The sequence below is a fragment of the Nesoenas mayeri genome (genome assembly GCF_963082525.1).
Source record: "Nesoenas mayeri genome assembly, chromosome: 9".
NCBI classification, from domain to species: Eukaryota; Metazoa; Chordata; class Aves; order Columbiformes; family Columbidae; genus Nesoenas; species Nesoenas mayeri.
Window position 1 is genome coordinate 23,132,005 of NC_137557.1, and position 144,179 is coordinate 23,276,183.

The following is a 144,179-nucleotide window of genomic DNA, read 5'->3' on the forward strand; positions in this document are numbered from 1 at the left end:
GTATTTCTGACTAAAGGTAGAAGTTTAACTTTTTTTCTTCCAATCTGCCTTTGTGACTTCAAGTAATTCTTCATGTGCTTATATTTTGTTAGGGCTGGAGAAGAAATAGGACAGAAATTAATGTTACTTAAGCTGGGATTAGAAGGAAAACATACCCTTCAATTTCTTGATTGGTTACAAGAATGATTTTTTGTTTGTTTGCCTTCCAATTATGGCTTTAAGAAGCATGCATTCCTATAGAGACAGAGAGGAATGTAAATGTAAATTGTTATTTATACTTCAAGGCAATTACATGTCCTTAAAGTTCAGCTATTTGTGTTTTCTTCCTTATAGAAATTACATCTGAATGGCCATGATAAATTATTCCAATATGTATTCATCTTAGTTTATTTTAGTGTCTCTTTCAAAAGCAAATAGGAATAAGGTTGTTTTTTTCTGGTGTTTGTAAAATATACAACTTATTGTCTCTTTCTGTCAACTGAAAATCACATTCAGGTTTAAACAATTATTTGAAATGCCTTACAGTTCAGTCTGGTGAAATGCTGATTGTCCTCAGGATTGGTCAAATTCTCTAGAATGACGAAGCCCCCAGCAGTCCTGCTCTATGTACAGGATCAGGACCACAAATCTATTTTGTTTCCCAGCTGGATACATGTTAACCTACCATCTTAATAAAAGTGGGTGGGCCCGCCCCACACCTATTCTTGGGAGATCCTATCTGTATGATGAAGAGGCACTGGAAACCCAGACTAACCTTTAGCGTTTTGTTTTCAAGAGAAAAATGAGCACAGTCTCTGCTGAGATGTTTCAAAAAGGTGCTTTATTCAGACTGAAATGTGAAGAAGCTGTGGGTCTCTCAATTAGGTGAGAATTGTCTGGACATTCAGAATCTAAGGAAAAATATGAATCCATTAATCTGATTGAACTGCTCTCATGTTGCCTTTGACAGAGATGCAGATATTGTTGCATTTCTTTTAGAATCAGCACAGTCTGAGGTCTCATGGAACTGCTGATTGTATAAGACAAGGGGTAAGGCACATTAGCGCTTTTGGAAACAAGAGCAAGCTTTGGAACTGTAGCATAAAAAAAAAAAAATATGCAAATTTTAGGTATGGTCAAGACATTTTCATTCGCAAGCCAGCTCTAATGCAGTAAAAGACTCATGCTGAACCTGAAATTTTACCTGCTCTCTGTGTCACTCCATTAAAGTTTGCATGAGCATGAAGGGTAAGCCTTTGTAAAATGGCTTATTAGATGGAAGTCAAGAAGAAAATTAGAAAGACCAGAATTCATGAGAATAGTCAAACACTTTACTACTGAGTTTGGCTGTATCTTCTATCAACTATGCAGTGCCAATCTCAGGAAACCCTAAAATGCCTTCAGGAGAAGAAATACTATGCTAGCTTCTACTTGCTGTTGCTTACACCTGGACGCTAATATGAAATATACGATTAAAAACTGCAATATAACTAAGGCCAGGTCCTAGACTGGCAAGATATGCAGAAGAGTGATGTATGAATCAGTCATAGTCATTGTGTTAGGAAGAGAATGTGCTTCCAAGGCCAAACAGTACTTTCTCCTTTCTTTTTACTGCTTTCTTAAAGACAGGGCTCTGGAGTGGGGTCTGTAGGATGTTTAATACAGCTGCTGTGTTGTGCTAAATGCTTTTATGTGTTAAATGCAAGTTTTCTATCTTTTTGTTCTGTCTTATTTGAAAATAATACAAGAATCCAGAGTAAACAGCTGCATGTCAATTCAGTGTCCTGGTCTTGTGGTTATCCAAACTGGCAAGCCAGTGAAAGCTTCTGATTTGGGTTTTCTTTGTGAATGAGTTAGTTGTGTGATACCTCCAGTCTCCTGATTTAGGCATAGCTTATAATACTTCTGCACCTTAAGAGTTGTAACAGCAACACTACTAGAAGTAAGCCGTTCTGCATGTGCTATGACCTTAGTGTGGTTAAATGGAGTGAGGTGGAGATGAAGAAACATACAAGAAAATAGGAAATTTATTTCTTCTTTCCCAAAGTACATTGTGTGTTGTGAGTATTCTGTGTTAAGGAAGACAGTAAACAGGGCATCTGGCAAAGTCTCAGTGGGAGACTGTAAAGCGTGCATCTTCTCCGTAATGAGATACAAGGTCCCTAAGGATAAAGTGCCAGCTTCCTCTTCATGGATGGCACAGCTGTTAAAATTTTGCAGTATCCAAAAATCAGCAATGCTCTTGATATCCAAGGCACAAGCTCCATGCTTTCACTGTAGCATCCCATCTTATGTCTGGTTAAAATTCATTTGTACAGAAAAGGATACTTAAAAGAATGCTGAATGACCCTTTTCCCTTTGTTAAAAGCAACAGCATGGCCACTGTGAAGGGCGTTGTAGTACAATAGATACCTCCTGGAGGAGACCTGGGGTTTCCATGGCTGCCTGCGTGTGCCTAGTGGCCAAAATTCCCAAATAGAAGTGATTCTCTTGTGAGCATGACCAATTACTGTTTTTCTTATAGCATTGTAGCTTAGATAGTAATCTGTACCGTAAACAGTAAGACTAGAAATGTAGCTGCATGTATGTTTCTCATTTGTCTAGAATTATGCACCACTACTCAGCATCCTTTGGAAACAGGTGGCTGCCGTACCCTCAAGACAGTGCTGGTAGACTTGGGACTGATGAGGAAAAGGCAGCTCACAGTTACTTGCAAAGGACATCTTGGCTGCTGTCACTGTTGCTGCAGCTGGGACTTTCTGGAGCCTGCTTCTATAAATATATAACAATTCAATTGTGTAATTGACATTACCAATGTGAATTCAATTTGTCTATATTTTTATACCATAGCATTAGGTCTTAGAATCTTGAACTGGTATAGATTCTTTTAATGAATACCAATCTCTCCAGATCTTGAGAAGCAGAAATTAAGTCATCAGAAGCAGATGGGGCAGGGAATAAAGTGAAAAATTGAAGTCATGTTTTGCTTTTAATCCAATGTTGTTTGTGCTGAATAATTTCCTTTGATCAGGTGATCCACTAAAATTAAATTAGAGTTCTGATTTCAAGAGCTTTTGAGTCAGCCTATTCGTGCTTGTTGAAAGTATCGGGGTGCTTTAAGTTACTGCAAAAACTGGAAAAGGAGTGTAATCTTGCTCAATCCTTCTCCTCTCAACCAGAGGATCAGATCAGAAATATGTGATCCGGAATGATTATGTGGTGGTCCCTTGAGCTGGACAGATGCTACTGCCTTATTTTTGCTGAGCAGTGATTGGAATCCCAATATCAAACCATTTAAAGCATGGGCTGGATTTCAACTGACTTCTGTAAAGTACCTTGAACCACAAGGCCATCTTAAAAACTTTCCATCATTAATAATTGTTAGTAGCTTGTATAAGGCATCTCATAAATTTCCTTTAGTTCATACAGAATTGTTGCGTGCTCTGTTGGCGTTTATGCGTGTATGCTGCACTGGCAAGGACAGGACAGGAAATACCGTTCTTGCACTAAACTGCATGTACAGGAATAGCTAAATGGTGTGACTTCACATGTATGCACGAAACGAGGATCTGTGAGAAAAAAGGCAGGGTGCAGCCACATGATGTACCATTGCATGGATGCCACTACTTGCAAATGCCTTGCGAAAAGCATTCGCTGCTACAAACCAACCCAAATAAAGGGTACAGAAGGGAAGTGTAAGGCCCAGACCGGTTATTATGTGTTAGACATTTAGAGTAAGTAATAAGGGATATTGTAGACTCCAGGGGTTGCAGTGCATCAGCTCTGCAAATGTCTTGTGGGCTGGATAAAGAAAAGTGTCTTCCCCACTGTATTTCTTATCACTGCCTTGCCAGGCTGCCTGGATGCTTCAGCATTTGCCTGTGAGAGTAAGCGTTTCTGCAGACAAAAAAATACTTGAAACAATAGAGAATTCTGCCCAAGAGTTCTGTACAAGGCTTACTCCTGTTCTGATTGATTTGTGTGGCAGCCTGACCTAGTTTTACAAGTATAAATCTAGACTTTTATTCAATACAGTTAGTTGCTATTTCTTTTTTTTTTTTCAGATGGACTTAACAGAGTTCATAACTGTCTACAGATTTGTGCAGGATCATGTCCTTAGTCATTCCTCCATGTTGATACTGGCATTGTTTCAAATGTAACAAATACCTGAGTAAACAACCCTGAAAACTATACGTGTATATACATATATGTTCAAGATTATATTTATTAGTTTGGCCCTTGGCCAAATGCCTAAGTACAACTGCTGTCTTAAATAAAGATCAATCTCTGATAGTCACTAGCTTTAGGCAAACTGTTTCCTTTAAGAGCTTAGGCCAACTGTGGTTCTTTGGGTTGTCATATTCACTTGGTTGAATAACTACTGATTTTAATAGGACCAATAGTAAGAGGAAGACTTGTTAGAACCAGAGTATTACATAGACTTAGTTAAGTGGCATATTCTGTATACTTAAATAATTGGGCTTCAGACGGAGAGAGAGGAAAGGTAATTCACCTCAAATTCAGCCCCCTGTTGGATTCAGAACAATTTTAAAGTAATGTCTTCTGTTGGCTAACAATTAATTTATTTCCCTCTCCCACAGCTTCATCCATAACAGTGAGCAAGATGTCCTGGTTTTGGCTTTGATTCTTTAGTGTCCTAGGGTTTGTCATGGGTTTAGGCTCAGCACTGCAACAGCACTCAGTACGCAGTGTGACCCCACATGAAACTGCTGGTTTGGCTACACTTTGTGCTACATTGAGAGCACATTAGAATGCTTTTTCTTTCCAATGATCCTTGGACAGGGGAAGAAAATAATGAAATGCTATCACAGAATCACCTCTGTCCTTTTCAGAAGCTGCTCCTGTGTGTTGCTGTCCTGTGGCGTGCAGTGCTGCTTTCAATACCTCTCAGATGTACCGCATTATGTTTTTTTGAGCTGGTGTTGATCACCATGATCTGTGCAGCTCAGCCTCATTAGAACTGTAATTAAGCCCTTCTGTTATAAACCAAATACTCTGAAAATAATTTTCTTCATTTACTGCACCTGCCAAGGGAGCTCCTGTAACCTTTAATGATGCAGGTAATCCTGTTATTGTCAACAGAAATACTCCATTACAGCAAGGCTGCAGAACTATAACTAGAACTCTCTGAAAAATTTTCCAGGAAGCTTTTGCCCCTCTCCACATCAACATTTGAATATTTTTTTTAGAAAATAGTGGCCTTTTGGGCCAAGGTCAGATATTCTCTGGAGCAGGAGAGAGATCAGTGCTCAGAATAGCCAGTAGCACAGATTAGAGCAGGGTGGTCTAACTCATTTTCACCGGGGGCCACATCAGCCTCACGGTTGCCTTCAAAGGGCTGAATGTAATTTTAGGACTGTGTAAATGTAGGAGTAACTACTGAGGCTGATGTGGCCCCCGGTGAAAATGAGTTAGACACCTCTGAATTAGAACATTCTCACAGGGACATGGAGATGTAGCTTCACATATTCACTTCAGAAAAAAAACCCTACTCATGGCAAATGCTATAAGCGTTGGGCTACTGCAAATTCTGAGAAAGTCTGTTCATCTTTCTACTCTCCAGCCCCCAAAATGAAAGGTTTTGTTTTCATTCTTCCACAGAGCAAAGCGTCAAGGTCTTCTTATAGATGGAACTCTGGTTTCCAGTGAGATCAAGCTATACCTTTGTCTTGATCTGAATATACTCTTTTCCCACGCAACAAGATGTTAGTAGGTGCTTAAAATACTGCAGTGGTATGGACTTGTCTTTTAAAGTCCCGAGAAAATGTCATAGGTTTTGTTATACTTTCATAAGGTCTAAATTCTGGTCATGGTGGGAAGGTGAATGGAGACTTTGATTTTCCTTTCCACACTTTAATACTATGTTTGTTCATATCCATTAGGTCTGCTCCTGCTATAGCTGATTTGAATTCTAAACAGTGTTAGATATTTATTTTTGTAAAGCTGTGCAATTCATCTTTAATATAATCATGTAATTTACTCTATTAATGCCAGCTGCTACACTTGGCACAGGTCACCTGGAGTGTTCGGAGCACTATATTAATTTTTCCTTGAACCTATTAGCTAATTCTAAAAATCCATAGAAGTCTCCACCTCCATGGCCAGGAAGGTTTATTTTTGTCCACATTCCTGAATGCCGCCTTAGTTTGACAGAAGAAAAGATCCAGTGGGAGAAGGACTCACATTTTGTTGGGACTTGTTTGTTTGTTTGATTGTTTTCTTGAGAGTTGTCCTTGGCAATCCCAGGCTGGCTCCCGGGTAAGACTTTTCAGAGGGAGTTATGCATGATGTGGAGGATTTATCTCACCTAACACTGGATCAAGTTGGCTTGCGGAAGCTTGGAAGCTAAACTTATGTCTTACATGTATGTAATAAGTGTCAATCACAACTGATCTTGATGGGACCATCTTTTTAGTACTCCTCTCTAAGAGGCTTTATGGTATGTGGTTGGTATCCAGCTCTTGATCTCAGAGCCTTCTCATGACAGTCCCCCCCATCTGTTCTCTCTCATATAGAATTGTGTGGTTGTTGGGACATCTCTGCATCACGATGTGCTGGGAGTGGTCACTTAAATTTTGCAAAGCAAAATAGCTGCTGCCTTGAAGATGCTTTTCAGCTGGCTGATGCCTGCCACTTCTCTCTTTTATGTGAAAGCTTCTGAGTTTTTCCTGCTGAGGTAAGAGTTCCAAACGTTTTGTGCTTTCATTCTCTGTCAAACTCGACTTAACAACCCCCGCCCCTAGTCTCACAGAAAGCACAGACAAGATTTGGAATTGCATACAGGTTTGTACAAGTTAGGGCTAGTTCACTCTGAGACAGCAAAAAAGAATAAAACTGGAACAGGAGTGTTGGCCTTGGGAAATAAAACAGCTGAAATATGGTGCAGAACAACTGTGATTTTTCTTGAGCAGTGACTATATATTTTTTGAGCCACAGATAGTATAGTGTCAAAGGTCCTGGCTCCTTCTAGCTCCCTCTCCAATTATTTTTTCTTAATCCACAGGAGAATACATTGTTTCAGCTGATGTTCAAAACAAATTCAACTAGAAAACTAAGATAAAACATGACATTTAAAAATGAAAATTTTAATAGGAGGCTGCACTTTAAATATTGAAAGATTTTTCCCTAGCTGAGGAATTTCCAGGAGGTACAGTGTGCACTCACCTGCACTGGTCTCTGGCAAACCTATTCAGACTGGATTACCACTCTGCAGAGCGGACCTCCTGATCTCAGAAAAAACTATTTTCCCCTTGTAAAACTGTTATGCATTTGTTAAGACTAGACAATAATGTAAGGCGGTTTTAACAAACTAGACACATTACTGAAGGCGATAACATAATTAGATCATGGGTTGTCAGAGGCTGATACAGTAGCTAACAGGAAAATGGTTTCCTTTCTCCATCTGGGTCATAGAGTAAATTTGAAATCCTGCTGCTTCTTCTGATGAACCAAATTCTCTATAGGTGCTCACCTATAGACCATATTCTAGAATATTCTTTATATGCTTTTGTGTCAGCAAGTGCAGTATTCAAATTGACAGGCACGGTGGAATAAAATCCATTTTAGTATGTCATGTAGAGGGTAAAGTTGGCTTTGGAGTTTCATTGGGCAAGATTGCTAAAATTTACTCTGTTTCATTAATGAAACAATAATTTATTTTCTTAGTCTTTTCCTTATGCCCCCTCAAATTATAATTTCTACTGCAGAAACATAGTAAATGCAGTACGCAATAACCGCTCTTGCTTCCTTTTGCCCTGGTGGTAAGGTTAGAAAAGCTTGGGAAGTTGCTTGAAACTTGAATTGCAGAAGCATGTACAGTGGGGTGAGAAAATCTTTTTGTGAGCAATTAAACTCTTCCCAAGCAATGTCTTCACTTTCCCCAAGCAAACAGTGGCTGGTGTCCTGCGATCGTGCTTTCAGCACAGACCCATAGTCTGTTGTTAACCATTTTCTGAAAACTAACGAGTATCCCTCAGTTCTGAAACTCATTAGCAGAGCACTTCAGGAGGATCATCTGAGGTGTCTCATGAGGGCTCTCCCAAGTAACACAGTTCTAGCTCAGAGCATCTCTTATTGAACGTTTGCTAAATGATGAGGCTTCTACAAAAGGTTGAACAGAGTGCTCACGGTCTGTAAAGATCCTGTTTGATCAGCAGCGTTTCACTAGTTCAGGTTCAGTCCCACGGAAATTAACTTGGAATTGGTTTGTAGTTCTAGGAAAATTCAGCACAACTCGGTGTACTCTAAATTAGTAATCAACTGATGTTTCTACTTCAAATGTACAAATCCTTCTTGATAGATTAAAACCCCTCCTATTTAGTTTTGGACATTAACAGCTGTCTTATCTCTAATGTACTACTGTGAGCAGATTGATATCCAGAGATTTGTGCTAATTAGAAAAGGATATAGTGTGTGTATGTGTATCAGTTTCCACTCTGTGTTTACCCTCCCCAGATTTCTCAATGTTGATGTCAAAAACGGGCTCTCTTTTAGCCTAACCTCTTGAAACTTCTTATCCTGATATTTATCCTTGTGTTATATTGCACACAATCCCATTCTCTTAGCAAGTAATTAATGTGAGGTTGTGTCGCCAAACCCCAAGGCTTCTCACTGTTGCAACTGATTGTTAATTTAAAGCATGTTTTATTTCTCAAATGATCTCTTTTGAAGAGAATATCTCTGCCAGAGTTGTGTACTGCTTTGTTTTCAAAGTAATCATCTACAGTCCAGATTTCCTTTGGAAGAGGAAAAACAAACAAACAAAAATGAAAAGCCAAAATAAAGAGCTGGAGCCAAACTCTTTCAAATTAATGAGTTAAAGACTTCAGACTTTTGTATTGTTAACCGATGTGGAGGCATTAAGCGGCCTCCCCTACTTACCTTTCCCTCTTGTTAGTTAAAGCCTCTTTTTTCTTTATAGGATCAGTTCTTACAAGTCTGATTTTTTCATCTTTATCAGAAATAATGTGTTAAAGTTATTAAGCCAGCAAGGGCTGAATAGGTTTTTAAGGCTTTTTTCGCCTCCCAGTCCTGCATCAAAAAAAGGCAGTGAGCATGAGATCATGCCCTTTTAAGGAAAGAGTAATCTTTTTTCCAGTTCTAACAAATTTCAAACACATTTGAACAGAAAAGATCACGTTTCTGTGCTGTAGGTAAATGGCTCCAGCATTATTCATATGATTCTGTGTATATGTCTGTAGCAGCCCTTTAACAAGAGCAGTGAGCCAGCTCTGAAATACAATAGTGCTCAGGGCCAGCCTTTTATGTTTGTTTACTCATTTTTATGAGCCTTCCTCAGTTATTTGACTCACAGGGCTGAAGCATGCCAGAAGACAGCTCAAGAAAGTAATCAGACTTTTTAAAAGACAGGCCTACTCTGGAATTTTCTCACTTTCATTATGGAGATTAGACAGGTACCGCCTCATCTAGCTGAAATAACCCTAGATTTGAGCCCACTTTTGTAGATGTTTAATTAGAAATATATATATATGCACATATAAAATACTCTTCTCTGCAAACATGTACAAAATAAAGTGAGTGTTGGCTCTTCAAGCAGTCTTTTGAGTATTTAAAAGCTAAGGAAAAAGGATGCAGTTAATGCGTTTATCATTTGGGTCTAGATCCTTCTTTTTACGTGTGTGTATAGTTCAATGAACAAAGGGGTTCAATCATCAGGTGCCATTGTACCAGAAATAATTAATACTTAGAGGGTAAGCATGATTTGTCCTCCCATAAATTGATTTAATTTTCATATCCTGATTGCTTAGAGTGGCTCACTTCAGCAACCTTGCAGAATTTGCTACGGTTTTGATTTATTCTACAACATCCTTATACACTTCTAATCCTTACAGCTTTCACACATATGGAATTAGTTACAGATTTAATGCCCCATTGATATCAGTGAAAATAATTAATTTTCTGGCATCTTTAAAAGAGAGATCAGAGTTTCAAGTATTTTCCCACTGCTAATTCTCATTTAAGCATCATTTCTACTGCAAAGGTAAATTTTTTGAGCTTAAAATATTACTGATATATGAAAAGTAACAGATGATACATATGCCTGTTGTAGGCATAGTGAATGTCTCTACAAGTAGGGGGTAAGAGAATACTTTTACACTACTTTACAAAGACCCATTAACACGAGGCCTTAAAATGTGCAAAATGGAATGTACATTGAGTGATATGTTCCTACTAACTTTTTTTTTTTCTTATTTTAAGGACCTATAAATCCAGTCCTACTGTAGTAAAGCTTAACAGTATATCTGCCAACAATGTTGGCATATTCTAGGCTACATCTCTAGGACATACACTTTTAAATTTTATATGTATACATACAAAAGAAATGTTTTTGGGAAAAAGAGACCAGAGGTTCGGAAAGCCAGTTCCTGTGGAGTTTTACATTGCCTGATTTCTGAGGGACTACGTGAGAGGTGGTGGGTTCTTTCTTAGGAAGAAGCTGCTTCTTCATCAATCAGATTCATATAAATTTTATCTAAGCAGGCATTTCTAGGTAGATGTGGACAGAACAGTCATGCTAACCTTCATCCTTGTCAAATCTAGTCTGATGTTAAAGTTGTGTGATACATGCAAAAGTTATTCTGCCTATATTTGCTTAAATATTTCAGAAAACATGATCAGTTCAAGATTGATTTCTCTCTATAATTTGTTTTAAACAAAAAGATTGTCTACCAGTTTTACTTCTTTCTCTATTAAAACATTTTCTATAAAGCAATAAATTAATAGATTCAAGCTGAACATGCCAGCAGGCTGCTGGCTCTTCTGCACAATGGTGCTGTCCATAAAGTTATATACCATGCCTTCACCTCTGACATGTGTGTCTGAATTTCACAGAGGAAGGTAGTGTGTCCTAACAGTTCAGATTTAGTTCCTGGGCCAGATTTGTAAAAGATAACTGAATGCATGGTGGGATTTTGAAGGATACAAAAATAAGTAGTTTCTCTCATAATACAAGGTCATTTATTCAAACATTTGAAGTGAACCTAGAGTACATGAAGACTTGGATGAAAGAGCTGCTAGTTTTTTATTGTTACTCAGTATGGAGTATAGATGAATTAAAACAAACAAACAAACAAAAAACAACACAACAAATTTTATGCCTATATTTGAAATGGGAGAAGGGAGAAAATTCAGCAGAATTAGACAGTGGTCAGTTTAACAGCAACTTCTTGAAACACACCAGAACTAATGACCAAACAGAATATTTGCGAATTGTGTCAAAGCCATCTTGGATTTAAGATTTTTGAATCATTTCTGCAGGTGTCAGCCCTTCTGTGAGTGTCATATATCTTGTGACTAGTGAGTTTTTTGCCTCTTGTGCTGCCTTCATAAGCAAGCCAGGGAACCAGAGTTCAGAGAGACTGCTATAACAATCAATGCAAAATTGGCTAGGTAGATGTTTCCTTTATGGCAGTTATTGGTGTTTAACTGTCACAGTACTAATGGGGGTTTCATAGTGTTCTATCTTATTTTCTGGGTCCATTTCATTTTTTTTTTTTTCAATTGGCAATTGAGCAAAGGTATTGAAACTGGCAGATGAGTAAATACTTTGAAACAAGTACTCTAGTACTCTAAAATGTCCTCTGGAGGTCTTGATAGGCTTCAAAGTAGTCTTAATAAAGGTTAGACAACTATGGGAAGGCAGGCACAGAAATGTAGTGTGTCCTGCTTTTTGAAGTATTGTAATGACTGACATGCCCTGTAGAAATCTCTGTACTTCTATGCCCCTGCATTCTTACATTCAATCTGACAAACTTAGAGATGAGATCTTTGGAGTCATATGAAAATAACAAAAATGGAGAAATCCTTTCCTTTTTGTCACAAAGTCCCAGCGTAGGCAGAAGCAGCGAGGGATGAGCAGGACTTATTTTCCTAGAACATTTCTCCACGTTGTTATGGAGAAGTGCTTATGCTTTTAAATAAAGACAGAAGAAGCTCTGCTTATACACTAAAATTTGGTACACTGTGTGTTTTGTACAATGCGGTTTTGCACTGAGCTCTAGTTTTTTTGCTTTTGATTTGCAATGTAGGATATTCTCTCCTGCTAGTTCCCAGATAGCCCACAGGCAGTAAAATTAGAAGTGGCCAACATGCAAGAAAACATACTGTAATTAAAAGCTGTTCCCTCTTGATTTCCTCTGCAGATTTCAGGAAGAAAAATGTTAAGAATAAACTCTTGAGCAAAGCTGATTTTTTATGGGTTTTTCTATCTTTAAAGGTACAAAAGTCTTAATTTGTCATTGACAGTAGTAGTGGAAACATCTGTTCTTAATTGAAGAAGAAACTCTCCTGATATTTTCTTCTAAAAGTCAGACAAAACCAAACCCTGAATGTGCACACCTTGGAAACTTCATAGGTTTAGAGCTGTAGCAGGCTGTGGAATTTTCATCTGGCCCATATCAGTATAAGAAACCAATCTAAAAGAAAACAATCAAAGCTGATTTAGAGGTGATTTCTATATTAAAACTCTTTTTTTTTTTTAATATTCTTTGAAGGTGAAGGTTGTCCAAGAGCCTAAGATTGTGCAACTTGCTCTCTCAGAAGTGAATTTACCGTAATCAGTCTTAAGTTACTGGCTTTTTAGAGGCAGGTAGTTTTGTCATAAAGAGTACAGGCAAACGTCTGTGCATCATATCCTTCAAAGGGCCGTCCTAATGAAACGAGCTCGAGGACTCCAGTAGGATTTTAACAATTTGCATTCTGTTGGCAGCTGTTGGTACCTGATGCTGTGGAAGTGTTTGTGCTGCAGCCCCCATCTCCTGCTGTAGAGAGTAAAGAAGCACTGGAGTTCGGCCAGTGTTTATTTGCCTTGATGAGGTACTGTTCCTCATTAAGAAAATGATGAAAGACTGGAAAGAGCTTTGAAGGTCAAACCCACTATATATAGATGTGTGTGTATTTTTTTCCCTCCTAGAATAAGAAGCTGTCCTTTTGAATACCTGTGTGTTCATCAGAACACTGGGTAGGCATATACAATCATTTGGGAATTACTGCTCTTAGATCCATGCTACTATTCATATGTACTTATTTATTAATGACTCTTTTTTCAAAAATGCATAGTTAAAGAGGCCATAGAGGTGATAATGGGGAGGTGGCCCACTTGCATTTGCTAAACCCACACTTGACTAAGGTGAGCTGGATTTCCACAGGCTGAGCATAAGCCTAGTTTATTCTGCCTATGTTTAACACATACCAATTATAGCAGAACCCAGCTAAGGGGAAATATAGGCTCTAAGAAAGACGGGAGGGAGGGACACACGCTGTAAGAAAACCCTTACAACCATTTCTACCAGTCTTTGAATGCAGATTCAGTAAAATTAAAGAGCTCATCCATATAAGAGCAAAACCAACATAAAGATTCTTGCACAGCTAATCAATAAACTAATATGTCTTCATTAGCAAGGTAGCATTTTGTGTAATTGATATTAAAGATCTGCTTCTTGTGTTGGGTCTCACTGCAATTGTTATTGATGAATAAAACTCTGTGGGCAGAAATTGTTGTCTTTTAAAAAATACGATCTTGATTGGACGGTTTTATTTTGCTTGCATTGCTTCTAGCCACATCTCCTATTAAGCCATAAAATATTGGGTATGTATCATTTCACAAGTCTCAATTATGACTCATACTGGCCACTGCATGCATGAGACAGTAGCAAAACGATGAAGCTATATTGGGGTATGTGTATCACTTGGGGTTATTTTAAGAATGGATTTTGACTTGTGTCATTCATAGTTTAAATGTGACTTGTTCAATAACATGTTCAGTTTTAATTAGATAATTTAATGTCTACTGACAGGTCTTTTGTGACTGAGACCCAATTTTAGCTCCGCATACCAAGGAGCTTGCCAAAGAAAAGTAACCCCTTTTACTCAGTAAGGGAGGATAATGGATAACTTCTGGAATTAAGTGAAAAATTGAATCCAGCTTCCTGTGTGCACTTTAGGTCCCACACTGGGATTACAGAACTAGCTCTGAACTGCTTGACTGCTGACAATAAAGATTTTATGTGTGTCATGTTGAATTTTCAAAAAAGTTCTCGAATCAAAAAGGTCATTTTTACATTGAGTCCAGGCTGTTTGTTTAGGAATTTAAGTGCTTTGCACTGGCTTGTCTTCTCTGTAGGACTCAAGTTTATGTAGCCATTTTGGAGAAAAGGGGTAATATACGAGTTAAAGGAAAGGGGAGAAAGGAAATAAGGTCATATGCAAACAGAATTTCAAAGTGTTAGCCTACTTTCCATCATTAAGAATTTATCCACTGCAGAGCTCTTATTGGCCAAGTGCTTGGTTGCCAATGAGTTCGCTATAAGAGGAATTTTATAAATATAGGAATCGTGGCATTTAATTATATTACTATATATTAATATTTATCCATATATGTGTGTAGATATAAGCAATACATAATTGTTTTTTTTACCAAAGAAGGTGCTTCTGTCCTTGGCATGAGATAGCAAATAAAAGTAAAGATGCTTTTTCATTACTTCTACATTTTAAAATATTTATATGCTGTCTTTTGTGGCACATAACCTATTGCATTATAGGTCATCTTTTCTGTAGAGTGTTTCATTCTGAGAACTGCTTGACTGTGTCATGTAATCTCTTGGAGCAGACACATGAATCTCCTACAAACAGGATATGCCATCATTTCCAATCTCTGCATATAAATGGATCATGCAAGACTTAAGACCTGTATGAATATCCACTTTGAAATATCTTAAAAGTCTTCTTCATTTTAATATAGCATGCTCCCACAGAGACTTTCTGCAATGCTCCATTAATCAAGAAAAGCTTCATTAGTCAAGATATAGTCTGAATTTTTGAAAACATATGTAAATTAAATACTCAGTCCTGCCAGACTTTATTTTCTAATGCATTTAGCTAGAACTGTGTGAAACTCTAAGTCAAGAGAATATCAGTTGATCTTAATGCAGACTTCAAAATAGGCTGTCTAACTTTGAGTTTTAGGTTCCTTTTGGTATGAGACAGATTTACAATCTTTCTATTTGTTAAGCATTTATATATTTTATGTAAAACTCCCATGTGTACTAATGAGAGAATATTTTTTTTTTTTAAATTCTACTGTGTGAATTCCACGAGAAAATAACCAGGAAGCCCTGTGATGTGATATTGTTACCAGACTCTCACTTAACTACTCATTTGTCTTTTAACTTGGTCGTGGGAACAGTAATTTACCAATCTAATTCAATGCATTTGTTGCCTTTAGAGAACAATCCTTCTCCAAGTAAAGTCAATAACAAAACGTTTTTGATTTTACCAGACCAGATCAGCCTCTTTACATGAACGACACCTTATACCATCATATTTTTTTTTGTATAATCGCTGAAATACTAACTAATGTTTTTTTGTCCAGCACAGATCCTGACATACTTTGTAAGAGGAAATTCAGAAGTCAGCTGACTTCCCCACAGAGACGTAACAGGTCAAACATACATCCAGGATAAACCACAGTGCATCGGGGGCCTCCACTGTGAACATTTGGCATGAAAAGGTAGATTACCCAATATGGTATTAACATTCTTGATAACTGTTGCTTTCAACTACTGAAATGCCTGAGTTTTCCTTCCCAGGCATAGGTGAGGGCTGAAGTTTTCAGAAGAAACCAAATAAATTGTAAAATAAGTATTTTGGGGAGGAAGGCTAATTTAGCACAAGAATGGTCACCTTTTTGGCCAAGACGTAGCAACCATTTTACAGTCTGTGGTATTGAATGTACTGTACATCCAGATTCTTGTTGGAATAAATACAATGAAGAAATGAGGAACTAAAACTTTGTTCACGTAGTCGATGCCATGTCCTTCTTGTATTCTCACTCTAGATCAGCTGTAGGATTTGGCAACTATCTAACTAGCATAGATGTATCCTAAACCCTACCAGTTATGCCTGTAAAACAATTAACAATAATATAGACAATAACTTGGGAGCTTATAATCCTTAAAATTTGGACAGAAATTCATAGAGATAAACAAGAGTCAGTAAGGAAACTGCTGGAGGATGTTAAGTGGGATTCAAACAGATTGAGGTGTATGGTGGATAGCCTGAGTCTGAGAGATACTTAAGCTGTTATCTCAATATACAGAGCTGAAGAGGAAAAGGACTATCAGCAAAATATTTTTTAAGACAGGCTCTTCCTGATGGGATTGTAATGAGAGGAAAACCTGGATATGATACTTAGAAACTTTAAACAAAGAATATGCAAAACACAGAGCAAAGCATGCAGTCTGGGAATGGAGTCAATGAGAATGTATAGAGTGAGGTTTGTCTCCAGTCTAGCAGCTTTTATCTGAACTGCCTCAGCTCTGTATCAACGGCTGGGAAATTATTTGTAAGCCATTCTGAAGTTTCTGATCAGGGCCTTGTACAATGCGTAACAATGCACAACCTCTGTATTTTCAAACAACCCTAGGTTTAGGATTGTACTCCCCAAAGGTCTTGTATGCCGTTTCAGTTTAATTAGGGTATTAAAAAATCCCAAACCTGTTCTTGACATTTATGAACACATAGAGTTCTGCGGGGTTTTTTTGTGTGAAGTAAATTCATAGCTTCACTCTGCCTCAATTTTTTACATATATGCAGGTAAACTATGTTTGAAATTACCTTTTATTTTATAGAAATTAGTTGAACCAAGTAAAATATCTCTTCTAAATAACATTTTACATATAAAGGCCTTGCTGATGTGTGGGTAAATATTATGAGAACTAACCTATTAAGAACAGAACCAGTAATTTCTTTGTTAGAGAATCCTACAGCTTTATCACATTGTGCCATGTTAAAGTAATGATGCGTCAAGCTCCCCATTAGCTAGTGAGCAAGAAACCCTTAGGGCAATGGAAATGAAACAACTTAATGTACAGAGTACCTGGCAAAAAATTACAAGGCTAGACAAGAAGAATGTTGCTACGCTGGAGGTCTTTAACCACAGTCTCCAGGAGCCATGGGTCCTTGCCATACAAGAGCAGTTGTTACAGACTCTGTTCCTCCTTGAAGCAAAATGATCTGTCTAAGAGTATGGGCTGTGTTACCTAAGCAGTATAAAGTATTCGTAAATTTATATTTGAAAGTGTTTGCACGTTATAGCCTTATTCATGTATTTCAGTGTGGGATATTGAAAAAAACCCTGAAACTCTCAATTAACCTTTGATATGCAAACCCCTGGTTTCATAATCAGAAAATAAAGAAGTTGTTTAATAAACAAGTTCATAAATAAATAAATAGGTAAGTAAATAAATAAATGTCAGAGTGCCAGAAGGTCTGTCCTGGAAAGATTTCTGTGCTTTTAAACTGGTAGATTTAACAAAACTAGCGAAGAACCTGGGTAGCAAAGTTTGTTGAAAAATCGTTTTTGGCAAAGAAGTTTATATTTGCTTGTTTCACACTTGGACCTGCCTGGTTTCCCAAAGAAACTGAGCTAAATTGTCACAAGCCAAATTATGACTTAAAGATTAAATTTATTTTGTTTGCTGTAAATAAATAAATAGCTTTATCTGTGAATCACAGAAAAAAATTACAATGAAATAAGACAATTTCTGTTTCTCTCTCAGGCTGCATTCCTAAATCATAATTAGCAATGTGTCTACCATGGAATTTCCTTGAGAAATTTCAAATGTGCCAGTTTTCTAAAGAACAAAATTTGTGCTGCTAATTGATTGCATGAATCATTTGATGTGTGGCTGTGGGCAGGAGACAGAAATGGGACATTTTATGAGGAAACATAGCACAAGAATGCAGACATTGTCTACACTCAAATAGTAGAGCAAAGCATAGAAAATAAATAAAAAGTATGCATCCTAGAGAGATCAAAACTGTGCTAAGGTATTTTTTGTGGGTTTCCTAAATATTTTGATACTTTGTATGAGATTACATTGCTGGTAGTTATCTTTTGATTAAAACATTTTTTTCCCACATACCTTGCTATCTAGGCATCTGTACGTTACCCTTCATTGCAATTAAATTATATTTGTAGAGCTAGTATTTGTAGAACTACATATGTTCTATACATATATGGTAGAGAACAACTATATATGTCGAACAAGTAGGCACATACAACAAAAACTACAGGTTCAATTATTTTTGCTTGCCTTATTGCTTCAGCTTCTGAGGACAGAGAACCTGACTGGTAAAAATTACTCAAGAGTGATAGATTGAAGTGGCAATTACTCTCACACCCTTGACTGGAGTTCTCTCATATGCTTCCTCATAACAACTAGTAGATTTCTTTCATTGATGATTTATAGCATGAAAATTCACATGCTGAATCACCTGCAAGAGATATTCTATCGTAATTTTGGAAGTGCAGCATTTTTATGCTGACACATCAGTTATTTTAATGTTACATACTGAATTAAATTATTATTATCAATACTACTTTCTTGCACTTCTATCAGAGGCAACAGTAATTCCCATATTAATGTACATATTAATATGCATGCCTGAAATATGCTGCCAGATGTTGCCTAAGGTTATTTACACCTTAAATCCTAGGGACTGAAGTTCATAGAATTGTTCTAAGCAGTAAGTTACAAACTTTTGTCAATAGAAGATAGACTTACCTGGTATAATAGTCTCCTTCATGGGATCCTGATTGTAAATTAAAAATACCAATAAAATCAGAAGGAGCAAGCCTGTGAGTAACAATTTCTAGGGACAATATGTTTTGATTCTGCAGTCCTCTCTTAATGAGAATTTTATAGCCAGTAATGAATTATAGGGAGAAAAGTAGAGATCTGAAAAGCTCTAAAGTCAGGTGTTAGTATAATTACTGTTATTTTCACCAGGATCTGTGGTTTAAATGCCAGAGCAGTAACAGATGTGTTACCATCTTTAAATTTTACAGCTTTGTTTATAATTTCACTTTGTTAAAATTTCAATACTTTGTAGTACATCGTACAAGTGCATGTTGCATAACTATTGCTAAAATTACTTAAAGGGGATTTAAAGAATTCTTTTATTAGCCATTTCCTACAGGGAGCCTTTCAAATTAACTTTACTGACTCCAAACCATTTCAATTTCTACTTATATAATTTTACAAGAAATATGACAAATGTAACTGTTTTCCTAATGTTTTATGTCCCTAATGAGGAGCAAAAGGTCAAGAACTTTGGGATGGAGGGGGAAGCCAATTACTCTTGCTCCTGTGCTTTGGAATACTGTTTGCAACTTGCACTCATTTTCTACCAGCAGGATTACAGGACAGTCAATTTCCTTAGAAAGTTTATGAGGCTCAAAGGATTGGGTTTTTGTATATTTTTTGTAATGTTTGTGGTTCTTGCTTGAAAGAGGCTTCACAATATTCCCTCTGTATATATGCATATCATGTATCTTAAGAAAAAATACAATATTTAGAATTTGAAGGTTATAATATTTTTAATGTCTTCAGGTGTTTTAAGCTGTAGATAGATGTCTGACAGATTTTCAACAGTATACGCCTGTCTCATTGGTAGACCTGATATGCCTAGCCTATGAGGTATTTGTTAAAATCCTATTTGCCTATCTGCTTGGTAGGCAGCTTAATTAAAACTCTGGTTCTAAAGGTCATTAAGGGCTGTGAAGGAAGGCAGTCACTGGAAAATAAAGAGAAGGTCAGAAACAAAAACAGGTCAGTGCCATTAGCAAACTTGATAAATTGTGCTCATGTTTTGGTTTGCATAGTGGACTTGAAGGCTGGATGCTGAGAGCCTCATAGAATGGTTTGGGTTGGAAGGGACATTTTGACATGATCTAGTCCATGCTCCTTGCCACAGGCAGAGATGTCTTTCACCATATCAGGTTGCTCAAAGCCCTTGTGGTATAAGAAAAAAGGTGGATAAGAGCTATCTTTTCCAATATAATAATCAACTGAATTTTCCGTGTGTAAGGAGAAAGATGAGAATGCAGGAACCTGCTTTTGAGAAGATTAGGCCTGGCTTCTGTTTAAGTAAAGCTTGTCAGCTCTCACTAAGACATTGGGTAACCTGTGCAGTACATGAAGATCCCTTATGCTAGTTCAGTTTGTGACGACCTCAGAACTGGAAATATTGGATATGTGGGGACAGGTAATCAGTCTTTCTAGCCAAGCAGCTGTGCTGCTAAATATCCTAATGACTGTAAGTCCTCAGATGCACTCCACAGTGCTTCACAGCACCAAGGGGAAGACAGGGACAAGGACTGCTGCCCATGGGTCCCACTGCCACGGTGCAGGGGAGGCCTCAGCTGGGTTGGTGCTCCTCACAGTGAGGATTCAAGTTTTCTCTGCTGTTCTGTGTCATATCATCCAGATGGAAGTCATGCTTCAATTGCCTGTCAACTGCATTCATCGGCTCTGTAATATGCTCCATTGTGTGCTCTAAACATGCCCTTATAGCCTAGGAATCTGAGACTAACTTAGAGAGTTTTGAAGGTCATTTAGGATCAAATGTAAAAAAGGGTTTTAGCCACAGAGTAAGCAGCCCTATAGTAGAACCCATGATCTTTTGCTGGGGCACAGATTTAAGGCACTTAAATCTTCCTTCCCAAAAAGACTAAAGACTGCAGAGATCTACCTGAGATCTGCAACTCTGTACCCTGTATAGTTGATAAAGGGACTTCCATTTCCCTTTGGACTAGAAGTGAAGATCATGACTCCCATTTATTTTTCATTTCCTTTAAAGGTAAAATACAGATGTGGATGAAGAGCAGAGACAGGAATGCATTCATGTGCTAACCATGAGAGTGCAGATCTGCTCTTTTGGTTCCACGTATCCTGCAATATTTTGTGGCCTGCTGTGGTACAGATGCCTGCAGAAGGTGGAGTGTGCTCCCAGCTAAGGGTGGTTTGGTGTTGTCACCAGAGCACTCTGTAGTGAGGGAGAGGGTGGAAAGTCAAACCCACAGCTCTACTCAGACAGTTTCCCTTTTCTGGACTGAGCGCTCTTAACCTACTCAGTTGCAATATAAAATCTGGAGTCCAAATCTTCTCGCTGTAGTAGGAGTGAAAAGACGTGATAGATTGAGACTCTCTGTGAATATATGCAGGTCAAAGATATCTGGATTCTGTTTGGTTTCAGGATGCTGATGAATTCAGCATAACTGTGAAAGACCACATACTGTGCCAGGGAATGAGATGAGGCCTGGAATGACCTTTGAGTAAAATCTCTCTGCCAATGGAAGCCCTTAGAGTTTGAGAGACTTGTAATACCTAAGCGATATGTAACTGCTTATCAAATTTATTTCCAGTAGTTAATAGTGATGCAGGACGTTGTTTTTTGCTTTACTTTTTCATTAAGTGCCTGCTCATTTTCATGCATGTTCATAGACATAAGCTTTTCACTTTCCTCCTTTGATGCTCTCTCATTTTAACATGATATGCCAGGTGGCCAGTGAAAACACATTATTCTACCAGACTGGAATGGAGCTGCTTAATGCACTGCTAATTCTTCCCCTCCATTTCTGAGTTCTCTTCCTTTTCCTATCACATGTTGTGGCCAAAGTCCGTGGCTCATCTGAAAATTAATACACTTAAATACACAAAGCCATGTGAGGATTTACACAGTCCCTCTTCCCTTTTTTATTTATTTATTTATTAAAAAAATTTCCCTCACTTGGATGTCTCTGTACCTAACTAAAATAGTGCTAGTAGTCCCCGAAATAGAAAAGCTGGTGGTCCAGCTTTTAATATGCTTGTTGCTTTACATGCTCCCAATTTAAATATGTGATTGATATGAATCTGTTCTAAATCTTGGGTGTTCCTTACTTGCCTAAGCTATTTTCTATACTGTAACAAAATCAAGAAAAATTCAAACATTTGAAAACAAGCATTTAGAAAAATCACTAGGTGAATGTGGCTATTTAAGTACCATACCAACCAATTCAAGCAAATAAGAGTGGTTTCTTTCTCAAATAGCATAGTACTTTGGGTAGGAATTTTGTCTGCAGGGGACACCATTACATGAGATGCATGCTGTGGTAGAATTAAGCAAACTTCAAGCCGTGATTCACTGGCAGAACAGAAAATTGTATCCTCTTAAGATCTAAGATCTAGAGTTTATGTATAAAGAAAGAACTAAGCTTTCTCTGATTAAAGACTGGGTAGGTATCCCTCTGTGATGTGACTAAGCTTAGTCATCAATGAACTTAATTCCTATGATCCAAAACCTTTGCTGATTTACTCTGGTGTAAATGAACAGAAATTCCAGAGCAATTCTAGTTATATTTCAGTGTAATGCAGAGCTAAAGCTCTGTAATGGCAGCACAATGTGGCAGGTTTTTGACCTTCAAATAGCACGGTCCCTTCCTAACAGTGTTTGCATTGCTCTTACTGAGTTACAGTATTTTATTTTTGTATTTGATTGTAGAGATACAACACTAAAGAGAATAGGGGACAAATAGGCCAATAAATGGTAACTGATTACTTGAGTGGAGTTTAACTAGCAGAGTCTAAATAAAGCAGTGGAGTGATAGGAATGTTTTTGATTGGGTGTTTTTTGGTTTTACTGCCAGCGTGACAGATCAAAGTTTTCCTGTGAATGAGGGTGAGGAGAGAGAGAGATGGATTTCGGTTCTTTGTTTGGTTTCAATTTAATTGGATGGCTTAGGAGGATGCATTGTTTATTAGGCACAGACCACCATCCGACAAACAAATAAATACAAAACTACTGGCAATTGTTTCTAAACATTTTGGGTTTCTGGTTTTTTTAGAGGTTTTTTTTTTTTTTTAATATTTCTAAGAACATAAGAGTATAATTCTGATTTTGGTTTCTGCAGTCAAACATTTGAGTAGTGATGTAAGTGGCTTTTTCATACATAGGATTAATTCCAGCTTTCCTTTGCAAAACATGCCTAACTGAGACCTGGAGTAGGAATGCTGTGAGATGAGGGCAATGCTGTTGCCTTTTCAACCACAACTATGGAGTCTCCAGAATCAATACTGTCCCCAGCAATGATTATTAATCTTAGACCCAAGCAGGAAAGTCTTATTTTGCCCTCACTTTCTCTCTCTGTCCATTTGCAGAGACCTTTCTTGTATTAACACTGCATATGGTCTGTCCTTACCTCTCCTCACCTAAGGTAGCAAGGAATTTTGGCTTTCCTACTATGGAAATGCATATTTATGTATACATATATATGTATATAATATATACACACCCATCAATAGTGTAATTTCAAAAGGTGACACAAACACAGTATTAAAATCATAATCCAAATGTGTTATGTTTGCACTGTTCCTTGTTTAGGTAGTTTTCTGGAAATGGCGGTTCTGGAAATGGTGGTTCATATTTGCCACCACCTTTAGAAACAATGCATCTTGACAGAGTTTTATGTCTGGACAAGGAATCAAACCTCTTTTTTAAATATATATATATTTATTTGTTTATTTGTTTATTTATTTATTTATGTATTTATTTATTTAATGTACCCCTCCTTGCAGCTAAGAATCTAACTCAGTTTTTTCAGTCTAGTGGAAGTAGAGAATGAATAAAATAATTGGGTTTCATTGGCTTGAAGTACTGTCCATTGGACACTCTATTTGTATGTTTGGTTTTAGGTTTTCTAAGTAACCATCTGCTCTCACCCTCTTTTTTCCTAGCCCTTCGCTAGCTCTTTTCTGGTGGAGAAACAGCAATACAGTTCAAATATTGTATTATTTGATTCTGAAAGTTAGCCACCCATATACTGCCTTCTGTAATTCTAAGCCCACTACTTGCATTTGTGTCTGTTAAAAAATGAATATGTGAAGCTTACTGATTAGGTAAGTCCTCAAACAGCTTCTCTTTATGTTTCTCCTATTAAATAGCTTTCCTCCATTTTGCAAATTTAGTGTTTCATATTTGGACAGTAGATCAAGCTGCTATAACTGGCATCTAAAAACAACAGGTACTTTTTCCAGAGAGCTCATATAGCTAACAGCAAAATGAATATGCGTGGGGAATAGCTTAGCATGTTTCATCAGCATTTTTGCCTGCCTTTCCTAGAAGTGTTATGCCAAGTTTGTCTTGTCTTTTGTGGTTTTGGCTTCTAAATATCTTGTCAGCTTTGATGCTATAAGTCACAAGGGTAGCATGTTAGTTGGAGAAGTAGACGACCTAGGTGAGTAGAAAAGAAAGCCATGGAAATGAAGAAATACAATTCAACTGGACACAGTGGGTGGCAAAACCTCAATAGGTGCGGGATGTGTTACCATAGCAAACAGCTTTATGTTACAAGCTGTGCAATATAATGCCCTTCTTTCTGCTTGGACAACCTGTACCTTCAGCCTCATGCTTAATAAAGCACCTAGACCTATATTCTACTCCCTGTTGTGTCTTGCTGCTTAATTATACAGTATGTTTGATATTTGATAATATTTTTCTGCAGGAACCGTTTTGAAAATAATTACTCAACATGAGCACGGAATTACTTTAGGTTGGTTTACAGTGACAATTTCCTGACTGACATTTCTGCAGAAGGAGAGGCACAGCGAATTTTCAATTCATTAAGCTGTAGTTGGAGCGGTTATGTAGATAGATGGAAGAGTGCTTTCCAAGTACAAATTTGAGATTTCTTCTTTAAAAAGAACAGAAAAATGCTAGGAAAAAAGAAGAATTACAGGCTCGGGATCCTTTCTGGAGCTATTATTATTAGACATGAAGTATGCTAACTAACAAATCAGATATCCGAGAAACAAGAGGTCTATCATATGTATTCTGCTTCCTTTTTCTTGGTGCTCTCATAGCTGTGACAAGGTCCAAAGAAGGCAGAGATGACTGTGTCTTCTATGGTAGAAGTGGGTGCTTTCTGCAGGTGGAAAGGCGGCTGAAAGCCCCAAGGCCGGTGCTGCCGTTCTCAGGGCAGGGATGCCAAGGGCTGTGCTCTTTCCACAGGGCTGGTGCTCATTTTGTCTGCTGCCCCCTTTGGTCTCTATTTCCCACTGTTGAAGCCCAGTTTTAAACATTGTCACTAAATTGTAGTGCCTCTGCTTTTCTTTCAGGTTTCAGGTATTTTTTAAAGTAGATGAGGGGGTAAAGAGAGTGATAGTGTCAACACTAAGGCCTGTGAGAGCAATTCCAAATTCAGTGTTTATTTCCCCTGAAAAAGCCATTGGACACCTGTAAATAGTACTAAAAAAGCAGTTACAATAAAGATACCTCTTTCCTCTAAAAGCACTCTGAAGTAATACAGATGTTTTAATTTTAATTTTTTGTTCTCATCAAAATGACAAACATCAAAAGTATTTTTCCTGCCAATTTTGAGGGCTTTTTACTTTTGCAAGACTAAGGTTTCCCAAGAAATATATTTATTGGCATTTTGTAAATGTAAGTTTTTAAGCATGTTTTGCCTTACTGCAGCAGTCAGTAATGAAAATATTGATCTTATTAACTGTGCTAATTAGAGCTGAACAAAATACCTCTAGCAGCAGCTAGTGAATATGCAATGGAATAACAATTCTGAAATTGCTTTGCCAGTGTTTACAGGAGATGAATATTGTCAGGGATAAATTTGCTATCAGGAACGTTATGAGAAGAGAGCATGGTAAATATTTGCACACTCTAGATTTTAAATTCATATTTTGGTATTAAAAGTTTCCCATTTTTGTTTTTCAACTAATCTGCTTAAAGGAGAAACAGAATTAAGCGGCTTTTGCTATGTAGGTTCAAATCAGAGTAAGCCCCAGCTGCCTTAGCCTGTGAGTAGTGTAATTACAAACCGTCTAGAGAAGGAGGTATAGTTTGGATCTACAAAGTGGTGATATTTGTGGAGAAATTACTTGCTCTCTTCTGACAATGGCTCTGTATACAGCATATGATGCACTGGGTTTACAGGAGATGTGCTTAAATGTATATTAAAATAGTGGTTTTAGTACACAGGGAAAGATGATTCTATAGGATACCTTGTGAAAAGGCTGAAGAAGATTCAGTTTACTAGCAGTGTGAGATTTCTTTGAGCTTTGAAGTAATAATTCAGATTTGCTTTTGAGTAACCGTTGTGCAATACACTTGTCTTTCAGCATGTGGCAAAAACGTCAATGAAGACTGATTCTGGGCTCATTGCTTTTAGACATGTCCAGCAATGTAAGCACTGAGATTTCACTCCGAGCTGTTACAGGTTGTTCTACTGTCTTGTTTTACACTACAAGTCTGATTCTGGCACATGTTCCTGCAGTAGAGCTAACAGTTACCACTGTTGTAACAAACCCTTTCATTACTAAAATGTTGCAGCCATTTTAAGCAGCTTACACAGTACTCATATGATTAATTAATTAGTGTATTAATTAGTTAGTTCTAATTATTTAGCTAATGTTTGTAGAATGTTTTTCAAATGTAAAATGATAAGTACTTGCTAGAGATTTTAATTAATACTATGAATCCCTGAAGTTTTTTTGTTTTGCATATATGGAAGAGAGTTTAGTTTAGACCTAATTCTAACATGTGGGGCAGAATGAAATATGTACCCAATTTATGATGCTGTAGTGGCCAAAAGAAGACAGAGTTAAATCCAAAGTCTGGCATGTGCTCTTTAAAATGAGGCATTTTGCCATGTTTTTGTTGGAGAAGCACTCACTGTTGGATAACAAGAATTAAACTTCTTAATTAATAACAGCAGCTCTCGTGTGTTGTTGTGTTTTGTTTTTTTTTATTTTCCAGAATAAAGGCTTATCTAATCTTTTTTTTTTTTTTTAATGCTTAGTTTCTTGGCCGATGTTATACTGTGTTCTAGTATCTCAGCTCTTCATGTACTTTCCAACCCTGGGTCTGCAACTCAAAAATGGAGTTCATTCATGCTGGTTTCATTTTAGGCACCAGTCCCACAAAGTATCTGGCATATGGCGATGTTGGTGGGATGACTCACATGCATAAAATTAAGCTTGAATTTAACTCATTGTGCGATCAGAGCTTTAGTCACTAGTGGAAATGCATATTTGATTTCTTCCTGGAATTAGTATAACAGGGAAAGATATATCCCTAGTGGGAGAGATGGACAGAGAGTGGTGATCAAGGAGCAGGGACAAGTCCCTGCCCCTCAAGCATTTTTTTGAAGTGACAATTTTTCTTGCAAATGAGAGACTTGAACTTCTGCTTGCTTTCTTTTTTTTTTTTTTTTTTTTTTTTGTATTTTGGTATATATGATGATTATAGAAAGCAAAACACACACAAAAAATCACAATAAGATAGGATGGCTAGCTAATAAATCAAAAGCCTGTGTTCCCTAGTTAGTCGTCTCTCTCTTACAAGATTCCTCTGCCATGTTTAGAGCTAATGACAGCAATGAAAGCCATGATGAAACTCAGATCTACTGTACTTCTGCTTTTGGCATTGAAAACAATAGTCATACTCTCAATTCTGACCTCTGGATGCTCCAAATTCTGTTTTCTTGGAATTTTATGTTCATACATGTTGCTTTCACTATTATCGTAATACTCGTAATAGTACGTCTGCTATATACGCTTATTGTGTGTGTGAAGCCCTGACCTGTATCTATGTCTCTCAGTACCATGCCAAGTGTATGTTAGATTTTAGCTGCTCAGTAGCTTTCCTGTATTTCTCCCTTGTTCTCATGCAATGGTCAAGTGTGGCCTTGTGTAAAGCAGAGTGAATTGCTGGAGTGTCCTTCTGCCCATTCCTTAGAAGAATTTCTAGTCTGCTGTGGTTGTATTAGCTGGGTGCTTGGCTAGACAAAACCATGGGTAAGCTGGTCTGGGTAGCCCTACTTCGAATGTTATACAGGGCTACATAAGTCTTTCCTAACCTAAATTATCCTGTGGTTCTGTGTTTTTATTAGAAACATGCTAGTTTCACAGAGCCTATAAATATTGGCTTTGTGATTGTTTATATTTGGCTGCTTCAAATGAAAACCTAAAGAATGATGCTTGGGTGGGACTTTGTTTACTGATTTTATTACTCAAAATGGTGCTGTATCCTTTCTCCTCCCACCACTCAAAAGGCTTTTGAATTTCTCAGTGTAGCACAGAAACTAAAGGTGACTCTCTGATCACTTTTTACAAAATGACCCTGTCAGGTTTGAAGTGATATTGATTTGAGTTTGTAGAGGGAGAGGGAACAGTGCAATCCATCTGATGTGGCAGCCTCAATAGACTCACAGGGATGTGATTATAATTATCATTGCCATTAAACACTAATTAGTACTGTTAATTAGTTAAGCACTAGAATAAGCTTGTCTTGTTCTGCTGTTGTGTTGTTTATTTATTTATTTAGAGGAAATAGGGAAAGTAAATTAATCTTATGAAAATTTAATTTGGTCCCTGTCACAAGAAGAGTAGCTCTTGATCCTATTAGTGCTTGTCCCTATTTTATGAAAACCTACAACTTACCTTGTAGAATAGCTGGAGAAGTGCATCAGCTCAGCTATGTACATCTCTCCTCTTGAGGAAGATCCTGCCTCTTTTACGGTAACTCTGCTCTATAACATAATAGTGCATCTCTGCTGGTTCAAGCCAATGGAGTGTTTGCCTTTGACATCAGTGACAGCAGGAACAAGCCCCAAATGTCAGAAGCGTGCTTGCCTGTCTCGGAAACAGAAGAAGTGACAGGTCTGGAATATGATTACATTTTCTGATCACTCTGCAGTGATTATGTTGAGGTTTTTTCTGTGTGTCATGTCAGGAAGCACTCTCAGTGAGACAGTTCTTTTGGTTCTTGAAGGGCGAGCTTGTAGGAATGTTTAATTTCCCCTTATGGAGATTTGTGCTTTGAAACAGTAGTTGGCAAGAGAGGATAATGACTCATGGTGCCCTGAATTGCCAGAACTGGGGAAAGCTGAAGTGAGTAACTTTGCTCTGTAGCTGTGAGAAATAAATTGTAGCTGATTCTCTTGCTTTTGGCCTTACAGTTTGGGGTACACAATTTTCAAACACTCAGGCAAAATTTAGACATCCTTGAATTGGTATGGGAACAACTCCAAGTAATTTCAGAATGGTATGAGGATGAAAATATGAAAAACTTCTGTGGAAATATGCATGCTAGTCCAAAGACAGGGTTACCTGGGTGAGGAAGGGTCTTACTGACATGCATATATAGTCCTTGTTTGAAAGAGTTATTCAAAACAGGCAGGGGAACCTCTATAATGCCTCTACAAAATAAAGTCACGTAGCTTCAGTTGTCATTTACCTGTTTCAGTTCTTACTTACTTGACATTTTCTTCTGAAAAGAAAGTGTCTTTGTTGGGTAAATGGTTTAGACCACTGCTCTGAACCAGGATTCTCCCATGTCTTTTGTAGGTGCTTCATCTCAGATGCAGATATTCTATGGATGTTTGGAGCCACTGCCATGCAAAAACTAATGACGAAATGTGGAAAAAACAATGGTTGTGTCTGAGATACTGTAGCAGCTAAATGACTGTAGAAGGGGAAGAAATATGCAGTAGTGAGGGGAAAATTATGTGGTTTTGTGTAAATAAAGTGTCAAATATCATTTGGTATATAAATACCAGATTTTATCTTTTAAAATCTTTTTGAAGTGCCCTTTACAATTTTAATTACTTAAATTTGTTACACGAACTTTATTTTTTTCTCATTTGTACTGTAAACACTTTATCCACTCAAGGTTTTCTCTCTCTTTTTCCAGGTCACTTGATCCTGAAAAATGTGCAGAATCCATCTTCATCCTCTGTTTTTAATTAAATTTTCCAATAGTTCATGCAAGTTTGCTTTTGCCTTTTTTTTTTTTTAATTATTATTTGTATGTATTTTTACTGAGTTTCCAGACATGCAGATGCAACTTTACAGTATATCAACTTTTACTTTACAAAATAGAAGTTCTCTGTCTTTTTTTGTCAATATTGCAATCAGATGTATAACAAACATCTAACTATATAGTAAGGGTTTTGATAAGCTACTATATAGCTCTGAGTAATTAATTACCAGAACAGGTATAATCATTAGCTTTACCTGGAGAACTCTATACAATAATATTCCGTAAGCATCTTGTTCTTCATGCTTTCTTTAATCTTTGAAGTTGTTGTAAAAGCACATATGAAAGCAGAGACACAAATTAAGTGATTAATTAGAAACTATATATAAAATATGCACTAGCAGGCTCTCCCCTTTGAGAAAGCTTGAGCTGAATGTTGCAGATCCCAGTCACGTTGCTGTGTATGTCAAGGGTGCCATTGTTACGGGTGTGGTGTAAGAGGCAACATACAATGGAATGTGTAAGCACCATTTGGTCTATAACTCTTAAGAGCATTGCAATGTGATGAGGGTAGAACATTAGCTGTATATGTCAATGGTTTTGATTTGGTTGCTTTGTGTCATCATCATCCTAAGATTACATGAATAACAACATTTTGGGGGTGAGTAGTGTTAATGTATTTTACAGTGTGATTGATTTAGCAGAATGTGCTGCAACACAATCTGACTTGCAACAGCAGAGACTGAAACTGGAGAAGGGCATTTCATTTCCGGCAGACAAAAGAGGCGATTTCCAAGACTTCCTGAGTTCCTGCGCCTTGTTTTTGTAATGTTTTGTTGATGTGACTGTGGGTTATGATTTGCAATAGCAAAATAGGGAAGTCTTGTAATGGCAAAATCATTAAGGGGTAATTTTGGTTCCCACTGAAGCCTTTGACAAATGCCCTCTTGATGCTGGTGGAAACATTAGTGAAGCATATACCTCTAATTTGAAGCATTTAAATTATGGCTGAAGGCCTGTCTGAATATTCTTTAAAGTAAAGAACTTTCAACAATGAATACTCTTTTCTGTTTCCGCCCCTATTGTCACCAGCTCTGTTGGTGGCAAGGGATTATAACCTGTCTCCAGTAACCAAGGCCAGCCTCGGGCACCTTTCTCTTGGCCCTGCAGAGCACGTTTGCTACGGTCAGGCCTGACGTCCGGAGTCTGTGCTTTCAGGTCAGGGCTTTATGGTACCTCACTGTTTACAGCTGGAAGTACTGCAGAGGCAAACAGTTGTGGATTATTTTCTGAGAAAAGAATAGGAAGTTTTCAAAAAGAGGAGGATTTTGCAAAGGCTGGCTGATCGAGTCAGAAATCTGGCTAGCTGCTCAGGCTTGCTGATGTACCCGTTCCTTGTTTCTAATCCTATGACATGCAATGAATCATTAATGAGCTCAGAGGAGAGCTGTAGCCTCCACAAACAAAGATAGCACTTCTGCCCTCATTTTTATATGAGTATGTGAAATATTGTCCTTTCTTTGTCCTTTCCTGTTTCTCCATATTTTCATTTATTTCCTGTAATCCAGTTTCCTTAGGCACCTTTGCATGCATCCTGCTCATAGAAAACTCATCAGGCTTACTAGATAGGAAAATGATAATATCTTCTAGGAGTTTTGTAATTTCTTCTGCTGTAATGGATAGCCATATGTAAAATAATGAGAAACATAAGGATATTGAAACCACCTTTGTGTAATGATTGAGAAAATCATGAAGAAGGGAGTTTCTATGGAGCCTAAAGATCTCCTTAAAAATTAGGACATTGCTTCCTAATATAAGCTAGCTGATCAAAAAAAAAAAAAGAAAAAAAGTCAGACTTTATTGGCAGAGCCCTTGGAATACCTTATATTCCTTTTCCAGTTCAATTTTTGATCTTAAAATTCCTTTCAGTGCCTCCTGTTCTGTTTCTTGGCATATTTAGAAGCATCCTGTTCTAAGCAGCTTTGCAGCAGCAACGTGATTCAGACATGAGGAAACGGGTAGGATTGATCCAACGGGAGGCTCCACTCGGACCATAGCTAACATACGTGCTGAAACAGACTACTGCAGGAAAAGAAAAAAAGAGTGTTACAACCATGTCTCCTTCCTGGGAGAATGCCCACAGTTCCATGACTAGACAGGAAAGGGAATGAGGAGTGAGGATGGCTCCCATCTTTGTGGTCCAAGTCATTTGCTTTAAAATAAAGCAGAAAAAGTGAGTGAATTTTGACACCAAGAGGACTGTAAGGTGTAGCCAGAGTATGTTTTCCACACTGCTTTTAAGAGCCCAATATGGGGAAAAATAAATATTCTGGTACTGGGTGTGCCCAGCCTGATGGCTCACTGCTTAGCATGAACCTTCTGTGGGTCACTCCTGAGATGTGGGGCTGCCAGGCTGCCCCAGGGCTCAGCTGCCTTAGCAGTGAGGTGTCCCAGCTCCTTGTCTGTAGGCAGGGAAGTCTGCTATTAGCTCTGGCCCTTTTGTCCTATTCCTTCCTTTAAACCTCTTGGAAAATTCTGGACATAGTCCCGGCCTGTAAAAAGAGATCAGAATACTTTTGTTGTCTTTTAATAGTAAGAATAAAATCTCTGGCTGAAGGAGTTAGCAACATTGCCTAGATGTACATGAAAAGGAAGATGAAAAAAATCACCAGCACCAAAATAAAATAAATATGTGCATTCATTTAATATACTGCCAGTATATTAATCATTGAATTAAACTGCTGAAAAGCTTTGTGCTCTGGGTGGCAAGCTGCATGAGATGTGAGACCGCATAGAAACTTAAGATGAGCAGATGACAGTTTGTTCGTGGATTGTCACTTCACTTGGGAAGAAATATCTCCTTGTTTCCTTTTGGCTATGATAACTAACCTCCAGTCCCCACAGAGAACTACATGATGATGAGCCATGGCACCTATGAGCAAACCGTTTCTGCCCTCTTGACCTCTGTTATGAGAAATGAGATTTCAGTTCTTGAGGAAGAAGAAAAGAGTGAAAAAGGCCAGTCTCTCAGGGAATGCTGTCAGGGTATTAGAGCAAACAATGCCTGTACCCTTTCATCAATGACACAAACTGGTTCATTGACATCTAAAAGGATGTGGAAGAGAAAAACAGAGCTTATAGTTTACATATCTTTATTGAACAAGACCTGCATTCTGGGCCTTGCAACTGTTTCAATGATTCAAACACGATTACATGGGCCTCATGAAATTCACTTTACTTACTACTTTTGGTAAACAAAATGGTTATGGTTTGAGACTGTCTGGAACTGTACTTTAAATCATATGTTTAGAGAAGAAAGAGGAGTGTGGAGGCAAATTGGTTAGTGGATTCTGCATGCCTCTACTGAGACAAGGAAGATGAAGTGTGATTCTCATATTAAATTGGTGCTGGCACTTTTGTTCCAGGTGAATTTGAATAAGACTTTCACAGAACTCCTTCATCTAAATAGACCAGCAGGAGTTTAGTTCAGATTAGAGTTGGGTCTGGGCTGGAATATTCTGCTGCCCGCCACTCCTCCCTTTCATTTTGCCCCACACAGAACTCCTTGGCCAAAGCTCTGGTTTCTGTTCTTATTGTTCCTGATATTGCTGGAGCCGACAGCCAGGCAGAAGGAGAGGGTTATCTTTTGTTACATGTTTTTCTCTGGAGGGCCTCTTAACAATCTGCCTGTATTTAAAAGTAAAAGCTAGGTAACTGTAGCTGATTTGATATCATATATCTGTGAAAAACGTAGCTTTAGGGAAAACAAACAAACAAACAAAAAACTAGATAGCCTTATTCCTCTGTTCTGTTTCTCTGAAGAGTCTGACCGGTCTGAAAACTGTTTGGAATAAGTCTTTCCATTACCCAGAGATAATCAACATTGTGAATTGAAGTAGCAGAAATAGAGAGGGTACTAGTTTTTTGCCTCAGGAGTTAATAGGTGGGTTAGCAGGGGCATAGACTAGCTGTAGTGGTTTATTCATGTGATCTAGAATACTGACATTTCTAAAATGAAGTATCACTTTTATTGTTTGAATTCGGAATGTATACAATCAGAGAAAATAAGAAAAGTTTTGAGATTATCCTGAGATAACTCCCAGCTATCTCTTCTCTTGCAAATGTTTCCCAAACTGTTTTCAAGACTTCTCTGATGAAAGAAACACTGCAACTTCCTTGGAAATTTATTCTAGCATTTAACTTTTTATACAAAGAATTTTTCATTTCTTGCAGCAATTCAAGCCCAGTTTTGCTCAACCTTTCTACCACAGATAAACAGTATCCTCTTTACAATAACTTATGTTTTGAGTAATATGGTCACCTACTCTTGGCTTCTCTTCTGTAGCTTGAACCACCTCAATTCTTTTCTCATAAGTCATGCTTTTATTACCTCTAGTAATGTTCCATTTTAAAGTTTTTCTTCATATGTCCTAAATGCAAATGTCCAATCATACATGAGAGTCACTTGTTTTTCAGTAGAATCCTTTGCCTTTACATAGGTCTCATTCTGATCTTCAATAGTTGGAGAACTTCCTTAAATGTGAACTGTCATTAATTATCACTCCACATATTTGTCGATCCCTTGTGAATGCTTTTGGAAATATACTTTTAATTTTCATGTTTTGATGTTTATAACTTCTATAATATGATGTAGGAAAAAAAACCCAACCAACCAAACAACAACCCAAACTTTTTAACCATGTTTCTAACTTTTTTATTTTCATCTAACGTGATTCTATAATGATATAGGCAGTGCAGCCATTCCCCAAAAATCTTTCCTATACCATTCTTTAATTTTCTGTACTCTTTTCAGGCTTTCCCAAGTCTTCTCATGTTCAAATACTTCACTCCTGTTCTTGTCAATCTTATCATGTTTGAAGCTTTCTCTTTGATGGTTTTAATTTTTCTTATTTCCTTTAAAAGTAGCTTTACCACCCCTATGGAGGTGTCTCCAGTTGTAACTAAAGCATAGGTTATCGTATGAAAATGCATCATGGTAATATGGGATGGAGAAGTTTTTATACTCATCTATGTAGACTATGATGCACACTGGAATTCTGGTGGTAGTCATGAACACAGTCATCATATTTTGAATAGTTTTTTGGTTATTTTAATTTATTTGTATTTAATCTTCTCCTATGTCTTTTCCAGTGTTCTCCCTTGAAATAAATAGGTGATCATTATGAGCCATCTAAATTTTGTATTAGGTCTTATAGATTAGATAAATGTGTATTTCAATTATTAAAAACCCAAACTTTTTTCTCAACTTCTGAAACAACAATTGTAAAGGAGTTGTTACCCAGGCAGTAACACGTACACTGAAGTATCAGGTACTTTCAGGTTTTAACAACCCTCTATTCTGGACTGAGCCTTATCAGTCCATAGTTGGTGAGAACTCATATTGAACAAATCTGTCTGTATCCATGGTAAAGGATTTGTTTACTTCTATGACCCTAAGCCTTACTTTGAAATCTCTGTAGGTCAAGATATGAATACACGAGGGGAGATCGCTGTGACTGAGGTAGAGATGGGCATGATTCTCCACTATACGGCATCCTGGTATTTATTCCATCTGTTAATATTGTCGTGCAGCTTCTTACACACTCGGCAGGAGTTTTCTTAGAGATTGGAGAGGAAAGAGTGGGTAGCAAAGGGCTGTACAGAACCTTTAAATCTATATGGCTGCAACATCCTGGTTGTAGGAGTTGGGCAAAGGACAATAATTCCTTTGTTTTGAGTGCTGAGTTGACATTTCCAAAGAAGGCAAGAAAAGTAATTTCTGATTAAGTATTCTGGTTATTTTCTTTATATAAAATAACTCAGTGTTTTGACATTGAATTATTCTGTAGATCCACTAAAATTTTTGAATCAAAATTGTTGGATGATTTTTCTCCCCACTTCCAGGGCAGACATTCCGTTTCCCCAATGTTTCAACTTTTTATAAAGCAGCAAGGTAATTTTACTTTTGTGCCTGAACTTATGTCTTCAGGTAGCTTCTGATAGACTCTACATATTCTTTACATTTCTCCTGTGGTGTATAACTTCAACAGCAGCTTTACTGTCTCATGTATCTTGTGTTCATTACAGTAGGATGCATAAAGATCTTGTTGAACCTCCTGTTTCGGAAGAGAATTAGAGGACAGCAGCCAACTCCTTGCCACTTCCAGATGTGCTGGCACAAAGAAAGAAGGGCCTGTTGGGCTGCCCTTCTTCTTTGTCACGTTTGGAGTGGACAACTGTCGAAGCAAGTGCTCACATCAGATGACACTAAGCCCTTACATGTCGCATTGCAGATATCCCCTTATTTTAGGGTTTGTATTACATGTTGTGAGCTGGATGATGATTTTTATTAAGTGCTCAGACTTGTATTGCTTACTTCTGCTGATTTCATTAGACAGCTCTGTGACTATAATTTCCACTGGTCCTCTTATTCAGACACATGCATTTACCTGTCATTGGGTATAGCTTACTGGTCTTACAAATTTTGACTTATTAAAGTTCATGTTGCCACAGAAACACTTTTACTTTCAAAATTATTTATATTTTCTATGGGGCAACTGACTTTTCTGTATTTTTTAACATGCCTCTTATTTCATTTTTAAATGAATTTCATATCTAAGTACAGTACCCTACTGAGCACAATTATTGCACCAATATAAAATCTAAACCTCACAAAGTAATTTCCAAAATCTAGGCAGTTATTGGTACTGTCACAAGAAAATCAACAGAAAAGTCCTCTTTTGCCTTTAAACTGGGTCATTTGCCTGACGTTTAAAATATTGGCTTTAATATTTCTTTCTACCTCATTAGAGAGTTAAATAATTTATGAGACAATATGTATTAAAAATCAATTCAAAATATTAAAATATTTATTTTAAGCCTCACAAATCTACCTGGTACCCTAAGCTGATACCTCATATGTTGGTTAACAGCCAAATTAAGGGAATATTCATCTGCAGTCTCATGGAGCTGTGTCTTACAGCCTAATTAAAGGTAAAAATCAGGACAACCAGAGTTGCCTTTTGTAAATTAGAAGTCCTCTTTTATGTGCTGTGGAGGTGTCAGCACTCTTATAAGGACTAATTAGATGTTTTACAACATCCTGGTACCAGGGAGGAAATGGTTTGTATGTAGTTTAAAGATTATTAAGTGTCTTTAGCACATTTGGGATAGACTTTTAAGGATGCCTTCAGTGCTTGCCTGCTGTTGCAAGAGGAAGTACTTTATTGTCTAGTAAGAAGAAATTGGGCTTTTTGAAGAATTAAATGCCTGTCTGTAATTGCAAACTTCCACTGCACAAAGCCACTAAAAAGAAAGAGCAAACTGTTGTAAATGTAGTAGGTTTTGTTCATGTCCACTTACAGATCTCAGCCACACAATATTAATTTGAACTTACCCATTGTCTGTAGATGGCCTTTCATATCAGTTTGCTCTATGAAATACATTCAAGAATTTCTGCTGTTCATCTCCCCTTCCCCAGCATACACCCAGATAACTCTTTGTTTTCCTTAACTAACGTTATTAGCGGAAACACTGGTCCAATGCTGTGGTGCCTTTTCCCAAAAAGATTAGACGATCCCACTCATGCGTAGACTATGCTACATTTCATTTAAGATCTCATGATTTACAAACCAGACACGCTTAGAATGTATGGTAGAAAAGAGCAGGAGAAATTTGTTTTCATACTTTATTTTTTAATGCTTGCATTGTTGTCACTCAGAACTTACTTACAATCTTATATTTTTGCTCCTGTATTCTACCTGGTTTTACGTGCATTCACAAAAAAGACCAAATAACAAATACAAGTATGCATGCACTCAGTTTGTCTTTAAAGACGAAATAATTGTGACCAAAATTAAGTGTAGTGCCTATTGTGCTTGTAAAAAAAAATAAGCATTGCCATTTGTGAACAAAATCTGTAGTTACATCATAGATTTATCTGAAGCTTTTACCATTTATGAGTAGATCTTTAGATAAGGCATTATGAAGATGTTAAGCAGTGTCAGCTCTAAATAGTCATTTTAAAAATTTCATTTAGTATGTGAAGTTGTTGCAAAAATGTATCTTTTGATGAACTGTCTAAACTGAAACAAAAAGAGAAGTTCTGTCTGACTAGTGTGAGAGCAATGAATGTTTAATAGCCTAACAACTGTTTTAAAAAAATCCAACACCCAAACGTAATGGGCACTTTTGAAACTAGATTTTAAACATGGTGTTTAGTGATTTAACCATGCAGCGCACATTAGTGTTAATGGGAAATTGTCCAGTCAAGTCTCTACACATTACACTGCAAATGTACTCTGTAGTGTTTAAAGCTAGCCTGTTAACACTCATTATGAAACTACGCTCAATGAAGGCAGATGAAGAAATATGGTACCTGAACATCTATCACACAGCAATATAGTCTCTCATTCACCTGCCTGTGTTTTTTTAGTTGTTTGATTTTTTTTTTTAATACAGAAGTTCTGGAAGAAGACTGTATCGGGATCTTCACTATAGAGAGGCATTTTCCCATTTCCCCAGTTATTGAGAAATAACTGGGTTTCCTGGAGGCCCAATTGAATTGCTGTTGGCACAGAACCTGTGGAGGGGTTATAAATGCAGCAATATTTTTTTTTTTCTTTTCCTCTTTCATTTCTTTTCTTTTTAAATAGTCTTCATGCCAATGCCAGCTACCCTTATGCTGATTCTGGGCCTGATACAGATCCAGAAAAATTTAGAGTTGAATGAAGATAATGTAATGAGAAAGCTGCATATAAATTTGCCAATAGCATCTTTAAAAATTAGAAAATGCTGATTTGGCAAGACTGGATTTGTGCTGAGAACCTGTAAATTTAGATAAATTTTTTGCTACCCACTGCTCAGTTTTTCAGCCGTTAGTCTTCCACAGACAACCATACCTAGGTTCAAGGTCTGTTTTTTTCATGTTTATTTATAAATAGTGGAAGAATTTCAGTAGGAAATTTCGGATGTTGTTTACCTTAACACAGTTATCATTCTGGTAATGAACGCAGGAAATCTGGAATGTGGGCAAATGGCTAAAAGCAGGAACCTGAAGCTGCCATGTCATACCCTTACTGGATGTCCCGGTCATCCAGCTATGAGAAGAAAAGAACTTCATGATACCTATGAAAAACAGGAAGCATCTTTGTTTTATTTCAGGTGAGTGCCAACATTTTTGAAATGTCAAACTTACTTACTCATAGTAGAAAAACCCCTTACAACAAGAATGTGGGAAACCAAGAACTGGGACTAGGCCTGTACGGAAAACAAAGTATAAAGGTTCAAGATATAGTAGTGTTTTTCAGAAGATCTTAGCCACAGAGGAAGTCCATCTCCAACTGGGATTTGTAATTTTGTTCAAGTTCTTGTGCTTTATTTTGTTTTGGTGTTCTAGATCTTGAATCTTTAGCAAAAAAATTGAAATGAGGTAGAGTAGAATATGTTTGTCATGGAGTGACCTAGTGGAAAAGCATAATTCCAGTTATTCCTTCTTTTCTGTTTGTTGAAATGGATAAAATATATAGCTACAATCCAAACCTACTTGGGTTAATATCTCTCTCTTGGAGAGTCATGATCCTTGGAACACAATTGCTTATGGTTCCTACCACCTTTCTGAGAACTCGTGCAATGAAAACTGAACTCAGATTAATCCTCTGTTCCTTGGGGAGATAACAGAGGATTTTGTGTCTTTAATGATAATACAGTTGCCTGAGAATAGTTCCTTTTTATTTTTCCAGTTCACAATGGGCATTTTATTTTTATTGGTGCAGAGTGTGTGCTCTGGAGTAAATACTGCGTTGTAGTTTTTCACAACTGAAATCTCTTAAATTGGCACACAGATTAATAACACATGCTCAAGGTGCCCATTAGTTATTTCTACAATTAGTGGAAAAATGCCACAGCTCATTCTAAGGAGTTATTAGAGGCATTTCTGTAGGAATGCAATCAATTCTTTGCTCTGTATAGTTAGCCAAAGCTAGCAGAGCTAACTTGAAAAGTCTTTTTAAGGATCCTTTAGAGAAAAGTAAAACTAGATTTGAAAGACTTACTACAAAAATGCTGTTGATCCGCTAATGTGGTTGAGGCTCTGCTGTATGGTGTTTAATTTTGCCTCTTTAATATACTTTCTTAAAGGATTTTGAAAGTTACATACATGAGTTTCCCTTAAGTTGCTAAGTAGCTCATGGTAGCGTTTTATTCTTTCTGCGTCTTTCACTGTGATGTATGCGGTGGTAAACTATTCCTGATGGAAAAACAGTTCTTAACACACACTACAATATCACTCTCCTCAAACCATAATTACTCTCCACCTTCATTTCAGGTTCTTTAGTTTCCAGGCTTTGTCCCATGCCTGTCTCCTGTTCTTACTGCAGCTCACAGCATGGCGTCTCAGCTGCCCAGCCTGGGATCTGCTCCTGGGCTGCCAAAGCAGGATGTGTTCAATGTAGGTCCTTGCTTAAGTAACTTTACAGAGAGTTCCTTACAGCTACATTACTAGCAGTAGTGGCTCAGTGCCAGTTGTCATACAGTCTTTTTGCTTTGCTTGCTTGTCACCCATGACCTTAGCTCTGCTCCTCTCACTATCACGTATGATTGTAGGATACTTGTGGCTACTGCTCCCACCTTAATATTGCAGCTTTTGCTTTTTTAATGCCTCCTTCAAATCTTGCTCCACCTAACTTCCATCTTCTGCAAATTTTTTTTCAATATTTTCCTACCTAACTCAGGATCCCCCTTCTGCTTATCCGGAATGCCCTTGTCTCTGAGATCCCTTGGCTAAAGGATCAGCTGCTGACTGGGATCTCCATGTGACTGCAGTGTGGGTCAGGATGTGCCGAGCTACCAAAAAGGGAGGGTTGGATGCAAGACTCTAGAAGCCTCTGGCAAGCCAGGAGGCTCATGGTCTTCCCTTCTGTAGGGCAGTTAGGCCTTGCCCCATTCCCAAGAACAGGTACCTCCTCCTCCTCCTGGTATCAGAAATAGACTGGCCAGCAGGACCAGGGCAGTGATTGTCCCCCTGTACTCGGCACTGGTGAGGCCACACCTCAGTTCAGTTTTGGTGCCCTCACTACAGGAAACTGTTTAAAGCTGCTAAGAGGGTATAAACTCTAAACTGACTAGACAGCTACAAACTGATCTCTGATTAAAAGAACTTAAACCTCCAAGCAGGGAAGCTTGCTCAATTAAGATAAGTGTGGTAGTTAGTTACTGCTTATCCCACATCATCTTGATGCATCAGCTCTTTGTCTTAACCACATGCAGCTTGTGGGAGAATTACTTTTCGTCTGTATTCTGCTATTGTCAGTTGAAGTGTAGTGTTGAATCCTCTTGAACTGTTACCACAATTGCAGCCTCATCCCGTGTTAAAGGTCCCATATAGTTTAGTAGCTGCTTTGCTTGGCCCTTCTAGTGAATGCTCTGAATTCTGCTAGGACACAACGGACTAACTGTGTAGTCAGAGGAGTGGAATGCTCTGCATTTACAGCAGTGTCGGGGTATGGGACGGTGTTGTGTGTGTCCGTACTGCTGTTCATGCAGAATGGCAGGCAGTCTTCTGATTAAACAGATGGATAATTGAAATAACTGCTCAGAGAAATTCCTCCCCTGCCCCATGTAGACACTCAGTTTCTTTGTTTAAATAATGTGTATTTCACATTTCAATCATAAAAAATAGGCAACTGAAAAGGGTTGTATTTCTTCCAAATTTGTGTCCTTGTCTGATGGTAGGCTTTAACTGTACATAGCCACAGCACAACTTCTTTTTACTTTATAGCTCTGAATTATGATTTTATTTTTTTACTATTAATTTGACAGCCCATTGGAATACTATTTGAAAATATCCAGACATTTTTAATAAAATATTTTTGGTCATAAATGCTATGGAGATACGTGGCACAATATATCCTGCTTTTAGAAGACAAATTTGCATTTTTACAGGAGCAGCTAGTATGACAGAATAATTTAGGTGCAGCAGAATTTTGGGTGAAATCCAATTGCTACAGTGAAGGTACTATTAGTAATGTGCTTAAATCATTACCATTTATCTTTAACTTTCTAAGCACAACTAGTTTGCAGACCTTGGGAAGAAACAGTGGGAACTGGTAAGCAGTGTGAAGTCTGCTGTTCTCTCTGTCTATCGTTCTTAGTAGCTCCAATAAGAATAGTGCACAACAATTTCTTGTTCACTAACAGATATTTTTGTATTGTTGACTTTTAAACTTGTTGCATGACACTTATTTGTCTCCCCTGCTTTCACCAGCCCTTCAATATAATATCCCAGCTGTTCTCCTTCACTATGTTTCACCCCTGGATTTCTTTTTTCTTCTTAGGTTGTCATGCAGCACTCCCAGCACTATGTCAGACCCGTACATTGGAAGTAGCTGTTCCCAAATCATGGGTCAAGCCAGGTTTTGGTAGAAAGTGCGACTTGGAAATCAAGATTTGGAAAGTGATTGCAGGGATCAGGAAGAGGGTAAGTTAAAACTAGGACAGTACTATTTTTACCACCCCCTCTCACTGGAGCCTCCGGGAGACCTTCCTAAAACTACTCTCTGCACAGGTAAAGAAGAAATGTTGTATTTCAATCTCAACAGCATATGCATTTTTGTTCCTCAAAATATGATTTCAAAGATTCCTCTTATAGTAATAAACCAGCACCACCAGGAGCTGGGACTGTATGTTGATCAAAATGTTACCTTCTTTCAATGGTAGCTAGTGAGTATTATCATTTTGGTCTATTCTAATCTGATTTACTTCAGCAGGGTTACTTTGTGCTTATAATGGCATGATTATGCAATAACACTCCTTATGGATTTCCAAGCAAAAGAATGTATGGGGATGTGTGGAACTCAAAATCTAACCTCTATTTTCAGATATACCAACCAGACAGACTTCTCTCTCCTGTCCCACCTACACTTACCTGTAGCCTGCAAAATCATTATTACTATTGTATCTGTTATGGTAGCACTGACAGGCCTTGACTGATCTTGTCTGTAGTTATACTGTCACAGAATGTGAGAGCTGGTGGCTCAAAGAATGACAATATAAGTTGACAAGACAGAAAAAAGGGAAAGTGAAAAGTTAAGCAGCCCAAAGCTGGGCAGTCAGTCAGTGGTGTAGCTGGGAGAGGACTGCAGTTGACTTACTGAGCACCACTGCCTATTACATGCTGTACCTTGGAAACCTCATCCTCTTCTCATAACCACAAATCTTTACTGTGCACTTAAGTAGTGTAAGGATCTTCAGTATGTCTCCTTGCTGGTGCCAAACCCAATAGTGGGAAAGCATGGTGAAGTGCATTTGATGAGTGTTATTCATTTCAGAAGTGAAACATAATTCTTCAATATTTTGCCTAGCCTAAATTTAAGTAGAAGGAATGGAAGTCATGAGCAGAGCTGGCCAGAATCTTCCAGGGTGTTTCTTTTTTTTTTTTTTCAGTCAAAAAAATACTTTCATTACTAAACCAAAACATTCCACCCCACTGTTATTAAAGTTGTGCTAGAATTTACAATGCATCAACTTTATTTCAAAGCAAATGTACCCTACAGAAGAACAACTTCTTATCCCCCTAAACCAAAAGTGTTCAACTCATTTTAGGACTACTCCTAGGAGTAGTTATCTTTATACTGTCCTAAAATTACAGTCGGCCCTTTGAAGGCAACCGCAAAGCTGATGTGGTCCCAGTGAAAATGAGTTTGACACTCCTGCAAACTCACCAGCTACAAAGTCTTCCTGCATTACTCTTGGGTGGGAGTGCTCAGTGTCCATTACCACATATCCATTCCTCTCTTTCTGTCACATTGCCCCAGACAAACCACCTTTCAATCTGAAAGGAATAAAAAGTGGATTTAATCATGTGACTTTTGTAGATGATGTTCCTTGTTCAGCTTGTAGAAGAACAGAGCCAGAGGAGTGTTGTTGGGAGACATGCCGTAAGATCAACAAACTCGGGAACTGAACAGAGGATCAGTATCAGAATCCTGAAGCAGTTGTCTGAGCAGTTACTTTGTCTCCTCAATCACTTGTCAGCCTAGGAAATTTTTTACAGTTTGTACTGGGTGATGATTTAGTAACATATGATCTTGGAGAGCAATGATTCCCCTTACCAGACCATAAGACCCCCCACTAAATGCTCTACAAAGTATTCAGGAAGTTCTCCCAGTCTTTGATGTCCAACATTGTTTTTATGATGTTTTTCCAAGCAATTGCCTTTCTTTTCTTGAAGAGTGGCCACTGGGGATGTGTGGTTTATGCTGCAGTAAACTTGCTGAAACTGCAGTGCAAAGGAACATGCCTGGGAGCAGTTCAGCTGGACTGAGACTGTCTGCAAACAACCTGGCATTGGAACCATGAAAGGCTTGCTTGGGTCACTTGTGAAGGCTGATTTAAAAGAAACTTCCTTTGTCACAAGCTTTATGAAAATCTTTAGGAAGCAAGAACTCAGAGGATTATGGGTATAACCAGTCTTTTTTTTTTTTTGGTAAATGCTGTAATCAGATAACAGTGTATGAGTATCTGAGGAGAGCTTCAGTCACGGACAACCTGCATAGCTGGTGATGAAAAGAAACCACTACTAGTCTTAGGTTAGGTCAGCTTCCACATTACAGCAAAACATTCAGTGCTGAGATTGTACACAAGAGGTTCACATTAGCAGCCATGTCACAGTATGTCCCAAAAGCTTCATTGGCATCCTGTCTTTGAGTCAAAATCCCAGTACATTATATGCAATAAGTTTTCTCTTTCTGGAAAGCCAGCACTTCCCAGCTAGCAGCTGGTGCACTCACTTTGTGCTCTGAGAAGCTGACTGAACCTCTTTAAGACGTAGTCAAATAATGACTGCTCTTGATTTTTCCACTTTGGACACTGAGCTCTGTACTTGCCATGATCTTGGATCATGCATTCCCCCCAGGATTTGGAAGACTGTGAAATACCTGATTTTAAGCATTGTGATTTCTTGCAAATGAAAGGAGAGGAATGGGAAAAAGATCTATTGTTGATTTTTGGTACATGTAGGAGGGCTTCTGATGTAGTCTTGGAAATATTCATGTACCCATATAATCACTAGAAACATGTCTTGGCTGTATTTTTTCCTTGATGATGCTTTCTATTGCTTTTTCTTTTTCTCTTGATGTCTTTTTCTGTTTGCTTTTTTTCTTGTTTAGCTGCTAATGACATGACATAATTTTGTTGTGTTGTCTCCTCTCTGACATGCAACAGCTTTTAAAGTCACAAATGATATATTGCTATTATCATCGCACCAAAGATATTACTGGTGATACCGCATGGTTTGTGTTAGCATATGAAGGGCTGTGTCAGAGCTTTTAAAGGGTTCACCCCTGGAAAACTTCAGTCTCTAACAAATGTAGTTTTGAAAGGAATAAGATGCCTGACAGACTGATACTGATATTATACAGTCTTGCTTCTTTAGGAGTCATGCTGAAGGGTAACACTGTCTCTTGAGCTTTTGACCTCAACAGATAAAAGCTGGTTTAATTTTGGCTTATTTTCCAGGCTCGTCTAAAATACCTGGTTCAGTCAGCATTCTCTTTATGAACAACAGGGTTCCAGATCAAGTATTGTGCCCTTTGCGTGCACAGATCATGCAGCCATCGCACTATTGCCTCTCAGGGCCCCGGTACATTCCCACCATGCAGCTATGTAACACTTTCACTGCTTTATATTATAGTTCAATGGAAAACAGCAATTGAAGAAGGTGAGCTGATCCAATTTCAGAGACAAAAGCTGATCTGCTCTGACAGTAAAGATGTGTTTTCTGCAATTACTATCTGCAAACCTCCTTTGTGGAGGAAATAGGAATTGATTTGAAAGAATCCCTGGCATTGTAATGCTATCAAAGGAAAATTGCTTATTATCAATTTGCCATTCATTCTGAAAGTCGTTAAACCAGTTAGAATTACTTTAATTCAGCACAATCATTCCTTCCAAACTATGGATGTGTAATCTTGTTTCAGTAACTCATCAATGGCTCTCTTTTCATTTTCATATATAGTTCTATATAAATATTATTTCTCTCAAAGTGATTTAATATTCATGAAAACTATAAAAAGCTACAAATATTGATTTTGTTTACAGAATAAATAAATGCAAAAGTTTACTTAAAGTACACATCTGTGTCTTTCAAATTTCATGAAAAGGACCATCTCTGAGATGGAAGAAGCGTGGTCTTTCTGTCCACCAAAGCTCCTGATGTTGCCATTTGCAGTGGGTTTCCACAAAACAAAATAACTCCTCTCTAGGAACCAGACTAAAACCAGCAAGTCAATGCACATAAGTCCTTGAGTTGTGATGTAGTTGTGACGTTAACAGCCTTGTCACCTTCTCTTGCTTAGAGCAGAGTTCAAGTAAACGCTTTTTTTCAATCAATGCTGCATTGCTCTGAGCTTGGCTTGATGAACAATATTTTTCTTTTTCTTGCCATGCTAAAAGATGGATTTATAAGGCTCATTACATTGGCAATGAGGTATGAAAACTTCCACCTTTTGCATTCAGACTTGACTGTGAGTAAAAATATTTTCATTTTAAATTAGAAATGTTGGTATTCTCAGCCTTGCTTTCAGCTCTTGTGGACTCCATCCAATTTGCCATACATGAGGAAAACTACAATGGAAGATGGAGACTAATGATGGAATTGTTTTTTGGATATGAATTCAAAACAGTGTTTTCCCTTAACTTTATATTCCAGTGAGTGTTCAATTGGGATTTTCTAATTTGGTTTATGATCTGATGACACAGAGAACTTCACTTCCATAAAAGTAGTTACTACTTATAAGCAGATTATGTGATTTTTTTCCTTTTCTTGTGGTTGCTGTCGTGTTTTTTCTTCATTCTCTGATTAAAAGCCAACCAAACAAAAACACAAAACCAAAAAAAAAAACCCAAACAAAAGAATCTAAACTTGATCTCAGATACATCTAATATATTTAGCACAGGTAGAGAATGTTGCCAATAATGCAGATTATAAACCCAGCATCTCTTGTCAAGATTTGAAATAGACCTTTATAGCTATAAATACTGCCTTTCGCTCAGTCTCAGACACCTGCCTGGGAATACTCTCCAGAACACTCATCTCTAGTTACAAAGCCCAGATCCCATGAAAGAGGCATTTAGTGTATAAGAGTCCAGCCCAACAGTTCTCTGTTTCAGAAACCTACAGATTGACTTTAAGCAAGTTACATTTTAGGACACTTGTTATCTGTTATGTTCTCCTGCCATCAACAGCCTACAAGTTCTTATAATTCTGTTTAATACCTGAGTATATAAAAAGCTTTTAAATTTGGCTGATTAAATTTTCTGTGCTAATACAAAGCATATTTTAAACATGCGAATGTATGATTGTAACAGAATCGCTGGTCTTTTTATTTCAATGAAAAATACCTCTGAAAAAAAATGTTAATAAGTTAGGTGGTATTTGTATGCCAACTCCTCCCTTTTTCCTTTCTTCATAGCAATGACTAGGGCAGTTGTTTTAAAGAATATAAGACTGAAAGGTAAGTCGAACTAATTCAAGAGTGTCCTTGTCTCTCAGTCCTTGTTCTCTTTATTTTTTTTTTTACTCCTTCTCTTCCATCTCTTACTGGTTTTGGTGTTTTTCTTTTTCAGGGTTAATTTCTACCCTCAGAACCTAATGGAATAAGCTGCTGGCTGCAACAGCTTAAGCGATGAAGATGATATGGGAACAACTAGTGAGGGCTAGCTTGGAAGTGGCGCTGCATTCCTAGCTTTATGATTGGCATTGGGGCAGTTGCTTAGATGCTCATTCCAGTTTTCTGGAGGCTGTTCTACAGCCACTCAGCAAGTGAAATTGAGGTGGTATCACTTACAATGCACAATAACCAAAAGCTGAAAAAGTGTTGCTTCCTATTCACAATATTGCTAAAATTCTAGCATGGGAGTTCATTGTTTCCCCCTCCTCTTCTCTCTCCTGACATTTAAATTTTGTTGTTACAGTCCATTCTGCACCAAAAGGTGATAAAATCTGATCTGCTCTAAAAAAGGTGAAAAGGGACTAGGAATGGAGGTTTATTCTCAGCCTCTATTAATTTCTCAAGCTGTTTACTCAAATTTTCCTCTCTCTCCCTCTCTCTCTTTTTGTTTGTTTTTAAACAACAACAACTTCTTTTTTTCCCGGCTCTGGGTGAGGGCAAGACAGAGGAGGGACTTGCTGAACACGAGCTGCTTGTGAAACCCTGTGGAGCTGGTTGCTGCCAGGGGCAGGAAATGGAACACATGCCTTCCACCGAGGCACATTGCTTTTTCTAATCAGATCAGCAGTCATGCAGGGAGAAGTGGCACTGACAAAATGTCAAGAAATCAATCCTCGCGTGCACATGGGTTCCAACTGCAACTACGGATGGATTTCTGACAGAGAGGAAATGACCATGGCCAAAATTGTGTTGTACATCATGATTACAGCTGTACGGAACAGTTCATTTAACCCAAATAGTGGTGAGCCTTCAGATTGTAAGTACATGACCCAAGTTTCCTAATGGAAAGTTAAAGTGAACTTAATTAGCAACTTCAGCTTTTGATGCTTGTGATGCTATATTGCTGCTCTCAGGCACACCTATTCTGCAAAGCTTTGGCTCAAAGGCTGCTAAATTTTAAATAAATGAACCGTAGTCATTTATAACTTTTCAAATTATTACTTTATCGAATAAATATATATACATATATGATATATTTTCACTGAGTTTGAAGTAATGGTTTGTCCCTTTTTTTACCAAAAATTTTCATCTTGGGGCTTAGCAATAGAGTGCACTGTTCCTACATTCTAGTGCAAAGAGAAAAGCAGAGATGTCCTTGAAGCTGTCTTTGGTATGCATTGCCATGCTGCAGCACTGTAGTCTTTTTCCTTCTGCACAGAACATAAAATACCCTATTTCCTGGATTCCACAGTTTATATATTTTACACAGAAGATGAAAGCCACTGGACTTTGTCCTAGATCAGCTCCCTGAAATGAAAAGGACTGGGAATATATTTCTGTCCCTTCAGGCCATTAAAATTCTGGGATAAGAATTTCATAGCAACAGAACCACAATATCATAGTTCTGTGGACCCTTGATGTGAGGCATATTTTCATGCGTAAAGCTCAAAATAACTTAATATAGAGCACAGAAAGAGTTAAAAACAGTTAAGGAGTTGCTTCACTATGGAACTGTCATTTCATTAGCTTTGATACTTTAACATTTAACTTCTGTTAGCAAAATACTAATGTTTCCATCACATCAGAATAAGATACAGGAAAATTGTCTAAGAAAGAAAATATGTTTTAAAAATAGAGCTTTGTAGTTCAATGATTAAAGATGTGAAGAGTTATGAAGTCTCCCCCAAACAGAGAAGGAAGGGAATCTTAGAATCATAGGATAGTTCAGGTTGGAAGGGACCTTCAAAGCTCATCTAGTCCAACCCCCTGCAATGAGCAGGGACATCTTCAGCTAGATTGGGTTGTTCAAATCCCCATCCAGCCTGGCCTTGAATGTTTCTAGGGATGGAGTATCTACCACCTCTCTGGGTGGGCAACCTGGGCCAGTGTTTTACCACCCTCATGGTAAAAAATTTCTTCCCCGTGTAGTCTGAATCTATTCTCTTTTAGTTTAAAGCCATCACCCCTTCTCCTATCACAACACGCCCTGCTAAAAAGTCAGTCCCTATCTTTCTCATAGGCTCCTTTTAAGTACTGAGCGTCCACGACAATGTGTCCACGGAGCCTTCTCTTCTCCATGCAGAACAACCCCAATTCTCTCAGCCTGTCCTCACAGCAGAGCTGTTCCAGTCCTCTGATCATTTTTGTGGCCTCCCCTGGTCGCTCTCCAACAGGTCCATGTCTTTCCTGTACTGAGGGCTCCAGAGCTGGATGCAGGACTCCAGGTGGGGTCTCGCCAGAGCAGAGTAGGGGGACAGAATCAGCTCCATTGACCTGCCGGTCAAGCTCCTTTAGATGCAGCTCAGTAATGATTAAGTCTGTTAAATAGGATTGTTTGAAGTGATATGAACAAGATTGTATATATATCCATTTAACAAGAAACGTGAAGTGAATATTACTGAGAATGCTTCTGATTTCTTTAATGTTTTCAAAATAGTGATGTGTAAATGGAAAATGAAGTACGTCTTAAATTTACTGCTGCAAGAAATTGTTTAAGGCAGAACATAGTAATAGTGTGTAGAAGGCCAAATAATTTTTGTCAGTGAGCAGTGATACAAAAGGCGAGACAAAGGACTTGAGATCTATCTGTGACAAAGCATATCCTGATTAGGGTTGTATTTGTTGTTTGACAGACTATTTTACAATTGCTCATTGTATTGTTACCTGTATGCCCCAGATAAAAGCCATACTGCTGCTGGCAGAGGGAGGACACCATGCCACCTGGTTGTAAGGAATTTTCACAAAAAGCTTCTGTTTCAGAGGTACATAATGCATGCCTGTCAGGTGGAAACACCTACTTGTATTGAGGTTTCAGAATATATTTGGAGGCCTCTAATACTGGCAAATAAAACTTCTAGATTTTTTTTCAGAAATAAAACAAGACTTTTTTTTTTTCTACGTATGTTTTGCAACTTAAGGTATCAGCATTTAGAATTTGTTATTTGATATTCATAATCCTAATAGGTGCTATCAAATATGGGTGTGAATAGCAAGTACAAAACTTTGCATTTCTCTTCAGACCAAGCACAATCTTAATTAAATCTACAAAAGCATAGAAATTCTGGATTAAAGCTGAGAATCCTTTCCAGTGCATCCTGGTGCTTCAGGCATAAAGAAAAGCTGCTGGAATAGCTAGTGGTGTACTTGACAGAAGGCATCCTACCCATGGGCTCTAATAGTTGGAGATCAAGTTGATAGCTAATTACTTCCAGTGCCAGTGAAGGCTAACTCTGAGCCTTATGTAGTTCACTGATTGTATCAGCACCGTAGCCATTGAGAATACATCACATTGACAGCACATATTATTAGCCTTTTTCTAAAATATATCCATGAGAATTAACTGTCTACCTCTTAATAGCTCTGTTTTGCATTACTGTGGAGAATGAACTTACTGTTGAGCAAGCAGGGACTTGGCAATAGTCATACAATGGTATGTTCTGATCTGTTGAAACATAACAAATACAGTATAGATAATTGCATTGATCTGCTGCTATATTAAAGCACGCTGCTATATTAAAGCACGCTGCTATAGTACTTTGAGTTCTGACTGCCTCCTCAGTACCCAGAGTGGCTCCATGAACTACTGTAGAGATGGCCTGAGGGAGAATTCTGACTTTGTGAGAGAGGATCTTTTTCAGATGTATGACCTTTAACATCAACTTACCTGTTACATCCTTTCTTTTAATGCTGTGAAGATTTCAGGGTATGGCACTAGCAAAGACATGGTATCTAATGTGTTTTTTTAACATATAGTCAAGCCACATACCTGATATCTGATGGCTTGGTGCATGCCTATTAGTTTTGGAATAGTTTATTTTTATTACTTGCTTTCCTTCCCCTCTCTCCAGGCAGAATAAATCTAAATTCAAATTTTAAATAGGTGGGGGTGCAGGCTGCAGAAAGAGAGGCTAGCAGTCAGCTCAGCATGCCAAGGTTCATCCCAAAGCAATTTTTACAGCTGCATTTTAAACTCGTTTAAGAAAAAAAAAAAAAAAGGTTTTTAATAGAGATTTCAGCCTTCCCTTAACAATAGCAGAGCAGCTGGGAACTGCTAGAATATCAGAGGTTGCTGAGAATTGCAGTTTGAATGACACTGTCTGCCCAACTTTAAAAGAAGATGTCAAATGTAGACCCTCTCTCACTGAAATAAAAGGAAAAAAAAAGCCCTTATTGATCCATTTAGCTGGTAACAGATACGAATCAAACCAAAAAGTATATTCTCTACCATTCAAGTTAGATAAATGTCAAGAGCTGCCATTGATCTGCAGTTCACTGCAAAACTTCATGGCCATATAGCGTTATAGACTGGTGCATTCTGGAAAAATAATGACATTTTTGTAGAGAGATTTTTGTCACACTTTCTGTGAGAAACCACATTTACATGTTGACCTGCTCCAAGCATGGGTGTCATAGCATGTGACACTGGTAAGAGTCAGCAGCACTAGGCAGAATTCCCTAGTTTTTTGAGAAGGCGGGAAAGAATTGTGTTAGTTCTGGTACAGGATTTGGCCTGCTGAATTTGCTCACTTTTTCCATGTTTTTCTACAAAGCACTGTTTTTTCTCAATTATACTCTGTCTTGCCTTGCGATGCTTTTGTGAGAAAGAGAACTGCGATGAGCAGCTCTCTCTATGAAATCCATTAACTGTGCTTTAAGAAATGGTTATTGTCTTATCCTTCATTCTGGAGAATGAAGTAGATAACCCTCACCTCGGAGCTGCCCACACTGACATCCCCAGTCCCCCGAGGAACCTGTCTGCATGGCTGGACCTATCCAGAGAAGAATGATGGCCAGTTTTGTGTTTACTAAACTGAAATGCGGAGCTGCCTTTGACTTGAAGCTCAGCCTGCATGGATGAGCCCTGTGCGCCTCCTACTGAGAGGGACGGCACAGCCAGCACAGACCTGAGGGCTGGCACCACCAAAACCTTTTTGCAGGAGAATCGTGATTCACAGCACCTATCAAACAAAAGGCTGAAAAGCATACTGGGAATTTCACAGGCTGGATATTATTGATAGCAAGGTAAGGACTGTATTGATTACTGTAGTAACGTATTTATCAATTTGTTAAGACAGGAACCTTCATATCCAGCAGTGCTGGATGTTTTTAAGTATGGACTTTACTAGCCAAAAAGCAAAACAAACCCATCTCTGCACTATACTTGTATCCAATATTAAAAAATTGGGAGTTTTAGAAAAATATTTTTTAAAAATATTTTAAAATAAAGATATCAATAGTTAGAACTAGACTCTAATCCACAAATACAGGTCAGTTTTCACATGCTCTGAATTATTAAAAATGAATTGCTCTCAAAAGTACAGGGTATTTCAAACAAGATGGACCCAATTTGAAATCACTAGATCTTTGGAATTGGGTCCATCTTTTTGGAACACCCTGTATATTTTATGCAATTATGTCAGAAAAAAAGGCTATTTTTACCTTCATAGAATCAAGAAATATAAATGGAGTTTTCAATGTGAGATTGTATTTGCATAAAATTGATTTTATTTGTAATAAAAAATAGGTCGAAAGTCATATGTTTCTAAGATAACCATTTGTAGAAAAGCTCTTACTCTTCTGGATGAAAAAGAAAGAAAGAAACAAACAAACAAACAAACATGCAGTCATTCTCTATGTTACTGTGACAAGAAAGTGTTGAAAAAGCTCCAGACAAGTTAAAGGGGAAAGAATGAGGTATGAAAAAAAGACGTAACAAATGTCATGAGGTGGATATCACTCTTGCCTCTCGGACTGTCTCCTTTGAGGACAAGGCAGATGGAGTCTGCTGCTGCTTCTGTGGTCCTGTGGTTTGACCGGGTTGATCCAACCAATGCTACAGCAGAACAGTGTGAACTTTGTGGCCAGGGCTGCAGGACAGGAAAACAAAACAAAAGGACAAGGGGTAGCAAAAAGTTATCCTATTTTTAACTTATTCAACCTTGATATCAACATAGGAAAAACTCAATATTTGTATTTATGATGTGCAATGAGAAGATAAACTGACAGTCTGTCATCATGTAATCTTTTGTGAACTGTGATCATACACCAGTATGAAATAGGTTTGTCACAGGAGTTTCAAAGCTAGATTTTCAATTTCCCATGTATCTAACTGGAGTTTGAAAACAGTTCTATACACTAAGTAAACCAGGAGTAGGAAGGAAAAACTAGTATTTTTTGCATTGTATGCGCTTATGAATTTTGCTTTTGCCTTTGATGGTTTGCTTCTGGATGACGCAGTCCTGTATTTGACAAAATTCTGGTGGACATACAGAATGAATATAATTGACATTTTGTGAGATAAATGTCAATATGAACAAGTTCTCCTTGGTAACAGTGGAGGAAAGATGGTAGATTTGATAAACAGGTGTCCACCAAGGAATTTCTCAGTAGTGTTGTTCCCAACATAAAATACTTCAGGTTTAGCCGAGTACAGGAAAACATCAGCATACATGAGCCTATGGGCTTTGTCCAAAGGGTCTCATCATGTTTGAATCATCAGGGCAAATGTGCCAGAACACAAAGTGCTCTTTTTATTTCTTTGCCTGCTTATGGAACAGTAGCAACCTGAGAACGAAGTGAACTTGTGCTGGGCTCATCCCATTCCCACCCCTTTGGCATCCTATTTGGAAAATGATGTAAAACCATTTTGCTGCGTGAGGAAAAGGCTTAATTTAGTGATACAAGACATTTCATGTGTATTTATGATGAATATACAGTAAATACCTATGAAGTCTCAAGCTGAGGAAAGTGTGCATTGTTCTAAAATAAATAGAGAAAATAATTCAAAGTGTTTATTAGTATATATGTTTGTACGTATAACAGATACATGCAAAATCAGTTAATGCTAATGCATGCAGTGAAGGGAAAATAAAATACCTGTGTGTATGGACAGAGAGCTAGAGGGTTTTTTTTAAGTACTGCAAATCTTCTAAAATATCTTGTCTCCACAAGTATTTATTTCACTCTTTATTGTTCTTTGATTCCCTCTCTCCTCAGAAGATATTTTTTGGGGACATGAACAAATCAGATGATTAATAAGAATTGGGGAGATTAAACACTCCGATACCCCAAAGCAAGAGGAGCTTTCTTATTCTGTCTAATCTTTTGATGGTAGAAAAGGTCTTCAAAGTAAGTCTGTAGCTCTGAGCACTTTCAAATCTTACTAGGATAACATATTCATATTGCTAACCCACATACAGATATTTGTTCTCAACTTCAGAGTTTTCAGCTTCTTATTAAGATTCCTGCTTTCAGTTAAATGAACAATGAATCTATGCAGTCTTTATATATATGTATGTTTATTTAAGGCACAGTGACAGCTCCAGTTGAATTACTTCTTATGAATGATTGATCCTGTCTTCCAGGACTATAATCCATGAAGTAGGAATTCAGTTGGAACATTTACTCTAATTGTATAACTATTTTAACTGTATAGTATGTGGATATGTTTAATGTAATGACTATAATAAAATGTGGCTGGATGGCACTAGGCTATCAAATCAGTCTCTAAATAATGAACAGTTCTTAACTAAGTACAACAGGACATGTGGCAAGAGTAATTTATTTCATTCTTTTTAACAAAAGGAATAGAATGAATTTTAGACATACGGTTATTCTCACTCTGCACTGATGTTGCACTCCATTTCCTAGTAGATCATTGGTAAAGGAAGGTAACATTTCCTTATCTTTAAGTAGAAACAATAACCTTTATGTTACATTGGACTTTATTAATAGACCTCCAAAAACTTACAAGCTTTTTGTGAGGATGCAAAGGAGTTTATGCAGCAAGAACAGCCTGGCATCTGTTTGGTGCCCCAGAAATGCCGGTATAGAACTCTTGACAACTCTTTCCCCCAAATTCTGTCCTTGATATGTTCTACATACGTCCCCTAAAGTGTTCATTTCCACACCCAAGATTAAGTCCAATGAAAGAAAAACACACTAAGAAGTGCCTGAGAGAACAAAAAAAAAAAAAAAAGACTACATTAAAACTCAGCTTCTCCAAAGTCTACGAAAATGAGCTTTGTTTCATGAAGATTTGAGATGATAATGAATAGCAGAGCACTTATTTGCCAGCTGAATGGCTGCTAAATATAGCCATTCCATCACAAATTTCTCAGAAAGTGGATCTCTAGATAAATGAACAACCTGCCTCTGCCCTGAAGATGCCTTTATCTTTAAAATTCTATTCTTTAAAATATTCGTTTTGTTCTTTAAAAGAACTGCTAACAGAATTCACTGGCAGGCCAGGCCAAATGAGTGTCCCCCCTGGGATGGCTCTCACAGCTTAGACTTCATTTTACAGCAAATTGTTGTTCTAGCTGTGCTGGTTTCATTCTCTTTCAGTCATGAATTGCTGTAGAATTGGAAAGAAAGGGCTTAGGACTTGAAATTACAAATGTTTTGCCCCTTACCAAAGTCACCAGGTTTGATATTAAAGATCAGAGCAAACCTTTGTAATGATTCATGAGATACTATTACCCTCCCTCTCTCTCAAGCTCCCTGGTTGCCTGATTCCTTATACACATCAATGTGGTCTTTTATTGCCATTTAATAATAAATGGTATTTTGTTTGCCTACCTGGCACTTTTATTAACTTTACTTTTTTGTGTATGTGCACATGTTTCTCCAGGCATGATTTCTCCCTAACACCCCCAAATAAAAGGAGGGGGGGGGGGCAGAAAAAGCACAGCTTTATTTGAAGAGAATTTGTCCCTAATCTGTTGCAGCTGTAGGGGACCATTCAACCAATTAAAGAGAACAGGCTTTGGCTCCTTCCCAAATGAGACGACCACATGTTACACTTGGATTGGTCACCTCAGGGGAATGGTGGGTCACAGGGGCATCTGGTTGTCATTTCCTCTCTGGCCAGCATGAGGCAAGCATACAGCAGCAAGGAGGAAAGAAAAAAAAGTACATTTTCTATATCTCATGTCTTGTCCTGCAGCATCAAAAGGTCCAGCAGCATCTGGTCAGAGTAGGAGAGTTTCCTACAATGTAATATAGACTGGGATTTGTGAATGAAAGCTATACGTATGTTCTGCTTAGTTTTCAGATGTCCTTAAGTTATTTCTGTGTCTCTGCTACAGTGTGTAAATGTGAAGTTTCTATTGCTGTAAAGGAATTGTTTGTGTTTATACTGGTTTAACTGACTTCAGTTTCTGTGACAGGCGGGAAATGTGTCCCCTCCAGAGGGTAACAGCCCTTCCACCACAGACAACCTGAAAGGTCAAGAGCTGTTAGGTAAGAGAGGTTTGACATAAATGTAAGAAGACATTGGTATCTCCAAAGTCTCAAATGGGTGATGTAATCTTATGATTGGCAAATAACATAGATTATGAATTAAGAACAGTTTTATTAGCTGATCTGTAGCTTAACTGACTCCCAAACTGCACAAGCACCTAGGGCTGAAGGGCTGCCAGAGCCATCATAGTGAGGTTGTCTTCAAAAAAAATCAGAAACATCTGGTTTCAACTAAACTCAAGCACTAGTAAACTAATACTCATCATGAAGGGGGAAGTGCTTCAATAAACTAGCCAGGTCAGTGAACTCATTTTCCTCTGAATGTGGCTGGCCCCCAGTTTTCAAACTATTATGGTTATCACAGACTGATGATTTAGTTTAGCTAATGAAATAGTCTCAATGGTGAAAAGGTTTTCTTGATATGAAAGTTTCATTTCTTCAGTATAATGAATGTAGAGTTGTAACATTTCCATTTCAGGGTGCTGGGCATTGCAGTAGGTAAGTATTCATGAACAAGTTTCTGCATGGCAGCTGAGTTAATAAATATTTCTTAGCCAGGAGAAGTGAAGCTGTTGCTGTTGAAGGGGCTATGAGGCCCACTCAAAATTGTTTGAGAGAAGGCGAGTGCACATGGAGCAGCTGATGAACCATGACAACCTCCTTGTAAGCCTCATTCTTGATCAGAGGCTAGAGAGGAAGCAGTGGGCTTGCTCCCCACGTGGTGGAACAGGGCAGATTGTGCCATAGCCTGGGGGGGTACAGGTGGTATCAGACCTGGCAAAAACTTTGTAGGGGGAGAATTCAGAAGGGAGGGACAAGTTAAGTTATGGCTGTCTACTGTTTGAAGCAGAAATGCTGGTCAGAAATAGTTGCTCTAGTCCAGGTACGAACGTCTTAAATTCCTTTGGGAAGAAAGACCAAGTTTTAATTTCTCTTTGGTTTTATTAACTTCTTTCTTGTTTTTCCCCCAACAGAATTCTGTTTCATTTTTCTGGAAGCTGTGCTTATCTGAAGCTGAAAATCCAGCGCCAGCCCATCTCCATAGTGACACAGTGCTGCTTCAGCTTCATGCAGCCATGCAACCCCACTCCATTATGTGTTCTGGTTTTGTCACATACTTAATTTTTGAAACTAGGCTGTGTATGACACATTTGTCTGAAGAATCCTGTTATTTTAGTTCTAGAATCCATACATAGTCTATTTGCTTTTTGAAGGATTTACTATTTTTTCTTTAAATTTTTTTCTAAATGTCATGAAACACCTGTGCAACAAAATTGAAAGTCATATGCCATTACTAGTTATTTACAAAATAGCTGAAAGGAAGCTGAAAAAAATCTGAAAGGAAGAAAGGGGAAAATTTAGCTTTAGCTTTTGTGAATAATTTTTTGCTTTTTCCTCTGGACCCCAAATCCCTTATCCCAGTGGCTATCAATAAAATAACAGCTGGTGGATGAAATTCTACATTGGGAACTTTTCAACAACATCTAGAGAGCTGAGCTTTCAGGGTTTTAAAAATATGGTTGTTCTTGTTGTGCATCCGTAATTTTTGCTTCATGAGCCAGATGCCTGTATATCAAATATAAGTTTACTGATTATGAGGGGTTTGAGAATTTTAAGTAGAAGCCCATTCTGAAGCAAGACATGGACTGTGTCTACGTTATTGAGTGGTGATAGGCAGGGAGGGGGCAGGGTTTGGTTGTCCACAAGAAATTCTGGTTCCAGGACCATTCACACACATTGTATCCTTACCACAGGTGGAATTCCTGCTGGTGTCTGGTCCTAGACACACACTTCGAACATGTAGAGTTGACTATGGGTAAACCTTGGGGTGATGTGGCAAGTGGAGTGTTCCAGATTAGTTCCCTTATAGGTGATTTTAGCTTTGGTTCCACTGGTTAGGAAACTGATACAAATTTACCACTGGCATGCTTGAATGCAGACTGCCTGACAGCCAGGTATGGGTAACAGCAAATTTGCAGCTGGACAAAAAACCCTGTGCACCAAGTTACTAATGGCACCATGCTCCACCTGCTTGTGCACAGTCTCAGCAGGTCAGTCTCTAAAGCACTTTAGGACATGTGGAAAATTAAGATGGAAATTTTGAAGCTGGCCATGAGTCATGACACTAGCTGCTTATTGTAACTTGCATAAAGAGCATTTAGCTTCATTTACAAAGAGTCACGATAACTGCTGTATTTTGAGTCAATTAGGATACTTTTTAAAAATTCTACAGAATACCCTCAACTATACTGTGTTGCGATCATCAGAGTGAGAGGTCAAAATGCTGCCTACGACTTGATGTCCTTAAGCTTTGTCTATGGGACTGTAAGTAGGGTCTTACATAATGAAATATTTGACTGATCTGATATATCTTTAATTCTCCAATTACTGCAGTTTGTTAGCAAAGTTAGAGGCCATTTCATAATTGTGGTTAAATACTCTTAATAGTTTTCATCTAGGTGGGGAGCTGAGACAAACTAGGAGAACTCGGTGTATAAGTACCATACTTTTTGACACCTGAAAAAGAAGCCTGTTTTAATATTTGGCTCTGGGAAATGTAAATGGCTTCTTTGGAGATCTGATTCTTTATATCCACAGTGGATTTGGCCCTAGATGTGTGATCAAAGATAGTAACTGTGCACCATACACTCTGGTGTAATTTCATCTTTAACCTGCCTCTGAGTCCTTTGAAACTGATGACATGGCTGAGGAGATGCTGAAGTGTACCTAGCCAGTTTGGCAGTGTAATCTTGATTAAAACCAGGATGGAACTGAGCATGGAACTCTGGAACAGAGGGTCATAAGTCCTTTTTAATTTCATAGAGAAAAAATGAAAACAAAGAAACAAAAACAACAACAACCAAAACCACAAAATAAACAAACAAATGTAAAACTTCCTGAATAACTATTAGAAGAAATGGCAAACAGAATATAAGCTGCCTTTTTTTTTTTTCTTCCCTACACATGCTTTTGATCTGGAGCAGGGATGGAAGTTAGTCCCCAGTATTTCGAAAACATAGTAATTTATGAATGCACTATTTGTCTAGAATGGATGGTATAATAAAAACAAGTGACAAAGTAGTGATCCTTTGCAGATCAGATTCAGATTTTTCTTGCATAGCCTACAATTTTCCTACTGTATTTTGTGGTTAGCAATGCCAGTTCCAATGAATTCTCAAATTAGAAAATGAGAAAGGACTGGAGCTAAAACTAAACTATTTCTGCTTTAAGATATGGACTTCTGAATCTTTAAATTTTAGGATGATTTATAGATGCTTTTAATCCGTTTGCAATTTAACAATATTGTAAAAATAAATGGCAGATAATAAATAATTGTTGGCTATGTGTTTTAATTTTCCAAATATTTCATTTTTTATATCTTAAATACTGTCCCTGAAGTCCAGATAGCTGCTTTTCAATCTTTTTTACTGGTTAATTTCAGAACTGAAGGTAAACAAACTGTGCCCTTTTAACCTGTAGAGTTTGATTGACATTATGTTAAACTAACATACTTCTACCCTAAGAAAACATAAAGGCAGCTTTTTCCAAGGTAGAAGGAAAACTGCAGGGCTTTATGGATAAGGTCATGTTCATCCCCTTTTCCTGCCTTTTAGAAAACCTGATTTGTAACATCTTCCAGAAGCACAGAGAAATGGCATTTTTGTTTTGCATTATTAAAGAACTGCATAGTTTGACTCAGATTAAGTATAAACATTCCTAAATGTGACTGGCAGAAGTGGGAGTATTGGAAGCCAGTGGAGTGAAGGTAGCTTGCATGGGGAAGACGCTTGGTTATATCTGTGCAGATTAATCATGTAGTGAACAGTTGACTCATCTTCTGCCTCCTTTTTATTACCTCAGATCAGGTGAGTGTAATATCATGCAAACTGAAGCATTTGTTATCTGTCTTTAAAAGTTCAACTAAGGCCCAATTCTGAAATTCATCTCAAAAAATGTCTTTGGCTTTTATGAAAATAGACTTGAACCCTTAAAATGAACTTTCCTCTTAAATTTCTCTGGAGAGCAGCAATGTAGTGCTAAAGTCCCTGCTGAAATCAGCATCTGGCAGCATTACCCCTTCAATTCCTTATCCCACGCTCATTTATATACACGAACATAACATTTTTGCAGGGAAAAACTTCAGTCAAAAATCATTAAGTTTGTAAAATTGCCATAGTTAAGTTTATAGGATGCTAGACCCTTGTAAGTAAATATTACAATTTAGCCATATGGAAAATGTATTAAAATAAAATAAAAATATTCTGAAAAAAGTCATAGTACCAGTGTAGTCATTGTGAACAATTCTGTGGAATTTATAAGAGAATTATGTACCTTTCGGAGATTTCTACAACTTACCTGTATACAATGGAAACAATATTATTGCAACAGTAGTTCTATGATTTTAGGAGAATGTCTGCATCCATTACTATGCAGTAAAATACAGTTCTTTGTCCAATTGATCACATCTTTCCAAATTAAAACCCCTAATCCGATATGTCAGGAGGTAATTCTGACCTAACTCTGAATTTCCAGCCTAGTGCCTGGCTCTGTGTTGGAACAAACTGGGACCTGAGTAATGGCGAACACTGAAAAGAGCTTGTTTCATCAGGGTCTGTTTAGGTTCATCTTCAGTGTCTAAGAAGGCCTAAGACAGAAAAGTAAATATTTGGGACATTTTTTGTCTTTTAGGCACTAAATACATGGAAACAAGGACAACAAAACCACAAAAACTGAGAAAAAAGTTGCCATAAGGCTATGTTGACAAAACTGGTAGGAAGGTCAGGGAAGTGAAATTGATTTAGCAATCTAGAGTGCTCTTGTCCTCTTCTGAAGAAAAGCAAGTTCTACCTTGTATTAATATTATTGATTTGGTAAGCAATAATGTGATATTTTATCCAATAAAACTACAGACTGTGGTGGAAATTTGCAACATGGCTGAAAGCTGATTCAATTCGAATATGCATCTTAACCTTGCTTAAGTAGATGAACAAGTGAGAAATGTGTAACGTGGGTGTAATATTTATCGGCTGTGTGCACAAGAGCTCTAGTGAGCATGCCATGGTTGTTTGGACAAGTGCTACTGGGTTTCAGAACTGGCTCCCAGGTCAGTGTCAGCACTTCACAACCACGGGTGGAAAATGTTTCAGGAATTTTCTCTCAAGACTGCAAATCAGGTTTTCCCATGTTTGCTTGAGAGCTGATAGATGTAACCCAGTAAAACAAGATGTCGCTGTTGTCATACTTCTCATGTTTTGTACTTGAAATACGTTGGCAGGAACTTTCTAACATCTTTTTTTGTTACAGTTTCTGCAAAGCAAGGTACATCCGTTTTCTCTACAATCCATATGAAAATGAATAAGTTGTCCTAAACTCACAAGTTAATAGGATCAGCAGCAAAGTCTGAGTCTTAATTTTCTTTATCCCTGTTTTCTCTAAGTGGTTTTGACAAGGAACAGGAGAGGAATGTTGATATTAAAGATCTCTAATGAGTTGTGCATGAAGTAGTGGGGGGTTTTGTCTTTGTTTCATAGATTTTAAAAACCGGGCCCTGTGAGAACAGCCCACCCGGGACTTTGGGGACTGAGAGCCCGCCATTTCTCCTCAGTGAGGGACTGTTTCCTTCCGGAAATATCGCCGAGTGGGCCCTTGCTCCCCCAGGCAGGCGATCATTGCTCCTGGGCACCCCGTGGTGAGGGAGGCCTCTGAGTGCGGGTTGTGGATCCTCAGCCTGTGGGCTCACATGGCGATGAGATTCCCCAGCTGGTACATCAACCTGCAGGTTGGTAAACGCTGCCGGAGTGCTGACTGATTTTGGGTTGTGTTGGTTTCTGTTGTTTGCTTTTGGTTCTGAATTCAAGTTGGTTTAAGCTTATTATTAGCTTGGAGTCGCTTTGGGGTGCCTCTGTGGCAGAAGTGAGGAGTCATTTAGCTACAAGATATATGGACAAGATTGGAAATAATAACAAAGGACTATAACAATCTGAAAATTGCCTGTAAAGATATTTGAAATTAGTTTAGAGAGTGGTATTGGAGATGAACGTTTAGGGAATAAAGCAGAAGGAAATGGGACCATGACCTCAGTGCGCGGTGTCCAGTCCTGCTTGGCTTTCATGTGTGGGATGCAGGCCTTGGGTTACTTCAGCTAGAAGTGCATGCACACACCTATAAGGAATGATAAAGTTCTTTAACTTGGACTAAAATGTAGGGAAATTTGTCTCAAGTTTTGATTTTGCCGTAAACTTTCATTCTGGTGGTGATCAAAGAATTCAGAGCAAATTTCTGGAGATAAATACACATAAAGGACACCAATGATAACACAAGTAAAAAAAAAAGGAAAGATAAATTCTGACCATCTGAAGGATTTACTGTTTTCTAATCTTACTGGTTGCTATTATATTCAAATTTAACATGAATTACCCAATCCCTGATCTTGTGAATTCAGATTATTTCCAGAACCAGGTAAATTCTGTCTTTGTTATGTGGAACCTGAACTTCACAACTGTTGATGTTCTGAAATGTGCAGCTGTATAAAATCAAGAGAATGAGGTAAAACAGGATATATCTGTGCTTTTGCTAGTGAAAAGATTACGAGTCTTGGAATGTATTCTGAGTGAACTCTGCACATTGATCAACAATGTAAGTTGCTAAGTTTAAAATCTACCAGAGAAAAATAGTTCTGATTCTGTGTTTTGTTTTATTTATGTTTTGTTTGTTTTAAACGAACTCTGAGTATCTAGAACATCACCTCTTCTTTTTGCTTCTGGTTTGCACAGAGATAGTACTGGATTATAAGAGACCTCTAAGCCAGGCTTTCCCTGACTGACACTGCTTCAAACTTTCTCCCAAACCCCCTATGACAGAAACCTCCCCATTTCCCTACCTGTATCTCAAAACTTTTGCCATCAGGAAGTTGCTTTTTTGCTTTTGTTTTTCCTGAAGTTGAATCTTTTATTTTCTGCATTTTACACCGTCTGCTCTGTGTGCTTTGAGACAAACTGTTCGTATCTCTGCACAGACTTTCACATACTTGATGACTTACATTCACTGTCATTCTTCTTAGGCAAAACAAGCCTGTTCACTCAATCTGTAGTCTTTTCTTCTCCCTCCCCACCCCCCCTTTTTTTTTGGGGGGGGGGGGGAGAGGTGGGGCTTGTGTTGTATAATTTTGCTTTCTGTTATTGTACCCATTGAACTTGTATATGAACACTCTATTTTTCGGGATTTAGGTACAAGAAATATCTTTGTAAAACTCCCTAGTTTTTAAATAGTGAACAGAATCATCCTTTATTCAATCACATCACTTATGGATTTTGCTGGGGAAAACTGAATGTCCTTGGAATGCTGTGTTGTACAGATATTTTACAAACCAGTTAACACAGATGTTTCATGTAATCTAATTTTAATTTACATAACCTTTTAAAATTGGATTATGATGGTTTAGGCGTTGTAATGTATGTGTGGAACAAGGTGCATCCCTGCTTAAAGTGCAAGAGTCACTTGGCTGCTAAAGGGAGTACAATATTTGTTGTCATACTGTGAGGATTTGCTGTGGGTTTATGTTATTTTGTTTGTAAGCACAACCTGGATATAACAAAGTGAAAAGTGTTTGAGGAAAGGGTTAATTTCTTAATGGAAATTATGTTTCCCAACTCCATGCTAGAAAGGACTAAGAACTTGCTAATTGCAGAAGGTGGGAGGGCCATGCGTTTGTAGGCAGAGCAGGTGATAATGTAACTGATTAAAGGAGTGGAGCATCTCCCTTATGAGGAAAGGCTGAGGGAGCTGGGGCTCTTTAGCTTGGAGGAGACTGAGGGGTGACCTCATTAATGTTTATAAAGATATGAAGGGTGAGTTTCATGAGGATGGAGCCAGGCTCTTCTCAATGACAACCAGTGGTAGGACAAGGGGTAATGGGTTCAAACTGGAACACAAGAAGTTCCACTTAAATATGAGAAGAAACTTCTTCTCAGTGAGGGTGACAGACACTGGAACAGGCTGCCCAGGGAGGTTGTGGAGTTTCCTACTCTGGAGACATTCAAAACCCGCCTGGACACCTTCCTGTGTAACCTCATCTGGGTGTTCCTGCTCTGGCAGGGGGATTGGACCGGATGATCTTTTGAGGCCCCTTCCAATCCCTAATATTCTGTGATTCTGTGAAATGGCAGATATTACAGAGTAATTATATGGAACCAGCAACTGACTTCCAGGTGTGCAAGGTGCACAGCAGAGTGGAGCAAAGGGATAGCCCAGCCCAGGGCCGGGGGAGTAAACAGGGAAGAACTTCTAGGTGCACATTAAAGCACTGAGTGAACAGGGCTTTGGCTAGTACTCTGTTCAAGAGAGTTTGCGTGTGAGGGAAGGACAAGGTAGTATTGAAAGAAGGTGGTTGTGTTTTTACACTTATATATATATATATTTTTTTTTCAAGCATGACTTCAAGCTTCTGTGTTATGTCTGACCAATGGCAAATGATGTGTGCCCTATTAATACTTCGCAGATGCATGTATATCAGCATGAATGAACTAGAATTCTACTTTGTGGTATTGGTGAAATATCCTTGAAAAAAACAGTTGTTTTCTGGTGTGTAAAGGTCAGGTTTCATTCCAATTTAGGCTGCCTTTTGAACAAATCCTTGTTATTAGCTACAGCTTTATATGGTATAAGGATTGGTGGTAACACTTTTTTATTCTCAAGTACAGGCACTGAAGAGTAATTCAGTCATTACATATTTTAATACAAATTACAGCATCCTGAGGAGCAACTATAAATAAGTCTCTGCCGCTGTGTGCGTAACAGGCAGATGAGTGTTGCCCTCTTGCAGAGCAGCCCCATAATTGAGAACCAGATGCTCCTAAGTTCTAGCTCTGATTCTGGTCTTCATGTGTGTGCTTGAGTGATTGCGGCATCAGTGGCTTGTAATTAATTAGGTAGTGACTGGGAATGTACAGAGGGTATAAAAGCACTACAGAAAGTATTTGAAGAGGTGTATCATTGCCTTGCTTCCTTCCCATCAGATATAGGTAGTATGACCTGTTGAAATGTGCCTGGGTAAATATATGTTTCACAAAAAAGGAGTGTTCATATTTGCTCCATTAAGTGAAGTGTGAATGTTACAGCTTTCAATATTATACTATAGTTAAATTATATCTTTTACTTATCTATAGGTGGGTAATAGTGAACTGTTTAAAGCCTTAGCCATCAGCTAGACTTTTATGCTGATCTCAGCTGTTAGTGTGGATGCACTGATGGGCTTATCTTTTTTTTATATTACTGTAATCTTTATTAACAACATGAATGCTACCAGCTATAGGTAATGATGGTATTGTAACAACAGAATAAAAATATATTGCTTCCATAGTGGCATAAAGTAAACTGTGCATATCTATGGTTTAAAATGAATGACTGGGTACTAGGAAAACACCAATATAATCACATGTGCTTAACCACTAGTTATTTCTAGGATGTGTTGCAGACATATCATATACTTCTAGAAATGTTAGGAAAAGTAACTTCATCTTTTAGCAGGTCTATTTCTTGCTTTTCTAGCAGTTATCAAAGCATTTAGTAAAATAAGAATGCTGTAATTATGGTGTATTTTAGGAAGTATGAATTAATCTTAGTATTAATACATTAATATTCATTGGTAGGCTATTAATCACTTGACTAGTGGGTTTTTAAAACATAGTTATTTCCTTGTATATCTCCTATTTTAAATGAATGTGGCTTCCATCTTCCTTTGGGCAAACAGACTGTAGCTGTTCACCAAACCAAGCATAATGCAGGGACACCTGGTGGCTGAGTATCTTAAACGTAAGTAACTTGACAGATAATGTACCTACCTAACTACTGGATAACTGCTAAGTAAGCTTTCGTTCAGCAGATGTCTGGGACTTAGTTAATTCATGTAACACCTGGTGTGAATTTTAGATGGGAGCACCATCTCACGTGTTTAAGCTCAGCTACAAGAGTGATGAAATTTGTCATGTGAGTTTGGAGCTTGCAAAGGGTTTCAGAGACAGGGCAAGTTGATAAAGAAGTCTCAGTAGGTCTCTGGGTGTGCTATAACACAAACACCCATCCTGGGAATGGCATCTGCCCAAGTCTGGTGATTTGGAGATCAAGCTGCAGCTGCTAAAAGCATTTTTGCCTCAAAGAGAGTAAGCTGCAGGTGTTGCCCATATCCCAGGCTTGTGGTGCAGGTGTGAGCAAAGGGAAACTTTTCTGCAGTGTTTCTGTGATGTTTCCCTGCTTTCTCAGTGGAAAAAGCCGTTCCATTATGGATGTGTAAGTATGATTGCTTGGTTTCAGTCTCTGAAGTTTAACTATTGAAATTTCTTGTTCCTCTGTGATATGAGTTGTGGATCTAATAAGAAACCAAAGATTTTATCTTGGAATGTGAGGTAACATACAGGATTGGGGAGAGAAGAGGAGGGATGTGTGCAACATGGCTCTGCTGGTGGAATGGAGGTAGCAAGAGGGAAGTCTTCTCTCTTCTTAGCAATTGAGAATATTATATTACACACTTTACTACTCTGAGAAAAAGATGTTGTTAAAGCTGTAATAATATGTCAAACTTTTTCTATACTAGAAAAGTGATGTTTTATTTCATTATTCTTGATATACAGCGCTGTCTCCTCCATTTGAAAACATAGGTGTCACCTGCCTATTTGCCAAGGCACAGGAGCAGCACGGCTTCTTTTGGCAATAGTGCCTTTTTAATGCTTTATCTTATTTTAGTTTACAATAAAGCTGCTTTCTTTCTTTTTAGAAATGAGGCATCGACTGTGCAAGTGGAACATCTTGGAACAAAGATTTCAGTTCCAATTTGTGACTTTGCATCACTATATTCTCCCTTTCTCCCCCTTCCCTGCAGAACATCCTAAAGCAATGCTTTAAGTGGTTGCAAAATGACAGTGTGTCCCAGAAAACCCAGTCTGCTGTTATTGTGAAGAAGGCAGTTGAGTCCGTAACCTTGGGAATATGTCACAACAAATAGGATCTTTGTTCCTATTCTTGGCTTTTCTGTTTATTATTGCAAGTATAAACATGAATGTAGTGAAATATAGCAAAAAAAAAAAGGTGTTAAGTGCGTCTGTTTTGTGAGGTTTTTTGTTCTTGTTTTTATTTTTGTTTGTTGTGTTCTTAATTGAATACTGGTCTTCTGTTCTTCTTGTGATACTAGATTTGTCAGTTAACCTTCATATTGTCTGTAAGGAAAAATGTTTCTCTATAAATCTTGCATACAAGTCTTGCACTACCTTAAAAATACAAAATGAGCTCTATTTGTAGATTAATTGGTTACCCTTTCTCATACAAATGACAAAAGAAACCTGAAGTATATTAGTAGCATAATTGCAGTAATACGTCAAGCACAATTACTTAGTCTTACTGTAGATGAGCAGAATTGCAGAATTCTGTCTAGCAATTAGGTTTACTCCTTCAGTAGAAATTTTGAAGAAATTGAAGGAATGTTTGTGAAAATGTGTTCTTGTAGGTTTTTTTGTGCTTTTTTTTTTTTTTGTGTCAGGTAGAGGCAAGTGGACATTACAGGTTTTTAACAAAAAACTGTCTTGTTTTTAACAAAACCAGGACAAAAATAGAGGAAGGTTTTCTTAGAAGTATTTTACTACGGTTTCAGCTGCTTGTGGATGTGGTATTTTGGTCTCTGTTACAGACTTGTTATCACAATTATCTCTGTCAGCCTGTTAACAAGTTAAGACCAACTCTTGGGGCTTGAGACCACAGGCACCAAACCTGGTTATTGGATTTCAATTGTGTCTTAGTTTTTTCTGCTTAGTTGTAATCAAAATTTATGTCAACCAGCACATCCACCAAACTTGGAAGTAAATTTTTTCAGGTGCTTTGTGCAAGCTGTTTTAACAAATGGCCAACAATGGCTTTTAAAAATGTAAGTTACAAACCTCTATAAGAGTAGATGGGTGAAAATTCAGTGGTAGGACATCTATGTGAAATTGAAGTTATTCTGTGCTAGTTACTGTGTATTTAAACTTAGTGTTGGGAACATTCTAATATGAAAAGCGTGTGCCTGCTTGGGTTTCATGTTAGAATTTTGTTTGCATTTCTGTCAGCAAATAGAAATTCTAATGGAACTTAATGAGAAATTAATCCTTAATAATACACAGAGTTCAAATACAGTTTAAAAGTACTATTTGAGCTAGAAAAATGTGAAATAATCTCTTTGTGCAAGGATGTCTTGAACTAATCCAGGGAATCTCCCCAACAGTAGTGTTATCCAAGAGGTCAGTAACCTTCCAACAGCCGTATGTCACACTGTATTTTTCTTTCCTAAATCAGAAACTCCACAGGAACTGGTATATGTTGCCTATCTTAAGACAAATAGCTGATGTTCGAAGTTTATGCAAGGTCTTGAGTCTTGCAATATGCTGAGCTCAGTGGGAGTGAGGATCTGGAGTCTCCTGCCTCCATCTGCTTTGCTGTTGTAGGTGGCTGGTGCTTGGTCTGGGGGCTTAGTAGGTCATGCAGGTCAGGTTCTGATTTTGGACCTGGTTGATGTTTACTGCTTTAAGAACCTGTCACAGCTGGGGTTTGGCATTTGTGCCAGGGCCTGCAACTGGAGGTGGCAAGAAGGAATTCTTCTCATGTAGCGTTGGTGTTTTGGACTGTAAGTTGATCATTATGAAGATTTTTGTTAAAGAAGGACTTCAGAGAGTTTGAAAAGCATTTTCGTTGCATGAGCTGAATCATAATATACTGTGACTATTAAAGTAGATATGGCATTGTTAGGTACTACTTTTCACATGATACAAAAAATGTTTTGTATAATTAACTGCTTGTTTTCATCATAAAGAACCCCCTTGGACTCACAGTGACTCCACATAAGATCCTCCAACAGAAAAACTGTTTGGAAAAAAAAAAAAAGTTTTAAAATTTGTAAGTTTAAGAGAGGATCCCTATCGCTCGAATTGGAGAAGAGGGTGCTCCTATCCTCTTCTTCTCATCAGTACAGCTTTGAACATCAACAACCCATTTTTTGGCAGTAGTAAGATTTTTTGGGAGAAGCTGTGGAGGCCACTGAGGAGCAACCTTTCTTTGTCATCATTCATAAAGAAACAGAGAGGGGTTTGCTATATCAGGAGAGCTCAGCTTCTGAGAGCAAAAGTCTGTCTGTGCAGAGCTTATTGTAAAATGAGAGTTAGGTGCAGAACCTGAATACTGAAGGGCTTTTCTCCCCAAACTTTCATCTTATTCCCATCAACTGTGGGTGCAGCCTTTGGAGCTGATGGGAATCTGAATAGTTTAAGAAATGCTAGTAGCTCTGGAAAATGTTAGAGATAAAAGCAACAGGTGCCATTGGATGTGAGAAAGGTCACTTTTGAAATGCATTGAAAGAACACTTAAGGCATGTGAGGAAATGGAGAGAACTATCAGAGAGAGGAGTTGCAATGTCTGCAAGTTCTCTGATGAGAAGCGCTTGAAGTCCTTTTGAGTCTCTTGAATCCCTGCACCAGAAGAAAGCTGTTGAAGCTTTTTTGGGGAGGATGGAAAGCTCTTTGGACATGATATCCTATCTAATTACCCATTGGACTTCTCTAATAACTCAGAGGAAGGAAAGGACTTGGCATGTAAAGAAGCTAAAATTTAAATGTGCTTATAATGGAGATGCAATTATCTATCCAACAGTTTGAAAAAGTTCCAGGGGCCTGATCTAAAATCCACAAAGTTTAAAAGAAGTTTTTAATGGGCTCTAGATTATTTCTTAAAAGAGCAAGCCTACCTTAGTCTGCCCATTCCCTCTTTGTCTCAATTTCCTCATTTGGAAAATGTAACACTTTATTTTGTCCCTGCCATTTGAAGTAAGAGTGGATTGCTTTTTAGTAAAAACACTGGAGAAAACCGTAAAGGTTTAGGTGAATTAAGAGCTGTTATATTCCCAGATTTATTTCCAATAGCCAGACCCTGGGTGGCCATCCTCAGGTTTGTAAAAATAAGCTTCTGCCTACTGCCACTGTGTTGTCACAATTGTAGATAGAAGACTGGGCAGTAAATGAAGGTATTCATTACTTTTAAATCTACTTGCTGTCTTTGTAAAGGTGGTGTTCTCTTTGTAATTTGTTGTTGTTGTTTTTCTCCGTTGTCACATGTTGCCAATCACTTTTGGCTATGGCATCATGTTCTCAGTCTGGTGTATCATTTTTTGCGAAGAAAACTTCTTCTAGCTTTGGAATTTTTATCTCTTGATGAATACTAATCTGTCTGAGGAAAAATATATTAGTCTTTCTATTTCTCCGGTGTTTGAATGGAAGGCTGTGAAGAAACACTGATGTACAGACAGCGAGCATTTCTGCTGTATGTAACTGAACAGGAGGTGTACTCCCATCTTTTCAAATATGGAAGACTGATTTATTTTCAAAGCATGGCCTTCTCTATATTTGTCTCAGATGGTATTCTTGATCTGATATTGTGTGACTTGTTGATTTTCTTCCCACTCTATGTGAAAAAGTTCTTATACTGAGCAAGGGAACCCTGCCAAAATCCTGTAGGTCAGAATAAATGACAAGACTCTGTGCTCAAGAAGGTTCACCCTATTTTTTGAAGAGGTAAACATTATAATTTTGAGGAGGAGAATGAATATTCTACATTTAAGTGATCCTTTGGCAGTATCCAAATACAAGAGGGTCACATAGAATAATCTTAAGTGTTATAGCACATTTCCACGTATTCCTAAAAATATATGTTTTACTATCACGGCCTCTGTTTGACCTTATGGCTTGTTTGGTTTTCTGTGTTTGTGGGGGTTTTTTTGTTTGTTTTAAATTAGGTTATGATTGGAGAGAAAGAAACAAGCAAATCCCAAATGTTTTTGTTTTTAGTGGTACCAATGAGCCAGTGCTATTGGCAAAATAGTTCTATCCTGGAAGATTTTGTTTCTGGAGACACTAAGACATATGAGATTTGTTTGTATTTGTTTCATTTGCTTTCATAAAGCAGTTTGGAGTTGTAAACCCAAGTGTAATCAATATTTCATGACTTTTCTTTGAATGGTATAATTACATTCAGATGCCAAGTGTGAAGTGCTTTGACAGTCTTGCAACAACTTTTATTCAAAGCTTCGAAGCAAAAGAAAGAAATGAAAAATCAACTATTGTCTTTTGGTGAGAATAATAACATTTGTGACTCCATCACACTTATCCACTGAATGCTATGTGGAATGCTGTTTATGTGCAATAGTCTGTTTACTGTGACACATTTAAAATAGTGGCTCATGAGACCATTCCCTGATGCACGCTGCTATACCTGGAGAGCTTGCCAGATACCATCAGTAAAATGAACCATAAAAGCAATCCAAACCCTACGTTCTTAGTGGAATTTATCTGATAAATACCTTGCTATATCCTAAGTGTTTCATTCATCTTTTTTAAAGTGTGATACACCAATCTGCTTATTCGTTTAGCCTCACTGACAGCATTCTCTCTAGAGGATAAAACATATAAGGCAAGATACATCCATTCAATTTAATAGAGTTATCTCAGGAAGAATGAGACCTGAAGAATCATTAATTAAACATGATCTAACTGGGGAAGGTGTCATGATGAAGATGTATGTTTGACTCAGTGTCGGTAAACTCTATTTCAAATACAGCTTTTCACGTTTGACCACTTTCAATGTCAGTTAAAAACTTCCCAACAAAGAGCCCATGTCTCCAGAAAATGTAATTTTTAATAGGCATATAACAAACCCCTTTCACCTGCTTCTGCCATCTGTAATACATGAGAACGAAAATGTAACAGATGCATAATCTTATAATGCTGCATAAGACTAGAAGCCAGGAATTATTTTGCCATCAAAGCTCTGTAGAGGATAGAAATTGTTTAAGATAGAATTTCTGTTTAATCACGCTTATGTGATTTCAGATTTGATTTTCATCCCACTTTGGAAGAAGATCACAACAATTCTAAGTACTTCTTGAGGACACTCATGAAAATTTTGTTTAGCAAAATGGTATTTCAGTCAAACTCAAAATATTTCTATGTAAAGTGCAAAATAAATCTCAGTGTTGCACTTGAAGTATTCAAATGTTCCATGTTGATGTTGTTATCTGATGAAAAGAAGTTACATTTCTGCGAAGCATGTTTGCAGTCTGAGGTTTCATCTTTTATTTCCTCACCTTCTATGCTTATGTCCTTGTTTCTTTCTTGTGTAGATGCTGACCTTCCATTTCTTCATAATTTCAAATACCTCTCCCTTTTCTTTGATTTGTTTTTTCCCCATCTATAAGATATTTCTCACAAACTTAATTAAGCAGACCTCTATATTCAGAATGAATGAATGGGAGACACCAGAATCTACTGAGTAGAGGCACAGAAAAACAGGGGCAGAGAGTTTTTGGCTGTCCTTGAAGGTGGAAGAGCAGTCACGTACCCTATGGATCTTAAAAGCAGGGTAAATTTTCAGTACTGCCACTATCTGGTTTTAATTAATTAATTCCATATAATTAATTAATTAATATATTCCAATATAAGCTGAAGGCCTCCTTTGGCTTCTCTGCAAGATCGATAGTAACGAGCAAAACACTCAGAACAAAACAAGTAACTTTATAAATTCTCTTTCTGCACAGATTGGTGGATGCGAGGTGAGCGGAGGGTGGTATGTTTTTCATTGCATTTAAGGTATCCTTTAGAATATCTACCTGGAAAGAGTAACATGAGTTTGATATGTACCTGAACACAAAGTTGTGAGTGGTATATAGGGTAGAAATTGTTAATTTTGGCCAAGAACACAAACATCTGTTGTCTATTCCATAACCAAGTTTTAGCAGTAGGTCCCCTGCTGGATAGATGGGTCAATGGACCCTCTCTTTAATGGAGCCATGTATATTTATAGGAGGAGTTAGGTCTGGTTGCTTTCTCTTTGTGTTACAGTTAAAACATGGAAGTGATGTGTGGTATCTGATTTGCATGTCACAAAGTATACTCCTGAGATTCTTTTTGAAATAAATTCTGTTCTTCAGCAGTACTGGTGAGTGTGTGCTTCTTGTGGTCACTTCTCTGCTAAAATTATATCAACCCGAGCAGATGAAGTGATTTCCAAGCAGAATTGCAGGTATGCAATCTGGCAGTTCTGATGAATCTTTTCTTAGGGTTTCTATGCAAAGTGGAAGATGGTATTCAAAACAGAGAAAAGAAATACACTGAAATAGCTGAGTTAAACATCAGCTGGACTGATGAGCTATGATGTGGGTTTTAGACTCCAAATTATCATTCCAAGATTTGAACCTCTCGATTTGCAAGGTAATGAACTAAATTTAGAATAATTTGGGGGGAATGACTCTCATACTTCGGGGAAAATCATCCAGAGGTCTTGGTTTCATTCTCACAATGGAGGTGAATCGTATGGAAAAATCTAACAGAGCTGTGTGGGAGTGATTGTTTCCTACTCAGCTGTGACAGTGAGGATGAGTGCTTTCCTTTGGGACTGGATGCTAGATCTGAGTTCTGAATGACTATCTTCTGTACATGTGTGAATCTCTAAAAGGATTTGTTTATAAGTCGAGTATCTGAACTGAGATCAGTCATGCATATCTAAGGGAAGAATTTGGTCTTGAGTGTGAATTAGTCTCAAAGACAAAATTCATAGCAGCCTACTTGTTAATGAATTACAAAGGCTTTATTTTTAAACATTTTAAGTCTGCTTAAGTTCCCATGAGGAACTCATAATGCTTTGCACTTGGGAGAAAATGGCACTTTGGAGGGTGGGGAATCTGGTTCCAATACAGATTAAGTTGGTGCAATTCTATATATGTAATGTAACTACCCGTATTGATAAACAGAACATGCTTTATAGGTAGCTGGATGTTCTAGTCTGTGTTATGATGCATATCTACTAATGTGAACAGAATTAAAAGCTGGTGCTCTAAGTGTCAATCAGTGCAACTTATACATGGATCATTACAGGAAATACGTTTCTTGAAATGGCGGAGTATGTGCAGCGTGGACCTGCTGCATCTGTGGCTGTCAATTATATTTCCCATTTCTTCACTTAGAGCTTCCCTTTGTGGCTGGAGACCTGAAAAGTCCTTGAGAAGATATTAAGAAGATAGATATTTCTCTAATTAGTTTATTTTGAGTCTTGAATGTGTGTGGGTTTTTTCAGGTTTCTCTTTTTTGTTCTTAATGTGAACTGCAAAGCAACAAAGGCATAATTGAATTTGGAAGCATGTTCACAAACTTTTGAAATAAGTGTAATAACATGCATCTTTTTCAGTATCAATAGAAATTTAGGAGAATGTCTAGGCATCCAAGGTTTGCTGAAAATACTCTGGAAAATTATACTTTTGGTGTGAAAATATTCTAACATGTAATAGCAGTGATTTCAATGAGACTGTGCCACCTCACTATTATCAAAGCCGGTATCACAGGCCTGCTGGATTATTAGGGCCTCGAGAGGAAGAGGTGTGGACTGGAAGCAACTTGAAGCTCCATGTGGACAACATGCCCAACTTAGCTAACAGCTACATTGCCAAGGGGGGGTATGCTGATTTGCCATACGCTGGGAAATACAGATGCTGAATCAGAGACTGGAGTGCATGTGTGACCGGTCATGGTATGAGGCAGGATAAATAGCATTTGTCTGGTTATGAGGGAGGAGGGAATTCAGCTCAGACATCTAAAATGCGCTTGACTTTCATTTTAGCTTTGTAGCTCACCTTTAAGAGAAAGCAGAACACAAGCAGCTGTCCGATGAGTGATTCTGTGCCAGCTGATGTGGCATGTGAATTCTTTCATGTAATTAAAAGCAGTGATTTAAACATCTGCCCTTATCACTGTTTTTTTCAATTTGACTTTTGCTCCGTAGTGGATATTTCTTAACTTGCTGAAGACTTTTTACCACATAGTATCATATTTACAGAGTCATTTTATCCTTCCTTTTTAGAAGTAACTATGTATATCTTGTGGATGATGAGTTATATCTCTGATAATTTTGTGAGGCTCTTCTCCCCATTGTGGCTGTTCAAAACTTCTATATTTGTATTTTAGGTTATTTTATTTCATTATTTTTCCATGTGGAAAAGAAATCTTACCTGCCATGAAAGAAAAAAAACCTCAAGGATAAAAGATCTGAGGAAATACATGCAAGCAATAAGTTTGCTGAAAAAATAAGTAATTTGCAAATGCACTGACACAGATTACTGTGAATAGAGCAGTAGATTTACCTATAGAAATAAAGCAAGTATGGTTTACAAGGTGTTTCGTTTGTTTGTGGTTTTGTTTGGTTGTTTTTTTTGTTTTGTTTTGTTTGGAATTGCAGTTGTTCATAAAACAATATGCTATCCAATAGTCTTGGCTGCTAAAAGAAAAAAACAAAATTGCTAATCCTGCTGTAGGGTACATGCTCTGTTGGTATGACTGTGTGCATCTGCTGTCTGTTTATGCTAGCTCAGGGTCTGATCACTTTGGTTCTCAGTCGAAGAAGGAGAGCAAATGCCAGCAGTTTGTGGAAACTATTCACTCTCCCTCAAGAAGCAAAAGAAGGTGTTAACTTCTGACCATAAGGACAATCTAGAAAACTCAAGTAGGCATAGGTTCAGGTAAATTCAATTTAATATAGTAAGGACTTCTATATATAGAGGGTTTTCAGCTTTTTTTGATCAACAGCTGTATTTCATTTTGCTTATGTGTGCAGTGTTATGCAGACCTTGTGCTGGTGCATCATTTAAGTCCAACCCACCGTCTGTTCTGTATATGGGATCTAATATAGGGATCTCTTGTGAGGAGTCTAAACACAAGTGTTGCATCTGTCAAATGTTATTACTAGATAACAACTTTTTCAATTAATCTAATGCTAACCTTAATCGTGTCCAGACCTGCTGTTGCTCGTAGCATAAGTGCACCACCTTAATTTGCTCTTTTTTCCCCAGAAATATGGACTTCAAATCAATCAATCTTGCATAAGATACTTTGAGATAGTTCCTTCTTGTTGAAAATTATCCAGCCTAGGAAAATAGTCAACTTTTTGGTTTTTATTGCCTTTTTGATTTTAGGGAACTATTTTTTAAAATCTCTCTAGAATTGTTTTCTTAGAAGCTACCCATTTGGAGTTAGTATCTAATTATCTTTTAGGACAAATGAGTTATGAAAATAGTTATATGGTTAATCAGACAGATATACTAAGCGATAATGGTTAAAAATATAGTAAGTAACTTTATACTTATTTATGGCTTATAATCTGTCATAGGTCATAGGCCTTTAACTACCCAGTAAAACTATAGAGAATTTACTGATTGCTGTTTTATTGGTATTATAACTTAACCGTTTCTTTGAAGTTTCATTACTGGCTGCTGAAGCTTTTTAAGGATAATAATATCTATTTTACGTTTTGGCAATTACTTTTAAAAAATCTGCAAGATGAAAGCAATATATAAAGGTATTTTAAGTAACAGATTGAGAAACTGAAAGAAACCAGAACTATGGTAACTGACATTGTGATATGTTGATTGATGACCAAATAACTTCGTACTGTAATACTAGATTAACAGAAGATATCCCTATTGTGTCTGTGTTAGAAGTCACAGAAGCATGGAGAATAGGAAATTTGGGGAAAATGACTCCTGGATTTTTCAAATATGAGTGAAAATAAAAAATCTAGTGTCTATCTAAAAGAACTCATGTCAGTGTGAGGTTATTCCCTTAATTCTTCTGGTTGGTTGGGATTCAGAAATATCCAAATATACAAATACTGTGCTGTTACTAACTTGGGAATAAATATATTTGATGGCATTCTGTCTAGTATCACTAAGAGTGAGGAAAGAAAGAATGCTGAGGGTTAAACTTCTTGCAGCCCTAGGTATAATTTCTGGGTTGAATTTACCACCGAATGGGTGTAAATTATTGAAGTCTTTGTGGTCACAGGACCATGAGTAGTATAAAGAGGAAAAGACTTGCATTTAAGTAGTGAGTATAGCTGTTAATAATCCCAATTAGAGCAGTAATTAAGACTTCTCTCGTAACTAGTTGGACATGTCCTTGCATATCTTGCTGGGTTAGACCAGTTGTCCCAAAAACCTGCAAATTCAGATTTATGACACTGACTTCTTAGTTAAGTAGAAGCAACCAGCCCTGTACAGGGCCTTGGACTCAGCAACCAACCAGGGTTGGATGGCCCTACATCTATTGTGTTATGGGACTGGAGGAGCTGCAGTTTCTACTGCATAAAACGGAGGTGTAGATCCTTGAGGTGGAATGAGGAAAAGCCACCTCTCTCTGTGAAGTATGATGAGGAACGTTTCTCCTTCCTCCCACTTGTCTTAAATCCATTTATAGGTGTTTTGTTAAATAAAATTGTGAGGGGCAGAAAGAGCCATTTTGTCTTGAAAGGTTACCTAGGGTTTTAGTGTTTGTTTAGTTCAAAGTGTCTTATAAAATTACTTGTTATATCTGAGAACAAAATTATGAATATGCAGCCTTCCATAAAACATGGTTTTCAGCTCAGAACGACAGCACAAAAATTTACTTGAGATAATTGTGTGGACTGTCTTCTTCAATTACTTTCAATAAAACTGAATATTTGCAGCTCATGTTATACCAACACAGTCCCAACCTGCTGGGCCAGATTTGGTTTTGAGTAGCCCATAAAATGGTCTGTGCCTTCTCTTAAGTCAACAAACTTGTCTTAATATTATTTTTTTCCCAATACCATTACTCTGGCTTTTAAACTCTAGCTTGAAAAACAGGCAGCCATAGATGTATGCAATTTTTCTAAGTACTAAACCACATTGAGCTTTCTAAGTACTAAACCACACATTTCATCTGAACTCATCAAGTAGGTACAATGTTTATGTGAGTTTGCAACAAATTCCATGTGTAAAGTCTTCATTTACTGAAAATTCTTAGTTTACTGAAGCCAATAGCATATGTCCCAAAACTTTGTGGTATGTTAAATGTGCAGATTTTTTTCAGTGCATTAGGAATTTGCTGTTGTGTCCGTTTACCAGGTGGAGGCACAGCTTCATTAATGAATAGTAGAGAGGGAGAGAGGTAGGAAGCCAAGTTACTCAAAGCCTTTGTTCTTTTTCATTAATAAGCTAGTTTACACCTAGGTTATTAAAGATTTGAAGGCTTTTTTTCTGTGAAGACTGTAGCTAATATGAAAAGGAGCTGAGTGTGGAATAACATAAGCTAAGCCAAGTAAATTTTTTTCTACCTTCAAGTAATAGATTCTATTGCCCCATAAACTCAAATGATTCTTGTTGCTCATTTTTTCATCTTGCTTCTTCCTGCCATTCATTCTTTTTCCTCCACTTAATATCCTTGGAATATGGAAAGCATTTGGATTTAGTAGAGCTGCTTTTGTTCTTGGTCTTAAAACACAACTTCTCTCTCTGCCACCCATATGCTAACTAGATCAGTTTGTGGGTTTTTTAACCTTTTCCAAACACCCACACACAGAAATCCTGCCTGTTTCTCTTTATTTTTGGTGGGCTATGGACATGTATAGGTGATCTCAAATTACTGAGTATAATTCCTGTATCAATATTGGATTTTCTGGAATAATCATTGTGTTGTGTCTTGAGGGGAAACAAATTCAGATTCTGCCTTGGTTCTGTTGTCTTACTGACCCAGGGGTGAAGAGGAGAGCAACGGAAAAGGCATCTCATTACCTCTGCTATCTTCTCCTCCAGTCTTATTAAATAAATTAATTGAAGGATGTTGGTACATACTAGGGAAAATTTTATGCCTCATTCTGGGTAGGCCTTTCCCTGAGTAATTTGGCCAGTGGCCTCTGTTTCTATGAAAAATGAAAGTTTGTCAAATGTAGAATGTTTTGCAGATAATGTTATTGTTGATGTGTGTTACCTGCTCATCTGTGCTGCAGTTTGTCAGGTCGTATTATTGATCCAAGGAAGATTTGCACTCCAGATTTTTGGTAGTTAAAGATTCCCAGAATTTTTATTGTGGTCTTGAAGCCCCAGGTCTGCAGAGGAGAGACCTGAGGCTCTGACTGTGTCAGCTTTAAAGTTTAGCTCCCTGATGTGCATCTCTGGACATCTGTGTGTAGAAGACTGATTGAGTAGATCTGAAGGTATCTTGGGTTGTTTTGATAAATGGAATTACAGAATAAATAGAAGTACATAGGAAATAAAACTAGACTTAAGCCTCTTCTTTCACAGTCCTATCTTGTATCATGATGGTAGAGTTTGTTACGCAGTCTTCGTATAACATTAAAGTTAGTAGATCAAAGCAAATCTGTGAAAAGTTTCAGATGGGTCTACTAGACCTTTTTTATTTTAAACTCAAATGGATCGGGTTTGTGTTCAAGTTTTTGTGGGGCTGAGAGACAAGTGTTTGTGTGGTGCTTTCCACCTCCCCCCCATTCCCTACCAAACTGCTAAATTCAATACAAGCTGGAAACAAATTCAGTGATCTTCCCCTTATGAAGGTGAACAAGACATCAGTGATGTTGCATGCAATACAAGTAGAGTTTCGCAAAAATTTAGCTTAATCCCAGCTCACCATATAATTGAATGGCTGAGATTAAGAGTTCAGGTAGCCCTGGATGTTTTCTCAGGGCCTGTGGTCTTCAGAAGGGCCTCCCTGTGCGTTGGCTGTGGAGGAAGCCTAGGGTAGCTGTCCTTTGACCAGACGTGCCAGTGCCAAAGGCTTAAAATTGGGTGGATCTAGTTCATCTGTACCTAAAAAGTTTAAAGCAGAGAGGGGACCAACATCAAACGGTTGGAAATGGAGTGTACATCCACACTGACAAACCTCTGTTGGCAAAGGAAGTTGTTTCTTTCTCCAGCAATGTATGAAAAATGGGTTCATGCTTGTTTGCAGTGCAGAACAGTAGGTGTGGAAAAAAAATGAAATATTGGAGAGGGAAAATTAACAATACAAATACTACTTTTAAATTATCAGAACAAAACTGAACAGCAAACATCACAGGAGGCATTAATAGGCACCAGTATTTCTCCTTTAATTTTCCTAGCCGAATGTACTGTTGATATGGTTAGTATGATACTACTGATTTTTTTTTCTTCCCTTTCTAGCATCCTTGATTTTTTAAAATGTGGAAAACCCTTTCACATACTGAACTAAAATCTGTTAATTACTGATGCATTGTAATCTGAGGTGACAATAATGCTTCAAGTTCACACAGTCAAATGGAAATCTGTTTAAAAAAAAAAAAGATGGCTCAACTCTTATAATCCTTATTCTTAGTGTATATATTGAGTTTGGAAAACATGATTGAGAAGTATGGGTATCGTTATATATAAAAATAATGTATTTCGCACTATACTGGGTGTAACAGTTTTATTTCTAGTTCTTTGTGGTTCCCAAGTTTGTTTTTTCTCAGCAGCTGTTTCTGCTCAATCAGGACTGTATTTTTATGTTTGTGGTGTTGAAGGCTGAATGTATGGTCTCTGTGTTTTGCGGGGAAAATATGAAAATTTGGCAGTTGACCATGCAGAGACATTCGAGTTACAGGCACTGGAGCAAAGAAAATGAAATAACTTAAGTAATGAGAGTACACTATACCAGAGATAAAATGAAAAAGGTATTAAGAAGGTTTAGCACTGTGAGACAGAAGCAAAGGTAATTAATTGTCACTCAGGTGCTTTACTTTGCACGTCTCTTTATTGTCAGCTCTTGCAGCTGTAGTGTAATAGCAAGTGGCTGTTGAAACAAACGTATGGTGTCATGAATGAACCATTTGAGCTCTGCTTACAACCACTGTTTATAACTCAGTGTTTATTTAGTGGAGGTGTCATGAGCCAGCCCAAGATCACTTTCCTTGGGTTGTGCTAGTTCTGCTGTTCAGACATGTCTGAGGAGACACCAAGCCTGTCAGAGTCTTCCATGTCCTGAATCTGAGTGCCTGGTGCTGTACACCACTGACTTGCAAAAATCCAGCAAGTTGGTGCAATCAGTGGAGGGAGGAATTGATGTTCCTCACCCAAGTCACAGGTCACTGTCAGCCACTGCACCACCAGAAGATGTAACTTGAGCTTGTGTTGATATTTCTGAGATTTTCTGTGCCTGACACACATTCGCAGTCACTGTGCCTTATGAAATGACCTTAAACTTCAACTTCATATACTGTCTTCAGCTCTGGGTTTGAAGCAGGACAGTTTCCTGGTTTAAACTAGTTTATAGTCCTCAGGGAGAAATATCCTCGGTGGTTCGTGGTTGTCTGTAGGGGAAAAAATAGTCAGAGCAGTCCTGTTCTTCTGATTTGTGTATCGCTCTCAGGCTCAGGTATGGAGATCTGAATCCAGTGAAGAGGAACCCCAGGCCCCCAGCACTCACTTGTCAACACTGTGGTTGTGATGTTTTTCTTCATTCCTCCAGCTTATCCATCAGACAGAGACAGCGATACCAGAAATGACAACATGGTGTCATTCACCGAAATCTGAATCTATTGTCTCTTTTACATTATAAATAACTAACCTGACATTTTATTTATATGGAAACCTCATACTGGACAATGTGGAAGTAAAGATCTGATTCTTCTGAGCTGCCTTTCCTCCCACTGGAGATGTGGAACAACAAAGGGCACTTGGACCATTTCAGCATTTGTTCTTCACCTTACATTCATTCATTCTTTGAATTTTTTGTTCTACCTTCTCTTTTTCCCATCTTCTGTCACTTCAGGGAGAGGTTTTGAAACCTTCACAACACAGTTCCCACTATTGGAGGTTTCATATTTTCAGCACCTTGTCAGCACAATCTTAATAGCTTGATACTCATAATGTAGCTATAGAAGTGCTGAATGTAGATATCCCTCAAATGAGCTCTCTGTGAGGTTGAAACAAAAGGAAAAGCTTCTTAATTCTTTAGACTGAAAATAGTATTTGCATTTGCAGCTTGTCTAGCCTAAGTGATCTCTCAACATTCACTGTATACTACTAGGCTTGTGTGGCACACAGCAGAGATGATCAGGTTGGATTGCTGGCCTTTTGTTTGACTGTCAGATCACCTGGATGAAGACGGCTCAGTGTCAGGCATCCTGTTACATTTGCAGTTACTTCATGCTTAAGCTTGTTTAATTTGTTGCCTGGGTGAAGTTGGCAAGACCCAGCACAGTGTGAATGATCTTGGAACTGGAATCCTGAGCTTTCACCTCAGAAATATGCACAAAATCCTTGTGTTACTAAAATGGTTTGAATCCTGCTTGTTTTAAGCTAATATTGATATAATTAATATTGATCACAGATTAAGCTTCTGTCTCCAAATCAAGAGAACTTGAATTATGGTTGAAGTCATCCTCTGTGCTTTAATTTATTATATTTTACTTTGAAATTGCAGCGTTTCTCTGGGTGCCATTTTCACAACTAAATACATTGTCACGTAAAGCCCACTAAGCTGTTTTGTGCCCGTTTACTGCGCTTAGGCATTAAGACTTGATTCCGTCCCCTCAAGCATTTCCTTATTTTTTGAACATGTGCCTTTGTAGACTTCACAAGATGCACTACCACATTAATCACTGTAAATTCCAGTGTGTGCCTGAGGTCTTTAATGTTTGGTCCCAAGAGCCTTCACATATACATACATCAGTTAGGAACTTGTAACGGTGTGACAAATGTGCAGAATAAGGATATTCTGTAGAACATGAAACACTTTGTGAAGTGGTTTGTCCTTTGCAAGCGTTGCTCTGCCTCACATTCTTCTACCTGTAGCAGTGCTTTGACACACTTTTGATGCATTAGGCTACCATGCTGTGTAATTAATTTGAACGTCATCTATGCCTGACTGAAAAAAATTGATGGTTTCATATTTTATTAAATAAATCTGATTATCCTAAACTCCGAAGCAAATAAAAAATATGTTTATTTGCAGAGACAAATGCAGCTCAGACCTTCAACAAGATCTGTATGCTATACTACTCTGCTTAAAAAAAGGAGCAGGACATATTAATGAGAAATGTAGATACTGATATGCAGGGCTATTTAATGAGAGACCTGTTTTAGAGAGGAGGAATGAACTGAGCATTCAGATGACCACAATGTGTTCTTTGATAATTCATTGCTTGCTGTGTTGGAAAACTTAACTGGTCAAGGAAATGTACAGTACCTGTCACGGTTGCTATTTCAGAAAAAAACCATCGCCTCAATCAGCACGGCTATTTAGATAAACCAATCACTTCTTTAATCGATTCTGAGTGGTGAAAAGTTGCCATGGATACAAGATCCTGCAGCAATCAAAACAGAAAGTAAGTTTAGAATTGGAAGTGACAGATTTATTCATCACATACTTAACAAGCCTTTGAAGGGAAAGAGCAAGTTTGTCGAAGTCCTTAGGCTGTGTATAAAAAGAGTAGGGAGAAATACTCATGGAATTGCCATAAGGCACTTCAGTTGGAGAGGACTGGGTAGTATTTGCCTTAGAACTATTGCACAGATGTGTTTTCTTGAAACTTTTGCTCTGGATGACAAAACCATCTAAGTCTGCAAGCCTGTCGTCATTTATGTTCACTCTAATAAATTGTCAGCTGAAAATTGCTCTGTCTTGTCAGTGGAAGGTTTTGAACTATTCCAGGCTCAGCTTAGGAGGCAATGAATAGAGGGTAACCACTTTTGAAATCACACCATTGGATCCTTTTTTTGTTCTAAACAAATTTCAGAAAGTGCATTTTCAATGTCCTTTGATAAGAAGTGCTAGAATCCTGCAGAAACATTTATTGGATTTCTGTAGGACCCTGTTGAGCTGCCTTCCACTATATTTTTAGTAATTTGTGAGTTTAGCAAATTTTTCTGCTTGATGTTGTAGGGATGTTACCCCTTCATTTGCTGATGATGCCATGTACCAGTTTGGTACACTGGACTTAGTCCTTCTTGGAAATTCACTCATTTGTACGTGTGAGACGGGAAACAAAACAACAGCAAAAAAACCTTAATAACTGTAAAAGGTCGTGGAAGACAAAACAAATTAAAATAACTGTTAGAAGCAACCAGAGGAAAGTGTTGCAGTTATCTCATTCTCTTGGGTTAGCTTCTTGTAATCTAAGAATTGTGCTGAATTTGATTCTCTTTCTTACTTAGTCCTTTCAGACTCCTCAGAAATTACCTTTCCCCTTCCCCTCTTTTCTAAACTGAATGTATATTTAATAAGAAGACATGCAAAAATGAACGCATTTCCTGATTATTTTTTTTTCCCCGTGTATAGACACATAGTGCTAATTGAAGGGTTTTTTTAAGTCTCCTCAGTTCAAAGCATGACTGGGCTGAAGGGTTTTGTTCAAATCAAGAAATCTCCATGGCATTATTTAAACATGCAAAGAAATTCAGTATAATTGATGTCATTTATTATTATTATTACTATATTAAAGTGAGGCTTTATATTGTTGTGGTTTAGCCCTAACTGGCAACTAGGACCAATGTGGCTGCTCACTCACTCCTTCTCCTCTCCCTTGGGGAGAACTGGAAAACAAAAGGTAAAACTTGTGGTTGGTTGGGATTGAAACATTTTAACAGAACAGCAAAGGAAGAGAGAAACAACAACAATAATAACAATAAAATGGGTATACACAATGAAGCTGCTTACCAACCTGGAAAACTGGTGCCCAGCCTGCTCGCAAGCAATGTGTCACAAACAATTGTCTCATACAGCTGATCCCAGAAGAACAGAGACCCAGAGCACAGTTTGTGCTTGAACGTGATCATGCTGAACAGCCTGTCCTGGAAAAATGGAGACCCAGGCAGCAGTGACTCCCCAGGCAGTGAGTCCCTCCCCCAGCCAGTTTCCCCAATTTTATACTGAGCATTAGAATAGGTTTAAGTTGATGTTTTGCTCTGAAGGAAACACGCATTATCTTCCACAGCATCTCATTTGTGGGGCTGCAATATTTTAGTCTCCTCTGAAGGACCACATCTGTCTATACACTTCATGTGCAAGGGAAGATGGAGAAATAAGAGCTGATCGTAATCTTATGTGTCAGCTCTTTCAGTAGCTTACAAATATTCACATAATGTATTTAAAATAGAGTTCATTATTGTTCCACTTATAATTAACTTCCTAAAGTCTAATACCTACTTAAGGAATCACAGGCTTAAGAAAAAAATGTATGCATGCAATATAGAATATGTTGTTTGAATGTCAGTTTTCCTGGATAACCAAAACATGAGAGAGAAGATTATGAACATCATTGTGCATGGCATATAAGAAAAATATTTTTGTGGTATTTGTTCCAGGTTAATTGTTATATTACAAAATCATGTTGCTTTGTCTCACATCCTAGATCTGCAGTAATTTTTCCTTAGTTATTGTGTTAGCAAGTACAGCATGACCTTATTAAAATGGAAATCCTGTTAGTCCTTCATATCAAAGTTACAACTTGTGAAGAGAATTGCCCTTGAATACACTGTGTTAGACAATCAGGTTTGAAAACTCTTAGCTTACTTGAGCTATCCTATAGGTCTGGCAGTTTCTCAATGTGTATAACTATTTTTCTATATACATCTTCAGTGCGCTTTATAAAATACGTGATACAAGAGATCAGAGATCAGAATTAATTTTATTCTCTTTATACAACATAGAGTAAATCCTTTTCCACAAACGCCAAAACTGAACGGATTGTATTCTGAGCATATGTAATTGCAAATATTCCCTAATAGATCAATTACTTCTTTTCTTTTCCTCATGAAAGCTCCTGATGAATTTAGATGTAGAAGAATGGTTGTTGTATAACATTTATAAAGAGAGGAAGGAAATTGTTTTATACCAAAGCAATGAACTGTATTTCCCAAGAAGGTAATGCAATTGTTGTCACTTGAAAACCTCAAGTTGAGAGTCATGACTTGCTTCTTACCTTGGGAGGTTGCACTAAGGACAGGCAGGCTGGAATCGCCACTGGTTTAAACTGCACGTGCAGGATCATAGGTTCAAGATCTTGAAAATTTTCTTGTATAGCCACGCAGGTTTAGTAATTGGGAGTACCTGGACAGTTGTGATGCTCGATTTAGCCCCATTCTATCTGATTAGATACTTCGCCTGCTGGAGAAGGATGCTACAAAATAATATTGGGAGTTATGTACATGTGCTGGTCTTTCTGTGGTGCTGTTGAAATAGAGTATTGAAATGAAAAATTCATTGTGACAAATGAATGAGCCATCTATTAATTCTGCCAGGAGTGCAATATATTGTTCTAAAACTAGAATCTCTAAAGGAATGAAATCAAGCTCCTTTCCTCTTCAAGCTTTCAATACAACTTGAATCTAATTTTTTAAAAACTTCTTTTTCTGGCATTGATTTTTTTTTTTTTTTTTTGGGGGGGCGGGGGTGTGGGTGTGGGGTGTGTGTAGAGGTGTGTGTGTGTGGGGGGGCGGAACTGATTTAACACTTCCTGAAAGGCACAGAGCTGATCTGGATTTCTGGAGAGATTTACAGAGTTGCATGTCCTGGTTAACAGCAGGGTGATGTTCATTAGTGTGATTGAGCAGATAATTAAGCTAATAAGACTAATTCAGGTCTTGATCGCTTTGATAACAGCAGAGAATGAAGCTGATAATTAGGAATTGTAATTTGTTAAATGGGTATTTGTTCACTGAGCCTGGATCAACTACCAAAAAGATTTAAAGAAACAGTTTTTTGCTTCTACTCTCATTTTGGTGGCTCAAAAACATTTGGGGGGTCGGCTCACCATAAATTATTACTAAATTTTGGGACAGTCACAAATGGTTGCCGTATAGAGTCACTAACTAATTAATTACCTGTTGAACTATCAACAATTAATTTTATATTTTGAAGATAATATTGATGGGCTCTGTAACAAAATAGATCCAAGTACTTAATTCAGGGGGAAAAAGTCACTTAACGCTTTAAAATATATTGTGGTGTTGTAAAAGTAAGGGTGAAGTTCAGATAAACTTACCAATCAGTGGTTTAGCATGCCAAGCTAATTTTATACTTTAGAAAAATATTTTGCCAAGAACATTTTCATCTTTCTGGTGAGAAATGTCTGCTTTGCCTCGTTGCATAATGAAGGCATGTGAATTACTTAAATTTCAGATCTTCCAATCTCCAAAATTTCCAGGTTGGTTTGTGACAGGGCATCCAAGAAAGGCTATGCCCACCACTTTCCTGGGCTTCCCTCCAGAATATGTTGATTTCCCTCTTCACTGACTTTTCCCAGCACTCAAAATCTATCTTTCAAAATGGTGTGTTAGAATTTTATTTATTCATAGTTACAAAAGGAACAGCACATGCTCATAACACTTTAATTTCTCCTATGAGGGGGAGTACCATAAGAATTCCTCCTGATGCTAATTTTTAAAATCAGTTCATTTGTGTAGACCAATTGTTTGATATTTACTCTCTGAATATTTACTAGCAGAAAATTACTGGCAGGAGTTGTTACTGACACAGCAGATTTTAAATTGACACTAGAGAGGAGATGGAAATGTATTGAGTAGTTTCAACATGTCTGTGATACAGATTTTTTTTATTTTTATTTTTCCTGATGTAAAACTTTTGAGATCTGCTGGCAGATGACACAGAGCAGGGAAGCTCCTTGCATGCACTAACTTATTTTTTGGATGCTTTCATGAATGCACTGTCATTCTCTGAATCTCCTTTCAATAGATTTCTTTATATCGATTTTTATATCCAATTAATTACAAAGAAACTTTATAAAGTATTTTTTCTAGGTTAATGTCAAGGGAGTGCTGGGTCTTTGAGTCTCTGGACAAACATGTGTGGGCAAAGAATCGCAAGCAGTTGTCTCATGATATCTACAAAACTTAGTACCCATCAGCTGTCATCTGGCAGTGGCACCATGGACTGCTCCTAGTCCAGGGAAAACACAAAGCTGAGCACATATCCTTAAACCTCTGTGGTGCTGCTTTGATCCAACCCACTATGTTTGGCATTTGCAGTGATCTCGGAAGGTGTCTAGTTAGTACAGTTAACTTGTCTCAGCTGAGGCTTAATGACTTCTTAAGACGTGCTGAATCGTTGACTTGAGGTTGCGTGATGATCATCTTTACATTCTCCTGGCAACATAAAGAGACTACAAGGCAGGTTTAAAGAAATTTTCTCTTGATTTAATAAACAGTTATAAAAGGGCCTTTGTAAAGAATTAATAGGTGCTTCATGTCTTCTGGACAACTATACTGTAAATATTGGAAGTGATCATTTGGATGCGCTTGTCCAGTGCTTTTGGGTAATATTTCAGATAGTGTTGTGAACTGCAGTTAATGGCAGTGTCAAAGCTTTTAGGTATCCTTCTAAAACAAATTGTGCAATCTTGGATGTGAATTGTCCTACTGACACTTATGTTCCTGAGGGAACATAGTTCCTGTCACAATTAGACACAGTCTGAGCTGACTGAGGCTAGGTGAGACCAAGACGTGCCATTTGTGGCTACCGATACGCGGTAGCTTATTTTTAATGAGGAGTCCAACTCCTTGTTCTTCAACTGAAAAAGACAGATAATTCTTGTTTTGCTTCTTCCAGTTGTGCAGTGTGAGATTTAATTCCTCTTCTCTTGCTGCCTCCAAATACAAAGGTTTTCAGGAATATGGCCTGTGACTTGGTGAGATTGTCTGTTATAAATCTACTTTCAGTGCAAAGTACATCATGTTATTATTAAGGCTGGTGGTGGCTGTGTTTACATTGGAAGTACACACCTTCATAAATATTTCAAGAAGATATTGCAATACTACATGTACTTCCGTTCATAGAACTTGGTTTGTTTTCACTAGGTCCTAGATTTTTTCTCCAGATTTGCTATACAGACCCTAGAATTCATTAATCACATATTAGCTCTGGGGTGTTAACCCCAACTTCACAAGGAAGTTGAGGGTGCCAAGTGAGAAAGGGGTTAGTTTTACTCTTAGGCAAAGCACTTCTTAAAGCAACAGATTTTTTTGCTATTAAGTTTCCTAGTCCCTTGTTGCTCCCTACTGTTCTTAACAAAAGGCTAGTTCTTGATTTCCCTGAGTTAAACCGTGCTGTGTGCTAAAGGAGTTTAAAGTTCTCTGAATACCAAAATTGAATGATGCGCATTATTTTTCTTTGCTAAATAACTTGTGCAGTGGTATATTTTTCAATCTGTCTTTCATCTCGTTTATTAGGCACACATTATCAGTGTATAACGAATGTATGAAGTTATTTCTCTTAGTCATGACAACTATATAAATAATTCAAATAGTCAGAGATCAAAAATTACTGTGGCTTGCCTTGTGGTTCCTACCCTAGTAACCTGACACCACAGAATTGTATGGGTAAGGAATGTTGCTTTTGAATGATCGACAAAGGATTTTACTTCCTCTACATAAGAAGATAAATATTGTCAAAATACAAAAGAAAAAACTAATTTAGCAATAGACCTCTCAAATGAAAGAAGGCTCAGAAGAGATGGTCCAGGGTAATGTACCCATGAATCTCAGGGAATAATGCAGCACAAAAGGATTCAGAAGGTGTTCTTTGTTTTGGACGAGCAGCTGTCAACAGCTGAGTGGATCAACTAGTGGTGTCAGTGTTTCTCCCTAAGTTCAGACAGACAAGCAGAGGGGGAGTGAATAGGTGGCTCAGCCCAACGTATACTATAAAAACTGAAGTGAGCAACAGGCTTGAGCTGGCACCAACTCATGTACTCTTTCTCAGCAACTGGGGATGCCCAGCACCCTGCTGGTGAGTGTGTTCTGGATACCAGTAATGGGAATTACAATAGGATTGTGACTGAACTGTAAATTGCGATTGCTACATATACATATATGTATTTTTTTTTCCTAAGTTTAAGTATTGTGTTATGCAGTATATTTTGTATCTCACCACTAGATCAGAAATCCTGTGTAAAGTCGGCCATCTTCAAATAAGTAAATTTTATATTAAAGTTACACCTTCCTTGCGTGGAATATCTAAAAGAACCTTCTCAGAGAATATTGGACTCTGACAAATCCTGCTGATAGGGGTAGTCTTGCTGGAATGGTTTTTCATAAGGAAAGCAAGATCTAGGCGTAAAGTGTTCATTCTATATAATTGTTTAATGTCTGAACTGGTACTAAAAGAACCTATTACTTGAAAACTAATGGGCAAGTGAAAGCAGAGTATGCTGAAGGACAGAAGATGTAAAATGGTCTGTGCAGATGTAAGCAACACATATACTGGCTTTCAAGGCAAATGTACCTAGCGAATAAGCCTAGAAATGCTGCTAGATTTAACTTTTTTTTTTTTTTTTTTTTTTTTTTAATAAAATGACAATTGGGGAAAAAAGAAATAAAAGGAATCTTCCCTGACAATACTCAGATTAGTATTGTAATTTTTTGTTCCTACCTGTGTAGCTTTTATTATTAAATTACAAGATTAAATCAATTGCAAAAGTTCCTTAATATCTTGTGGTAATTTTCTACATGTAGTGTTTTAGGTTTTTTCATAAAAAAGGGAGGAAAATGCTGTATTACTCCTTGAAATCTTTTCCGCTCCAAATTTATCCTTTTACTGCTTTGCAGTCAGGATGGAAGAATGGTTGAGACGTAAATGAAATAGTGAGTGCATAGTGTGTAAGAGTAGATAAGTGTACAAAAGCTCTCATACAGCTGATAAAAGTATTGGGCTTTTTTTTTGTTTGTTTTCTGTAGATTGAGGATATATTGTAAGGAGTACTTAAAAGTTTACTTGAATGAGTCTCTCCTTTTCTTAAAGCTAAAGTATTTTGTGAGGAAAGGAAATGCAACAGATTCTGATGTTTTACCTAGCAAAGAATAATATATATAAAATTAATGAGAAATAAAATATCTTTCCGAGTGAAAATATAAGCAACTTCTTCCCCTTTGAAAAAAGCAGGTAACTACAGAACTATTTGAAATACATAAATTATTATATAACAAATACATTTTTTGTTCTGGGTTTTGTTTTTATTTCGAGCTGGCTACTTTTATGATGTTCACATAAGGTAGCTAGAATGACAGTGTAATGTTATGACAGCTCATATCGATGTTTTCATTAAAAAAAAAAGTTCTGTGCATGTGCAAAACACTTCTTGATACCAGTGTGTAAGGCTGAAAGACAACACAGATTTCAAAGGATTCAAATGTCATTTATCTTCATCATATGATTTATAAAAATTTTTGAAAATGCCCTTTCTTTACTTGCCGATTGTTACATGATTCACATTATGAGAAATCTGTGTCCTTGTATCTCTACTAAACAAGCTTATAGAAGGGTTAGTTTGGTGTGATTGCTGATGTCCTATTTGATGGGAAATGAAATAATTTCATGTCTCATGAATAAATATTTCATATAAGATAAGCTATGAAAAATACCCTTAAGATATCTGCTGAAAATACTTATGAAGTATTCGAAGACCCATAACTCTCTAACTGACTACCACAAATTATATTGAAGGAGGAAAATGAAAAAGTCATTCTTTTGCTGATGGAATTTGGCAGCTGTATCACTCATTTTCTTAGTGAAATGGATTCAGTGGAATTAATGTTGGACGTAAAACTTCCTTTTAGAGGTAAAACTGCTTAAATTACAACCTTATAAATATGATAGGTCTTCCATAGGCATAAGAATGAAGATTTATAATAAACTACAGGCTTAACTGGAAAAATGGTTTAAAAGCACAGAAGAGAGAGTACACCCATTACCAAGAACCAAACCTGGGGCTCCTGAGTCACAAACCTCAGCTCGCACGGGTGGGCATGGTGGTTCGGGGTTGTGCCTGGTGCTGCAAACACAGCCCTTAGCTTCCAGTGAAGCCTTTCCAGTCTTTTCAATGGGCAGAATTGTGGACTTTGGGAGGCTTTTTTTGGCTTCCCAAGTCGTAATTCTGTTCTTTTCCACTCTAAAGAACCTGAAACAACCACTTGCATTTTAAGGGTGCTTCCGACCAGATATTAATCAGCTGCTTTGCTATTATTTATTTTAAAAGTGGAGGAACTAATATCTTCTATTTTGGACAAATGTCTTATTTATTCTTCATTTCTTTGTGGAATAACTTTATCTGTTTGGAAAGGGGCATCCATAAAGAGAGCAAGTGTGTTTCATACAGATCCTACAATGACTATCTGGGTCAGTAAAAATGCCTTTATTGAAATAATTGTTCGAAGGACACTGCCTCTAGGCTTAGAGAATTGCATTCATTTAGCTAAAATTGCTAGCATTTACATGAGAGTATGGGCACATTTTTTTTAATCAGAGCTTTCTTTATTCCAAGATAATTTTGTATTATGTTGTTCAATTAAACACACTTTTTAGAGGCATTGTTAGACATCATGAAATTGTCTTCCTCAAATTGATGTTTTTGAATTGGTTAAGTAATTTTTTTTTTTTTTTTCAGTTTGTTCTGGCTTTTTAAACGTGGTGGGAGGTAGGGACTTGAACAGCCAAGCAATAATTTTTATGTAGATTACTTAAATATAACTAAATCAAATACAATTGAAGTTCTCTGCCAGCTTTCAAAGGCCATGCCATTATGTCCAAATTTGGATTCAATTTTCCAAAGTTCAGGCTTGCTTTGAATTTAATTTCCTGGCCTAGTCCTTGACCAGTTTGGCCCATATAAAACTTTTCTTCTCCAAGTTGCCTCTTCACTCATCCCCTTGTTCTGTTACTGCACTAACATGGTAGTCTCTGTGCTCACTCTGCCTTTTTGAAACCTAATGGACTCTTCCTAAATTCAGGGAATCTGACAGCTGGAGAGACGTTTCTGATGAGTTGTTTGGGGCTTTTTTAACTTTTTGTCACTGGAGTACCTTTTTAAACATTGCAACATGGATTCATTGATGAAGTAAAGGATACAAAAGCCAGGTGACAGTCCCGTTGCTCAGGTTACTGTCTATGCCTACGCTGGGACTTATCCACATGCAGTACTCGAGAAAACTGAAGTCAGTCCCCTGAGTCAAGTCAGCGCACTTGGAAGCAGAAAATATTTGTATCTCTTTGTGGATGCTCTCATACAGAAGTCAAGTAGCCTCACACTGCTGTAGCTTAATCTTCTGAGCAACAGGTGGTGTCACGTTTTCTGAAGAGGCTTACATTACAGCAGCACCTTACAACTGCCTGGCAACATGTACTTGATCTTTTTAACATGCTTTATTGCACTGCTTTCCCAGCTTTAGCTGATTTGTTCTTGTTTAGGGAGAGTATAGATAAGTGCTATATGATATAGATTAAAGAGAGTATAGATAAGTGCTTTTCTCCCCGCCTCCCGAACTGTGATTCCATGCTTAAATCAGTGATTGACTGTTTATTTGTAGACTGGACAAAAAATGTGGCAAGTGACTATACCAGTCTTTTAAAAAACATTAGTTATATTAATCAGTCATTGCTTTGTTGAAAAAGCCAGACATCTTAGTGTGTACTTGGATGTTTAAAAGAGTATGTATCCTTAACACTATGGCTAAAACAAATCTAGTTTAGTTTTCTTTCATAATTTGCCAAGTGGCTTTGAGCACAAGCTATCAAAGTGATGTGGCTAGCAAGATAAGAGGTCTGCAGCTGGCAAGTGGGGTTACACTAAATACATCTCATGTGGCTTTGGAGTTAGCAGAAATCTCAGATTTGGGAAATGAGTCAGTACCTTGCTTGGCAAATCAACATAGGTATGATGACTACAGGAAAGACATCCAGAATTTATTTTTCTTTATTTCTTTTTTCAAAAGTACAATGTGACCAAAGCCACTCTCCATCTCTGTTCCCTCAAGGACCAACTCATTATTATTCTCTGTAGGGTCAGGACAGGAAGGAGGTGAGTTACGCTGTGCTTTGCAATAGGCCTATAAAGCTTAACCAAATAAGACTGAGGATGAAGGAATCAATAGTGTGAGACAAACAAAATAAACTGTGCTGCTCTCTGAATATTACATTAGTGTTACATGTTTTCCTTCCCGTTTTGCGAAATGTAAGATCTGGTCACATATGCCTGTCTGTTTGTCAGTTGAGGTGGGGTTAAAGAACCCCCCCCTCTTTAATGACAGAAAAAGGGAAACATGGACGGGGAGGAAAAGGCAGAATACAGAAATGAGTGGGATGAAGTTAATAAACCAGTGTTTGGTAGTAGCTACAAGTGGATCATCAAAAGGAAAAGACACTCCTTCTCACACCCAAACAAACAAAATGCAACTAATAACAACTAAGGCTCTTACTGCCCCGCACATTTTAGCAATTTTAGGGTAGGATTAATCTATCCCAATGCAGGTGTCTGAAATGTAGATTTTTATATTTGACCATTTGTATTTTATAATAAAAGAAAATAAATAGGTACTGTCAAGGAATAATTAACCCCATTACAAAGACCGGGATTGGGAGAGGATGTAAGTAATATTTTAGTATCATGGCCTCAGTGTATGTGTAGTTTTGTCTTTCTATATAAATATATGTGTATGCACCTGTTTTTCCTAGTTTTGCTGTGCTTAGGAAAGTGAAAAGTGTTTGTCTGCTTTCTGTCTGTTCCTCTGATGATTTTACTAGTCAAAATATCACTCTCTGCCTTGGCTTTTTAATCCAAAAATCTAAATCTGTATACAGATCTGGAGTTTATGGTCAACATCATGGAAAAAAAAAAAAACAAACAAACCACTTAAAAATAGCCCATGGTGTATTGTTAATATTTTCATTTAATCATCAAACTCTCTGAATTCTTGGTTGCTCATTATGAATGCTCTTGATAGTATTGCTGAAATTGTCTGGTTTTTGCCATGCTGCCGTTATGTGGTGGGTTGTTTTTTGTATGAATTACAGATTCCAAATCATTGGTTGGTCAAAAAGTGAAATTCTGAGAAAATTCATAGAAATGTTTGTTTTCAAATTTATGGAGAAAAGGGATAGAAATGCCAATTATTGTGTATTTTTGCCTATATTGCTGTACTGAAAAGATTCTATACCCGCTAAAGATCATATTCTGCTAGAGTAAGTCTAGCTTTCCAGGAACAGGAGTAATTTCTGGGTAAACATCTAAAAGGAGGATGAGATTCTTTTCTTTCAAAGTTCAGAAGTATAGTTCACTCTCCTTTACAGCATCTACTTTTAATTGCAGAGCTGACACTGAACACTGCATGAGGCCATTGCATTTTCATTGCTGACTTCATAGAAATAAGTTTTACACTGTTGACTTTACAGGCATCATAGAGCTTCTCTGTGACAGAGTAAAAAAAGTAGTACTAGAAAGAAAATAACATGCAATAGATTAAAAGAGTCCAGGCTCTGTCATGAAGGGAAAGAACCCCAAACTGCTCATGACCAATGGAAAATAGATGAAATCACTGAAGGAAACGTAATTATCTGTCTTTATGAGGAAGGACACTGCCAGCTATATGGTGCGGAAGAGACTAATATGAGGGTTGTTTGCCAAAGAAACAGGAAATAAATGAGGGGAAACTTAACCCCTTCACAGAGTCCAGCAAAACTGCAGATGAATGAGAACGGAGAGTGGAATGCCGTCTGCTCATCTGGAAATGCCTTTCCAGAGTCCTGTCAAATGGATACCTGAACAACTAGTGCCTAATTGAACTTCCAGAGTCTGTTTCCCGATGATGCAAAGCAGTTGCTCTCATCCCAAAATTTTTACTTTTATCCTCCTCTTTTCTGGTGCTGATTGATAGACTGATACCGCAGTTGCCACTGTAATAGAAATCATCACAATACAATCAAGAACAGCTTGGTGGCGTTTTTTGAGGCATTCTCTTTCTTTTCAGTAAATCTATCAAGAAAAAAAAAACAATCAATTGGTTTTTAAACACTTGAGCTATTTAGAGAAAGATCCATGTGTATGCTGTTTTGATTTATGTAAGTCAGCCAAAAATTCAAAAAGTAGTAAATCTTAAATGAAAAGTTAAGTTTCCTTTGAAGTAAAAATGTCCATATAACAATATGCATTGAAAAGTCCCTTAGAATTAAGTACTTATCCTGGGTCTAGATTGTATGCATATATATAATTAAATTATTTTTTTTGCTATCTCTAAATTTCTATTTTAAAAAAGTGTTATGTTTTAGTCACTTCTGTGGCTAAACCCAGGAGTTTTTAAGAACTCTCAAACAGGACAATATTTCTTCTTTCATGCCTGGGTCTAGAGCATTGCTGTCATTGAAACAGCAAGTTCGGAAAAGAAAATACGTTCATGAAGTAAGGACCATCCCCATGCCACGCACTTAGAAAGCCTGTATCAGTTTGCACAGTCTGCTTTCACTGAGCCCAGCCTTGTTCACACAGACTGCATTTGGTGTCAGTTGATGCATTATATATAAATAGTTTCGTTTAGTAATTTTGTTACAAGAATATTGTACCTGGGCCGTTTGTCGACATTGTGCATCGCTTTCACAGCAAGACTCTGCTTGAAAATCATTAGAGACTCAATGAGTCTTACAGATATCATAATGTAAGTTCTCATCTTTCTTCCCATAGCTGGTGGCCCCTGCAGAGTGTGTAAACAGAAATGGAACAGTGTTGGCTACAAGAAATGATGAAATATATTGTTTAAACAACATCAGGAGTTAGGGTGAACCAGACCATGTTCTGGCAGCAATGTCCTTTCTGGGTTCTGTAAAAGAAAAACCCTGCAGCATTTAGAACAAGAAATCTCTCCTCCTTTCCCCTTTTAATATCTAATAATTTATATACATTATAGCATTTTTATTCATTTACTACTTAGTGCTTGAGGGCACAGAACAGGTAGTGACGTGGTCGTGTACATGGTACAGAGGAATCCCACCATTGTGTTCACTCTCATCAATCCTGTGTAATAAATATATGCAACTACAGCTGAAAATGCTGGAGTTAGTGTTACGCTGATGCCTACTTCTCATCTAGAAGTATTGGAGGAGGAGTTACAATTCATCTTTTCATATTATCTGTGAAACTAACAGGAAAACTGAAGTGAGAAATTTAGCAGCTTGTCCAAGTACAGAAACTCATGTGTGGAACCTCTGATAGATTTGAGGCTTTTAGTGTCCTTTATTCTAATGCTGCTCTTGGTGCTTTTGCTGTTGTTCCCAGAGAGAGTGATCTGGGTCATTTCTCTCTATAATTTGAAGAACTGTCTTCTAAGGTACTGAGATTTATTCAAACAATTGTTGCAGGGGAAAAAAAAAAATGAACAACTCTACATTGTGACTTGGTGGTGTTTGTTTAGTTTTTTTTTAATTTTAGTTTTAAAGAAAACCTGGAAAAATCTTACCTGGAATTTTTCAAAATACTGATCTGCTGTGTCCCTAAGAAAGGGGAAGTTCTTGGTGTTTTGGGCCATCTCTCTCTTCAGTTTGGTTCGTGATTTCTGATTTATTTATAAATTACACCTTCCCTCTCCTCCCCCCCCATTTAAGAAGGGATTGATCTCATCCCCAAATTTGGCACAATTCTGGCAATAATTGAGGTGATTAGCACTAGGCATCAGTTTTGCCCTTCAGAATAAAAAGTGGCAAGTGTATAAAGCCTGATGGCCTGGCTGTGCAAAATTTCATTTAACAGCTCATTGCAGGGAGGCCAACTTGGATTGCCAAATATATCAAATCACTTTTATAGATCTAAGCTGTCTACCTCCTGATTTTTCTTAGTCGTAAATGGTATAACAGATATTGCTATAGTTTTCCCATGCGTTGTAAAAGGAAAGTGTTTTAAATAAGGAGCAGAGCAAGCTGATTTGTTTGGTTACGTTTACAGATATAGGTTGTATGTACTCCAGATGTTTGCACACATTCCCAGAGTCCTGGGGCCCTTTATTTCTTCTGCACCCAGTCTGAATACTCCAAATGTGTCCAGTCAGTAGGCAGTTGCTGTTGGTGAGTTACCAAAAAGGGCTCATCTGTTATATTTATGCACTTTTCATCCAAGAATGAACAGTTCTTGCTGTGCTCTTTCCAATTCCAGATATGAGGAACTATGCCAGAATACAAGCTGCTTGCTTTGTTTGCAGCTGATTTTTTTGATTCTGACTCCTAGTACAGGGGGTAAAAGGAAAGGGGAAGAATGGGAATGTATGCCAAAAGGTATCTATTCCTCTCTTCTTAGTGTTGAAATTTTGTCTAGATTCTTATCGTAGATCTAGTCTGTGTATTTATAATAATATTATGCAGGTATTTCTGCCTCATCAGTTGAGTGTATATGATCTCTAACAGACTTAGCATGCATGTCCTGGGAGGATAAGGAGTGCTGTTCTCCCTTTTTGAAAGATGAGGAGATAAAGCACAGAGAAGGGAAGTTGCTTGTTCAAGATCACACATGAAACTCATGGTGAATTTGGAATAGAAGACAAATCTGTTGGACTGATGCCTTCAGCGAATCCAGTTCGATTCTGCTTTGCATAGTTCTCAAGCTCCAGAGCCCCAAACCGCCATTCAACTCCCACTGATGACAGTAGTGGTTTTATCATCAGTCTTGGGGAAGGTAGGATAGGGTAGTGCATGAAAATTTTGAGAGCATACTTATGTCGTGCTTACGGCTACCCATAGATTTTTGGCTTCTATTTGGGAGAGTTTGCTTTAATGTCTGGTCTTGAGTGTTATGGACAAAAGTGTTTATTTTATCAAAATTGTTGTCAAAACTGAAATTTTTGAGGACAGGAATAGTTTTCAAGGACTCTATACTTGTGGAAGTCCTTAAAAATAGTAGCTTCTTGCTTGAGTTCTTTCACTTCTTGAGTGCAGACTATTCAAAATGTAAGGAAAACCGTTCTCAAACTGTCAATTTCTATTTGTTAGTTGATTGACAGTACATCTGAGTGACTGCTTTTTCAGTTCATCTAATTTCATTACAAAGTTTACAGTTAAATTTATTACATGCAGAATTATTCTGTTTAGAATTAGATCTGATTATTGGTGTATGTTAGGTATGTGAGAAACCAAACCAAAGACCATAGGTTCATCAGGTGCTGCCAAAAAAAGAGTTCCAATAACCCTGTGTCATTCCCTCAGTACACTTCTTTGCCCTCAGTGTAGTTAAATGGGCAGATTCAATAAGTCCTTCTTTGTGGAGGCTTATATATCTAATCACGTGCACTGGGTTCTTGAATGTATGCCCTGTGGGGTTATTTCTGACTGCGTTCCTCTCTGATTATTTTGTCATAGGTGGATTAAGGAACTGGCTCTACAGAATTGAGTGTTTTCTTCATGGTATCCCAGTGTATTTAGTAGTATCAGCACCACAGTGGAGTGCAGGGGTGTATATCACAGTATTCATTTTTGACACTTTCATACCCTTGAATAAAAAATGTGTTCATAGGGGCTTCTTTAACTGGCTATATAAATGTAACACATTGAATGTTGTGGTACACCTGTGTACTAATACAATATCTGAGTTGCTCAAATATTGGATCACTTATCTTCATATTATATGAAATCTCAGCTGGTTAATATATTAATTTGGGTCACATTAAGACTGATATGGGCAGTTTTTGCAGAGTATGAACACACAAAAAAACCCAATAAGAGCAGTGATACTAATTTGTTAATAACAGAGTGATAGCTAACTCTCTGTATGTTCAGGATTTTCATTTGCACCTCTGTGAACAAAATGTACGGCTACTTCTAATACATAAGATTCTGAATAATCGTCAGAAATGTCGCTTGATAGTGAAGAACTCTCACTTCTGCTTTTCTAGATACAGTTAATCCTGGTTGAAATGTCAATAGTTTGGATGAGTATCATTTATTGAAATGACCTTTGTTGCTTAGTAGCAGCATGATTTGTCAGCTAGATTAGAAAATTATAGTTAGTATGAGTTTAGTATAATATTTTCTGGTGTTAGAAATGTTAAATCTCGGTATGAGAATGTAAATTAATATGGCAAGGTTCACATGGGGGTCAGTACAATTGTCATATAATGCTTAACCAAGTCAAATTACCTTCTAGCACTTCCTAGTGGGTCCTTTTATTCAAGAGATTATTCAATATTCTGCAAGCTAAAGGATCTTCAGGGCTAAAATGTCAAACCTGGAACACACATTTATGACTGAAAAAAGCAACAAATCCGGGAAACTAGGAATTAAGAGCTGAAATTCATTTTGGCATTGAGTAGTTCACTGCAAAGGAATGTCTATGAACAATTACTGCTATTTAATAACTACGTTTGGATTTGAAAATAACTTTTAAAACAAGTTTTTGAGAAAATATTTTCAAATTGTTTAGCTTAATGTTGGTGGCTTTCCCTTACTACTTTTTACTCTAATAGGAAGAAATCCTGGGATATTTTGGGAAAAGCCTTTACTCATGAGATTTACAGGGGAAAAAGCTACTAAATAGAATGAGTCCTGCTAATTTGGCTATGATGTGGAATAGGAAACAAGGTATTTTGAATTTAGCTGAGTGAACACAGCCTTGGGAATAATCAAAGCTTTATTCTCTCTTTGCAATATTATTCTGGTTTTGTTTTCCCATGTGTTACCTCATGGAATGAAGGGATAGAAAAATAATTTTGGAGAATGGAGTGCCATCTAAGCAGCTCTTGAGTCTGTTTCTTAACAACCAAAGATTTTGGGGAATTCTGAGAATATCTATCTTTGTTCCTGGTTTACAAAGAAAGTAAAAAAATAGTTTGGGACTGATTTAAGTCAAAAGCGTGTTCATGACTTAATGCAGTTGGCTCCGGGTCAGGACTGGGTTTCAAATGAGAAAAGAAAGTGCGTTCAAAGAAGATAAGGAGTAGTCAGGCATTTTGACTATTTTGTTTTACTCATATATTTTTAATATACACAAGATACTTTGTTTATTGTAGGCTTTTCTTAACAGATAAGATATATTTCACTGAACCAGGTGTTCTGTAAAGACAGAATTATTCCGCCATATAAAATGTGCAGAATACTTAGAGTTTTCATCCTGCAAAGAATAGCTCATTTCTTCTCTGAAAATGTCATGTGCTTTACTAACTGTAGGTTTTCAATTATTTTTGATACTGTAGCTCTTCATAGGTTTTAAACTGGAAGCTTCAATTCATATGAAAGTATTTCTTCTTGTTAGGAGGAGTATAGCTCAAGATAAGCATACAAGGTGATTTAAAAATGTTTCAGTGTTTACTTCATGACCACTGGCCTTTGTTCTATTGATGTGTGGAAACATGTCAGAACAAAGTGCCCTATTTCCTGACTTTTCTTTTCTGAACTGGAGCTCCTAGAATGGGCAGAGTATCTTATACATGAATAATAATACATTTTAGAATAGTTCAAGTCTGCTAGTGTGTGCCATTCAACTAGAGGAATAGCATTTATTTTTACTCAGATTAGTACGTGAAGGCCTAAAAATGAACTGAAGTTTACAAAAGTGACATGCTTTTACAAATGATAAATATAAGCAAATCATCAACTTTCTGGCATTTTTTCCAGAGAAATGAAGATTTATGAGATTGTGCTGTTTATGAATGTATATGGGTAGAGATGTCTTGGGTGTTTTTGTCTTTCCTTAAGAACTATTTCCCCTCTTTAGTTTAATCCAGACAATCTGGTCTCAGAAACTCAACAAATGTCATGGAAGGAAAACGTGGTACAGTATGATATCCTGCTCATTTATTTGGTTTAAGAAAATGTGAGAGTATGAGTTCAGTCCTTAGTGGGTTTGAAACAACATGTACTGATGTCTAAACAATGGGAAAATACCTGTTGGAGCTTTTACCAGCATTTTGCACATTCTTCTTTGTGAATTCAATCAACCTTCACTTGTTTTGCTCCTTATAAAGCTACTTATTTCGCTTTGGATGTTGTTTGTGCACAAATATTCCATGCTAATCTTAAACTCCAGACAGATTTGTTGATACCCTTGTGTATCTCATTGTGTGCAAGATGGTTTTAGAAGAAGAAAAGTAGGAAGAAATAGTAAGAAAGGTCATTCAATTCTCTGCACAATAATAAATATCGACACCTTGGACATGAAGCAGCTTTTAAGAGCTAACATTGACCTTGTTTTTATAAAGAACCTTTAGTCTACAATGCTGTTTGAATATGAACTTGTAGATGAATACTGGCAAGCAATGCAACTCTGATCTGAGCTGTAAATGAGATCCTCTGGATGCTGCCTAATTTTTCACCATCTATCCAGTCAACAGTATATTAAGTTATATGAGTCAGGTGGTAATTAGGAATGGACATATTCATTTTTCCATATTTAAAATTTGCTTGGAGATTGTGGGATTTATGGTTGATTCAGTTGTTACCAGATTTACATTCTCCTTAGGAGGGCTGCAAGATATAGGAAGGAATGAGTAATGAGGGGTGTGGGGGGGAAACATGCATTCTTACTTATTTTTTATTTACAAATAAACAAAGCAAGAAAACATTCTCCTATTCCTTAAATTGTTTTGGGGCATCTTCTTGAAGTACATTTTATTCTTTTGAATTTAGGTCTACATGATAGGATTTTATTGACTACTTCCTGCTCTGTGCCATGCAAATCATTCCTAAGGCAAATTATTCCTAAATATATCCCAAAAGAAGACCCCCTTCAGGAGAAAGCTACACTTCATATTATTTTTGACTATACTTGTTAGTATTTCAGAAGTTCTATTTGCTCAAATAGAAGGGCATCTATCAAATATAACTTCAAAAAGAGGTTAAAGGATTCTTTTCTTCCTGTCTCGTTAAAATTGTAGTCTGCAACCATGTAGAAAATCTCACTTGAAGTGTAAAAGCAGCAAATATTGTCTTGAATTGTGTGTGATGCATTCGGCAGGTTCTCAAAGCCAGTTAACAAGTGTTATCTCCTCCTTAAAACTTGAATAATCTGGTTGAGGAGGTTTAGATCTGACTTTTTTCTCTTTTTCTTCCTCTCTCCAACTTTAATTTGCAGTGTTCATAGAGTGCATTCATGTTCCTCTAAATGGCACAGCAGTGTTGGGCTGCCTTTGGGCCTTAGCTGGTTGCTAGTAAAACAGGTACATTTTTGGTTTTGTGTTGTTTGTATTTGGGTTTGTTTTGTTTTGTTAATGGCTCTGCTGAGCGAATCCCTGAGTCAATCAGTGGGAGGTGGAATGTGGGTGCCTCAGAGGAAAGGCTGAAGATGTGGAAGGTACAAAGTAAGGAGGTGTTTGTAGAGACAAGGAAGAGGGAAATGTTTCCTGCTGTTTCTGTTGCTAAAGGAGGGAGACTCTGTGATAGATCGTCTTAGAACCAATTGCTTAGAGGACACCAAAAATTGTATCTTGCCTTAGTAACAATTCTTGTTCTGTCGGTGGTGAACAGTTGTTTTCATTTGCTTCACTTATGTTTCTTGAGTTTTATTTATCTCTCTTATTTTTTTATTACAAATTTTTATTATTATCATGAGTACTATTTTATTTCAATTATTAAGCTGTTCTTATCTCAATCATGAGTTTTCTTGCTTTTACCCTTCCACTTCAGTTCCCCCATCACGCTGCGGGGGAGCGAGGAAGGGGCTGCGTGGCGCTACTTGCTGGCTGCGGTTAAACCATGGCAGTTTTCTACTGAGCCTGCAGAAAGCCCGCTGTGAGGAGAGGGTGAGCATAGAGGAAAGGTTTGGGCCAATGTATCCTTCAGTGTTACAGAAACACAGACTTATGGTTTGGGGTCTGTCTTTATCGGGTTGATTTGTTTTGTAGATTGAGTATTAAAATGACTAGCTCAGGACAAATCCTTACCCTGCTGAGAACATTAAAATGTCATAGAGTTTAATATAGAGTAATTGGAGAGAACTCTAGTTGCGAAGGAGATAAAGTGAAATTCCTAAACCAGATTTTAAGACTGCTGTGAACCTTTTTTGTCTGTCTTGAATAAGTGTGTTCCACTTTAATGAGATTATTCTGAGGCTCCCATCAGGTTTTATGCACAATTTTCTGCTGGTTTTCCAACAAAGACTTCTTTCTGTTTTTCAATAGAATTTCCCTTCTATTGGGTTAACAGTAATGTCTTTATAGCTGATCAAGTGTAGTCGAGTTAACTGACAGGCAAATTATTATAAACAATTATTGTTCTGATTCATATATTTCAATTATGTTGATATTTATTTTGTTGTTTGGCTACCTATTCAAGTTTCTTTTTAGTAGCTCTTGCAATCTAGTTGCAAGAGCTTTTATTTTCTTTTCCCCATCTCAGGCTAGTTGCAGTTTTACATTTTAGGGATATTATTTCCGTTCTGCATCCTGTTGTTCTCTGTGAGGAAAAAAGAATTAGAAACTATTCAGGAGGAAGGCAAATAGGAGAAGGATGAAGGCAACCTATAGCCTGGCATAATTTGCATACCCTGTAGAACACAGTTCAACTAAGTCCACTCCCTGTTGTTATGAAATAAAAATAGTGCACATCTTAATTTTGTTCTTCAGCCATTGTTTCTCCCGAGAGAAAAGGGGTTATTGTAATTCCAGCTTAGTGGAAATATGTAAAGCTTTTACTCATCTTGTGCATAAAACTGATAACCCGTGCAGTTGGGAGTGCTTATTTATTTCTTATTAATTCATTTCAGTCTTTATAAGTCAACTGAGCATTCAGCATTTGTAAAGTGATTCTGGAAAATTATTTTGCATAAGTAATAGTAAACACTGGCATTGCTTCCTGGCAGGGAATGAAAATGATTCATGCAATCCCAGTGGCCTAATGAGCAGAGACAGGGACTGGAGCCATGAATAGCTCACTGGCTGAAGTTTGGCAGCAGAAAAAGCCATGATGATCAGCTGTGCCTTCACTAGCAGGCATCTTTTGAATCAATGGGAATTACTTATTGTGAGGTGTAGAGGGGCACAGAAGAAAGATTTGGCACACAAATTTGAAGCAGAGGGAGATGGATAAAGAAGAAAACCTCATACCTGGAAAACAAAATTAGCTGTAAACAGTGTTTTGCTTTCTCCTATTACTTTATGAAGATTGTAACAATGCCAAGAATTTTTATATTCTGTGGAGCACTCCAGCAAGCTTCCAAAGTACGCTTAAGATTTTACAGCCTGTTCAAATTCAGTGCTGCTAGGTCTGCCAAGCTCTTGGTATTTAAATGGGACCAAATTACTTCAAACAATTTCATTGTCAGCCATTACACAGGAAATTCTTCCTTTTTCTCTTGTTTGTTTTTAAATCTAGTTTCAGCTTAATTGTAATTTGGATTTTTATCTTCAAAAATCAGCAAGTGAGCCAATGAAAGCACTCTATATAAACATAAATAACAGTGGTAATCGAATACCATAAATAAAATACATGAAACAAAATCTCATCAAGAAATAAACTGACACAATTTTCTCATTTCTCTTTTTGTTTCACAACAGCTAGATTGTCAGATGACTCATCTGCTTTGATTTGAAATAAGATGTGTGTCTGTAAATTCTCTTACTTGTATCACTGCCTTTTGTCAGTGTGAATTAGGGAGGCTTTCAAAAAGCTGAGCAACTTAGAACAGTTTACAGTTGCTGTTATATTGTTGGGCTATTTTGTTTTCTTCACATCCATTGTTATCGTTTAAGTATTTGTTTGTGCTATGATGCAAAGATCGTTGCAGACAATACTTGTCTTTCCATTGACTGCAGGAAATTTGTATCAGCCTTTCAGAAAGCTTTGACTCATCCTTCTGACTTCAGACCCAGAATAGGGTCTTTCAGCCCTTCTACATATCATGTTCATTGAGTTCACAGAACGCTCTTACTCTTAATGAATGCTTAAGTTTAAGCACTTGAGTAAGTGCATCTGAATCAATGCTCTTAATCAAGCTCAAAGGAATCGGTTACTTCGACATGAAAGAGGGTTACTACTGTGAGCCAGGTTGACAGGGGAGTGCTGTGTGTGTGGAATGTATTTCCTACAACCTGAAGTGTATTCAGTTTCCCCCTAATGCTCTGTTCAAGCCAGAAAAAAAAAAAACAAAAAAAACTGAAAAATAGTTCCTGTATAAATTCTTGCATGATTTCAAAGGGAATTATCAGTGAAATGTTGGGTAATTTCAAGTGCATTTGCCTAATGAGTGTTAATGAAATAATGAATGGAAAAATATTAACTGATCCCAGTATTTTTAATATAAAAATATTGAATTGAATGGAGAATGGAAATAAACTGAGTAAAAAAGAGTGTAGAGAAATGTAACTCTAATATAGAGGTTTTTACATTAGCTTGCAACCCAGGTGGTTGTTTCATGCAACTCTGTAGTTCTTTTTACCATTAATAATGAACAACTGTACTATAAAATATATGACTGTGAACATAACTACCACAAAAGCTACATGAAAGCCCATTAGTAATTACTATGAACACTAGAAAAAGAAAACCTTCTCTTTTGCTGTCTGCACATGGTAGTCATCCTGGCTCAGTGAGCTCATTAGAAAAACAAAATGGTTTTGTTTGATCATGACGTAAATGGTACTCTACAGGGACTTTAGCAAGTGCTCCCTAAAGCAAAGCCAGTGTACGAAGCCCATGTTCTTCTCATGGGGTTTGTGTGTGCGGAAATAAAAGTCATAGCACTCTACATACCACACTAGTACTTTTTAAGATCACAGTATGTGGAAATGACTACTGAATAAGATAACAAAAAATGTGTTCATGGATTAGTTTTTGCAATAGGATTATCTTGATTTATTGAGAAGACAATTATGTTTAGCTGGGTCAATTAATAATTAAACACTCCAATTTGATTCCAAAATCACTGCCAAACAAATATGGAGGCTTTTAATTTTCTTACCCCAAAGGATTGCTTTGTTGCTCCCAAAGGAGTTCTCAGCAGCTTTCTTGGACTGCTTGGGATCCCATCCTTAAAGCTTTTTCTTTCTTCTCTGAGCTGCTCTGTCAGACTGCCAATAGAAATTGAAAATGTTACAAATAACCAAACTAAACATTTGAGACCGCAGAGAGACATGCAATAACATTCGAAGCAAATTTGAGCAAATGATCAAGTTTAAACCAGTATGATGTCATGCAAAATTGCTTTGAAAACTGTAATGTATCAGTGTTAAAACAGGAGGTGCTGAGAGGAATTTCCATGGGTAGCTGTTCTGCATACAATATTATTTGTTAATTGCAATAAAGATGTGGGTCAAATAGAGATATATGGATTACGTTTGCTAAATCTGTGAGAAGCGAAGCAGGCAGGGAGTGCAGTTTGCTTTGTTGGTGTAGGGAAAATGGACCATGAATTGTTTAGGCTCCTTTTGATTCTTGGATTATTCTTTGAGGAGAAAAGGTATGGATGTAATTTTAGGTCATGTCATGCAGTGAACTTTGTATTGAATAGTCACTGTGTAAAAACTGAAGTAAAACCCAGTGATGAACCGTGATTACCAAATATAAAGCATAATACCTTCTCTCTTTTGTAAGGTAAAGCTGCTAAGATGAGGCAGAAAGGTGTGTTCCTTTGCTTTAGAGGAATATTGAAAATCTGGGTGATTTTTATTGATTTCTGAGACTGTAAAAAGTTATAGCTATCAGCTAGCTAGAGACCACAAATGAAGTCAGGGACATCTATTTTAACTTAAACTTGTGGGGTCACTCAGTGCATCTTTAAAATAATAGCTATGCTCCAGATCTTGCCCATATTACAGCACAGAAGTCTTGGTTGTTAAAAAGCCATGTTCAACTGTATAAACCATATGGTAAATTCTAGTAAAAATAACTTTAAATATTTGCATTGTGAGGTTAACTTGAGTCTCATTCAATTTGTTGATTGTATTTAATGACAACAGCACAGAAATACCTTTAAGGATGTAAATACCAAGAGATCAAACATTGCTGTAATGTAAGCAGTGTCAGTACCTCCTTAAGGAAGTATTTTCTCTTTCTCTGTTGGTGTCTCTAAATTCATCCTCAGGAACATTTTGTGGGGAACAAGGTTTATATACAAAAAACAAGTCTGAAATTCTTCTGCAAAATACAGCCAGCAATACCTGTCTGAGATTCCTGCAGTATAATCATACCTTTTGCGACCACATTACTCAAAACCCAAATCTGTTATTCTTTTATTTATTTAGGGTTTTTTTTTCAGCTTTGTTTCTTATTTTTATTTCCATCCTCAGAGTTCAGTGGAAATCAACTGTCCTCCCCTTCACATGAACAACTTTGGGTTATTGTTCCCTTTTATAAAATCTTCCTTTTTAATAAATATTATTTTGTTTATTAAATTGCTAAGCTAATATAACAAAGCACAAAGAGAGACAGCTCAAGAATTGCAAACACAGAATAATTAGATCAATAAACAGTTCAGTAATTCTGAGATGACTTTGAAGTGACCTTCCAGAATAAAAAAGCCCAAAGCTGTGTAGGACATACAAATTTTAAATGATGGTTACTGTGCCAAGAGAATTTGAGTAGGTTGGTAATGTTGATTTAGCTGTCTTAATTATGTTGAACTCCGCAAGACGCAGAATAAAAGAGCAGTGGTGAGAACAAAAGAGGCATACACAGTAAAGAAATTCTCATGAAAAAATATACAAGAAAGAAACAGTCAAAGTGAAATAATAAAATGAAAAAAGGAAGTAAGGACTGAATGCAGTAAACTAACATTATAGCAATATTCAACCAAAACCTCCTCCATAATTCCAGGTGAAGCATATTTCCATTCTGAAGCACAGTGTTTTAACTGCCTGTATCATCAGTAATGAGGCTAAAAATGAGAACTCTTGCATAACAATGAGAGAAATGACATTTCAGACCCTCCAGTACAAACTTTGATTACCAAGGTGTGTGCTGTTTTATTTATTTTATTGCATTTTGAGGTCAAGTGCAGAACAAATTATTGCGCTTTCATGTATTGCGCTTTTCCTGTAACACTTTACATTTCCCCAAGACTGATAACAATATTGTTTGATTTCCTCTAAATTTCAGTTTTTCAAGTGACTCTGTCTTACATCTGCAGAAGGAATTTTCAGTCCAGTTGTAGTATTTCATATATAATGTTCCAAAAGTTCCTAATCTATGGGAGATAAAAAATTGTGAGAGAAAATAGAGTGATGTAAAATATGTGAAGACGTGATTGTATGTTGCAATATTCATGTCCCTTCTTGTTATTTTTTTTAATTGCAATTTGAATGTCTAACTTTGTTCAGTTACTACTGCTCAGCTACATTTCCCTTTATGCTAGACAGGCTTATTTTATGAGTGAATTGTTATTCTACTTTTTGACAATTAAACAGCCCAGAAATGAAGACAAAAGGTTGTTGTTTTTTTAAGTCCAACCTCCTCCTCCAGTAAAGGCCATATAATCTTTCCTATATCCATTGTTGGATACAGAACTGTTGGAATAGTGCATCACCTGTGCTGCCAGCGGTTTTTGTAGATGTGGCTGGTGTATCTCACACCTTAACTGGATGAAGCTGGAGCCAAAACTGCAGCAGCAAAAGCTTCCCCATGGGCTGTGCAAACCTAACATGATACTTGTGCTGTGATAGACTGTCCTCATATCACATCTTCTGGTGGGGAGAACAGGAGGCAAATAAAATAAAACACCACCACCACAAAAAAGAAACAAACAAACAAACTCCCAAACAACAATGACAACAAAAACCCCAACAATAACAAAACCAGGAAGAAAACTGAAGGAGCAAGGTGCTTCGGTTTGGGGGATGTCAAGATACAAATCAGCTCTGGTTTGATTCAAAAGTCAGCTTAATTGGTGCTGTTCACAGTGTGTCTCTAGGATTTGACAGTACTTGACCAGGTAAGCTATATGAAAGAATTGCTTACAGAAGAGATATCTGGGAAAATTATGAATTATTTGGCAATAGAATTTGAACAGAGAACAAGTTATTGGCTTATTCCAAATTGTTTTCCAGTGATAAGTTTGAGGAAGCCTCAGCAGAATGAAAACAAGGGAATAGGAAGATGATGTCAGCCTATAAAAAATAAAAAAAAGATACAGTAAAGGTTTGCTTGTTTTTGCTTCTTAGACAAATAATACCAGACGACCACTACTCTGTTTCCAGCTTCACATTCCAGTGTAAAACAGCACATTTCATTTCAGATGACATTTCTGATAAGCCTATGACAGTTTAATTTCAGTTAACCACTGCTAACAGTGCAAATGTACAAAGAAAGCAGGCAGGCATGCAGTCATTGAGTGTATATGTAAATTAAGTAATCCATTGTGTTGGGTCATTGTTGAGGATGTTGATTATTAAAAATTAACAAAAAAAAGTTCTTCCCCCATCGTTCTGAAAAACTTTCTGCCTGACTGACACTTATAAAACATTTTGTCAATAGTTATGCAAAACTACCTGAGGCTGTAATAAGTTGAAATGGTAGAAGACTAGAATATTAAGTCACAATTTTGTTGTTGACTCAGTGTTCCAAGTGTATGTCTGTTAACTGACTGTATCCTGAAGTTTAACTATACTTTAAATTTTCCTTTCATTGTGTTCACTTTCAGATGGTGTCACTCTTGTCTGAATAAGTTGTAGTTACCTTCTTGCGTTCAGAGGCAGAAAGGATGTTCTGTGTGGTGCTGACTCAGTTAACTAGAGAACTGGAGGTTCTGGAATGTGATGTCCTCCTGAAAATTCTGTTGTGCTATAGGAATGATCCATTTTTACATCTCTGTAAACACCGTTTAACACTTTAAGTGCATTACACAGTATTCATCTTGTAGTCCCCTCTACTTGTGAGATAGAGTCAAGCACATTTTCTTCTTGAAATCATAGAATCATTTAGGTGGGAAAAGACCTCTAAAATAAGTGGAGATCCTTTGTAACTTCTAAGAGACCTACTGATCACAAATGACTGCCAGGATCTGTAATGACTTAACGTTGATTGTTTTCAACCACCAAAAAATACATACAGATAATTTCCAGAAGTACCTAGCATGAAATTGCTCTGTGGAGTGACGCTATGTGTTGATTTGGTTTTGCTAGTCCAAATTGTAGTTGTTATTCTGCAAACACTCTTTAATTTGTCCTTAGGGCAAAAAAATGGTGATATACGGTTTCTCAGTAGGTTAATGTAAGATTATGATTCTCTGTGGGGAAACATCATTACTTGTAGAAAAGGAAAGGAGAAATCTCCATGTGCAAATTTAAGAAAAAAGAGAGTGGGTGAAGAAAAGGAACAAAGGTGGTAAAGAAAAGGATATCTGAATGCCTTTCACCTTTACTAGAACTTTTTTCTGCATTGAGTTGGTCAGAGCATAACTGCATTGATTTCATGGGACTGCTTTCAGAAAAATTAGGAAGAACAGAAGGGGATCACTTTGAAGAAAAACTTGATTTTTCTGCCCAATAGAATACCATGCTTAAAAACTTGAGGAAAAAAAAAAATCAAATTTTCCTCAAAAGAACCCCTTCTGTCACTCTTTTTCATGCTTGGCATCCCGTGCTGAAATTAGTCCTGTGGAATCAGTTATTAAAATCTGTGTAAAGGCTCTCATTAACTTTGCATTGTGCCCTACAGATGGGTCTCTTAAATGTATAGGCTGTTCAGCAAATGCTTGACGTCTTAAAAATAATAGACTAGTCATTATAAACATGCAATAATATTGTAACGATATGATTGTTGTAATGCAGATCATTTACTGGGCACTCTATACATACAAGAATTACATTTGTGTGGCATAATAAAAATCAATGAGAGTCTTTCCTTTGATTTCAATAGGCTTTGGATCAGGCTTTCTGAGAAAAGTACCATTAGCTGTCAGATGTGTTTTTGAGACTATATGTATCAATCTGGTTAATTAGCAGCAATCTAAAATGTTTTCATGAATGCTTTTTTCAAATTCGGGCTCACATAAAGAACTCTGTAATACCCCATTGTTGTGGTTCCTCCTACAGCCCTTTTAAATTCCTGTTATTCCCATTTGATAATAAATTTAACCTCCCTACCAACATAATTGATTAAATAACAGGGATCATAATGAAATTCCAGTAATGCTTTCTGCATGCAAAGCTGAAAAGGGAATAATTACTGTCAAAGAAACTTCTGGATTCATCTTTCTCTGATTCTACTTCTTTCTTTATAGAGTAAAAATACTTTTAATCTTTTAAACTTCTCCGGTTCTGTTGTACTGTGTAAACAAAGATGCTCTTTTATTCTTTCCTTCTTACAGTGAGACAGCACATAGAGGTGACTTTCACACCAGTGTGTTCCTATGCAAGCCTTTCTAAAGACACAGTTTGTACCCGCAGCAGGTCTTGCTTTTTCTTCTGGCAGAATGTTTAGTGTGTTGGAGATTGACACTTTGTTGTCCCCACGTTAGGGCTGAGAAGGAAGCACAGTTTGAGTTTGTGTAACACTGACATCAGTAATTCATTGTGTCAGTGGTATTTAAGAGGAGTTAGAGCTCTACGTATTTCAATAGTTCTGCAATCTTGCAATTCAATCAGTTATTTTATTGCAATCTATCCCTTTGAAATGTGATCTGAGAATTATCCAACAAGCAAAGCAAAAAATCCAATTAGAAATAATTTCTGCAGAGTTTTACTCCAAACTTATTGCTTATTAATTGGAGCAATGAATTCTGTAGCTTTCATCATCAGCCAATTTCAGCCTGCTAAGAAGCATGAAGTTTTATCTTCATCAAAAAGTTTTCCTTTAAAGAAGCCATACAAAAACTGATTATAATGAGTATTGTATCTTTGGCATTAAGAAAGATAGTTTTGTTTTCATCATTAAAAAATTAACTAGATTTTTATTAACTGTTTTCTTAAATCCCTCTGGCTGATAATATTTTCTCTTCACTTATATTTTAGTGAAATACAATCATACAGAAAAGGAGTCTTTTATCTTTTAACTGACAAGTTAGGCTAATAATATTTGATTTTAATTTCTGTCCCTGAATATTGAATATATATATATTTAATCTGTTGTTAGGTATGCTAAATATCATGCTTATATTTAATAATTTCCATGAGTCTTTGGTTGAATTAATTTTATATGGGTGAAGGTGTCACAAATAGAAGTTCTTGAAGGATCCATTTTTCTGATAATAATGTTGCAGCATACTAAATTGTGAAGTGTTTTGCATAAGTTTATTATGAAAACTTGTCAAATATAAACATCGCATTTGCCTGTGTACAATGAGTCTGAGCTCAAGATCTTTCACATGTCTTCAGAGGAATCAGAGGCACTGAGGCAAACCATAAACTAAGACTAGGATGGGATTTTCCTAAGCAAATTCTTCCATGGAGGAAGTGAAATGTTGAAAACGGAACAACTTTGAAGAAGGCCTTTCCACAGTCTTTCTACAATATAAATGTTACTTCTGGTGTATAACAGAGACTCATATTTTTTTAAGTACTTTGAAAATATAGGAAAATCCTCCAATCATTTACTGTTAGTCTTTACTGCTGGAAGGATGTGGTTTCCCTCTTGATTCTCCTTCTCTGTCCACATCTGACTATGGGGGGGTCACTTGGATTGTTTCTTTATTCCATCTACTGTCTTATTCATCTTCATCATACGATACCTGTATATAACAATGATCTCAGAGACAGGAAATAACATAGCAAATAGTAATTTAACTTAATCTTCTAGCATCCTTGTCATGCCACCTCTGTGGGATTGCTAGCTCCAGGCTTCCCAAAATTCTTCATGGACAAGGAGAAAGAGAGAGACTGTGTCTACTTAGCTAGGCTTCAGCAGGGAAGGTGCTTCTCTGTGGTACCAGTGCTTGCTTCCATAGTCACGCTATGTAAAGGGATGTTTGGGCCATGAGGGAGGAAAACTGAGTTTTAAAAATGGATTAGCATCAGATTTTCATTTACAGCTGTTTATGCCTGCCATCACCTCTGACAAATATGCTTTTATAACTGCCTTCAGGTGAATGTCTAAGATCCTCACTTCTGATAAGCTGGTTTATAAAATAGCTTGAATATCTTTGTTACTTTGTGCCTCATCCTCTCATCTTCTTTTCATCATTTTTCCAGCTGATGGATAGACAGACTTCTGCATACTTGGAAAGTGCTCCAGGGCTTTTGCTGATTTTGAGCAGTTTAAAGTGTTGTACATACGTTCTGCACCTTCTTAATGAATGCAGACTACAGCAGATCCTTGCAAACCTTCAGTGCTCTCCTCCTTTCATGGTATCACAGGCAGTAAATAGCTAGGCCCCACAGTCTATTTATGGAAAGAAAAAAAGCCTCTCAGTGGTATGTCAGTGCCAGTTTTTCATGGAGTTTTCAGAATGTCATTTTCTTGGCATAAATGTTACTGTAATTAAGTATTCTCCATGCACCAAAGTTGATTCTCCATTCTGCAGTTTATAAACTTAAGCATTTCTTTGTGAATCCACAGCTCATCTGCAAAGAGCTGTGCCTGTTTCACTCAGCATGCTCCATTTTCATGTTACTAATAGAAGCTGCTTGTTTAAGAGGGGAAAAAAAAAGGCTATTGGAATATAATCAGACACTATGTGGGTTGTTGTTGTATTAATTCTATTCTAATTATGTTGTTGGTATCCAGATGACTCACATTGAGTCTAAAAATAATGTTGATAGAAATAATTCGCTCATAGGTGAAAAACGTATCTACTGAGAAATCATATGAATTATTATTTACCTGAGACTAAATAAAAATGCATTTTATGTGATTTTTAGTTATACCAAATAAAGAAATGAAGATGAATCCTCACTTTAAAATTCTGTTTAAACATACTACCTTACTCTCTCCCCCAGGCACATATACAAAGAATGCAGGATTATTACCGCAAAACTTTGTTTATGTTGCTTTTCAATCTCTTGGATATGTTCATGTGAACAGATTAAAATGATATGATGAGGGCATAAATCTGTATATTTTACTTTGTCAGTAAGATCAGTCAGATTTGGCCTATAGCTTGAATTCATTTTACATGTTGTATGACTGGTATGCATTTCTAGACAACTTCATCTCAGTTTTTTATGTCATGTCATATCTCATTTCTCCTCAGCTAAACAGTACTGGGCCAAGACTGTTCTTAGGAGTTTCTTAAGCCACTTCATAATAACTAGTCACATAAAGTTGTCTTATAGGAACAGGAGACAAAAGAGATGATTGTTGCTGATCACATTTAATAATTGCACTGGTTTTACATTTTTGTAAGGGACTTAGAAAAAAGAAAGTATTTTGCACAGTTCTGATTTAAAGTTTTCTTATGTATAACTGGTGCACCGATCCTGGTTGGTTGAAATAATTTGACTCTCTTCCCTCTTCTCTCTCTGACCCTGTTAATAATATATTGAAAATAGTTTTCATTATTTCACATCTGAAAAGAAAAAACAAGGGCAAAAATAAGGGTTTTTTTGTCTGTTATATGTTCATTTAATTATGATTTTCTAGCTCACAATTGCCTAGGTACCTGAGTCCTAAAAATCACATTAATGCAAACTGTGAGAAGAGAGGAACCATTTAAATGTTACCTGTTGTCCAGCTGAGTCAGGTGAAAGGGTTGTACTTATCAGCTGGCTGCCAGTTTTTAAACTGTTACAATAGGTGAACTTTCCATTGTTGTTGGTCCTGCTTGCTTTTATTATTTTTCCTGCTTTCTCTTGCTTGAGGGTTTTGTGGTACCCAATATTGATTAGTACCTTTCAGAGAATAAATGTATGCTCTGCTTTTTACTCTAAATGTAGCAGTTCAGTAAATGCATTTCTGCTCACTGCATCATCCATCCAGGTTGTATCCCTTGGACGGAGGAATACACATCTTCATAGGCCAGCAAGGAAAAATTACAAGTAAAATACTCATTAATTTATTATTTGCTGTAGGACCTTGGAAAAGAGAATCCCCAAAATAAAGTATTTTTCATGAATTTGGGCTGTGTCATTCATCTTCTGCAAGAAGTGAAAGGCCAATATTCTTACTCTTTTAGTGAAAAGAACAACAGTTTCAAGTTCTCTTTGCTGGTTCAGACCTTGCAACAACCAGCAATTTGTCTGCTTACAAAAAGTCAGAATGCCAGGATTAAAGGAAAGAAAAGTAAAGGAGGAGAAAGGATTCTTGTGACCTAATGAGACCCAAATGCAGAACAGCAAACAGAGAAGACTGCGGGGGAAAATTCTGCTCTCAGAGGGTAAGTTTGCAGCACATGCAAACCATCCTCTATTGTTTGGTCTTGCCTGCTTGCCAATCAGCCAGTAAAACTGGCTGCCAGTAAGGAATGATTATAGCTTTAGTTCTGTGATTGCTCCTCTTTGCCGGAGAGTATTCATTAGGAGGAACATTACTATTCCATTCTTTCTTTTAGCACTGTAGGATGCTACTTGATTTTTTTTAACTGTTGGCAAGGTGGAAGGAAATCTGAGAATTCATTCTAAGGAGGTCTGTGATAGTTGTTCTTTTTAATTAAATACTTTCAAAATCCCTTGAAGCCAACAAGATCCTTTTTCTCCAATCTCCCTAACTTTTCTAACAAACTATTAAAACTAATCTTGCTTCTAGGCTTGTGAAGCACCGTGGGTGGGAAAGCCAATTACATCAATATTTTATTTTTAAAAATAGCATGTATTTTTTCCCCCTATCGAGACCTGTTACATTTCCAGCAGCATTCAATACAATAGAGTACTGTTAAATATACCATTGGCATACAATCAACTACCATTTATTTTACTGTTGAGTGATTTGTTACAGTAGATAGAAACCATTCAATACCATTGACAAACAACAGACAGTCCATAGCTCTGAATTACTGTTAGACCGTTTTTGTAATGAATGGAGACTTAATTTCAGCTCTGTTTTCTTGTGGGTGCCAGACAGAATTGTGCAGAGTAGAACAACAGCTTTATTTATTAAGACTTGCAATGCAGTTTTGTCTAATTACTGCTGATTTGTCAGACAATAGTCAATGACCTTCATCAGGGAAGGTGAAACAACTCCTCTCACTTGATTTCCTGCTGGCACAACATCTTTCAAGAAAAATACTGGATTGTCTAGTTGATTGCCTAGAAATATTACAAACTAGTAGCGTTTTAGAGGCCTTTTGGATCCAACTATACTTTAGATGTAGAAATCTCCCTTTCTATCACAATATTCTGGCAAAATATTATAGGCACTTCAGAGTTTTTAGTCATGTGTGTATTAGGAGACTCAAGAGTCCACTCTGAAGTGTTGATGTTGTGAAAAAAATTTATTATCACTAATGAATTTCTGAGATCAGACAAAGTGTTGTGGAATTTATTCCATCCATGCTCTTTAAGGCAAAATGTATGAATCACACAATGCAGGTAGATTGCCCTGGCATACCAATGCACATCTGGCACACAAGTGTTGGGTGTTTTTTTATTTGTTGGCTAACAACCAGAGTTTACTTGAAAAGATGAGGCAAAAAAGCAGGCAAAAAGAATACAGTTGTGTAGTTCTCATCTATGTACTATAAGCTATAGACTAGACTCTTGTATACCAATAAACTTGAACAGAATAGCATCATTGGCTCCTCTGCAATACTTGTTCCCATCTCCAGACTCAAGAACGTTCCATAGCAACTCAAATTTAGTGGAGCATCTTCCATCCTAATTCATGCAGAGATACTCACAGCAAGTTCTCAACACTCTTGCAGAGTTAACTCTATCAATAAGTGGGAGTATACCTTTGCAAAACTCCTTAGCAAATTTATAGAGTAAGCTTATGACACTGTCTTTATCATTCAGCCTCAGTAATAAGAGTTTCTTTTGAGTTCATTTTCCTTGGGAAAACTACAGTCCTTGTCCTGTTAGGTTATGAGAAGAAGATAGATCTAGATATTGTTGACAAAAACTTCAAAGCATAGCACATGGATGGGAACAGGACTGCTTTCCTTAACAAAAAGAAAAGCTATGCCAGCTGTTCAGAATGAAGACCTATATGTGGATCCTCAGTTGAAAATAGTTTATTGATTCATAGCTATTGAAGATGTTCTTTTCTGCAGATAATGATAAAATGGGATCCCTGCACACCCAGTAATTGTTTTCATGCTTTTTCAAGACAACAAATGCAACAAGCATATCCACTTAAATGGAGAGACAAATGCGCTCTGATATACTGTAACAAGAAGTAGGATAAGAGAGTCAAAAGCCGTATAACAAATAGGAAACCTCAGAAATGCTGGACCAGTGTGTTACCACAAACAGAAGCTATTAAAAAGAAACTTAAAGTTTTAATAGTAGTGCCTGAAGGAATATTTGATCAAATATACAGCTTATTGAGCCTGCAACCATAGTAATGTTAGAGTCCATTATCAACTAGAATAATTTTGTTCTCTGGAAATAGCAGTGGTGTTTTTTTTTTGTTGTTGTTGTTTGTTTGTGTTTGTCATTTTGTTTTACTTTTTAAAATTCCTGTTATTTAAAAAGGTCTTATTGTGTAACAAGAAACAGAATTTAAACACATCACTAGAATGTCATCTGTGGACTTTTTAAACATATGATACTTCAGGTTATTGAATGAATAACACTGGTAAGGACTGAACTAATTGGAATAACTGGAGTCCACTAATTTCTTAGCAATAACATTTGCTTCCCGAATAAATGAGCTAAGGAGGCTTGGGCTGGATGGTCTGAAATGCCACTACAGGGAGCCTGCAATCAAAGAATGCTTTCCATCAAAATTTGGTCAGCTTTAATAGCAGGGGAGTTTTGGAATATGTGACCACCCTGAAGGGCTTGCTACCTTCACTAAAATGACATAATTATCAAATACTGTTTTTTATTTCAGTAAATATGTGGCTAATGTGTGCATAGCTTGAGGCTCTGTGATAGAGTTAGTGGCCTACTGAAAGCTTTGCACTAAGGTCTTCAGCTACAAAACAATGAAAAACCCCAAACAAACAAACAAAAAGGAAATATTTCATCTTTTAAGTAAAAAGGAATTTTAATTTAAATTGTCCTTTAAACTGTTGAACAAACAAAACAATGAATGCAACTGGAGTTGTAAATATTGTTGCATGATCTTTGCTTACTTATTAATATAGTTTTAACAAGAAAAGTTACTACTTCATATGTCCATGCCTGAAGCCCAGCAGTCTTCGGGAATAACAACTTCAGCTGAAACAGTAGGAGAGAATAAACAGTGTCAACTAAATAACACATTTTGTCCATATTGTGATTATCCATGAACCACACATGTGCTGAGCCAGTACTTTGCAATAAAATGTAAAGACTGAAATATATCTGAGAAAAATATAAAAACACCAAGGGGATAAAGTATTGTAGAACAGAAAAATAATAACTGTATTTGGTAAACAGGCTTTAGGCTTTACACAAACTCAATACAATTAATAATTTTCTGAAGCAAGGAGTGTGCTGAGCTAGACTGGGCCCTCTACAAAATAGACATAGGAAGGTCAGACAACCTGGGATTCTCAGAGTGAAATTTTCTGGCTCAGGTGACTGGTTATACCCCATAGCAAGAGACACCTGTGTGCATCTTGGGATGCATTAAGGAGCTAAAGAAATCTTCATGTAACCTCTAGGTCCTGGCTTTACCCTGGGCTTCCATCCACATACTTAGCCAAAAATCATGCGCTGTCATCCAGGACTTAATATCTCTTAAGGACAGAGACTTACAACTGTGGGGATGCAGAGGAGATGGGCAGTGGGCGGCCTTACTTGCCGAGATATTTTATTTCCTGTGTGTCTATAGGCACTTTTTAGAATCTATGTGTATCTCCCAGTTTGTCCCTATTTTACTTTCTAACTCTTGACAATAAGAGCTGACATAAATAAGACTGAGATCTAAAACTTATGACAGGAATTGGGAGGTAAGAACACCCTTCCTAAATATTTTCAGGTAATTTTGTTTAATAAAAAGCTTTGACAGACGTGCTCAAGAGGCAGATGTTAGGAGTGGAAAGTCATCTATGTAGCCCAAGTGATATCTTCCAAAGAGACGTAAAATACTTTGAGAAGTAACTGTGGTAGTGGGGAGTTACCTGCTTAGGAAATGCTCACAGTGAGCCACAGACATTTAAAATGGTCCTGTGGAATCTACAGAGGACAATTCGAATACTCTGGAACTGCAGTTTCTGTTAGAAAAGCAAAACAAAACAATAAGAGTTGGTTTGGAAATCAAGCTCTGATTTTATAGTCAGATTGTGTAAAGCATAAGTTAGGGCAGTTTTAATATGAGCACAGCTGGACTGTTCAGAGCATGCTGCTGTGTTGTGCCTTGCTACAAGCAGTGAGAGAAGACCTTGTGACACAGCTGGTGGGCTTCAGGTATAGGGATGGAGGGTTTAGGTATGGCTGTGGGAAGGTACAGTTTTGGGTCCATTTTGGGACCAAAACGTTTTCGCCTTAGGTATGTCTACATACTTTTTATCCATAGAAAGTGAATGATTCAACAAAGCAATCTCAAAGATTCTTGGATGGGTGTTCTTTTCACGATGTGTGTCTGCTTTTTCCTTTTTCTCCTATGGACAATATCAGGAAAGATCAGGGACTCTTTTAGTCATAGTTGTGATAAATTGAGGTAATCAGAGTAGGAGAGCCTAGTACACCAGGGCATCACTGACGTGGGTTCTTAAAACAGGTGATAGGTTTAGTAGCCTGTAGTTTTCTTTAAAAAACAAACAAACAATAGAACAACAATCAACAAAACTCTGCCAAAGTCAAACACAAAAAACCCCTAATGAGACTTTGGTCTGGTTGTGGAGAATAACTGTGACTGTATACGCTGTATTACTTCACTGGAATATTTACTCATTGAAGTGGGGAGAAGCACAGACCGAATAGATCTATTGGTCATTCTCACTGGACCTGGAAGTGGGGAGGAATGAATGCTGCCGGATTACTGAATGGAAAATTTGAAAGCCTCATTGCAAAGGAATGAGTGGAAACCTGTTGGTGAAATGATCTTGAGCTATACAACTACATTTCATGTATTATCATATGCTTTTTCATTCATGGCAAAAATCATGCCTTTCAAAACAAAAATAAAAATACCCTGCATTAGTAACTTCCATTGTTTTCTTCTCAGGGTCCAGTTCAAAGTAGAATCTTCTGCTATTCACCTTTTCATTTAGTAATATCCTGGAATAAGTAACTGGGAAAACAAAGAATGAGAAAACATCAATGAAAAATACTATGTACATCTAATCCGTTTTGTCTGGACAGGAATTTCTGACTAGCTCCATTTAGCACCTACCTACTGTTTCTCATTCACTCCTGCTGTCTGTCCAGGCTCTAACCGAATTTTTTTTTTGTACTGATGCTTTGTCTAAAATACTTTCCATGCCTCATTCACTTGCCATCACTTCTCAATTGCAACAGCTTTTTTTCTCTCCTTAATTTCTGCCTCCAAATTTCTTTCTCCCTATGTCATTATTTAAGCTGTCTTAATACCTTACCAGCTAGTGAGTTTTAAGTTTTATTAATATTTCACTTAAAATACAGGTTTTATTCAAAACTGTGTTGAAATGAGAGCGTAAAACTAGATGTTTAAATGGGGCATTTCAATGTGATATCTACTAATAGAGCCTTATGTAAATGGCAGTGAACTAGGAAAAAAAAAAAAAGTGTGGTTAGGAATCTTATTTGTAAAGCTACAGTGTTATTGATTTCTCACGTATCATTTTAGACCAGAGGTGAAAATTTTGTTTCAGAGAGATTGTGAAATTTTAAAGTATGTTTTAATATTTTAAATGAGACATAAACATGTTATAATTCTCAAAGGAATTTACAAGTAGTTGTTGCAGTTCAATCAAATGAAGTAATTTCTGCTCCTCCCTCCCCGCTCCAACTCTGCCATAATAAAAAGCAAAGGTTGAAATGAAAGCCTTTTTAGAAAGAAGCACTAGAGTTTTGTTATAAAATGGGGAAGTTAGTACTTTAAGCCACTGCAAATTTCACTTCCTCTCTCAAGCTAACCTTTAGCTAAATTGCAGTATATGATCAATGTTTCCATGTAGTAGTCGATTGTTCTGAAGTTCTCACTGCCATTTCCAATTGATCTGCTCATTTTAAGGACAGGAAAGTAGAGGTGCTAAAAAGATAGTATTACTCTCTGGAACCTACTACTGAATTAAAAAAATAATGATAGAGTCACCCCTCAGGATTAGATGAAAGCAAGAAAAGTATTTCTTCTAATTTAATTTATCTTTCCAGAAAAATTCCTTTACTGAGCCCCGCAAACAACCAGAATGCATCCAGTATGTAACATACCCCTTACAGAGGATCATACTGTGAGTTCACCATGTAGCTGTCTTCTGAGCCTCAAATTTATTTTGACATTGTCTTGCCATTCCAAAGAGCTTGACAAAATGTTTTAAAAAGGCTGGACCTAAGTGAGGGGAAGGAGATGTTAGGGTGTTATTATTATTTTTTTTTTTTTTAAGTTATATCTTTCTTCCATCAGTACAAACTTCTCAATTTATCTTGCATTATTAAGATCACTGATTTAAGTTGAGCAGCGATCAGAAGTGAAAGGAACCTTTTTGTTAAGCCATCTATTTAAGTTACCCCTGAGGCACACTCCTTTACTTCATTTGTCTTTGCTCTGTGCCAGATACCCTTTCAAGTGCCATTGGACTATCATAGTGACTTACAATCATGAGGCAGCACATTCATTGTCAAAAGTACTGTTCTTACCTGCAAAAAAACAAAGGCCCATTCATAAAGCTGTAGAAATTGTAATGTGGCCTTTACTTAGATAAGTTCAGTTTAAAGGACTGTGGGTGGCTTCTTTAGGCCATGTCTAAAGTTGTGGAACATCTTTGAGTGATTTGGTGCATACAATAAAAGCAGTTCCCTTCTACTTACAAATTCACTAAACACATTTGGAATAATATCTAATATCAAGGTGTTTTCAGTAACTTCATTCTTTTCTCCTTTTGTCAGGACTCCTAATACGATAAAGTTAATATATGCTTATCTTTGTTGGTTAAATGGAATATAAGCAACTTCTAGCCCATACTTGTAGCTGATGCCTGGTGCTATTCCATGAATCAATCAGCTGAATACTTGCAACAATCTACACAGCAGATATAAGGTATTTGCTACTGTGTGGGTTTGTCCTTGAATATTTTCCTGATGTTAGGTAATCTGCAAATTTGTCCGTTTGCTGTATGGATCCATTGATAGAAAATTTAACCTGCATGCATTTCTGTGTTGTATCATATGAGCATATATTTTTTGAGAAAAAGACCTTACTATGTGATAGGGTTTAATTCTGTGTGGCTACATGCTTATGTACTTTAATCAACACAGTCCAAAATTTAAATTGAGAAGCTGATCATATTACATTTTGAGAATCTGTATAGTGAAGAGCAGCTTGAACAAGAGCTTGAACAAGAAAACTTAAGCTTTTCTGAGGCTGGGGGATACTTTGCTGGCAAGAAAATCCAGTTTTCACTGCTCTGTATCTTCTGAATATGTAAAATGGCCAGAACAGGAAGTGACAAATCTGTCCAAGTTTAACATCAACAGAGTATAAACCATTACAAGTACTAGCTGAGATTATAATGCAGTCAGTATTGTCAGGTAAAAGTGATGCTTTAAGGGTAAATTTCCTCTCTGAGAATGAAAATGGTAGGTATAGTAATTAAATGGGACACTTTTAGTAATATATAATCCACAGTTCCATCGTACACCTTCATTATTTCCCCTATAATTAGGATTTTAATCCTTGTATTTGTTCTTTTTAAAAGCATATTAGTATTGCAAGGCATTCCTGGTGATTTATTGATTTACTATGTATATCATGAATGACTCCTGAGGAGCATAATAATGAAGGAGAATGTTATTTAATTCTATACAAATATTTAGGGATAGAGCAAATATTGCATAGCTTTATTATGAGAAGCCCTATTTCTTCTAATATCAATGTCACCTTACAAAGCCCCTCATATGCTATGAGGAAAGAAGGATTATTAGAGCTGACAGAGTGCTCGGCTTTTCAAGGCTATTATATTTCTTGTAATTATTCCATCTGAATTTCTACATGCACTGCAGCTTCCACTGAAAACCTGTTTGCCCTGCTAGTCTGATAGTAATTTAAACAAACATGTTGCTTCCTTCTGTATTGAATTGTCAAAACAAAACTGCTAATAGATATTTAAACAAGATGCCTTACATGATTCTTTTTATTCTTTTATTTTGGGAACAGGAGACATTGGCAGGTATCTTCAGGTGGCCTTCCATTAGCCATGAGTTTTAACAGATGTACTAACATTTTAATCAAATTGAAACTGTAATCTTTCTGTGTGTGTGTAAGGTTTTTTCATAGTCACTGGCAAGAGTATTCATGGTTTGGGAAGACAAGAAGAGAGTATTTAAAAAAGAAAAAATAAAAAAAGAAATCCTATAGAGAAAAAAATATTCCAATGAGCTAACAACCAAAGTTTCCTGATCACTTTATAATTTGGCATTTAACTTTTACAAGAGATACTGCTGGTTTTAGTAAGCATAAATTGCTTTCTCTGCAGTTTTCTATTGAAGGTAAGGAAAGGGAATAGCATGAAAGCAGCATGTATGTTTTATAAATTATGGTTTTTGTTTTTTTTTTTAAGGAGAGCTATACTAACCTCCAGTCTCATGTGGCAAAGATATATTTTCCATATGTTACACATATATGTGTATATTATGTATATATACTTTTTTTTTTTCTTCCCCATTTTGCCTTGGGTTATAATCACATCAAATGTCCAGACCTTAGGCTGAGGAGGTTCTCTAAGGAAAAGGCAGGATGCCTGAGGAGCTGATGCAATGGGTGGTACTCTTCCTTTTGAGGTAGAACTGAACTAATGCCTCAGCATGTGGTTCTGGAAGGACATGTTTGAATGAGAGAGAATATTGGAGTCTGTCAGTAGGCAAGTTAGCCATGTTGTCATAACCTGAATGCCTGTCAGTAATAGCAGCAGATGAATTTAATATTGGATAAACCCCCACTTTTAAAGAGGTTTTTAATTCTCTGTGACTGGAGGGGTGGTTTGTTTTGCTCAAATGAGCCATCAAAATGAATTAAAAAGTTTACAACCATATAAAAGTGACATTGAAACGTTCTGTATTTGGGCTGGACTTTCTATTTGAAAATCTCCATTTAAAAAAAGCTAGAAGCAGATGCCCAGATGCAGGAATCGGTGTGTTTGTGGTAGAGGGCAGAGGACTGTGTTTCTCAGAGCAGAGAAACCAGCTTTCCATCACTCTGGTCCTAGAGACCGCCTTTACCATGCAATTGTGTGCTCATGGGTCTTCCTGATTTCCTTAAAGAAACTCAAAAACTACTCACCATCAGCTGCTAAAAATAATTTTTGTATAGCAGTTACTGAGGTGGCTTTTCCTATCTTTGCAGATGCAAACACTGGCATGGTGACCTATGGCTTCACAATGCTCATGAGCTGGCAATGAAAATGCTGGTCTTGCAAAAAGTATCCAGGCTTTTCACCTTGAAGAAACATCCAATAAAGCAAGACAGATAATTGTAACACTGTACTATCTGGGATCAGGAAAGCTCTGTTGAAAAATAGATTAAAACTTTGTGAGTTCATTTTCAAATACCTTCTTTAGCTGGGTTTAAATACTTTTTAGACTAGTTTTGAAGAGAGGACCTTTATCACACCTGACACTGTAATATGTGAAGTGTGATCCATTAAGATATATGTATTTTTCTTCAATTTAAACTGTAGCTAGTTAAATTTCCTCTGGAAGTAAAATAATAATAAATTACTAGTAAGAATTTTTTTTTCCACGAGGATGGAAAGTTCAATTCACATCTTTAGTACAACTTTTACTGGTAATAATTATTATGAATCTATTTGATGTTCGTAGGTTCAAAAAGTCTACATTTAGACTCTATATAGAATTTATGTAATGTTGTTAGATGCTCAGATATCATGGCAAAGAGTGCAGAGGGCAGCTACACAGAATGGTTGATCTGACAGAATATCTGTGAATGATTGTATGAAGAAAAACAAGCTTGCTTATCAAATGAAGCATTTACCTTCATGTAGGACGCATCTTTTGAAAAAGTATTAAATTTGAGTATAATTTCAAAGTTGTTCTTAATACAGTGAATAAAGTTCTCATAAGTTGGCAGTACTTCATGAAAGTCAATGTACTGAAGTCAAATAATATTTCCATTGTATACATGAACTGAGTATCTGCCTTAAGCTTAGTGTTTGTCACATCCTTGAAAGAAGAGGTGAAGCCAAAAGGTAGACTTTTCAGGTAAACAGGCCCTCATTTTATGTTATCACAGGGTAAACAGTAATGATACATTGAAATTGGGTCCCAGTCTATGTGTCCAAGCCTGAAAGGAAATAAATCAGGTTCTTTAACAAAATAGCTATACCAGCAAAACCTCAAAGGAGGCCTTTCTGACTCAATAATCTTAGATAGGTAATTACCACCAAAAAATGTAGAGAAGTCTGAGGACATGGTATAACCAGGCATATTTGTGTCAATGCTGCTTGAAATGGATCTTGATTTGTCAAAAGCCTTCTCATTTGCTTAGGAGCACAGATTACCCTAAGCATAATTAAATATAACTGGTGCTATTTCAGTGAATAACTTGACTGGAATTATTTGACATTCAGTATGTAGTTTCTGTGTTTGTTTAGGAGAGGAAGATGTGGACATCTGTGGTTCTAAAGAGCTCTGATATATGCCGGTTGGCATGGATTGTTGTGTTGAATAGAAGATGAGCTTACTTGATGCTGAACTGTTAAAGCTGAAGCATGGATTATGCATACACTGACAATTAGCCACAAACTCAGAGGGTTGTACTAGTAATCCAAACCATAGGGCTTGCTATTTTCCTGTCTACAGTACACATTATAGCCTATAACAGAGTCACCATGCAGCACTAGCTTGCATCTCAGTGTTCCCTTGAATTGTATGAAATGTTAGGAATTGCTTCTCTGCACCACTGGCTTGATTCTGCAAACACTTTTGGCCAGCCTTGTGGGCTGCGACGCATCTTTGCTCCTCAGTTTGTTACCCAGTTTACTCTGTTCATGGGAAGGGGAAGAGACAATGAATTTAGTCTGTCAGCTTTAGAAGGTGATAGATGGTGTAGGTGCATCAGCCTGGCTCAAAGTGTCTGCTCAGCAATCCTTTGGTGGATGGGACAAAGAAAAGAAACAGTGAGAATACTCTTTTCATGTTAGCATCTAGCTTCCAAATGGATCTCAGATATGTCTATGGAAAGTGACAAGGGCTGACAAAGCAGTGTCTAATGGATTCTGTAACTATACCTATATATCACATTATTTGGCTTCTACTGGTGTGCTGTAAGAACCATTCTGCAATGATATACAGAATGGAATGGGTCATATTACCTGACAATGGACAAACATTGCTACTTCCTTTGCCTCCCTTTTTCTAATGTTTTAAATTTTTTCTTCTATCTATCTATCTATCTATCTATCTATCTATCTATCTTTCTGTCTGTCTATCTATCTATCTATCTATCTATTTATTTTTGTTAGGCCAGTTTATACAAATGCTGTGCCTGAAAATCTGTGCTAGCTTTCAATCAGTTCTTGTAGTGAGATCGTGACTAATTCCAATGCTCCTTTTTAAATAGCTCTATAAATTCTTGAACTGAGATGGAAAGAGCGGTACCGGTGGAGGGTGGGCTGGAAACAGGAAAGTTGCTTAAATTAGCAACTTCTGGACTTGATGGTATTTTTGTGACACTTGATCACAGTGTAGCCAGAAGCTACAGCTCAAAACAAGTGGACAAGACTCTTACAAAAGAAAGGACTAAAAGCAAGTCTAATTAGCTTTCATTATAGAAACAGGGAGGGAAAAAAAAAAGATACAAGTTTGCAGACACACTCTCCTTCAAGATATTGCACACTGAAATGTTTACAGCCTGTAAACTAATAAAAATAGACAGCTACACACAAGACCATCAATATAAGGCTTGCTGTGTGGGAAGGGTAAGCCTGATTTCCTTTGCTCTGAAACGGATTGAACACTTGTTGTATATATTTGCCAGTCTTGGAGAGAAAATAGATACACTCAGCTCTCAAGCTAGCTCATCTGGGTTGCACGTGGGATAGAGTATTGTCTTAGGAGACAGACAGACAAGATTTGAGCTGTTTGTCTTTAACTGGCCTGCAAATTTATTTGAACCTTCCTGGGTTAGCTAACAACAACATTTCCCAAGGAGGTGATCATTTCTTACTCTGACTTCATGGAAAAATGCCGTTTCCTCTCATCAGCTTGAGTTAAAAAAAAAATGAGAACAGCTACAGATACTCTTCCATGCCCTAAAAGGCAGCTAGCCGAGGGGTAATGGTGCAGCAAGAGTCTCACCCTTTAAATGGAGAGGAAGAAATGTGCTAAGGGGTAGGAGAGGAAGATGCATTTAGTCCCTGGATGGTCTGATACTCAGAAGATAAATATTATAGGTGTTGCCCTAAAACCAGACCACTATTCTTCCTATTTTTCTCTTCCTTTTTCCCACCACAAAGCAGAGGGAATCTTTAAAGGATCTTAATTTCTGTACTTCTCATTTAACCAAAAATGCTATTTCCTTTAATTTTCTACTTCCAATCTTTTTTGGTTTCCCAGATCTCAACTTTGAAATCAGGGTTGAGCACCCGAATCTTTACCAATTTCCATAATACTTTAAGAAGGCCTACTGGTTCCATGAAAAAGTGTACTAAGTAAAACATGAATACTTTTGTACCAATTTTCTGCAAGGAAGAAACCTCAGGCACACCCCCCTCAAAGCCTGGCTTGAAACTGGTATGTTTGTGCATGTTTTAAATCCACTCTGAACATCTTCACAGTCTGGAAAGATGAGGTATAGAAGAGTAACTAGAAGGTCTGTTAATGTGATTAGTGAGTTTACTGCAGATGTGCAGTTGTGCCTGAAATAATCTTTAAATACAGTGCTTGGGTATCTCCGCTACCAAGCAAGACTAGGACGGAGAGGAAAAAAAGCAGTTTTGTTGTTTGTCTCTAGATCAGTATCTGAGATTTTAAGCCATTATTGCCATATGGTTTTGTTTCTCTTCTCACTTGCTTTGTAAAATTTGTTTAGATATAGAGTGTGCATTATAAACAAAGTCTTAGTTTGCTTATTATGAAAGGACTTCTGCATTTAACAGTAATTCATAAGTTGTAGTTGATTCCTAGGTACTCCCACAACAGAGGGACCAATAGACTAGAACTCAGCTGGTGATGTGGCTCTTGAAATACTGTATCAATGCTAAATTATCTTTACGTTGCTTTTATTAAACAAATACTGCTTCAGAAAGTAAAACTCTTATCTGCTTCCCACTGAGCAGGTTTAAAAAACATTTTCCTCCTTTTCTCTAAAGTCTTACTGTGCAAACTACATCCTTCTCCCACTGTGATCTGTTTTGCAAAAGTAGCCTTTTAATTGAGGATGTTTTTCAGTATTGCCAAAAGGTCACTCGAATCAATTACGGAGAATATTTGTAAAGAAGAAATCTTGCCTATAAAGCAATATATCCCTAGTTGTCTAATTTGCTCACTGTAATAAGGCCATGCCCACTTATTGATTAATCAATCTTTGTTGTCTGTTTGCTGATTATATCAGGAAGTCTCTTAATGTAATGGAATATCAAATACAGGGTTGTCTCTGGGTAATGTATTGCAAAAATATTTATTTCTGATATTATTGTGCTTGTGTTCAACCTGAGGAGATGATTTTTCCAGGACAGACCATTCTGATTTGTCATGGTGAGTCCAGACCTGAAAAAGGAGCTATACTTGGATTTAAAACATGAATAGTAACGTGACTGAGTAAGGTCACCAACACAGATGATTTTCTGCTTTGGTCCAATTTATAAACCATTGCTGGATGTATTCCATTCAAAAGTCTTAATGTTATGCAACTCTGCTGCATCACGGATATACAATACGTGAATATCACTGAGCAAAACCAAACTTATGTTGTATCCCAAAAAAACTAGTTGTGGATAAAATGAAAATGGTTCTCAAGTTATATTTAAAAGTGGAAAATTTGGCTACTTTTTAAAATCGTATCCCCCCCTGCCCCCAAGCATATTAAAATCAATTCATCTTTAAATTCATCTTCATATGCTTAGTATAATCAAAATCAAGCTTTTTGTCTTGTCACAACTCTTAATGTGATTTGTAGGACACACAATAGTGACAAGAGTTATGTACATAGAAAATGTTGAAGTTATGGTATAATTATCATTATCTCTGTTGGCATGAGTGCATCATTTCCACTAAATAATATGCATTATTTTGCTGTGACTCCAGGATTCATTTGTGATCTTTTATACTGTAGTTGATGTAAATGAACCACATTAAACTGCCCCCTGCTCGCTTGCGCATATTTAAGCATTTAAAATGTCTCAAAAATCCATTATCACTCTTAGTTAGAAAGATGAGAAAAATGTGTGAAAAACTCAAACAGGTAGAATTAGAACCTGTCTATAATTTAACTTTAGACAGATGTAAGATATCTAAGATATAAACTGAAATTAGTTTTGGAATTCAAATAAAATAATGCCGTATTTTAAACGGAGGAGAAATAAGGAACTACTGATGCTGACACTCAGTGTTAGTATTATAAAACAATAATGGTTATTTGAAACTCATGAATTTTCCAATAAATGAATACTTCGTGATCATAGCATCTGCTGTTAAAATACTCGGTAGCACCAGAGAATCAAAGGGAGAAACACAAGAACACAGAAATCCTTACTTCAGTATTTAATGTGCTAAAGTCTGTCTCTTTTTGCTGTATAAAATGCTTATAACATGGTTAAGCATGATGTAGATCACCTCACTGTGAGTAGTAAAATGGAAAGAATAAAAATAGGCCCCAATTCTGCAAGCATTTATGCACACACAGCTCTATTTGTATTACTTGTGCACATTAAAATTTACTGTGATATATCAAGAGTATTCAAAAATAAAGAACTTCAGTGCCAGGACAGATTTTATAAAACAGTGGTACCACATATCAAAAGGCCAGGCTTTGCATCAACAGCATATGCCATGTCTGCAGTGCTTTCAGATTACAAAATAATCTTTTTACCAGAAAGGGTACTTAAAGTCACAAGTTCAACTAACACATCCATTTAGAATGTGAATGTAACAGTTCTTTATAAAAATTTTAATATGTATATTGATTCTCAGTGCATTTTGGAATGTGGATTCAGCTTTTCCAGCTCTGGAAATCTAATGTTCAACACATGGCCACCTGCAGTTTTACCATGGTAAAATTTTTGTACCTTTCCCCAGGGAAAAATCGAAGTATCATAGATGTTTTCTGGTTTACATATGGTATGTAGATTACACCTTAAATACGGGACAAGCAATTTAAATCCAGACAGATTTTTTACTACTGATATTGATGACTTGAGAGATATCATACCACAAAATTTAAACTCATTTACTCGGTAATCACAGCTGTGTTGGAAATACAGCCTGTTTGCTTTGATACATCAGAGCTGCATCTCCGAATTAGTGCCAGCCAAAAAACCTCCTCAGTACTGACCCACTTTGGGAATGCTGTAATGCTATTACGTTCCTTAATCCTAAGAAACTGAAGTGGTGAAAGGGTTATATAGTTCTGCTGTCATGACTTTCAAAACCAGGAAAAAAACATCAACATCTCCATAGAGGAAAGAAATAATCTCTCTGAATTTTTAGAGTAAAGACTGAAAAAAGAAGTGGAAAAGTGACACTAAAATGCCCTGCTGTGTGTTATCACCACAAAATTCTTGCAATGTTGAAGTGAGGACATAAAATTAACGTAAGTAATGTAACACTTAGACTTTTTTTGAGGTGGTTCAAAAAAACCCACTTATAGAATAATTAAATAAAATATGCTTTCCATAGCCAAAATACTATAAAAGTAAGCTTCTTAAACATAAATAAAGCATAGAAAAATGATGCTTTGTGTGATATACATAGATTAGTTCCCATAATCCTTTTAAGCAAAGGATTATGCTTTATTTCATTTGAACTATTTTTCTGCATTCTCTTAAATAGGAATAGAACTTATTGCCATGAAATATTTAGCTTTTCCTAGCTTTTTTCAGCTGTTATGTTACACACAGTTCTATTATACCTTTATATGTCACTACATTGACAACTTGTTGTTCCATGTGTGCAGCTGCATAAGATTTCCCAGCAGTTATATGCAATAACACCCTTGACACCAGTGTCTATGGAGGCAAATTCAGTTGACATAAAACAGATTGTGGAAATCAATGTCTCTGCATATGTATATAGGCAATGTACATACAGCTGTTAGACTGACAAAGAAGGCTGGTTACTTAAGAAAAGTTCTCTAATAAAGATGAGCTCAGGTTCTCCTCTTGGTGGATTTCCATGCAAGCATAACTGTGGGTGGTCCAACTGTTGTCCTTAGTGAACTCTGCTGTAGACTGGAGGAAAATTGGGTTCTATCTGTGGACACCTGCATATTAACAAAAAGTGAAATACAAGTATGCAGTTGTCAGCTTCAGTTACTCAAATACAAGATACTAGAGAATCTATGAGCCAAGTGCCAAAGGTGGAAAATAAAGTTCTGTGTGCTATAAGAGTGTGCAATAAATGGTCCTGTGAGCTCTACATGTGGATTACTATGATGATGAGTGATCTGATGGATTTATTTACTTAGTGGCAAGCAGTTGATCTGACACCAGTCGCATGCACATGGTGGCGTTTCAGACGTTATCGAAGGTGTTTGTGTGGGTAACAAGATGTCACCACTGTGCAACATGGGGGTGATGCCAATTGTGCTGGATAGATGGATGAATATGAACAAGATTCACATTTGCCAATATGCTGTTGTAAAACTGTGAGTGACCTTACATGGTTCCATTGATTGTGATCAGCTGAGAGTGAAGTGACAAAAATAAGGATGAACTGTATTCCACATGCAGAAGAAGGTCACCTTCTAGAGAAAGAGGTCCACAAGATCCTACAAAGATTTTACAGAAGATTTCTACTTGTCTTGGAACAATCTTATTGAAGCTGACCTATGCTGTGATGCTGGGCTTCTGCTCGTTTCAGCATACTTCTCCCAGCTGTATTGAGGAATGTGGTTACAGTCTGAGGTCTTAAGTTACCTTGATATTTTAAATCTATCAAGACCTCCAATACAGTCCATCAGTGTTAAACCTGAGGCACAAGCTGACACAGGAAGGGACCATTTTATTTTTTTTTTTTTTTAAACAAAACCAACCAAACAAACAAAAAACCAAACTAAACCAAACCATGTTAACAAGAAAAGTTGGAGCCCAACAAAATAATTTAATGTCATTCCAACAAATCTACTGCTGATTTGGTCAATGTGTATTACTCAAACAAATACACTCTTTTCATCATAGTAGTAGTCTAAAGATGTTACAAAGATATTCTTTATTACATTAAGGGGTTACATAATGTAGCAATGCAAGGGAAAATAAATGAAGTTTTTCTGGGAAAGGCAAGAAACCTGTTCACGGTTTTAAAAGCACATAAGACTAAATTATTGAAGACATCTCTAGAAGGTCAGGAATATTAAAAAAACCTCTCAAATAATTCTATATTTTTAGGCTTCATACTCATGCCACAGGGCAATGCTTTTCATAGGGTGAAATATTAATCAGTAGGTAATTAATAAAAAGGTATCATAAAAAGTGAGTCAGCTTAATAAAAGTATTTGGCAATTGCTATCACCCAAGGTCTCCAGTCCATTTACAGAATGTGTTTGTGTGTGCTGCTGCAGCAGTCTCCTAAGGTTTGACTCTTGCTCAATCCAGGTTCTCACGTGTACTAGTGTAAACTATTCATGGAGAGGGGTCATGAGATTATACAAAGTCTAGTTTGATTTGCAATTTATTTATTTATTTGTTTATTTATTCTGAAGAGTTATTTAGAGCTAAATGACATTGTGAGCATCTTAGTTAAATTTGACACGTTTTGATAAGACAACAGCCTGAGCTTGTCATATTTTTTTCTGATTCTAGTTCATACAGATATAACCTCAGCAAAATAAGTTGTGAGGCAGATATGAATGAACAGTAGGTTTATTGACCTTGTTTGTCAATACCTTTCAACAACTCATGAAAGAACTTTAATTATCTTAAAAAACCAAAATCCTCGCAAATGACAATTGATTGATTAGTTGCCACTCTTTTACTTTGCAGTCTGAAACACAAAGCTAAGGACTCTAATTCTGAAGTTTAGAAGAATTTTAGAATTTCCTCTGTGCCCTATGAAGAAATTAATATCAGAAGCCTGCATTACTTAAATGCTACAGTGTGGTTGACCTGTACTGCTACACCCAGACATGGGCTTACTACATGTGACTTGGGAGAAGAGAGTACCTAACTCCCTCCAGCACATTTTTCTACATTATACATATCTCCTGAAGCAGTAATAGAAAGGAAAACAAATGGTTTGGTGGATAAAATAAGAAGAGAAATTATTCTTTACCAAGCACTTGGGGGCTGAGTAAGGCAAAACCAGGTTTCAGAACCACATACCTGTAAAGAAGCTTAGAAGAACACCTGCCATGTTGTTGCATGAAGACTGGAAGGAAAGTTAGTTCCTGGGACTGCATAGAGGTGATCAGGCATACAAGGGGACACTTATATGTGCCCCCTCATAAATATGCACTAAATTCTTGAGGAATTCCAATAGCTTTATCATGTAAAATGTAACTGCACCAGACTGCCTTTCTCTAGAACTGTGTATGGCGCAGGAATGTTTACAATCAGTGCACAGGTTTTCTGATGAGATCATTAACTATCTCGATCTTTAATAAGAAAAGGAATCACTCTAGACCGCCTATGAGACTTATTTCAAGAAATTTAATAGGCTGGAAGATAAGGAAAAAAATGTGAACTTCATTTGGAGATTTCACTGAGATGATAGAATGTTAGGTCAAGCCGCTTATGACAGTGGAAAGTTGAATTCTCAACTAGCCTTGCCATTAGTAAATAATTTTTTGTGCTGCTGATGTGATACGAACAGAAAGCAGACAATGAAGCACAATTATTAAATACCTATAGATGATAGACTGGATTTCATCGCTGGTTTTAGGACATAGTTGACTTCCACTTGGAATAAAGACTGCTCAGGAGTAACCTTGTTGTGTCTTTTAAATCCATTAAAACAGGGGTGTCAAACTCATTTTCACTGGGGGCCACATCAGCCTTGCCGTTGACTTCAAGGGCTGAATGTAATTTTAGGTAATTTTAGGACTAAAATATCAACTACAGTAGAGGTTAAAATGAATTTTTTTTCCTAATTTATGGCATATATTAATAACTTTTAAAAGGTTCACTGTGCCTTGGTAAGTTACAATGAAGGATAAAAGAACTACTTATTTAATCAGAATCTACTTGGCATAGTAGCTGCTTTCTATGTCTGTCAAAACCTGACAGGAGAAGTCATCTTCTCTTTAAAAATTGAGAATAATGGAATGAGTGCAATTGTAGAGATTCTGAATTGTCAGCTGTGCTGGGGGAAATGTGGACCACTCTCTCCCATCCTACAAGAGAGACTCTTATCACCTCACAACAAATTATTCCAATGTGAGCCATTCTCAAATGCCTCTGTGTTGTATGCCTCACTTTGTACAAGAGGAAGAACACCTCTATGCAAGGTGAGATACTCCCAGTCGAGGGTAAGCTGGCAAAACCAGCATTAAAATACTTAGACCAATCCCAAAGAATTTGTGGTGTGGTCAGTGTAACTGCTGACCCTTGAAATGCAGCGCTGGTGAGCTCAAAAATCATACAGATACTTCTGAAAACGCTGCCATAGAATCATGTAGTTATTAATTCTAGTTATAGCACTTCTGTGCCTAGCCCAGAAATCCTGCTCCCTTTCTTTAATGTTATTTGCCTTATATATTCAATATCTGTCATGTTGGGTTTTATGGAAGGTGCATTTTGCAGAAAGGAACAGGACAATTTTCACCACAAAACAAAGTTTCACTTGTGAAGGGGTAGTATGCTTAATTGATGGAGTAACATTTGCATTCTAGTTACACTCAGCTATCTTATAGCAACTTATTAATGAAAAAGCGGGATGCACACAGTTAACAATTACAGAAGGAATATTTGTGGTTTACCCATTTAACCTCTGGATATCTCCCTGTCTCTTAGATCATTGGCAAAAAATTACCATTTAATATCTATGTAGTGCTTATTATAATTAAAATTTATCCACTTTGTGGAAAGAAAAGCATTTTTCAGTGTGGAATATTTTTTCAACTGTAATTTACATCTTAACATCACTAATTGTGCTATTGTCTTCAAGGTGTCGCACTTTACTCAAAAATTAACTGAAAAAGTGATTAATGGAAATGGATGCTAGATTGTGCTATCCATTTTTCACTTATTTATTTGCTTAAAGATTCCTCAGATAGGGTTGTTTTTTTTTTACTTATATTTGGGCTGCAGACCTTTCAGGTCAGAAATCTCTTCCCTGTTGTACGGGGTGTACAGGGCTGGGCTTGTGTGGGTGCTGACAGAAGGCGGGAACTGATCACCAGAGCTCCACGCAGGGATGAAGAGCAGGAATACTTGTGGTCTTTAATTTAACCTTCCAAAAATGAGGGGTAACCAATTCTGCAAGTGCTGAACTATTTTTTTTTTTTTTTTTGAGTGATGTATACCACAGCTTTCTTTAATGCAAAACCTAAATTTAGAAAAGAGCTGACATGTAAACTGTGAAGTTTGCAAGTTGTAGGAGATGTACTTTTGACTCCCTGGCTCACTCTCAGCATTAACCCTGTCAGTGGTGCAATAAACTGCAGTTTAGCTGCATATATTCTATTTACAAACAGCAGCATTATAATCCTTGATTTGTGTCTCCTTTCAATTTTTCCCTTCCCACTGTGGCCCCCTCAGTTACATCAGGTCATTAGGATTATTAACCTCCACTGGTGTATTAGCCTGGGATTAGCAGTGGTTGCGATGTGAGGAGCTGGTGCAGGGTAACTGTGTAGCATCCATCAGACCCAACTGGGCCTGCAGCCTGGCAACTGTGTCTCTGCCCTTCAAATTCAAAGCTTGTTCTAAACTCTAGAGTCAGAAATGTGCTTAAATCCTGAGTATAAGGTTTAAATGATCTGTAATGGCAAGCCCAGTCATTATCAAATAGACAAGTCAATTGATGGTAGGGAGGCTGACTGGACCCAAAAGGGCTGTCTCCTCTCTCATACCCCCACAAAGCTCTGCTCGGCTCCAACAAGGCACGGTTTTGTCTCCTCAGCCCTTGGAAGGGACAGTGACACACAGCTGAGGGTCACAGGCACCCTCCTCCCTGCCCCAGTCCTGAGCTGGGAGGGTGGCGGGAAAGCTGTGAGGCCGGGTGCTCTGGGAGGTTCCGGAAGCTTCCCTGGGACCCACTCCTTGCTCCCTCATGGGGAAGCCCGCAGAGGAACCCCCGGGCGTGTGGGGCTGTGAGATGGACCAGCCATGTGTGGGTGAAGCAGCTCTGACCAGCAGGACTGTATCGCCACAGGACCCAGCATGGTGGCTCCACAGGAAAGTTGGTGAGGTGTTATCCCCTGTGGTTTTAAACAATTTTTTTGTTTTTTGTTTTTTTTTTTCTTGTTTTCCCTTTCCTTTCCTCCTTTCCTTTCCCTTTCCCTTTCCCTTTCCCTTTCCCTTTCCCTTTCCCTTTCCCTTTCCCTTTCCTTTCCTTTCCTTCATGCTCTGGAGCAGTGCCAGATGCAATTGTCCTCCACCTGCCTGCTTTTGTTGTTCTTTATCAACACAAGGGATGGCACGAGAACACTGCTTGAATATCTTACAGAAGCTGCCATTTTAAAGCACAGGACTGTCGCCCAGTTGAGTTGTAACACCTTTTCTTACATAGAGATAGAAAAATGCATTAGAAAATGTTGCCAGCATGATAGCTACATGCCCGGCTGAGCAGAAGCAGAAGTAGCAAAGTGTTTGTGTTGGCCCCGTGGTGCCCGTGAAGGATGTTTTAGCCTGGCTCTTCTGGCGTTAAAGCCTTGTCCTCCAAGCAGGCCGGCCGACATGCCTGGGGAAGCTTCTGGTTTGAAGATCCGCAGGGGCTGGGCAATGGTCGGGAACTCCTGCGGAGTTCAAACCTGGATGTGCTGGGAGCATGGGGAGTGGCAGAGAAAGAAACACACTGATCACCCCAGCATGCTGGTAAGGAAAGAAAACACTGGAGAGCTGTTGAAATATTCACAGAGGATTAGCACAAAGTTACTGTGTTTAGCACAGGTGTTTCTGTAGCTGTGATACATTAGGAAAATTTACAATGTTTAATGACTCACACTTTCTCCCATGTAGTGTGGTAGTTTATTTTACTGGGATAGAGTACAAAGTGAGGAGGAACACCTGCTGGTATTTTGGTTCTCCTGTAATGTCTAAGCTTTGTAAGCTTTTGTTTAATCTAGGTGTGTTTCATTTTTTATTATTCTTTTTTTTTTTTTTTCCCCCCCTCTCTTGAATGCATTAAAATAAAACACATAATGTTCACGAGGAAACAGATCTCACCAGAGACACATAGAAATATTCTGTTCTCTGCCTCTGTGGAATTGCACACCATAAGCCATTATCACTAGGAAAATTATGGATGTTCTCAGTACATCCACAATCTCTATTTCCTTTTGGTAATGCTATTCAATTCAATGAGGGGATCCAAAAAGTAGGGAGGAGGTAAAGAAAATAAAATTGGTTGTCTTCGTGATCTGTTCCATGGAAAGGCTGAGGAGGGACCTGATGTGGCAGTGCACAGGCACAGGGGGGCTGCACCTGGGCATTTGAAGCTTCCATGCTCAGCCTTGCAAGAATAGATTAGGTCTTGGACAGCTTGGTTGTGTGCTCCTAACTGCAGGCTGGAAAGAAGGCAGATCCATAGATGGCCATAGCTATTAATATAAATCTCAAATTGTGTCATTTTGTGAATATATCTGCAGGTATACTATTTCTACTCTATCATAAATCCAAGAGGAGAACTAGGTTAACTTGAAGAACAAAAGATAACATTTTGGTAATATTGTGCACCAAGAACTGAGATTAGTTTTTTCAAAAGTCTTTGGCTTTACTTTTAGGCATCTAGTTAAATGGCCAAATTATCAAAACAGGTCTGTATATTGTATATTGCAGCTCCTTTTAAAATTTTATCAGAAACGTTTGTTCCAATGTCCTATAAATTTGCATATGGTCCAAACTAGTTCCACTGCAGAAGTATAGTTAAAAAAGATCCTCCAGACACTTATGAATTCAGTATTGATATTAAATGATTATTTAGCCTGTTTCTCATTAAAAATTCTCAGTAAAATATTAAGGAGCAAAACTGAAACCATATAGAACAGATGCTGAAGCTTAAGACGGATCATTATTTAAGAAATATGCTTAAAAGGAGTAGAGCTTGATTCTTACCCTTTAAAAAAATGTTAATTAGTAAATTCTATAAAGTCAGTGAAGAGTTTTTTTCTCAAAAGCATACAAGATTGTTCGCAAACAAGAAGTTATTCTCTGTTACATGGGCTTTGCTGCTTTGTGAAGGAATGAAAAACAGATAAAAGAGAGACCAAATAAGGGAACCCAGCTTGGTACTGTGTTCCAGTGGAATATTCAGGACTGACATTTAAGGGAAAAATTACTCAACATTACTAGAACTTATTAACTGAACAATTTGATCTCAAAATCTCTGAACCTCTACAAGGTCCTTTTTAAGAATAAAACTGTAATTTAGGGAGTCTATACAAGTTGTAACTCAATGACTTTGTATTTGCACAGTTTTATTTCCTCCTACTTTCCATGTTAAATCTCTTCCTTATTAAATTAATGTTTATGTTGTGGAAAGAACATAATAAAAATACATAATTTGTGATGTGGGTGAGTTGCTGTAGCAACATCATCTTTAGAATTCCCTGTATTGTGTGGTTGATTTTTGAACTTTTTCTATCTGACACACTGCATAAAATAGACATTGCATATTTATTTTGATTTTTTTTTGTTTGAAAATAAGTATTTCACGGTGAGTTATAAAACATAGCACCTTCAAAGAAAGGGGGAAGCTTAAAAGAATCTTTATGCTTCTCTGTACTTGGTTTGCATGTCATTGTTTCCCAAGGAAGAATTTAAGTGCAAGGAGGAGTTGTCTTTTGTTACATGTCCTGTGATCTGCAAAATGGAGGTTCTGGTACATCATACATTTTCATGGACAACATGTTTAAAACTCACCAAAGTGATCTGGGATCATGTATTTTGCATTCAGAAGTATATCTGTCCTGCAGTCAAAAGTGTGATAGCAGGTGCCATACCTGAGCAGAGTTCCAATTGATTACTGTGTACGTGCAGTAGTGCTTTAAATGTGCTAAAGCCTCAATTGGGTAAATATACATGGTGATGTCTTAAATTTGACTTAATGTTTTTTAGGTCCATCTTCTGCTGAAGGACAGTCTTCCTGTAGGTTCTTGAGGACCTAGGACTTACGACACCTCTAGATCTGATAACAGAGTAGTTAAGGACTTAATGAGGTACGTTCCTGGTGGCATTAGTGATGGCATTTTTTTACACATCTGTGTATTTCTTGTGTCTTCAGATAACTTTCAAAATTAGGCATTTCATTTTAACTGTAATTCTTTTGAATCAATTAATTCTCTTGAAGTAGTTAAGGACATTCAGCACCTTATTTTATTAAACTAAATGGAAGCTGGCCCAGATTTACTGATTCAATTGCTTTTGATTCATGAAATCTGAGAGTGCTTTGTCTATTGATAGGGCCAGATACCTAGAGAGATTGTTTATGGTGTTCTGGAATTGCATATATAACAGTAGCTTACAGGGGACAGGCAGGCACTTGCATTCATATGCATTCCACATATGTTCAGCAATCTTACTTATATGAATAATGTCTTTTATGGAAAAAAATGCAAATGGGGAGAATATTAGCTGTTAAGAGAAGTTTTCCTTGGGCTTTTTTGGGGTCTACAAAGCAAGAGGAAAGCATAATAGATGCATGCTACATTAAAGGGGAGCAGAACATACATTAAATTCCCTATGTATTTTTAATGATAAAATAGTGAATTATATTCTTGTTGCATTTGTAATTAGAGAACAGAACAGATGGTAAAGGCTTGTGCTAAAGTAATGTGTCTATTAAAATTATCCATGTTGCTAAACTGATTGTTGTCTATAAGAGAGTTTCTTAGCCTTTGAAATACTCTGTGTGCTGATATGCATGTGATTATTACAGATCATTACATATGAGCACACACAGAGTGTGTATATATATATTCAGACACAAATCTATACTTCTATGCTTATATGCCTTTAAATGTCACTTATTACAATTGTGAAGTAAAATGAAGCCTTGATTCTATAAAAAGCCTTCCATGTGGGTAGATAAGACATGTTGTTGTATGGTCATGTATCGTATTGTTTTCTTTATCTCCAATTTGAGCTGGAGTTGAAGTGCAGAGATTAATTTATCAGATGAGGTATTATGATACAGGACATGACAGAGAGACCTATATAGCTTTGTTTTTCTTACTCGGCAGAAGCTTTCTGTATTTTTAGTCAGTATATTTGAGCTATCATCTCTTGTTTATAGATTTATCTTATCTCAGGATCTTCAGACAGTTGTGTTAGCAACCGTTTTTTTCATGCCAACTGTAATGTTTTCCAATATAAGGCATGCACTGAACTGATATTATCTAATAATTCTGAATGTCATAAGATTCTTTCCTGGTAACAAAGCCCCCACATTTTAGGGAGTTAGGAAAGTATGAAAGACAATTTTTGCAGTTCTTATGAATAAGCTATTTGATGTATAAAGCAAAATTATTCTGACAACTTTGTATTGACTTAAAATAGGTTTTATGCAACACCCCCAAATATAACCAAGGGGTGATGGTTCTTCTCTGACCTGTTTATATCTGAAATATCTGACTCCCTGATTGCTTCCTTGACCTGAAAGCCCATCCATAAGAATGGGTATAAAGGAAGCTCCTTAGGGTGTTTCATTTCAAACTTCAGTGTATTTCTGTATCAGGGTGTGTTGGTTTCATTCAGAGAAGAGACTGTGAGGCTGTGTGCATGCATTTGTTTGCATGTTAAGAACATCATAGCTCCTTACAGATGAGGCACAGTAGCTGGTATTTCCATCAGGCCGCCAATTCCAACCAGAGGTGGAAGACAGGAAGGCCACAATAAATGTCAAGCCCCTACACTCAGGAGGAGAAATCAGCTTGTGACATTGTTTAAAAACAGGATTTGACAGGCAAATGACTAAATATATTTCTTCAGTGATCCAACATTTCTTCTTAATGAGGCAAGTTGTCATTGACTCTGCTTGTTGTCTATAAATTCTGGCTGACTCAATCTTCATAATGTCAGAATGGTCAAAGACATCAGTAAATTGCATGAATAGAACATAATACTTGATAATTGTCCTTAGCTGGTAACATACTGAAATTTCATTTGTTCAATAGCATTTGTCCAAAATAACATTTCCTGAATAACATATTACTTTTCTAAAATGGATACTGTAACCTCTGTAAACACTTAATCTACTCTAGTTTTATGCATTATGAAGTTACAAAGGCATTGCAGCTAAAGGGCATACCTGGTGAAAGTAAAGCAGAGACATTGACTTGTTTGCATATATAGAGCTGGACTAAATCTTTTAGTCATGTCGTTGATCTTATGTCTAACATAAGTATAGTATCTTTCCTAAATCTGACATAGAAAGTGGAATCTACCACCAATACCTCACCTTTGCTATTGTGACAGAGAAAGCTTTGCTTGGGAACTCAGACATAGCAGTTCATATCAACATGTTCTCTTTCAAGAAAGCAAATTAAGCACTTTCCTGTCTCTCTGAAGGCTTCAAAATATGGGCTTTATGCATGTGGCAAGTAAAACTATAAAACCAGTTTGCTATAAGGAGAGTTGACCGTTGACTCGGTCTCAGTTACTGTAGAATCACATTTTCCTTGCATGTGAGTCACATCCCTGACTATGCCTGACTTGTAGAAAAAACAGAAATTAAAGACCAAGAATCTTCCTGGCAATGCCTTCTGGCTTTGGGGGCATATCTGAAATCACACGTCCATTGTGCCTAATGCAGTACATCCTTGAGAAAATCCACCACTTTGGGTGGTATAGGAAAAGAAATCATCCTGTAAGATCTGCTTATAGCTACTTCCTACTGTACTCTTTACTCTGCACCTGTTTTGTTCTTGCTTGCTACTAAAGTGCTTTGCTCTAATGCACATATCCTCTGGTTTTGGAAGTATGCCTCAGTGCATCGCTTTCCATTTAGGCAGAAAAAAATGTCAGTCCAACCCTAAAGAAAAGCAATCAAAGCTAAATAGATAGCAAAGCCACACTTTCTAGTTGAAGGACCTTTGTGCAGTGAAAATGTAAAGCGAAAGAGAGTTCTGTGTTTACTATATTCAACTCATTTTGCTGGACCAGGAAATACGTCAAGTGTCTGATCAAATTCCAGCAGTTCATCCAATATTTGGAAAGAAATATGTGGTCAGTGCACAACCTGCAGTGAGAAGGAAACATGAAACTAATACTGAAAAACCAGCTTTATTAGAGAGACCTGTTCAGCCAGGTGGAATAGCCATCACTTTCTCCTTAAGTGGGTATTTCACACCACTGTAAATTTACCTATGCTGATTCAGAGTCACTGCCTTAAGAGTCTCTGGTCAGATTCTTGTGGGGTGTAAATCAGTCGAATTCTGTTCTTTTTTTTTGTGAGCTATACTAAGGAACTGACTCATTAAAGATTACCTCAGCCTGAGAAATGCTTCTTCATTTCCACCCAAAATATAGCATATTTTGTCTGATTAATCATAGCCAACAAAAATTATAAATGTTTAGATACAAATCTAAAAGATATAATGAGCTCAGTTTCAGCTCCTCCTCCCACTAAAAAATAGTTTAAAGTAGAATAAGCTAAAAGACTTTTTATCCTGGAACAAATATTTATGACATTTCCAAAATATCAAGTACATAGTATGTTAAATTAATTTGCAATAATTTTAAAGGTGTCTAATG